General features: G+C 39.5%; 2 protein-coding genes across 5 annotated transcripts; one reads left to right on the top strand and one right to left on the bottom strand.

Annotated features, from left to right (window-relative positions):
- Positions 1-19,461: 19,461 nt before the first annotated feature.
- GTF2H5 (general transcription factor IIH subunit 5) lies at positions 19,462-38,693 on the bottom strand. The gene is made up of 3 exons (XM_073789798.1): positions 38,670-38,693; positions 37,793-37,865; positions 19,462-19,897 (listed from the first exon to the last, which is right to left on the bottom strand). Exons 2-3 carry the CDS (start codon positions 37,825-37,827, stop codon positions 19,717-19,719), a joined length of 216 nt encoding a protein of 71 aa, XP_073645899.1. The 5' UTR covers positions 37,828-37,865; positions 38,670-38,693; the 3' UTR covers positions 19,462-19,716.
- A 175-nt stretch (positions 38,694-38,868) lies between these two features.
- SERAC1 (serine active site containing 1) lies at positions 38,869-125,084 on the top strand. 4 transcript variants are annotated; one of them, XM_019951783.3, is made up of 17 exons: positions 38,869-39,003; positions 79,523-79,621; positions 82,123-82,159; positions 84,732-84,868; positions 87,436-87,525; positions 88,783-88,914; positions 90,643-90,764; positions 91,761-91,889; positions 102,813-102,926; positions 104,763-104,925; positions 113,805-113,955; positions 115,256-115,397; positions 116,450-116,544; positions 117,784-117,881; positions 119,048-119,230; positions 120,367-120,510; positions 122,177-125,084. In XM_019951783.3, exons 2-17 carry the CDS (start codon positions 79,531-79,533, stop codon positions 122,311-122,313), a joined length of 1,965 nt encoding a protein of 654 aa, XP_019807342.2. In that variant the 5' UTR covers positions 38,869-39,003; positions 79,523-79,530; the 3' UTR covers positions 122,314-125,084. The 4 variants fall into 4 exon arrangements, with proteins under 4 accessions (XP_019807342.2, XP_073645880.1, XP_033723794.2 ...); XM_073789779.1 differs by lacking the exon at positions 38,869-39,003 and adding an exon at positions 60,560-62,142 and having other exon boundaries at positions 120,716-122,314; XM_033867903.2 differs by lacking the exon at positions 38,869-39,003 and adding an exon at positions 61,483-62,142.
- The last annotated feature ends 1,844 nt before the right edge of the window (positions 125,085-126,928 follow it).

Below are 126,928 nucleotides of genomic sequence, written 5' to 3'. Positions count from 1 at the left end.
TGTGGAGCCAGTGATACCATAAGAGAAGGAGTGGGGTCAGGGGAGCAAGCTGTGGGTTGTTGTGTTGTCTAGGACTTTGCTCCATAAACCCCTGTCTTCATATGCTACCCCTTGATTAAGAACACAGGATCCAACTTGTTGACAGACAACACCTATGGTTCTGTGCCCTGAACTGGTATCATTCCACATTGCTTTTTTCTCTTTTGTGGCTGAATGTAAGATGTGTACTATAAATCTTCATCTCTCATGTTTTTGGCTAAAATATTTTAATAGCTATTTCCTATCTCTGTCTCTGTATTTGCAGCTCACACTACTTATTGTCCCCATAGACAACATTAATTTATCATATCTTTATTTTCACTCAACATGAAAGGATTAAAATAGAAATGAAAGGTTTAAAGGGACATCTAGTTTTGGGCTAGTACGAGAGACAATATTATAAAATAAGTTCACCCAAATTTGTAAGAAAAATATCAAGACCCCCCCAAAAGATAAATAGGCAAAGAACATGCCAATTAATTCATAAGAGGGAGTAGTCAAAGCTATAGCTACATCCCATACAAATGTCCAAATTTCTATTGCCACCCCATGTTTTTCCTCCTGAATAGTAAAACATGTAACCTAGTGCCCTTGGATGTCTCCACCTGCATGGACTCAACTTCTACATTCCAAAGTCAAACACATCTTCCTCCGTAACCCTCTTCTCTTGCTTGTCTCGGTGAACGGGTTAACAAATCCTCTCTCTCTCCTCCCAACCAAAACCACTTACTAGCTCCTGTCAACTCAACCTGCTAGATGCCTTTTTCTCTTTTCCATCTCCACTGCAACCTCAATGGTTGAGACCCCCTCATTTTTCACTTGGTATGTTGAGACAACTTCTTACCCAGATCTTCTGCCTTTGGTCCACTCCCGCTCCAGTTCAGACTCCTGCCAACTGTTCCTTGAGCCTTCTAAACAGATACCAGATATTCATTTATCAAAATAAATGAAGGCAAATCATGAAATTATTTTGCTTAAAACTTTTCTGGGGCTTCCCATTGCCTCCAGGATGAAATGCAGATACTCCATCAGAAAACTACAAAGTTCTACGGGATCTGCTCTCTTGCCGTTCTCCCAAACACACCCTGTCCTCTAGCCTTACTAAATAGCTTGTAGCTCTTCGAATGTGGCACACTGTTGCACACCTCCATTGCTTTGCCCATGTTGTCGTTTCTGCCTGAAATCCCTCTCCTGTCCTGTTTCCTGATGAACTACTCATCCTTAAGTTTCAGTATGAATGTCACCTCCTCTGTGAAGTTTCAGGCAGAATTAGGTGTTCCCACCTCTTTCACATGGCATCCTATAATAACTTACATTTTCTGTGTTTATCACGTTGACCTCTCTTTCCTGCACTGGAATCTGAGCTCTGTGGCAGCAAGGGTATTATGTCTATCTCCCCACACCCTAACCTGCACCAAACGCAACACTTGGTTGTATAATGAAATGAAGACATTCTGGTCAGGGTGCTGTGGAGCTGGTACACTTAGACACAGCTGATGACACTTTAGAAACATATATGAAGGACCATAAAAGTATTGATATTCTTTAACCCAGTGAATCTACATCTAGGAATCTTAAGGAAATAATCCAAAACTTTTTGTACAAGTTATTCGTCACTGTATTACTTAGGTACTCAAAATACTGGAAACCACCTAAATTCCAGCAATAGGAAGATGGCTAAGTAAATTATGACATATTAAGACAAAGTGCAGTCATTAAAATGTGTGATTTTTAGCTAAATACTGGGCAACATAGAAAACTGCTTATATTACAACACCACTGGACACTACAATTACAGTTGCCCCAGGACCTAGCTAAGACTTAGGTCTGCTTCCAGGATTGTCTGCAACAGGCAGAACTAATCAACTTGAGTAACTTGAGTCCAAACCGAAATCCTTCAAAGGGAGCTGAAAGTCAGAAGCCAGAGAAACTAGGCACAATTGCTAAGTTCAAAAAGAAAGATGCAATCTTTTTTCTTTTTTTGGAGAGGCATTTTAAAAAATTAATTAATTTATATTTTATTTTTGGCCGCATTGGGCCTTCATTGACGCGCCCAGGCTTTCTCTAGTTGTCGTGAACAGGGGCTACTCCTCGTTGCAGTGCACGGGCTTCTCATTGTGGTGGCTTCTTTTGTTGCGGAGCATGGGCTCTAGGCGTGCAGGCTTCAGTAATTGTGGCACGTGGGCTCTAGAGTGCAGGCTCAGTAGTTGTGGTTCACAGGCTCTAGAGTGCAGGCTCAGTAGCTGTGGCACACGGGCTTAGTTGCTCCGCGGCATGTGGGATCTTCCCGGACCAGGACTCCAACCTGTGACCCCTGCATGGCGGGCGGATTCTTAACCACTGTGCCATCAGGGAAGTCCCAGAACAAAGCAATCTTGAAAAAGAGAATCAGTGGTTGCAATGAAGGCAGAGTGGGTAAAAACAGGAGAGTCTGGGTACTTGCTGTGAAAGCTGTTGGTCTTCTGAGGCGCTGAAGTTGAAACGAGTTAAAGCACAGAGCCAAGGCAAACAGCAATTAAGTAAAGACAATAGATGCATAAGGGAAAAAGGACCCAGACTTCACCCTCTGGGTTCAAGGCACGGAGGGAATGGTTCTGGATTAAGTAAGACAATAGATGCATAAGGGAAAAAGGACCCAGATTCCACCCTCTGGGTTCAAGGCACGGAGGGAATGGTTCTGGATTATACCATTTAAAGAAAGTAGAGTTCATGGTGAGCTGGGCTCTGGATTGAACCAAATGGTAATTCTCTCCAGGTCTCCAGGTCTGAAGAGGCACTGGGCTATGTGGGAGAAAGCAAGTTGGCAACCAGGAGGTGGAGGGTGTGTGTGTCACAAGCTGGGATGGGAGCCTAAGTTGTTGACTGCCTGGGCTGTTTCACTGAGCCAGGGGACATCCACAGAGCTGTAGAGCACACCTGAGATTTGCCCGAGATACACCAAAAGGCTAATTTTGGGGTGAGGATGGTGAGGTGTTGGCTAATATTTTAAAAAATTTTCTGTAATATGATATACAGCTTTTAAAAGGACAAAATTAACATTTAAAAATAAGAAGTGGACATCTAATGATTCTAGATGCAGTAACAGGCTAAATCCTGTCCCAGTGTCGTGTAACATCAGCAAATGAAGCAGTTTACCTGACCGGCATAGCCTGCGGGAACTCGAGTGATCTGGTAGGCAGGAGTCAGCTGCCCTGTCACCCTGTCACAGCGTCAGTTCTTTTCTGTGCTGTGGGTTTCCAGGTCACTGCTTACTGTGACATCCTGCTGACAGGGTAAGCGAGGGCTGAATTCCTGTGGAAGGAAAGGTGTCTTTTTCTTCACCAAAAGGCCCTGACCAGTAGCAAAGCCAGTACCTGCCACCTCTCTCTGAGTTGCACAAAGGCACTGGACAGGGCAGTTCTGTGCTTCCCATCTGCAAAGTGGGGCATCTCAGGATCTGTATTTCTTTTACTAATAGAAATTCGACCCTATTTCTTGTGAAGTAATGAGGCTGATTTTATTTTGGTGAAGGTGTCTTTGCCCCTGTCTGGACTGGGTGATATTATGAAGCTTCTTCACAGAACACCATAGCTGTATCACTGTCGTTAATCCCCAGGTTTCTCCCCTGAATTGGGGTGGGAGCAGAAGGGAGCGTGTCGGGCCACAGCTTGTATCATACTAAGATGATTAACAGCCACATAATGTGTGCTGGGAAGACCCTCATCTGATCCCTTATCTGCTACCCCTCTGGCTGCCCAAGTGGGTGTTCGAATCCTCTCTCCCTGGCCCCAGGGTGGCTCCTTCAGGGTAGTTCTTCTCCACCTTCAATGTGTGTAAGAATCATCTTGGAAACTCATTAGAGAGTGATTCTGATTCAGCAAGTTTGGAGTGCGTTGCCAGGTGCGGCCGATGCTGCTCGTCTGTGCATCACCGTGGTTTATCGGGGCTCCAGGGCCTTCCAGACATCTGGGGCAGAGGCTGGGAAGGAACTGGGGGCTCCCCAAAGTCTGGTTACTGGACGAAGAGTGTACTTCCCCCGTGGGGGCCTCTGCTTCTCAGAGCAGACTATGGACTCGTGTTTGGGGCATCACAGAACACGAGTGCAGCAGCCACCCAAACTTGGCTTTCCAGGGAGGAAGAGGCCCCTGCGGTGGTGAATCTGAGGCTCCTGTCTTTACAAGGAGGGAGGAAGGTGCACAGGGGGAGGGGGAGGGAAAGCGTTCTGCTCATCAGATTAACGTTGCAGAGTTTGGGGGCTTTGGAAGTGCTGAGGATTCCTAAGAAGGGGTGCTCACCTGGAGACCACAAGAGAGAAAAAGACCAGACACTTCCTGTCCCTGAGGAATAATTATTTAAAAATAACCCCACTGCCTAACTTCTTGTGCATTTGGAAGCCCTTCTACAGGGCTTTCCAAACTGGCAATGTGTGGATCTCAAGATCAGCTGTTAGAGCTAATATTAAGCTTGTAAGAACTAATGTGCTAAGCTGCTTTTGTTCTTCCCAAATAGAAGTGTCATGTGAAGAAATAACCCACTATATGTTTGGGGATGGCAGAATAATCACCAAACAGAATAAACTTCTATTTTTCTTACAAACTTTATTAAGTATCTAATTGGATCTAATCTGGGTTTTAAGGAAAAAAAACATTAAGATCTACAAAGGAGTTATATTTTCCCACATTATGCCTTCATTATATTATTCCCTCTTCATTAATCCTTCCTAAGGATATTATTTAGAAAACGTGACCTGTTCACTTCATCAGAATTAGAATCCTAAGCCTGTGTTAATATTTTTGGCTGGACCTGCTTCATTATTGAATACTCTTCCTTTCCGGCTTCTGCTAGCCTTCTATTTTCATTTTAGAATTTCCAATACTGATACATAAACCAAAATATCAATTTTAACAGGCATTCTGAATGGACAGGTAGGAACCTTACAGCTATGGGACACAACATTCCCTCTTGAAGTCAAGAGTAAGAAGCAGAGAAAGCTGGTCCTCGGCTAGAAGGAAGATGTGCTTGGAGAGGGGCTGGAAGGTCTCTGTTTCTAGCTTATTTGTGAAGCTCAGCTGCATCCCTGTCCTTGGGTTTTGTGAGTCACCTGGATCATAAATTCCGCTTTTTTTTTATTTTTAAAGAAGATGTTGGGGGTAGGAGTTTATTAATTTATTTATTTTTGCTGTGTTGGGTCTTTGTTTCTGTGCGAGGGCTTTCTCTAGTTGTGGCAAGCGGGGGCCACTCTTCATCGCGGTGTGCAGGCCTCTCACTATTGCGGCCTCTATTGTTGCGGAGCACAGGCTCCAGACGCGCACGCTCAGTAGTTGTGGCTCACGGGCCTAGTTGCTCCGTGGCATGTGGGATCCTCCCAGACCAGGGCTCGAACCCGTGTCCCCTGCATTAGCAGGCAGATTCTCAACCACTGTGCCACCAGGGAGGCCCATAAATTCCGCTTTTTTTGCTTAATCTAACTGAATTGTATTTCTGTTAATTAGAACAAAAAGAAACTAAATTTATATGCTGGTGAGGAAACTTTCAAGTTGTTCAGTGCTTACTATGTGTCATGCGCTGTAGCAACGCATGCTTTATGTTATTTAATCCTTAAAACTAACCCCATGAGGGAGGTATTATCATGATTATTATTACCTGCATTTTATGGATAAAACCACCAAGATTTAGAAATATTTAGTAATTTGTCCCAAATCACCATCTATTAAATGGCAAAACTGAGATTCAAACAGAATGTTTGATACAAAAACCTATGCTATTAACCATTATGCTGTACTTTATAGATTATTGAAACAAATATAGGCATATTATGTACTAGAACAAAATATTCACATTGTAAAACTCCAAGGATGGAAATCTTCAAAGATATACAAAAGCAGACAAAACAGTGTAAGTCCCACTGATCCATGGCCCAGCTTCAACATTTACCAACATTTTGCCAATCTTGGCTCATCTAACCCTCCCCACCCCCACCTTCTAACTATGGTTAATGTCTTACAATTTTACACTAACAGGGTACACTTGTCACAACTGAAAAATCAAGATTGGTACATTTTATTAACTAAACTGCAGGTTTTACACAGGTTTTCTTAGGTTTTACCTAATGTCCCTTTCCTGTTTCCTGATCCCATCAGGGATACTGCTTCACATTTAGTCATGGTGTCTCCTTAGTCTCTCCTGGTCTATAAGTTTCTCAGTCTTGCCTCGTTTTTCTTGGCCTTGATGGTTTTGAAAAGTGCTCATCAGGTATTTTGTAGCATTTCCTTAAATTTGTGTTTGTCGGATGCTCTTCTCATGGTAAGCCTGGGGTTATAGTTTTTAAGGAAGAAGACCACAGAGATAATGTGCCCGTCTCATCACATATAGGGGTACATGGTGTCAACATGACTTTATTTCTGATGTTAATCCTGACCACCTGGCTAAGGCAATATTGTCCACGTTTCTCCACTGTACAGTTACTTTTTCATCCTGTCCAAATCTATTCTTTGGAATCAAGTCACTAAGTACAACCCACACTCATGATAGGGAATCAGCTCCACCTGGACTGGACAGTACCTACATAAATTTTGATTTCTTCTGTAAGAAAGGCCCCAAGTGATTTTAAGAGTTGAGAATCACCAATCTAAGCCAGTTATGATTATTCCATTCTTCTTTGCCAGTAAGTGGTCTAGGGATGGACATGTGTGACAATTCTAGGAAAGATTATTCTCCATGATAAAAAAAAATAATTATACCAGGAGGAAGCTCTTCCTTGTTTCTGCAGGCAAGTGGAGGCTTCCTTTCCTTGTGTGGGTTGCTGCTATGAGCATGCAATCCTTGGAGTGGCAGCCACCATCTTGTGGCCATGAGGCGATAAGCCAGGGATGGAAAGCCAAAGTTATTGGGATGGCAGAGTTAGAAGAGGGCTGAAACCCTTGAAACTACCTCCAGCTTTCTTGTTATATGGACGATTACTTCTTTACTGTTTATGTCACTTAGTTGCTGTTCTGTTACTTGAAGTCAAATGCATTTCCAATTGATGCAGGTGCCTCATCTTGTTTTTACAACTGTAGCTAGCCTCCACATCTAGGATTTGTCTCCTCCACATCTTACTCATTTTAAATGAGTAAGTGAAGGACTAAATGAAGAAGCTATTATAATAACCATAAAATATCAATGTCTTTAATGACAGTATACTTGGCAATTAGATTCTATACTTCTATTTCTTCTCTCAAACAAATACAATAGAGTTGTATGCATTCTGTCACTGGGGAAAAATTTATTAGTATGACTAGTTAGTTGACAGCAGTAAAAATTTTTGATGTTTATCAAGTTCAAATTGAAGTTTAATGCACATATATTTATTAATTTTTAGGATTTATTAACCAATATATTGCTAGTATGATTGAGGCAAATACTGGAATGCCTACCATATAGCGATGAGAATGAAAATACTATTATATTATGCAACAGCATGGACGAATCTCACAAGTATAATGTTGAGTAATAGATGCCAGACACACACATACATGTTGCATGATTATACTGATACAAAATTTAAAAATAAGCAAAACTAATCACTGGTCAAAGTCAGGACAGTGTTTACCCTTGAGTGGGTAGTGACAGAAAGGCTTTCTATGAAAGGGCTTCTAGGATGGTGATAATTTCCTTCTTCTTGATCGTGGCGCTGGTTATAGAGGTGTATTCAATTTGTGGCAATTCAGAGATTTGTACATTTATGCCATGCACTTTTCTGTATGTATGTTATACTTCAATAAAGTTTGTTTTAAAAATTCACCCTGGGCTTCCCTGGTGGCGCAGTGGTTGAGAGTCCGCCTGCCAATGCAGGGGACACAGGTTCGAGCCCTGGTCTGGGAAGATCCCACATGCCGCGGAGCAACTAGGCCCGTGAGCCACAACTACTGAGCCTGCGCGTCTGGAGCCTGTGCTCCGCAACAAGAGAGGCCACGATAGTGAGAGGCCCGCACACCGCGATGAAGAATGGCCCCCGCTTGCCTCAAATAGAGAAAGTGCTCGCACAGAAACAAAGACAGAACACAGCAAAAACAAATAAATAAATAAAATTAAAAAAAAATTCACCCTGAAAATGTCTATCTCTAGCATCTTATTGATCAACTTTGGGAGCAGATAAACCTCTTAAGCAATGCTTATTTACAAACAGCACAAAATGGTTCACTATTTGTAGTAAAATTTAGACTGGGGTGGGAGGGACTAGCTTATTGCGGGAAGTCCCCAATTTATGAATGTCTTTGTATGTATAATAGCTCACTTGTAATTCAGTTGTTATAAACAATATTTTCACATAGGTTCAGTGTTAGAATAACGCTTAGGGTAAATGCCGACTGGTAAGAATAATGAAGTAGAAATGCTGTATATTTCCTATTAAATACAGGCATATAATTACCCCTGTTACACATACACAAGACTGAAACAACTTTCAAAGATATAAAAAGATAAAAACATAATTGTGATTATATTCCATTTTAAATCCATCAGATTAGTAAAAGTAAAGTGTTAGCAAGGATGTAGAGAAACAGGAATTTTCACCTATTGTTGGTCAGTGCTAACTGATTCAACTGTTTTGGAGAATACTCTGGCAAGATTACTTGAAGTTGAAAATGTGCCTAACCTCTGACTCGATAACTCCATTTCTGGGAAATAATGTAAAAGAACACTTGTACAGGTGCAGGAGGACAGATATATTATATATGTGTGTGTATGCATATATAAAAAAAGATGTTTACTGCAGAATTTATTGTTCCTAACATTTGGAAACACCTAAATGTCCATCAAAAAAGGAAGAGACATGTAAATTGTATGTATTCATAACTGAACAGTAAATAATAGCTATAATGAATGAACTGAAACCACGTGTATAATGTGGATCTCAAAATTAGTGTGAAAAGAATTATAGAATGATGGTTTTCATCGTGATACCATTTATGTATCATGTATGTATAAAAATGATAGTAGATATCTTTTATGGATACTTACTAAGTAATATAAGTTAAAGAAATGTAAATGATGATCCATCAGCTTCCTGTTGTACTCGTATTGGGAGAGTAAAAAAGAGGACTGTGACTGAGGAGGAGCACACAAGGGAATTCAATTCTCTACTGTTTTATTTCTTTAAAAAAATCAGAATCAAATATGAATGTTAACATTGACTAGTACATATATTCTTATATGATTCAATATATTTATGCGTGTTTGAATGCTTTCATACAAAGAATAAAAGAAATGAGGAATTTGGAATGAAGGAAAAGTCAGGATATGAAATTAAAAGCCTCAGCTAAATTAACACACTGAGATGCATATTATAAGACCTATATAGTTTCCAGGGACAGTTAGCTAATTAGTTCTTTAGCAGTATCTGCAAGATTAAAAAACAAAATAAAGCAATAAAGTAGTTTAGGAGGAATGCACCTTTGCTCTTGCGAAGTATTGAGAGGTTTCTCCTCTTCTGGGTCTTCAGCTATTGTGGGATACAGCTTTGGCACTCAAAAGTGCAACCTGCCAAAGGAGTAGCATTGACGCCACCTGGGAGCTTGTTAGAAACGCAGAATGTCAGGCCCCAGCCCAGACCTGCTCAATGAGAATTTGCATTTTAACAAGACTGCCAGATGGCACACTGAGGTCTGAAAAGCCCTCATACAGAAGCAGCAGCTCTCAATAGCATATCTGTCTAGATCATGACCAAGATAATTTTATTCTGGAAAATTTTCAGAGTAGCTTTTGAACCAATCACCTAGTACAGCCATAGTTAAAGCTTTAAGCACTCAAAGAACATTTACTTTTAGACAAAGGCAGCTTCTACTAAAATTTCCAAGATGTATTAATTGCAAATTGTAGCTGTAAATACCGTATGATGTAATGGCTTTATAAGACTGAAATATCTCCTATGGGAAGTTCATCAAGATTTCTGTGATTTCTTCATGTCACTAAATCAATTCTGTTTACACATCTTTCACAGTCCTGCCTCTGCTCTCCCTGCCTTTCTGAATGAGAAACTCAACTTCTCTTCTTAATTTAACAAAATATATATTATATACATCCAGAGAGCTTGTGGTAAGTGAAGATGTTATTAAAGGTTTTGGGGAGACAGAGGAGTGACTATTATAAAGTTGAATATTGGAGTTCCCCCTCAGCGAGATGCGTCCTGAGAGCTGATACACTGACACAGCTTAATAGTTTGTTTCACTAAAAAAATTCTGCCACATGTAAATGTAAATAATGACTAAAATATCTTGCAGAGAATTTATATTTAACCAATTAAGAATGCTGCCTTTACCTTCCTCAATCCAACCAAAGGATCTAAACCAAAGGAACTACCATCAATAAGTAAGATTCTGCAACTACTTCGGGAATCTAATGAGTGGATTTTAACAAAAGCTGGTTCCTTGCTGATAGGCCGAGCCATTTCCTTGGCAGTAAAAGGAAACAGCTGTGCTGGGTGATTAGCCTACTGAAAACCAAATGAGACACAAAAACAAAACCTCCTACCCAAAGTCGCTTTCATACACACTGGCCAGGGGCTCTCAGCTCTGACTGCATTAGACACACCACAGAAGGGAGCCTTTAAAAAATGCTGAACTTGGGTCCCATGCCAGAACAATTACATCTAAATAAGGGAGGAGGGGGGCACTAAGGACAGGTATCAGTATTTTTTGAAAGCTCCCCATGTAATTCTATTCTGCTCAAGAAAGCAGAAGAAAAACCTTCCTCTGAAATAGAAGTTCTGCTTCAAGTTTTTAACAAATAAAAGGTCGTGAAAGATTAAGTGAAAAAGCCATACAGACTGAAAGTGAGGGGATGGAAAAAGATATTCCATGCAAATGGAAACCAAAGAAAGCTGAAGTAGCAATTCTCATATCAGACAAAATAGACTTTAAAATAAAGACTATTATAAGAGACAAAGAAGGACACTACACTACATAATGTTCAGGGGATCAATCCAAAAAGAAGATATGACAATTGTAAATATTTATTCACCCAACATAGGAGAACTTCAATACATAAGTCAAATGCTAACAGCCATAAAACGGGAAATCAACAGTAAAACAACCATAGTAGGGGACTTTCAACACCCCACTTTAACCAATGGACAGATCATCCAAAATGAAAATAAATAAACACAAGCTTTAAATGATACATTAAACAAGATGGACTTAATTGATATTTATAGGACATTTCATCCAAAAATAACAGGATACACTCTCTTCTCAAGCACTCATGAAACATTCTCCAAGACAGATCATATCCTGGGTCACAAATCAAGCCTTCATAAATTGAAGAAAACTGAAATCATATCAAGTATCATTTCTGACCACAACCCTATGAGACTAGATAAGAATTACAGGAAAAAAACTGTAAAAAACACAAACATATGGAGGCTAAACAATACACTACTAAATAACCAAGAGATCACTGAAGAAAACAAAGAGGAAATCAAAAAATACCTAGAAACAAATGACAATGAAAACACAATGACCCAAAACTTACAGGATTCAGCAAAACCAGTTCTAAGAGGGAAGCTTATAGCAATACAATCTTAGCTCAAGAAACAAGAAACATCTCAAATAAAAAACCTAACCTTACACCTAAAGCAATTAGAGAAAGAACAAAAAACCCCCAAAGTCAGCAGGAGGAAAGAAATCATAAAGATCAGATCAGAAATAAATGAAAAAGAAAAGAAGGAAACAATAGCAAAGATCAATAAAACTAAAAGCTGCTTCTTGGAGAAGATAAACAAAATTGATAAACCATTAGCCAGACTCATCAAGAAAAAAAGGGAGAAGACTTAAATCAACAGAATTAGAAATGAAAAAGGAGAAGTAACAACTGACACTACAGAAATACAAAGGATCATGAGAGATTACTACAAGCAACTCTATGCCAATAAAACGGACAACCTGGAAGAAATGGACAAATTCTTAGAAAAGCACAAGCTTCTGAGACTAAACCAGGAAGAAACAGAAAATATAAACAGATGAATCACAAGCACTGAAATTGAGACTGTGATTAAAAACCTTCCAACAAACAAAAGCCCAGGACCAGATGGCTTCACAGGCAAATTCTATCAAACATTTAGAGAAGAGCTAACACCCATCCTTCTCAAACTCTTCCAAAATATAGCACAGGGAGGAACACTCCCAAACTCATGTTATGAGGCCACCATCACCCTGATACCAAAACCAGACAAAGATGTCACAAAGAAAGAAAACTACAGGCCAATATCACTGATGAACATAGATGCAAAAATCCTCAACAAAATACTAGCAAACAGAATCCAACAACACATTAAAAGGATCATACACCATGATCAAGTGGGGTTTATCCCAGGGATGCAAGGATTCTTCAATATATGCAAATCAAACAATGTGATAAACCATATTAACAAACTGAAGGAGAAAAACCATATGATCATCTCAATAGATGCAGAAAAAGCTTTCAACAAAATTCAACACCCATTTATGATAAAAACTCCCCAGAAAGTAGTAGGCACAGAGGGAACTTACCTCAACATATAATAAAGGCCATATATGACAAACCCATAGCCAACATCATTCTCAATGGTGAAAAACTGAAAGCATTTCCTCTAAGATCAGGAACAAGACAAGGTTCTCCACTCTCACCACTATTATTCAACATAGTTTAGACAGTTTTAGCCACAGCAATCAAAGAAGAAAAAGAAAGAAAAGGAATCCAAATCGGAAAAGAGGATGTAAAGCTGTCACTGTTTGCAGATGACATGATCCTATACATAGAGAATCCTAAAGATGCTACCAGAAAAATACTAGAGCTAATCAATGAATTTGGTAAAGTGGCAGGATACAAAATTAATGCAAAGAAATCTCTTGCATTCCTGCACACTAATGATGAAAAATCTGAAAGTGAAACTAAGGAAACACTCCCATTTACCATTGCAACAAAAATAATAAAATACCTAGGAATAAACCTACCTAAGGAGACAAAAGACCTGTATGCAGAAAACTACAGACACTGATGAAAGAAATTAAAGATGATACAAACAGATGGAGAAATATACCATGTTCTTGGATTGGAAGAAATCAACATTGTGAAAATGACTCTACTACCCAAAGCAATGTACAGATTCAGTGCAATCCCTATCAAACCACCAATGGCATTTTTCACAGAACTAGAACAAAAAATTTGTATGGAAACACAAAAGACCCCGAATAGCCAAAGCAATCTTGAGAACAAAAAATGGAGCTGGAGGAATCAGGCGCCCTGACTTCAGACTACACTACAAAGCTACAGTAATCAAGACAGTATGGTACTGGCCCAAAAACAGAAATATAAATCAATGGAACAGGATAGAAAGCCCAGAGATAAACCCATGCACAAATGGTCACCTTATCTTTGCTAAAAGAGGCAAGAATATACAGTGGAGAAAAGACAGCCTCTTCAATAAGTGGTGCTGGGAAAACTGGACGGCACAAGTAAAGGAATGAAATTAGAACACTCCCTAACAACATACACAAAAATAAACTCAAAATGGATTAAAGACCTAAATATAAGGCCAGACACTATAAAACTCTTAGAGGAAAACACAGGCAGAACACTCTATGACATAAATAACAGCAAGAACCTTTTTGACCCACCTCCTAGAGAAATGGAAATAAAAACAAAAATAAACAAATGGGACCTAATGAAACTTCAAAACTTTTGCACAGCAAAGGAAACCATAAACAAGACCAAAAGACAACCCTCAGAATGGGAGAAAATATTTGCAAATGAAGCAACTGACAAACGATTAATCTCCAAAATACAGAAGCAGCTCATGCAGCTCAGTAACAAAGAAACAAACAACCCAATCCAAAAATGGGAAGAAGACCTAAATAGACACTTCTCCAAAGAGGATATACAGATTGCCAACAAACACATGAAAGAATGCTCCAACATCATTAATCATTAGAGAAATAAAAATCAAAACTACAATGAGATATCATCTCACACCAGTCAGAATGGCCATCATCAAAAAATCTACAAACAATAAATGCTGGAGAGGGTGTGGAGAAAAGGGAACCCTCTTGCACTGTTGGTGGGAATGTAAATTGATACAGCCACTATGGAGAACAGTATGAAGTTTCCTTAAAAAACTAAAAATAGAACTACCATACAACCCAGCAATCCCACTACTGGGCATATACCCTGAGAAAACCATAATTCAAAGAGTCATGTACCACAATGCTCATTGCAGCACTATTTACTATAGCCAGCACATGGAAGCAACCTAAGTGTCCATCGACAGAGGAATGGATAAAGAAGATGTGGCACATATATACAATGGAATATTACTCAGCCATAAGAAGAAATGGAGTTATGTGTAGTTAGGTGGATGGACCTTGAGTGTGTCATACAGAGTGAAGTAAGTCAGAAAGAGAAAAACAAATACCATATGCTAACACATATGTATGGAATCTGAAAAACAAAAAAAGGTTCTGAAGAACCTAGGGGCAGTACAGGAATAAAGATGCAGACATAGAGAATAGACTTGAGGACTCAGGGAGGGGGAAGGGTAAGCTGGGACGTAGTGAGAGAGTGGTATGGACATATATACACTACCAACTGTAAAAGCTAGTGGGAAGGAGCCGCATGGCACAGGCAGATCAGCTCGGTGCTTTGTGACCACCTGGGGGTGTGATAGGGAGGGTGGAGGGAGATGCAAGAGGGAGGAGATATGGGGATATATGTATATGTATAGCTTATTCACTTTATTATAAAGCAGAAACTAACACACCATTGTCAAGCAATTATACTCCAATAAAGATGTTTTTTTGTGTTTTTTTTTGCGGTACGCGGGCCTCTCACTGTTGTGGCCTCTTCCGTTGCGGAGCAACAGGCTCCGGACGCGCAGGCTCAGCGGCCATGGCTCACGGGCACAGCCGCTCCGCGGCATGTGGGATCTTCCCGGACCGGGGCACGAACCCGTGTCCCCTGCATCGGCAGGTGGACTCTCAACCACTGTGCCACCAGGGAATCCCTATAATAAAGATGTTTTAAAAAAAAAAAAAAAGATTAAGTGGAAAAGCAAGTGTAAAAGCAGTGTGATCTCACTGGGATGGGAGAGTGGAGACCATTTTTTATACTCTCAGAAAAAGGTTTGAAGATTGCCATCAAAATTTTAATTGTGGTTATTCCTGAATGGTGGGATTGTGGACGAGTTATATTTTTCTTCTTTTGCTTCCCTTTTCCAGTCTACCTGCAATGAAAGTGTATTGCTCATAAAAAAGGTAACTTCAATTAAAAATAAAGATACCAGTGGACCTTATCTTCATTAAACAGGCTATGACAAGGAATAGTTTAAAAAAGTATAACGTAGGGCTTCCCTGGTGGCGCAGTGGTTGAGAGTCCGCCTGCCAATGCAGGTGACACGGATTCATGCCCCAGTCTGGGAAGATCCCACATGTCGCGCAGCGGCTAGGCCCGTGAGCCATGGCCACTGAGCCTGCGTGTCCGGAGCCTGTGCTCTGCAATGGGAGAGGCCACAACAGTGAGAGGTCCACGTACCAAAAAAAAAAAAAGTATAATGTAACCAAAAATGCAGCAGCCAAGATAAAGTCTAAGTTGGAAGCAGTAGGAAATAGGTTTTCCATAAAGTGAAATCGAGTTTAGGTTTTCATTAAAGTAAAATCAAGTTTAGTGACAAATTTGAAAAGCATTCCTGTAACAGAGAATAAAAGCAATGAAAATGATGAGAAAACAACAAGTATTAATCATGGAGAATCAATTAATGAATAGGTGTTTCTAAAGAACAAACAGAATAGAGGTATGAAAGTTCTAACAGAAAATCTGTTCATTTAAAAACTTAAACAGAATCCTCCACAACGTAAATAAACAAACCACCTGAATTTTGAGAGCTCAGGAAGACACACATATTCCAGGCAAAATTAACAAGGGATATACACCTTAGTTAACTTTTAAAATTTCAAAGAAATAATAAACACTATAGCGGAACAAAATAAAAACAAACAAACAAACAAACAAAAAGGATGGAGGGATGGATTGGTTAAGAATGAAAGCCAAGTAGAAAAAGAACATTGGGTAAGAAAGAGAGGAGTTCAAAGAAACTCCTGCAAACCAAGTGGAAAAAGTTATTCAAAAGAATAAAATCCAAACTGGTCTCAGTAAATGCCTGAGGATGATGAGAAAAATGGCTCAGTTTTAATACAAATGGATGGTGACCCAGGAATTCTATATAAGACTAATCATCGTTTAAGAATGGAGAAAGGAATGGTCTCAGAAAAGCTAACTATTCAGGTATTTCCTGACAATGTTGCTCAGAGACAGTTTTGAGATCAATGAAGGTAGGGGGTCCCTGTTAAACTATCTACCTAATATTCTTTTACAAGGAATTCCCCTCCTCCCCCAGCTGCTTGTTCTCACTGGACTGTGATCATGCAAAACAAAACAAAATATGTGTGTGTGTGTGCTGAAATGTCTTTTTTCTCCCTTTTTCATTGTGCTCTTCTAGATTCAAGGTAACTAAATTTCAGAACCATCTGCTTTACATATTTTAACTTACAATCATCCACACAATTTTTGAGGGTAACTATTCCTGTTTTCACAGATGAAAGCTCAGAGGCACAGAAAAACTGAATGACGTGTACAAGATCCCAGAGCTAGCAAGCAGGGAGCTGACATTTGGACCCAGGCAGTCTGGACTCAGTCAGGCTCTTAATCACTTTTCTATAGTGAGAACAGTGTTTTTCAAAAGCTTATCCAATAATCTTACCAACAGATCTTTCAGTGATCTCCGCTACAAATGAAGCAGAGCTATGCACACTTGAGAATATTTTTTGACTATATTTGCAAGCTGCACCATTTCTTCATTTTTAAAACATACCCTTTTCCTATCTGTTAAGATGGTTAAGAGGTAGAATGATCCCAGTATACTAGTTAAATCAGAAGGCATTATATCAAAGGCTTTACTTAGGGCTACCCTGGTGGCGCAGTGGTTGAGCGTCCGCCTGCCGATGCAGGGGACACGGGTTCGTGCCCCAGTCTGGGAAGATCCCACATGCCACGGGGCGGCTGGGCCCGTGAGCCATGGCCGCTGAGCCTGCGCTCCGCAACGGGAGAGGTCACAGCAGCGAAAGGCCCGTGTACCACAAAAAAAAAAAAAAAAAGGTTTTATTTAGTTTCTTTAGAGCTAAGTGAGGTTTAATGTGTAACTACAAAATAGAGTAAGCACATTATTTACCATCTTTCCAGAAAAGAAGTACAATTATGTCAAATCACCTCTATTATACATAATGTTAAGAGCAATATAATCGTTAATAACTTTGACTGCCACCTATAGTGTTTATCAGAAATAAAAGAGAGTAGCCTTTGTTGCTTATTATCAGTAATGTTTAGTTAGTGTTCATCAAAAACAATGTCTCAATAAACATTTTTACATTAACTCTTATGCATACTTAGGATGCCTGGAATTTTAAAATAATCACATTAAATTTCACAAGGAAATTGGGGTTCAAAGAATACAGAAGTTTTTTTTTTTTTTTTTTTCTGTGTGCGGGCCTCTCACTGCTGTGGCCTCTCCCGTTGTGGAGCACAGGCTCCGGACACACAGGCTCAGTGGCCATAGCTCACGGGCCCAGCCACTCCGCGGCATGTTGGATCTTCCCGGACTGGGGCACGAACCTGTGTCCCCTGCATCGACAGGCGGACTCTCAACCACTGCGCCACCAGGGAAGCCCGAATACAGAAGTTTTGACCTTATATGGTATTAAAAAAAAAAAAAACCTTTCTTAAGAAGTTAATATAATTCTAAATATCACAATTTTACTACATGGATATTTGTGACTGGTCAACTATCTCATAAATTAAAATAGACTCTTTTATGCAATTAGGAAAATTTAAGTTAATACTACCTTTTCACAGTATTAAGGACTTTGTTAAAAATAAAAAGACAGTAGTAAATTTCTCCAGTACTCAGCAGCCAACATATCTTGTTCTAGACATCTAAAGTGTGCTAAATCGAATAATGTCAAGCAGATTCCAAGCAGCAGAGCCTGGAGAAAATGTCACTTGGATATTTTCTGTTCTCTCCCAGCTTCTCTCATAGTTGGACGAGACAACTCAGTGGCTCCAAGTGCGGCTCCCAGCACCACACTGTCCCATCTTTCTAATGTACTTCCAGCAAAAGATATCGAACATTTGCCCTAACTCAACTTTTAAACAATAAGGGCTAATGAAATAAAGATTTTCCTTCACTTAACACTCTTTGTACTCACTGTCCAATAGTCTTGCCAGTACCTCTTAAACTCTGAGATTGTAAGAAAAATTTTCTCTAAGTTTCATGTTAAAAGGTATTAGGTGACAAACACCTGAGGCATGTTAGAAATTGATTTAGACATGCCTGAAATACAAGAGTCAGTAACACTTCAGTACCGCTGGAAATCCTAAAGAAATGTACTGTATTGAGCAAGTTTTAGTACCAGATGTACCAATAACTCATCAAAATTGTTTGCATTGTTATGTGAAAATCAAAATTGGGTGGCTTGAGTTACATGGGTGGGAACCATGATAAATATACCTATGGAAATTTCCAGCTTTAGGGAACGCATGTGTAAGTAAGTGACTATGGTACACAGATGCTCTGAATAAACACACCATAAGGAGGCAGGTAAAGTGGGTTTGATAAGATTCCACTTAACATCATGAAAGTTATCTTTTCTCTTGGAAAATTCCCACCCCATGAACCCATCCTAGTACCACTATGTTCAGGAAGGGAAGCAAACCCCCATCAGTGTTATTGTTTCTGCCTCAATCAACCATAGAACTAGATGCAACACATCTTAACCTTCCCCAAGATTGACTTTGCTTCTATCTGTTCCTACTTTTCTTTTTTAGACAAATTTAAACAGGGATTCTCATAGGGAATAAGGCCCAAGGAAAACTGACTTCTCAATAAAAGAGCACTTACCTTGATGGGAAAATGTGACCAACAAAGTCTGAACAAGGAAAGATGAAAGCTGCAAAGCAGCATGTACCTTTCCCATTTGGTTGTTTCTAACCCTCTGTGCTTTTAAAAAACTGCATTTTTAGGGAAATGCAAACTGCAGTTTACGTTAATGTTACAGGGTTCTTTCTCTTCCACATCTTCTTCACCAACAGAGCTGGCTGGCATGCAGATACTATTTGTAAGGTATAAATATTACTAAAGTTCCCACCTTGGCATATTTATCTAAACAGTCTGTGAAGTTTCTAGTGGAAACAAAACAAACCATACCTACACTACCAAACCCCCAATTACTAATACGAATAAGCAAAGATAATATATAGGTGGTATGTAGGTTAGACTGATGATTTAAAAGCATATTCCATTATATTCTTAATGTATTAAATTGGCATTAAGAAGTAGGAAAACCAATTACATTTATATTTTAATATAGGTTAATAAAAGCCAAATTATAGCCAACTGTTTTAATAAAAGCCAAATTATAGCCAACATTTTTTTTTTTTTAAATTCTAGGGTACACACACTGAAAAAAACAGAACAAGAAAGTCAGTTCAGGGGCTTTCTTATAAACAAATGATATCACAGTCTTCCCTGTCACATGCTTCCGAGCAATTCTGTAAATCTAATCAGTCACACAAGACATCGAATGGTGAGTCTCTCACATTTGTTACTTTTAATTCCTAAGTGGTTATTATCTAATATTTTCACTTCTGGGTAAGAGAAAAGGCATTTTGGTCCATTAATTCACCTACTCGCTCCTGGAGGACATTAACCAACTCTGCTATTACGAAGATGTGAGTGTCATCAATGTCTTGAATGATGAACTTCTTCCCTAGGGCATTTGACTCATCCAAGTACAGCAGAAATTGCTTCATGGCAGGGTCACTGTCGAGATAAACACATGATGATGAGACACCTTACTGTCAAATTACCAGAGACCTGAACAATTAGAATTGAGCATGGAGAGTTTTAGGATAAGTTTAAAAGTTCTAAACTGTTAACCAATTCCTCACTCCTTCTCTGCCTCAAGTGTTGATGATTAACAGACACAGTGTTGATGATTAACAGACAGCTTCATTTTAGAACTGTTAGTGCAAGTTTAGAGGAAAGAGGCCAATGATGAGATTTTAAAAGAATAATTTGTCACCGACAAGTGAAAAAGTAAAGCAATGTTCACAGCTTTGTAATAGGGACTCGAAGCACAGCCCTGTTAACTGATTTTAAAAATGCCAACAATAGTCTTTGGCTTGCAGTAAATATTCAACTTTTTTTCCTTCCTTAAAATTCTGAACCTCCTAACATTCAGAATCTTTAAAGGAAATTCTAACCAAATCTCTCTGAGAACAGTGAGTTCAAAATGAGATCTAAATTCAATTCTATTTATTTGTGGTTTTTAGTTTGGAATGAATAGGACAGCCATAAGGGAAAGAGATAAAATTTCCTAGATTTATAGAAATGAGTCTTTTTAATAAAAACCTGAATTATAACAAAGGCACACTTTAGATCTAATATAATATACAATACTGTGTTCAGCAAAAGATGAATATAAAAATGTCAAGTTGCATACAGATATTTTTAATTCTTAGAGAAAACATAATCTTACACAATCTTTTGGTTTCTTGAGGGATGTCAACATCAATCACAAAGATAATAATTTAATTCAAAAGAGGTCAGTGTAATTTACTGGAAACCATATACATTTTATTTCTTTCAAGTACAAACATAGGTACAAGTGAAGCTAACAAAGTAAAGGATTTATTTCAATAGCTAAATGAGTATGGTTTATGGTATATATTAACTATGAATAAAGTCAAGCCTTCCTGAAAAAACGATTGTCTTAATTACTTTCAACAGTTTACCTTTAAAATAATTTTATTAACAATTTGCTATGCTATAAAATAATGTGAATAAATAAGTAGGTCTCCCCATGTCAGAAATGACACTTTTTTTTGTTTTTTTTTTTTTGCGGTACGCGGGCCTCTCACTGTTGTGGCCCCTCCCGTTGTGGAGCGCAGGTTCAGCGGCCATGGCTCAGGAGCCCAGCCACTCCGCGGCATGTGGGATCTTCCTGGACCGGGGCACGAACCCGTGTCCCCTGCATCGGCAGGCGGACTGTCAACCACTGCGCCACCAGGGAAGCCCAGAAGTGACACATTTTAAATTTAGTTTCTAGTATGCTTGTTATCTTAGGTTCAGAAAAGTTAGGTTCTATTGATCCACTTAAGTTTGGCAAAATTCAGTTAAATTCTATAGTTGCAGTATTATAATGACCATACTAATGTGGGAAATTGATTTGTTCAGAAGTGGTAAACTTGCTCTGTTAAGTTTTATTCACTCATTCAATAAACTGAGTACCCATCATGTGCCTGGTGCTATTCTGGTCTGGGGGATTCAGCAGTGAAGACAATTTACATTCTAGTGGTAACACTATGACAAACACACAGAAAACAAAGGAAGCGAATGAGAAATGGCAGTGACGACAGTGATATGATCTTGCAAGTTTAAGCAGAGGACTCAGGGGAGGCCTTACTGAGCAGGTGATGTCTGAATACACATCAGAAGGAGGTAGTGAGCAAACCATGAAGTGACATGGGGTAGAACATCCTACACGGAGTGAACAGCAAGGCCACAGAGCTGGAGAGGGGAAAGTGGAGGGGAGAGCAGTGGGATATGGGTTAGAACTCCATCTTGATTTAACTTACAAAATGACTTTAATTTTAAATGTAAAGATCATACTGGGTTGAGAAGAGGCTGGTGGGTGGTGGAGGCAACGGTGGAAACAGGGAGACCAATTAGAAGGTGAATGCAGTAATAATGACAAGACACAATGATTTGGACCTAGGTGGTACCAGGGAAGTTGAGCAGTGGCTCAACTCTAGATATACACCAAACGTAAAGCCCACATAACTTGCTGAGACTGGACTTGAGCTTTGAGAGGAATTAAGGAGACGCCAAGATTTCTGGTCTGAGCAAATGAAGGGATGGAGTTGTCTTTCACTGAGATGAGGAGGAACACAGAAGAACAGGGGTGTAGTTAAGATCGAGAATCTGGCTTTAGGCAAGTTACATCTGAGATGCCACCCAAGTGAAGAAGTGGAGCAGGAAGCTGGATATACAATTCTGGATTTCAGCAGTGAAGTCCAGAATGAGGAGTCAGTCAGTCATCAATGTATAGACGGCATTTAAAGCTATGACAAAGGAGTGAGCAGAGCTACAGAGGAGAGTCCAAGGACCAAGCCCTGGATACTCCAATATCAAAAGGTTAGGAAGAAAAGGATGAACCAGCAAATCAGCCTATAAAATGACCACTGAGGTCGGAAGAAAACTTGAAGAGACTGGAAGCTAAGTAAACAAAGGATCTCCAGGAAGAGGAAGAGATCAGCTGGGCCAAATGTTGTTAAGAGGAAGAGCAAGAGAAGGACTGAGAACTGACTACTGGGTTCAGAAAGTTACTGGACTTTCCCAAGAGCAGCTTCAGGACTATGGCTACAGAGGACAGGGCCTGACTGGAGTGGTTTTCAGACTGCAAGGAGTGAAATCGGAGAAAGTGACTACATATGTATCTTCTGAGAAATCCTGCTACAAAGAGCAGGAAAGTCAAGTGGGAGCTGGAGACGGATGTGGAAGCAAGAGTTTCTGCCCCACAGGGCCGCCCACCTGGGGAGGGGTAGTGTTACAGCATGTTTGTAGTGCTGCTGGGAATGATCTAGTAGAGAAAGAAAAGTGGATAATGCGGGAGAAAAAGAGGGAAACTGCTGAAAAGGTGTCTTTAAATAGGCCAGGGAGGCTGGGATCCGGTTCCCAAGGAGGGAGGCTGGCTTGAGACAAGAGAATAGACAAGTCGCCCACAGTAAGTGTGAGGAAGGGAAGAGTGTATGGGCCCAGGTCCAGGCGATGAAGACTGTGGACGTTCTCTTCTGGTTGCTTCTGTTTTCTCAGGGAAACGAGGAACAAAGAAATCAGCTGAAGTAAGGACAGGGACGTTTTCTGAGCTAAGAGAAGGTGAAGGTATGGAATACCATATTCCACCCGTTCTAAGAAGCACATTCCCCCCACATCTTACCATCTCCAAAATTGGGATGGGTCTTACATTTCATGGCATGTTACAGTACAACTGGCAGTGATTTTTCTTATAGGTACATAAAATACTGCTAAGTTTTAAAACTGATGAAATCTTAATTTGATGAAATCTAACAGCTTTATTAGGAAAGTGGGACAATAAATGGACTAGGAAATTTAGCTGGTTTGCAGGCTAGCATTAAGGCTCACATGAATTTAATAGTCATGAATTTAAAGTGAGACCAATCAGTATGTTTGTATGTTTTTCTCCAGCCATTAGAGTTGTGGAGGTAAAGGTTCAGAATAGGTAGAGAGCCGGATTGAACCCGACCTGGTTGGTGTGACTGAGAGGGGCAGGGAGTTGAGTGTCTTTAAGAGAACGAGTATACTGATGGACTGGGTATGGAGGAAAGTGAGGATGCTGGGATGAGTCAGGATGGAAATGCTGGGAGAATCAACAGACTGCAGGTCTGGTAGAATCAAAGGAATTATAGAGCTAGGGTATTAGAGGGAGTGAACTGGGAAGAGGAGGTAGTGGTCAGTTAGATGCCTAAAATGGAGATTTTGAAGAGATGGCAGTATTGGTAGGGATGTGGGTAGGTGTGACAATGTGAATGAATGACTATGACAGGACAGAGAAAAGCTCATTGGAAGAAAAGGCCAGGGTACTGAAAGGACTATACATACGAAATCGTTGAGAATTTGTGGAGAACTCTTGAAGAGTGACAAGTAGCCTTCAAAGAATAACTTTCAAGGAAAGACTTGGGTGTTTGTAGATGGTTACAAAGAGGAGGATTAGTGGGTGGTCTTGTCAGATTCAGAACTGGGGGGTTTCTGTGGAAGAGGGAGGGAGGATTTCTGGAAGTGGCAATGAGGAACAAGGTAGATACCCATCCCACTTCTTGGCCCAGTGGTACAAGAGGTATTAGGCAAAAGTCGACATAGCAGGCTCAGGGGAAAGCTAGGTTTTTATTATGACAACAACAAAAAAGGGGTATTGGGGGAAGATAGAGGGAAAGTTCTGAGAAGAGGCTGAGGATACAAGGGATTCTGCTGCTATCTTACTAGGTTCTAAGGGCAAAGTGATGGGGTAGGGGTGAATTTAAAAGTCGATGGAGGGACTTCCCTGGTGGCACAGTGGTTAAGAATCCACCTGCCAGGGACTGCCCTGGTAGTCCAGTGGTTAAGAATCCACCTTCCAAAGCAGGGAACATGGGTTCAATCCCTGGTCGGGGAACTAAGATCCCACATGCCACGGGGCAACTAAGCCCAGGTGCTGCAACTAGAGAGCCCATGCACTGTGGAGCCCGCATGCTGCAACTAAGACTCGATGCAGCCAAAAATAAATAAATAAATAAATAAATAAATACTTTAAAAAAAAAAAAAAAGAATCCACCTACCAATGCAGGCGATACGGGTTCAAGCCCTGGTCTGGGAGGATCCCACATGTCATGGAGCAACTAAGCCCGTGTGCCACAACTACTGAGCCTGCCCTCTAGAGCCCACGATCCATAACTACTGAGTGTGTTGCAACTACTGAAGCCCACATGCCTAGAGCCTGGGTTCCACAACAAGAGAAGCCACTGCAAGGAGAAGCCCACGCCCCGCAACGAAGAGTAGCCCCTGCTCACAGCAACTAGAGAAAGTCCACGTGCAGTAACGAAGACCCAATGCAGCCAAGAAAAAGAGTTTAAAGAGCAATTCTAGAAAGAATCTGGGGGTAATGAAGCAGGCTGAACAGGGTTCTTTCAGATATTACAGAACTGAAAATGGGGAGGCCCATAGGACAGGGAAACAAAGCTTCAGCATCTTTAAAACTATCGTTTTCCTGCTCAAACAGGTTCTTTTGAACAGGTTCCTGCTCTCAAAGGTTTCTTTTTGAAACCTCAGTTGTTTCCCTATATTGCTCCGTGTCTATACAAATAAAAGGGGGTTGGGTGGGACAGGGGTGGAGAATAAAAGGAGAGCAATTTAACAGTACACAGGTGTGGCGGACAGAAAAAACCCCTCTGCTTTACTGTTCTACAACCACACTGCTTCCTCCCTTCCCTGCAAGGAGGGACTTGCCTTTGACTCTCGTGTGGTGCCCACTTTACCCTCACAACCTTTATTGTGCTGCACTGTCTTAGACCCCACAAGAATTTCAATACTTTCTACAAAAGTCACACACTCAGAGAGGTTGCTTAGAAACATATACTTTAGGTGACAGGACAAATGGTAGTTTTTTTGTTAACCCTTTAATATAAATTTTGGGTTTAAATGGTTCAATAATGACAAAAAACAAGGACATTATAAAATCTGCTGTCCAAATGTGATACATTATCTTGTTACTGTTTGAGTGCAGTGTGTTCACAGATGACACCAATTTACTCTAGTAATTGGCTGCTACTAGGAGGTATTAGAGATAGCAAGGGTTAAGTGGTTATGAAGACTTTTATCTCCAGCAACTCTCTAAATAAAAGAAATTTACATACTTTCAATTAAGTAAAAGCTGAACAACTGAAGCCAAGAAGTGCCAGGGGACTCACACCTGTGCTTTTAACCAACAGGTCAGTGCTTTCAAAATTTTTACCATTTGCATCTACCCTTGCCATTTTAGCCATCTCTTGTAACATCTGCACTACATATTACTCAATTTTTTTCTTTAAATTGCCTTTAAATTAACTTTTCACCTTAACTTCATCTGGTACAAAATCACCAGTCATCTTGATGTTAGTTTTATTTTTTTCTCAGATAAATTAAGATGGTCATAGAAAAAGTATTTCTGTGTTCTATTGCTGCAAAATCTGTGCTACTCCAAATCATCAGGTACACAAACTGTACTCCTTATACCTGAGGAAACACTGCTAACACAAATGAGATGAGAACTTAGAAAACGGTCCATGACACACTGAAATAACTGCTTCTAATATCAATTGCTTCAATTAAATTTTTTGAAAGGAGATGGAAAGCAGTCAATTTGAGAATGAATTCTCAAGCATGTATTTGAAATGTAATCTGTAATGATTCAAAAAGACACTCAAAGTTTAAGGGGCACTTTGTTAGCATATGTTGAGGGCCTAGAATATCTTGCCTGAACATAGGACTATTCTACATGGGAGTTTCTCTGGGAGAACCTGCTGGCAGCAAAAATACCAAAACCAAGTGCCCATGTACATACTTGGTTAAAGTCCTGGGATCAGGGCTAGTGAGCAAGAAAAAATGTCTCTGTCCTCGAAACGTAAAGGGGAGGTATTATCAACCCCCTCCTAAAGAAACTTAGTATAGAACTAGGGCGCCTGCCGGCTGCTGGTGGGGGACTCTGATCCCCAAGGAGACAGGAGGAATCCCAGAGTGAACCAGTAGAACGTAGGGGGACCGAGGTGGGGAGAAAAAGTGGAGGTCAGATAAGATCAGGGCCCCTGAGGCCGGGGAGATCAGGAGAGGCAGGAGGGAGGGACTCTCCAGGAAAAGCGGGAGAGGAGCTGAGGGCGATCGCCTGGCCCACTCAAGCCGGGGAGCCTGCTGAGCTCCCAAACCACTTTCCCCCCTACCAAAGCCCCATCCAGGCCATGTGGGTCCTGGGGGCATAGGAGGGAGGCTGGGGAGATCAGAAGTGGCAAGCAGAAGAGGAGTGGGAGTGGAGTGGAGGGCGACTGCCCTGCCCACTGGGCCCTGGGGAGCCTGCTGAGCTCCCAGGCTGGTCCCCTGTGATCCAAAGCCCCCTCCAGGCTGCGTGGGTGCTTGGAGGCATAGGAGGGAGGCCAGGGAGATCAGGAGAGGCAGGCGGGAGGGGCCCAGGTGAGGTCCCCTGCCCTCTAAGACCAGGGATGGGAGGTACGCCTGGAGCCCTTCTGTTCCTTGCGCCTAAGCCCCACCCCCCACAGTCCCCAGAGCCTTTTCCAGCCCTGTGGGTCCTGAGCATTGGCCCTGCCCACCACCCAAACCTCGCCCTTCCTTACGCCCCGCTCTCCACATCCAAGGCCTTCCCCCCTCCCTTTTTTCTTTTCCCTCCTCCTCTTTTTACTATTGTGGTACTGATGTACCTTCCGGTTGTTGATTCTCTATGTTTTTATTTTTACGTTCTTTTTAACATATCTGTTAGTTTCCTAGTCTAATTTTATTTTTTACTTTGTTAGTGTTCTCGCCCTCTCTCTTTTTTTTTTGTCACCGACGTGGTTTGTGGGATCTTGATTTGCGCGCCTGGGGTCAGGCGGAAGCTCCTGCGGTGGGAGCGCCGAGTCCGAACCAGTGGACTAACAGAGAAACTCAGACCCCAGGGAATATTCATAGGAGTGAGGTCTCATGAATATTCATCAGATGAGGTCCTCATCTCAGCACCAAGACCCAGCTCTACCCAACAGCCTACAAACTCCATTGTTGGATGCCTCAGGCCAAACGATCAGTGAAACAGGAAAACAATCCCACTAATTTAAAAAAAAAAAACAGGAGACAGCAAAAAAATATGTCACAGATGAAGAAGCAAGGTAAAAACCTATAAGACCAAATAAATGAAGAGGAAGTAGGCAATCTACCTGAAAAAGAATTCAGAGTAATGAAGTAAAGATGATCCAGAATCTCGGAAATAGAATGGAGGCACGGATTGAGAAAATACAAGAAATGTTTGACAAAGATCTAGAAGAACTAAAGAACAAACAAACAGAGATGAACAACACAAAAACTGAAAATGAAAAATACACTAGAAGGAATCAATAACAGAATAATGGAGGCAAAAGAACGAACAAGTGAGCTGGAAGACAAAATGGTAGAAATAACTGCCCAGGAGCAGAATAAAGAAAAAAGAATGAAAAGAATTGAAGACAATCTCAGAGACCTCTGGGACAACACTAAATGCAACAACATTCAAATTATAGGGGTCCCAGAGAAGAAGAGAACAAGAAAGGGTCTGAGAAAATATTTGAAGAGATTATACTGGAAAAGTTCCCTAACATGGGAAAGGAAATAATCACCCAAGTCCAGGAGGCACAGAGAGTCCCATACAGTATAAACCCTAGGAAAAATACACCAAGACACGTATTAATCAAACTAACAAAAATTACATTCAAAGAAAAAATATTAAAAGCAGCAAGAGAAAACTAAAAAATTACACACAAAGGATCCTTATAAGGTTATCAGCTGATTTTTCAGTGGAAACTCTGCAGGCCAGAAGGTAGTGGCAGGATATACTTAAAGTGATGAAAGAGAAAAACCTACAACCAAGATCACTCTACCCAGCAAGGATCTCATTCAGATTCAGTGGAGAAATCGAAAGCTCTTCAGCCAAACCAAAGCTAAGAGAATTCAGCACCACCAAACCAGCTTTACAACAAATGCTAAAGAAACTTCTCTAAGCAGGAAACACAAGAGAAGAAAAAGACCCACAAAAACAAACAAAACAATTAAGAAAATGGTAACAGGAACATGTATATCGATAATAACCTTGAATGTAAAGACATTAAATGACCCAACCTAAAGACACAGACTGGCTGAATGGATACAAAACCAAGACCCATATATATGCTGTCTACAAGAGACCCACTTCAGACCTAGGGACATATACAGACTGAAAGTGAAGGGATGGAAAAAGATATTCCATGAAAAAGGAAATCAAAAGAAAGCTGGAGTAGCAATACTCGTATCAGATAAAATAGACTTTACAATAAAGACTGTTACAAGAGATAAGGAGGGAGACTACATAATGATCAAAGGATCAATCCAAGAAGAAGATATAACAATTATAAATGTTTATGCACCCAACATAGGAGCACCTCAATACATAAGGTCATGAAAGGAGAAATCAACAGTAACACAATCATAGTAGGGGACTTTAACACCCCACTTACACCAATGGACAGATCATCCAAACAAAAAATAAATAAGGAAACACAAGCTTTAAATGACACAATAGACCAGATAGATCTAATTGATATTTATAGAACATTCCACCCAAAAGTGCCAGAATACACTTTCTTCTCAAGTGCACAAGGAACATTCTTCAGGACAGATCACATCTTGGGTCACAAATCAAGCCTCGGAAAATTTAAGAAAATTGAAATTGTACCAAGCATCTTTTCTGACCACAACGCCATGAGATTGGAAATCAATTACAGGAAAAAAAACCTGTAAAAAACACAAATACATGGAGGCTAAATGCTACTAAATAAATAATAGATCACTGAAGAAATCAAAGAAGAAATAAAAAATACACAGAAACAAATGACAACAAAAACACGACGACCCAAAACCTATGGGACTCAGGAAAAGCAGTTCTAAGAGGGAAGTTTACAGCAATTCAATCTCACCTTAAGAAACAAGAAAAAAAATCTCAAATAAACAATCTAACCCTACATTTAAAACAACTAGAGAAAGAAGAACAAAGAAAACCCAAAGTCAGTAGAAAGAAAGAAATCATAAAGATCAGAACAGAAATAAATGAAACAGAAACGAAGAAAACAATAGCAAAGACGAAAAAAACTAAAAGCTGCTTCTTTGAGAGGACAAACAAAATTGATAAACCCTTAGCCAGACTCATCAAGAAAAAAAGGGAGAGGATGCAAATCAATAAAATTAGAAACGAAAAAGGAGAAATCACAACTGACCCTGCAGAAATACAAAGGATTATAAGAGGCTTCTACAAACAACTATAGGCCAATAAAATGGACAACCACAAAGAAATGGACAAATTCTTGGAAAGGTACAATTTTCCAAGACTGAACCAGGAAGATTTAGAAAATATAAACAGACCTATCACAAGTAATGAAATTGAAACTGTAATTAAAAATCTTCCAACAAACAAAAGTCCAGGACCAGATGGCTTCACAGGCGAATTCTATCAAACATTTAGAGAAGAGCTAACATCGATACTTCTCAAACTCTTTCAAAAAAATGCAGAGGGAGAAACACTCCCAAATTCATTCTACAAAGCCAGCATCACCCTGATACCAAATTAGACACAAATCAATCAATGTGATGCACCACATTAACAAATTAAGGAATAAAAACTATATGATCATCTCAATAGATGCAGGAAAAGCTTTTGACAAAATCCAGCACCCATTTATGATAAAAACTCTCCAGAAAATGGGCATAGAGGGAAACTACCTCAACATAATAAAGGCCATATATGACAAGCCCACAGCAAGCAACATACTCAATGGTGAAAAACTGAAAGCATTTCCACTAGGATCAGGAACAAGAGAATGATGTCCACTCTTGCCACTATTATTCAACATAGTTTTGGAAGTCCTAGCCACAGCAATCAGAGAAGGCAAAGAAATAAAAGGAATCCAAATTGGAAAAGAAGTAAAACTGTCACTATTTGCCAATGACATGATACTATACATAGAAAATCCTAAAGATGTCATCAGAAAACTACTAGAACTAATCAACGAATTTGGTAAGGTTGCAGGATACAAAATTAATGCACAGAAATCTCTGGCATTCCTATACACCACCAACAAAAAATCAGAAAGAGAAATTAAGGAAACACTCCCATTTACCATTGCAACAAAAAGAATAAAATACCTAGGAATAAACCTGCCTAAGGAGGCGAAAGACTTGTACTCAGAAAACTATAAAACACTGATGAAAGAAATCAAACATGACATAAACAGATATACCATGTTCTTGTATTGGAAGAATCAATATTGTTAAAATGACTATCCTACCCAAAGCAACCTTCAGATTCAGTGCAATCCCTATCAAACTATCAATGGCATTCTTCACAGAATTAGAACAAAAAGTCTTACAATTTGTATGGAAACACAAAAGACCCCGAATAGCCAAAGCACTCTTGAGAAAGAAAAATGGAGTTGGAGGAATCAGCCTCCCTGACTTCAAACTGTACCACAAAGCTACAGTCATCAAGACAGTATGGTACTGGCACAAAGACAGAAATATAGATCAATGGTACAGGAAAGAATGCCCAGAGATAAACCCATGCACATATGGGCACCTAATTTTCGACAAGGGAGGCAGGAACATACGATGGAGAAAAGACAGCCTCTTCAAAAAGTGGTGCTGGGAAAACTACACAGCTACATGTAAAAGAATGAAATCAGAACATTACCTAACACCATACACAAAAATAAACTCAAAATGGATTAAAGACTTAAACATAAGACCAGACAGCATAAAACTTTTAGAGGAAATCAGGAAAAACACTCTTTGACATAAACCACAGCAAGATCTTTTTTGACCCACCACCTAGAGTAACAGAAATAAAAACAAAAAAAACAAATGGGACTTAATTAAACTTAAAAGCTTTTGCACAGCAAAGGTAACCATAAACAAGACAAAAAGACAAACCTCAGAATGGAAGAAAATACTTGCAAATGAAACAACAGACAAAGTATTAATCTCCAAAATATACAAACAGCTCATGGAGCTCAATATCAAAAAAAAAACCAATCCAGTTAAAAAATGGGCGGAAGACCTAAATGGACATTTCACCAAGGAAGACATGCAGATGGCCAAGAGGCACATGAAAAGATGCTCAATGTCAAAAATTATTAGAGAAATGCAAATCAAAACTACAATGAGGTATCACCTCACGCTGGTCAGAATGGCCATTATCAAAAAATCTAGAAATAATAAATGCTGGAAAGGGTGTGGTGAAAAGGGAACCCTCCTGCACTGTTGGTAAAAAACTAAAAATAGAACTATCATATGACCCAGCAATCCCACTACTGGGCATATACCCTGAGGAAACTATAATTCAAAAAGAGACATGCACCACAATGTTCACTGCAGCACTATTTACAATAGTCAGGACATGGAACCAACCTAAATGTCCACTGACAGATGAATGGATAAAGATGTGGCACATATATACAATGGAATATTACTCAGCCATAAAAAGAAAAGAAACTGAGTTATTTGTAGTGAGCTGGATGGACCTAGAGTCTGTCATACAGAGTGAAGTAAGTCAGAAAGAGAAAAACAAATACTGCATGCTAACGCATATATGTGGGATCTCAGGAAAAAAAATGGTACTGATGAACCTAGTTGCAGGGCAGGAATAAAGAGGTAGATATAGAGAATGGACTTGATGACATGGGGTGGGAGGGCAAAGTGAGAGTAGCATCGACATATGTACACTACCGAATGTAAAACAGTTGGCTGGTGGGAAGCAGCAGCATAGCACAGGGAGATCAGCTCAGCGCTTTGCGATGACCTAGAGGGGTGGGATAGGGAGCATGGGAGGGAGGCTCACGAGGCAGGGGATATGGAGACATGTGTATGCATATGGCTGATTCACTTTGCTGTGCAACAGAAACTAACATGGTATTGTGAAGCAATTATAGTCCAATAAAGATCTAGTAAAAAAAAAAAAAAGAACCTTGGTATACCTCCTATAAAATATGATTGTTAAAAAAAGTATTACACCATGAGAGGCCTACTAGAATGATGCAGTTAGCTATGAAAGAGACCATAAAATTAATCGGTCAGTTGGATAAAGTTGTCAATACTGTCTATCCAATCAGAATGATAATCTTGTCTTAGTCAATAATAAACTATCCTTCCTGATAGTAATTAGTTAACAGATATAATTACTTTAAAATTTTACAAGTATTTCTCCATAAATACTGTTATGTCCTGATAGTAGAATGTTTTAGAAAATTGTTACTGAATGTGAAAATGCCTTTGTTCATATCATGTAAAATATTTTCAAATATTTTAATAGCTATATTGTTTGATGATAAAAATGTCACAACACTTTGTTTAATTAGAATAATCAACTACCTACAATTTTATCTGCAGCTTGGATCACTTCCTTAAGATAAACATCTAGAAATGGAATTATTGTGTTAAAGCATATAAAAGCTCAAAAGACCTATCACAAATTACTTTCTAGATCAGTTGCTTCTTTTTTGTGTGTGTGTGGTACGCGGGCCTCTCACTGTTGTGGCTTCCCCGTTGCGGAGCACAGGCTCCGGACGCGCAGGCTCAGTGGCCATGGCTCACGGGCCCAGCAGCTCCGCGGCATGTGGGATCTTCCCGGACCGGGGCATGAACCCGTGTCCCCTGCATCGGCAGGCGGACTCTCAACCACTGCGCCACCAGGGAAGCCCTAGATCAGTTGCTTCTTAAGACTGCACTTCCATCATCCATGTCAGCAGCTTGGTGAGAGCCTGCTTTTTAAAAGCTACGGACCGGAAGATAACAGTCACCTCATTTAAAAGCTACTCTGGTTGGGGGTGGGGAAGGATAAATTAGAAAGCTGGGATTAACATATACACACTACTATATACAAAATACTGAATAGATAATCAACAAGGACCTACTGTATAGCACAGGGAACTCTACTCAATACTCTGTAATAACCTATATGGGAAAAGAATCGGAAAAAGAATAGATACATGTATAACTAAATCACTTTACTGTACCCGAAACTAATACATTGTAAATCAACTATTTTATATACAATAAAAATTTAAAAAGTAAAAAATAAAAGCTACTCTGATGTAACTTGCCAAAAAGGAGGCCTAGTGTATGAACCTTTTCTGTACTGAAACTTGAATTCAATTTATCAGAACCTCTTCTTATCCACTCTGCTTCTCACTGTGGTAGTAGAGCTCTAACTAATAACCTGGAATTTAGGGTGAGATTACACTCCTTGGTTCAATTTTATTAACAAAATTCTTTCAGTAAAAAATATTTACTAAGCACCTCTATATGTATCTCAGGCACTGTTCTGGGTGCCCAAGAAACTTCAGTGAATGCAGCCCTGCAAAGAATAAGAAGCAAAGGCTCACAAAAGATATATAAATGCTGTTTAAGAACAGGACAACAGTTAGACTGATTTTGCCTTAGTTCTTACTTGCTTTTCATATACAGTAGAGGTTTGGAAGCCAACCCCATAAGGACAAGACTGGTCTAATAATACCTGTTTCTCCAGATTCTTTGCTGTTGTGCTATAAACTGGCTGGAATTTGCAGCTGTACAAATCTTCCTGGCTGAAGCACCTGCCAAACCAACTGTGATAAATGTCACACCAGAGGTCTGCTCTAGCACCTGGAATTGGACGCAGACATTTGCTGAGCATATGCTGCTTGCTTCGGTAACTGCTATGGTTGGCTAGACTCGGGAAAACACTTGGTGTGAGGCTGGCAGTCGATAGTGGTGGATCCCAACAAAGAGGAAGTTTTCAACAATCTCATTTTGACATAAAAATACAAAAAACTGGGCTTCCCTGGTGGCGCAGTGGTTGAGAGTCCGCCTGCCGACGCAGGGGACACGGGTTCGTGCCCCGGTCCGGGAAGATCCCACATGCCGCGGAGCGGCTGGGCCCGTGAGCCATGGCCGCTGAGCCTGCGCGTCTGGAGCCTGTGCTCCGCAACGGGAGAGACCACAACAGTGAGAGGCCCGCGTACCGCAAAAAAAAAAAAAACACAAAAAACCCCCAAAAAACTTTAGTTTGTGGTATTTGATAAGCCTTGGGAGGAGAGAACCTTATTATATCCAAGTACTTTGATTTTTCAATTCACTGATAGTTGGGCCTAAATGGCCAACATTATACTCTGGTTTATTTGTTTTAATGTAGATCTGCATTCCAATACACCTAAATGCTTCGTATAATCTATGGATATTATGAGATAAGAACTGACTTATGCTGATACTGTATTATTAACAATCTTCTCTTTGGAATCAAATATAGACATGAGGGAAACTGAAGGACTTTAGTTACCAGCATCCCAACATGTGCACCTACACATGAAGGAGGGCCCACAGGCCCTGGCCATGCCCTTTATGAATCTATTATTCCTTAGGCCTGGAGTCTTCTTGGAAGATCTGTATCTTTGGGAAGACAGTTACCCTTTTGAAAAGTTGTGCAGGCTACACTTTAGATTTCACTTTGAAGGGAAAAAATAGTTTTGCAAGGATAGTATCCATCTGCAAAATAAAATTTAAGTACACTGTAGTCTTGCTGCAAAACCATTCTACATAGGGGAACTGATTATCAAACTTAAGCTGATTAAGTGCTTTTCAAACTTAAAATGCACTGTGTCAAGATCCTTTTTTATGCACAATTCTGATTTAGTAGATATGGGGTGAGGTCTGAAAATTTTCATTTCTAACAAGCTCCAGATGCTGCTGCTGCTGCTAGTCTGGAGAATACATGGAAAAGCAAGTTGTTTAGCACCCAGGCAGAATTCAGAGGCTGGTAACAAGCAAACTAGCAGAGAGCTTGCTGGATCAGGAAAGAAAAATAAACCTCAGCTCCTCTTACAAATCTGTACTCTTTGTTCTTACGGCTAAACTGAAAGTCTACCACCGAAATTTTGAGTTTCCCAAAGTTTTGCTCCTTAAAATGCAGCCTAGCATTATTAAAAAAAAATATATAGGTGTAATACAATCCCAACCATCATTCCAAAAGGATTATTTTGGAACTAGACTAAATTATTCCAAGGATATTCTCAAATAGGTAACAATGACAAAGAAAAAAATGGATGTGGGATGGAATTAGGGAGAGTAGCAAGGGGAGTGAAACTCTGTGATAAAGGAGTCATCACACATCATTAGGGAAGGAAATAAATGGTGTTGGACAATTATTCAGCTATTTGATCAAAAAAAAAAGGCAGCTAATTTAGATCTTCACCTCATAATATGCCCCTCCTCTCAATAAATTCTAGATGAATGAAACTCAAAATATCAATGAAAATAAAAATATGAAAACCCTAGGACAGAGGTGAATATTGATCAAATCCAGAATGAAGATTAACTTTAGAAAAATCAGAAGAAACAAAAGGGAAAAAACTGATAGCCGACACTGTGTGTGTGTGTATCCTCTGTGTTAAAAATAATGTTAAAAGACCAACCGGAGGCTTCCCTGGTAGCACAATGGTTAAGAATCCGCCTGCTAATGCAGGAGACACGTGTTTCAGTCCTGGTCCGGGAAGATCCCACATGCTGCGGAGTAGCTAAGTCCGTGCGCCACAACTGCCACAACTACTGAGCCTGCGCTCTAGAGCCCGCGAGCCACACCTACTGAAGCCCGCATGCCTAGAGCCCGCGCTCCACAACAAGAGAAGCCACCGCAACGAAGAGTAGCCCCCGCTCGCCACAATTAGAGAAAGCCCGCGCACAGCAACAAAGACCCGACTTGACCAAAAATAAATAAATAAATAAAATAATTAAAAAAAGACCAACCAGGAAAATGTTTCTATTAATTATGACGAAGTAATAAGAAAAATAAAATACAAAAATTAGCTTAGAAGTGTTTTCCAAAAGACAACAGCACAGCATGCTTAGAATTTCTGGGATCTCAATCCGCCTCTTGGCTTTCCCAAGTGAACACCTCTCTCCTCTCTAGCGGTTTATTTTTATCAACATACATTGTAGTCTCTCACTTTAAAACAATGAAAATAACAAGAACCAGAGTTCCTTAACATATCCTTCTTCAGCTACCGACCCACTTCTTTATTCCTTTGCTCATTATCACAACAAAACTCCTCCACCTGGTCTCTACTTCCCTGCCCCCCTTTCCCTTTCCAAAGTACTCCAATCTGGCATCTATCCCACCTCTCCATTAAAAAGCTCTCATAAAAAACCGATGACCTCCAGTGTGTCTTCATCTTACCCCACCTCTCATCAGCACTTGACACAGCCAACTCGCTTTCATCAACCATTCCCTTGGTTTCCCTCCTACTTCACTGGCTTCACCGACAATACAATTTATTGTATTGTCTTTTTTCATACTAGAGCTTCAAAATCCAATGTGTATTTTAGTACCTGGCGAAATACTTTGGGTATAGAGTTAAGAAATTAATTTCACCTGTTTCATTTTACCTTTTAGTGTGGCTACTAGAAAATTTAAGACTACATACGTGGCTCACATTATATTTCTACTGGACAGTGCTACTCTAAATGCCAGAGATCCCCAGGGTTTGGTCTTGCTCCTCCCCCAGCCTTGCCATCACAGAAACAGTACGGTCATCCACATAATGGCTCACATTAGAGGCAGAGAAATGTAGACAGTAGTAATTTCAAACAATGGGAGTGTCCACTGGGCAGGACTCCCAGATGAGACAGAATTGTTTGGTGGGGCAAACAAACAAGTGGAGACTGAGCAAGACTGGTCCAACAGTTCAGATTTTCAGACTAGGGATAATTAAGCCCTACATTAGCTTTGAGGAGCTCAACTCTACCCATAGTTTCTAGTTTCTCCTTTGGAATGTGTGCCTAGTTTAAGAAACCTTCAACTCGCTCTCTTGTTTTTTTCTCTTTTTTAAAGACCAAAGTTTGTGTGACTTAGGCAGACCCTAAAATTCTAGTCAATCCCTGACGATTTGAGAATACAAGCACTGTTCCCCTAAAGAGGGTTAATGTAACAAACATGCTACCGCTGACCAAAACTTCTTGGAAATAATGCCAATTGCATCTATTCAACAGAAACATTGAAATCTGGCACCAGGAAGAAACTTAGCAACGAAATCTGTCCCATTTGATGAACCGGGAAACTGGGAGATTGGGATTGACATATATACACTAATATGTATAAAATGGATAACTAATAAGAACCTGCTGTATAAAAAAATAAATAAAATTCTAAAAATCCAAAAAAACCCACCATCTGTCCCACTTGTTATTAAGTAAGAAAAATGCAGTTGAGAAAGCTGAAAAACTTGATTCATTCAAATCTTAAGAACAAAAGAAAAAAATGGACTTTGGAAGGGATACACATACAAATCAAGAATCAATGTGCAGATTTAAAATTTGTTAAGTATCAAAACTACTAACCATTCTATAAGCACTCCTTTCAAGACGTTGACCATCTTTTCCAAGTCAGAAGGTGCAGATGACCTTAAAAATGCTAATAAAAGGATAAGGTGACAAAACACAAAAGCATCAACTTCAATATCCTTTGGTGATTTACTTCTGAAAAGAGGCAAAAAATTAAATGCCAAGACTAAACATATAAGTCTATGAAAGACATAAAGCTAACATTAGGAAAACATACAGATATTCTGATCTTTTAGCAAAATTAAAATGAGTCTATTTGGAATATTAACAACGCATAAATCTTACTTGCAAAAAATTCTGCCCGCTGTCAAACCTAATGAAAGCATGGGCCCTAACTCCACAGCAGTGTGCCCAATCCAGGTCTAAAACATGTCCACTAATCAAAAGATTTCTTTTCCTACTCAGGAGTATGATAAAAGGTAATATCCTTGGAGACAGGAATCACAGGATGGTAGCTCTGAAAGGGGACCTAAAAATTACATGGTGAGTCCGACCACCTCGTTTTGTAGACGAAAAGGAGCGAAAGATTAAGCCGCAGCTCCCGACCAAAAAAAAAAAAAAAAAAAAAAGTACAATCCATGTCTCCAGATCTTGTGTTCCTCTGCCAAACAAAATATGTTCCCCAATGATGTGCGCTTGAAGGAAAAGAAACCACTCAGCGCACGCGAAGTTAACCCTTCTTAAATTTCTATACTTGGGTACCGGGCAGTGCCTCCCCGAAGGAAATCCACCGTTCAATTCCCGCGGGGCAGCCGCCCGGCCTCGTCAGAAAGGGCCCAGAAAGGGGGCAGAACACCGCCCTATACCCCCGCACCTGAAAGACAGGCTTCTGGGACTTTCCCCCTCCTCCTCTTTTTCTTTGAGACCCCTCTACCTTCCAGGCACCCCACTCTCCCCTCTTGCGCCAAGAGCCAAAGCCACGAACCTCCGCCCACAGATGCAGCAGCACTTCAGCGTCGCCGACAGAGTGCGCTTGCGCCGATTACGTCATCGCGACAGCGACGGGCTCGTGGGTGGAGCACGCCGGCGGGAGGCGGGGCGCGGGCTCGGCTGAGGGGGCGGGGCGGCGTGCGGTGAGGGCGGGGTCACGTGCAGCCAGCCGCTGGTTGGGGACGCGCGCGGGCAGGGAGCGGCGGAGAGTGGTGGTCTGCCTGCCGACCAGGTCCCGGGTGAACAGCTCGGGGCTGGCTGAGTCCGCGTGCCGGCAGGTAGGAAGGGAAGGCTGGGCTCGTGGGGGCGGGCTGGGGCCCTGGCGAAGCCGGGCACGGCGGGGAGTGGGGAGGGCGGCGACGGGGCGCGGCCCCTGACTGACCCGCTGACCCGCCGCTGGGCGTGAGGTGAGGGCCTCTCTCGCAGCCTCGGCAGCCCTACTCTTCTTTCCCGGTTGCCACTCTTCTCTAGTTACAATCCAAGGCCTAAAGGGCACCTGCCGGTACCATTAGCCCGGGCGCGGTGGTCACGGCAAGACGATGAAAATGAGGAGGAAACAGTCTCCTCGTTTAAATCCGAACCTTTCAGAAGGCAGCGTCTAGCTGTGACCCGAGAGGTTGAATAGATTGAATGCTGATAGGTCCTCCAAGCCCGGTAATTGTCATATTAAAGTGAAAGACCCAGAGTAAAGTAAAATTACTCTCTTCCCCAAATTCGGATCTGTGGTCTAATAGAGCTGTCTCTTTCTCCAATTGGCTTTACCAATGGAGAAATGAGGTTCTTGCTTTCTGTTCCTTAGATGAAATTGTACTTCTCTAATTGTGTGTTGATGTGATTTACGAACCTAGCTCTTCCATTTATTTCCCTCTTCCTGTGCTTCAAATCTTTCCCGTCCGGTTGGTTTCCATGTTGTTGTGCATGCTCGCTCCCTCTCTCTTTAATCTGACCCAGGTATAGTTCTTCTCAAGTATATTTTCTTTTTTTCCTTCTTGAATGCATTCTCCTCCTTGACGGTCTCATCAGTTCCATCACATCAAACCTCCATGCTTGTGCTCCAGGTGCTGGCCTGATGCCTGCACATTAATGACCTGTGAGAACTCTAAACACCGCCTCTCAAACTGAACTAGTTCTCACTCCACCCTCACTTCAAAATCTGCTTTTCTTCCTGTATTTTTCCAAATCATCCAGATTTAAGACCTTATTTATTTATTCAACAGAGATTTTGCACAATTATGTATTGCACAGATCCTATTCTATACAATGGTGAACAAACAACTAATTATAGTGGGGGAGAGGGACACTAAAAATCAGTTAACAAGAAGGGGTAACTGATGTGAAGTTATAAAGAATGACTGGGAGGGCTTCTTTGGTTAGGAGGTCATCAGAAATGGCCTTCAGTTCAAGCAGATTTCTGAGTAAAACAGTAACTTCTACACACCAGCAATAACTAACTAGGAATTTTAATAATAAAAAAGATACTATTCATAACTGTATTAAAAACTGAAGGTATCTGGAAATAAATCAGACTAAAGCTGCATAGTCCTTTAAGGAGAAAATTATAATGCTCGACTGAAACACATAAAAGAAGACCCAGGTAAATGGAGAGATATACCATATTCAGGGATAGGAAGACTCAGTATCATAAAGATGTCAGTTTTCTCCAATTCTACAGATTCACTGCAATTCCAATTAAAATTGCTGTATAGTTTTTCATGGAACTTGACATGCTGAACCTAACATGTATATGAAAAGGCAAAGCACCCAGAATTGCTAACTCAATTTTGAAGAAAAATAAAGTCTCTTCCTCCCAGATATCAAAACAATATAAAGCCATGATAATTGAGACTACTGTCTTAATTACTGGTATTGGTTTAGGGACAGGTAAGTAGACTCATGGAACAGAATAGACAGCTTAGAAACACGTCCACATACATATGGAAGCTAAGTATAAGGTTAGCTTTGGTAAGCTTTGGTATTACAAAAGCACAGAGTATTCAATAAATGATGCTGAGATATGTGATATCCACATAGATTGAAGACAAATTAGATTCCTGCTTCACACCGTTCACAATAGTAATTTCCAAATGGATTGAAGACCTAAGTGTGAAAGACAGACATGAAAAATATTTACAAAAAAAAAGGAAATATAGGAGGCTATGTTGTCTCTAGGAAAGATTTCTTTTTTGTTTGTTTTATTTGGGTTAAATACACGTAACATAAGATTTACCATTTTAGCCACTTTTAGGTGTACAGTTCAGTGATATTCATGTTATCATGCAACCATTACTACTACCTATCTCCAGAACTTTTTCATCTCTCTGGGAAGGATTTTTTAAGCTACAAAAGCACTGTTGAGGATGCCATTGTAAATGAGAGATGATGGTGACTTGCACTAGAGTAGTAACAGTGAGGATGGAAAAAAGTGGCAGGATTTGGGTTATATTTTGATGGCAGAGAACAAGAATTGTGCATGGTTTGGATACGAGGCGAGGGGAAAACAAGGAATCAAGGCCAACATATGTGTTTTTTGCTTGAGCTCTGAGGTAGATCATTCACCATTTATCATAAAAAACCATTTACTATTTGTTTGGTGCTGATGAGGAGAATGAGAGGAGGAAGAGTTCAGGGAGAAAAAATAAAGAATTCTGTTTTGGACAGTTAAGTTTGAAAGGCCTGTTTTACATCCAAGTGGAAATGTTCCAGTAGCTGTTGGATACATGAGTCTGGAAAGATTGTGGCTGAAGGTACCACTTTGGGATCACTAGCATATAGATATTTAAAACTGTGATGTGTTAGAATTGGATTTGGTTTCATTACATAGAAAATATAATAATGGCTTAAATATGCATATGATTCTATAGGTAGGCAGGCCACGGATGGTATGGCAGCAGCTCTGTGATCATCAGGGATTCAGATTCCTCTGTCTTGCTGTTCTGCCATCCTTAGCATGCTACCTCATGATTGAGATGACTGCTTTAATTCCAAATGCCACCTGCTCATAGCAAGAGGGAAGCTTGATGGAAAGGCACATACTTTTCTCTTTAAGGACACTTCTCAGGTGTTGCATATGACACATCCACTTACAACCCATTAACCAGTTCTTAATCAGTGACACACTAACAAGAAGGAAAGATAGGTGATGTAGTCTTTATTCAGCTGTGTGCCCAGTGTTTTATAGAGTTACACATGTATCTGCACTATGAACCAGCAATTCCACTCCTAGATATTTACCCAAGAGAAATGAAAATATATGTCTACAAAATGACTTGTATCAGACTGCTTGTGGTAGGCAGAATACTGGCGCCCCAAAGATGTCCATTCCCAAATCCCTGGAACCTGTGAATATGTTACATTACAAGGAAAAGGGGACTTTGCAGATGGAATTAAGGTTACAGATTTTAGGGTAGGGAGATTATTTTAGATGTTCTAGGAGAGACTAATGTAATCACACAGACTCTTTAAAGTGGAAGAGGAAAGCAGAAGAGTCAAGAGATGTGGCAATGTGAGAAGGATAAGCTGCTGCTGGTTCTCAGATGTAAGGGGCTACCTGCAAAGACTAGAGGGAAGGCTCTGAGAGTGAAGGGTGGCACTCAGACAACAACTAGCAAGGAAACAAGGACCTCAGTCCTGCAGCTGCATAGAACTGAATTCTGCCAACAGCCTGAATGAGCCTGGAAGTGCAGTCTCCCTCAGAGCTTTCAATAAGTGATACAGCCCAGCTAACACCTTGGTTTCAGCCTATGAGTCTTAGATAAATTTAATCTAAAATGGTGTCTAGGAATCTGCGTTTTAATAATCTGCAGAAAATTTTAGGGTGACATTTAGAGAAACACTGGTTTATATGCTGATCTTCAATAACTTCATCCAAAACTATGGTTTCAATTAATAATATGTTCCGATGACATAAATCTATAATAGATGACATAAATCTATATCTATAGTGTAGACCTCTCTGCTGAGCCCACATAGCTTAATGGACATCTTTCATGAATATTTTACAAGAACCTTCATCTCAGCATGTTGAAATTGGGAATTTCCCTCAAATCCATTTCTCTTCTTGTATTTTTCTATTTTGGTAAATGTTATCCCTTATATACTAACTAATCCAAACCAGAAACTGAGAATCATAATTGCCTCTTCCCTTTTACCCATTCCTCTCCATCTCTCACCCAGTTGTTTATCAGATTCTTTTCTCTTATTATCTCCTTAAGTCTGTTCTTTCTTGATTATTCTCAGAGCCACTGCCTTAATTCAAGTACATGTTTCTCCTTGATTATTGTTAAAAGCCTCCCTATCGGTTCTCCCCGTCTCTACTTTAGCTCTCCTCCAACCTATTTTCAATCTTGTCAAGTTTTCTAAAAAAAGTTTTTTAATCTTATTATTCTCTTTCTTAAAGTTAATCTCCCGTCAGCTTCCATAACTCGGGGTAAGCTTCATACTCCTTAATTTAGCTAAAAAGGACTTTCATGATTGACTGGCCCCTGCCTTCAACACTCCTCTGTTAGTAATCAACAAAATGACTTGACATAAAATTAGTAAGGAAGAAAACACCTGGAAAGCACCATCAACTAATAGTCATTTGTAGGTCACTCTACCCAGCAACAACAGAATATACATTCTTTTCAAGTGAGTATGGAATATTCATCAAGAGAGACCATATTCTGTATCATAAAGCAAGCCAAGATTTAAAAGAATTGAAAGTATACAAAGCCTGTTCTCCAACCACAATGGAATTAAACTAAAAATCAATAACAAAGATACCTGGAAATTCCCAAATATTTGGACATTAAGATACTTCTAAATATCCCATGGGTCAAAGAGGAAGTCACAGTGCAATTAGAAAATATTTTTAATTGAATGAAAGAAAAAAAACAGCATATCAAAATGTGAAGGATGCAGTCAAATCAATACTTAGAGGGAAATTTTTGGCATTAAATATTTACATTAGGAAAAAGGAAATTTTAGATTAGTGATCTAAGCTTCAATTTTAAGAAGCTTGAGAAAAAAGAGCTATTTGAAATCAAAATAAGCACAAGGCAGAGACTATTAAGAGCACAAAGTAATGAAATTGATAATGGAAAAACAGGAGAGTAATTCAATGAAACTAAAACCTGGGTCTTTGAAAATATCAATGAAATTGAGAAATCTCTAGCTAGACTGGCAGAAAAAAAAGAGAGAAGAGACACGGATGTAGAGAACAAATGTATGGATACCAAGGGGGTGAAAGCAGAGGGGTTGGGGAGGTGGTGGGATGAATTGGGAGATATTGGGATTGATATATATACACTAATATATATAAAATAGATGACTAATAAGAACCTGCTGTATAGCACAGGGAACTCTACTTTGCTGTACAGTAGAAACTAACACAACATTGTAAAACAACTATACCCCAATTAAAAAAAAAAAGAAAATGGTGAGGAAAAAAAAGACACAAATTGTCAAAACTCAGGAATGAAAGAGAACATGTCACTTTAGACCCTAAGACCTTAAAAAGATAATGTGGGAATCCTACTTAAAACTTTTTAAGGAAGAAAGAATACATACATAAACTGGGTATACTACATACCCAGTATGTAGTATAAACATACTACATAAACTGTTCCAGAACATAAAAGAAGATGGAACACTTGCCTACTTATTTGATGAGACCAGCAATACCTTGATGTGAAAACCAAAGACATCAGAAGAAAACTAGATATTAGTATCTCTTGTGAACATAGACACAAAAAATATTAACAAAATACTAGCAGGGGCTTCCCTAGTGGCGCAGTGGTTAAGAATCCGCCTGCCAATGCAGGTGACATGGGTTTGAGCCCTGGTCCGGGAAGATTCCACATGCCGTGGAGCAACTAAGCCTGTGTGCCCCAACTACTGAGCCTGTGTTCTGGAGCCTGCGCTCTGGAGCCTGCGAGGCACAAGTACTGAAGCCTGCGTGCCTAGAGCCCATGCTCCGCAACAAGAGAAGCCACCGCAATAAGAAGACTGCGTACCACATGAAGAGTAGCCCCTGCTCACCGCAACTAGAGGAAGTCCGCGCACAGCAACAAAGACCCAATGTAGCCAAAAATTAAAAAAAAAAAAAATTAGCAAATCCAAAACAATATTTAAAAAGGATATTGTATTGTGACTTAGGTTTATTCTGGGAATATTAATTGGGGAAATGTATTATATTAACAGACTACAGAAACATCATATGTTCACCTTAATTAATGCACAAAATGCTTCTGACAAAATTCAGCAATTCGGGAATAGAAGGGAATGTCCTCAAAGAGAAAAAGGACAGCTACAAAGAGTCTACAGCTAACGTCATCCTTAATGGTGAAAGACTGAATACTTTTCTCCTAAGGTCAGGAACAATACAAGGATATTTGCTCTCACTATTTTTATTCAGCATTGTATTGTAGGTCCTAGCCTGTGAAGTAAAGCCAGGTAAAGAAATAGAAGGCATATTGGTTGGAAAGGAAGAAATTGAACTGTCTCTATTCACAGGCAACATAACTGTCTATGTAGAAAAATCCAAAACAATCTACAAATAAAGGTCCCAAAATTAATAAATGAGCTTAGCAAGGTCACAGGATACAAGGAAATACACAAAACTCAATCGTTTTTATATACTAGTAGTGAACAACTGGAAATTGAAATTAAAACCCAAATAATTATTTATAATTGTACTAAAAATCATAAAATACTTTGGTATAACTCTTTAAAAGTATATACAATATTTGTATGCTGGAAATTACCAAACATATGTGAAAAACATGATAGATGATTGAACAAATAGATAATCCATATTAATGGATTGGAAGACTCAATCGAAATTTCAGAAGAATTTTTTTGTAGAAATAGACAAGCTGATTCTAAAATTTATATGGAAGGGCAAACTGGAGTAGCAAACACAATTTTGAAAAAACACAACAGGGCTTCCCTGGTGGTGCATTGGTTGAGAATCTGCCTGCCAATGCAGGGGACACGGGTTCGAGCCCTGGTCTGGGAAGATCTCACATGTCGCGGAGCAACTAGGCCCATGAGCCACAACTACTGAGCCTGCATGTCTGGAGCCTGAGCTCCACAACAAGAGAGGCCGCAATAGTGAGAGGCCTGCACACCGCGATGAAGAGTGGCCCTCGCTTGCTGCAGCTAGAGAAAGCCCTCTCACAGAAATGAGGACCCAACACAACCAAAAATAAATAAATAAATTAATTAACAATACAAAACAAAAAAAAACAACAAAGTTCAAAGATACACATTACCTGATTTCAAGTCTACTGTAAATATACAGTAGTCAGGATGAATGTGGCATTGGAACAAAGATTGAGTCAACGTATAGATCAATGAAACAGTAATAGACATGTATACATGTGGTCAGTCAACTGATTTTTGGCAAAGATGCAAAGGCAATTAAATGGGGAAACAGTCCTTTCAACAAATGATTCTAGAACAATTGCATATGCATATGCAAAAAAAAGAACCCTAATCTATAACTTTCACTCTATACAAAAATCCACTCAGCATGGATCATAAACCTAAATGTAAAACCTAAAACTGTTAATCTCCTAGAGAAAAGTATAGGAGAATAACTTGGTGACCTTGGATGAAGGAAAGATTTCTTTTATGACACACCAAAATCATGATCCATAAAGTTAAAAGTTGATTAATTTGACTTCATCAAAATTGAGAACTTTTGCTCTTTGAAAACACATTTAAGAGAATGAAAAGACAAGCTGTAGGCTGGAAGAACATATTTACAAATCACATGTCTAACAAAGACCTTTTATCCAGAGTATATATAAAATACTCCCAAAACTCAATAAATAGGAAACAAACAACCTTATTAAAAATGGTCAGGGACTTCCCTGGCGGTCCAGTGGTTAAGACTCTGCACTTCCACTGCAGAGGGCAAGGGTTTGATCCCTAGTCGGGGAACTAAGATCCCGCATTCCATGTGGTGCAGCCAAAAAAAAGGGGCAAACATTTTTTTACAGACTCTTCACCAAAGAATAAATAGAGATGGCAGATAAACCCATGAAAAGATGCTCAACATCACTGGTCATTAAGAAAAATGAAAGTGGGACTTCCCTGGTGGTCCCGTGGTTAGGACTTTGCCTTCTGTTGCAGGAGGTACAAGTTCAGTCCCTGGTTGGGGAGCTAAGATCCCACATGCCTCGTGGCCGAAAAACCAAAAACATAAAATAGCAGTATTGTAATAAATTCAGTAGAGACTTTAAAAATGGTCCACATAAAAAAATATATCTTACAGAAATGCAAGTTAAAACCATAATGAGATATTATTATACACCTATTAGAATGCATAAAATTAAAGTGACTGACCCTGTCAAGTGTGAATGAAGATGCAGTACAACTGGATCTCTAATAATTACTGTTGGTAATACAAAATGGTACATCCATTTTGGAAAAGTTTCTTATAAAATTAAAATACATTTACCTTATGACTCACATCTAGGTTTTTACCCCAGTGAAGTGAAAACTTATATTAACACAAAAAAATCTGTATGCAAGTGTTTATAGCTACTTTGTTCATAATCACCAGAAACTGAAAAGAAGCCAAATATCCTTCAGCTGGGGAATGTATAAACAAACTAGTATATCCATAGGATGGAATGGTACTAAGCAATAAAAAAAATAAATTACTAATACAACAACACGGATGATTCTCAGTTGCCTTTTGCTAAGTGAAGGAAACCAGACTCATAGGCTACATACTGTATGATTTCGTTTACATGGCATCTTTGCAAAGGCAAAACTATAGTGACAGAAAACAGATCAGCGGTTTCAAGAGCTAGGTGTGGAAGAGATTTGACTACAAAAGGGGGAAGAATTGTTTGGGTTGATAAGACTGTTTTAAATTTTGATTTGATGGCATTTATCAAAACCTTAGAGCTGTACGTTTAAAGGGTTAATATTACTATGTCTAAAACACCTTAAAAATGGAAAAAAAAGTATATGAACAAATTTTTTTATCAGGGACTTCCCTGGTGGCACAGTGGTTGAGAATCTGCTTGCCAGTGCAGGGGACATGGGTTCAATCCCTGGTCTGGCAAGATCCCACACGCCACGGAGCAACTAGGTCCAGGTGCCACAACTACTGAGCCTGTGCTCTAGAGCCTGCGAGCCACAACTACTGAGCCTGTGTGCCACAACTACTAAAGCCTGTGTGCCGCAACTGCTGAGCCTGCATGCCTAGAGCTCGTGCTGTGCAACAAGAGAAGCCACCACAGTGAGAAACCTGCACACCGCAACAAAGAGTAACCCCTGCTCGCTGCAACCAGAGAAAGCACATGCATAGCAGCGAAGACCCAATGCAGCCAAAAAAAAAAAAAATTATTTTGTCACTTTTTCCTCTGAAACTGAGAGGCAAACCTGTAGCACTCTTGATAGACAACTTAGGACCACTAATTTTCTAGATATTAAGAAACACTGATGTGGGCAATGGGGAATTATTGAAAGATTTGAAGCAGGGGAATAACGTGCTCAGATTTAAGAAGTTACTTTTACTTCCAGGCAGCATCCTCTGCTCCTTCCATACACATGAAACTTTTTAGTTAGGATGCAGTGAAAGAACTTGGAATTGTGAGAAGGAAGAGAAGAGGAAACTCAGGAAAAGTTGTAGCACTGAGGGAAAGCTTGAAGCAAGTTATTGGGTAGTAATAAAGTAGTCCTTTTAAGTAGTCCTATTGCTACTGCCATTTTGTAGATGAGGAAAGTGAGGCACAGAGAGGTTAGTTAGTCCATAATCATATGTCTAGTTGTGTTTTAAAATGTACTCAGGATTTCTTTTTAATCATGGATGGTAAGGTGACACAAAGACAGCTGCCTTGAAAGAAGAATTTAGTGTTGTTTCCAAGAGGAGGGATGTGCCATGCCGTGCACAGCCACCTGGGGAAACATTAGGGTTCCCCGGTGTAGAAGGAGTTAGAGGGAAACCATGGGCCAGAGCCTTTGTTGTGATTTTCATGGGAAGGAATGGATAAGACAGGATAGATAAGCTGAACGAGTTTAGGGTTGGATAGATTGAATAATTTTGGCAGCCTCTGGGCTGTACGGGAGGTCCCTAGTTGTCTGATACCTGGCCCTGGGTTGATTCAGGGTAAGGGGAATATTGGCATGGTGTATGATAAATAAAGGAGGCATTGCAGAGTAGAGACTAAGGATTGGTTGGTTTGCATGTGAAAGGTGTGCTTAGAAGCAAAATTCTTCACAGTTTCTAAGAATTAGGTAACCCTGGAAGGGGAAGTCACCTCCTGGGTCCTCAAGGCCCCAAGATGTCAGAGCATCATAAAAGACACAACTAATATAGGTTGTTGGCAGAACTGGATTTGAAACTAGGCAGTGTGGTTCTACAGAGAATATTATAAACCTCTTTATATTTTGCCTGCAAAGAAACAAAAAGTAGACTTACAACAGATTTCTTATGAGCATCAATAAATATCAGATGAAATGTCACTAGAAGTAGCATGAACATGCTTAAGGAAACCTACTATTAATTTAGAATTCTAAACCCAGCTAACTATATTTTAGGACAGAGTGAAATATAAAACATTTAATTTATTTATTTTTATTGAGGTACAGTTGATTTACAATATTATATTTGTTTCAGGTGTACAACATAATGATTCAAAATTTTTTTTGAATTTTATTTTATTTTTTTACACAGCAGGTTCTTATTAGTTATCCATTTTATACATATTAGTTTATATGTGTCTATCCCAATCTCCCAATTCATCACACCACCACCATGACCCCACCACTTTCCCCACTTAGTGTCCATATGTTTGTTCTTTACATCTGTGTCTCTTATTTCTGCCCTGCAAACTGGTTCATCTATACCATTTTTCCAGGTTCCACATATATGCATTAATATACGATATATGTCTTTCTCTTTCTGACTTACTTCACTCTGTATGACAGTCTCTAGATTCATCCACGTCTCTACAAATGACCCAATTTCGTTCCTTTTTATGGCTGAGTACTATTCCATTGTATATATGTACCACATCTTCTTTACCCATTCGTCTGTTGATGGGCATTTAGGTTGCTTCCATGACCTGGCTATTGTAAATAGTGCTGCAGTGAATATTGGGGTGCATGTGTCATTTTGAACTACGGTTTTCTCTGGGTACATGCCCAGGAGTGGGATTGCTGGGTCACATGGCAATTCTATTTTTAGTTTTTTAAGGAACCTCCATACTGTTCTCCATAGTGGCTGTATCAATTTACATTCCCACCAACAGTGCAAGAGGGTTCCCTTTTCTCCACACCCTCTCCAGCATTTATTGTGTGTAGATTTTCTGATGATGCCCATTATAACTGGTGTGAGGTGATACCTCATTGTAGTTTTTTTTTTAACATCTTTATTGGGGTATAATTGCTTTACAATGGTGTGTTAGTTTCTGCTTTATAACAAAGTGAATCAGTTATACATATACATATGTTCCCATATGTCTTCCCTCTTGCGTCTCCCTCCCTCCCACCCTCCCTATCCCACCCCTCCAGGCTGTCACAAAGCACCGAGCCAATATCCCTGTGCCATGCGGCTGCTTCCCACTAGCTATCTACCTTACTACGTTTGTTAATGTGTATATGTTCATGACTCTCTCTCGCCCTGTCACAGCTCACCCTTCCCCCTCCCCATAACCTCAAGTCTGTTCTCTAGTAGGTCTGCGTCTTTATTCCTGCCTTACCCCTAGGTTCTTCATGAAATTTTTTTTTCTTAAATTCCATATATATGTGTTAGCATACGGTATTTGTCTTTTTCTTTCTGACTTACTTCACTCTGTATGACAGACTCTAGGTCTATGCACCTCATTACAAATAGCTCCATTTCGTTTCTTCTTATGGCTGAGTAATATTCCATTGTATATATGTGCCACATCTTCTTTATCCATTCATCCGATGATGGGCACTTAGGTTGTTTCCATCTCCGGGCTATTGTAAATAGAGCTGCAATGAACATTTTGGTACATGACTCTTTTTGAATTTTGGTTTTCTCAGGGTATATGCCCAGTAGTGGGACTGCTGGGTCATATGGTAGTTCTATTTGTAGTTTTTGAAGGAACCTCCTTACTGTTCTCCATAGTGGCTGAACCAATTCACATTCCCACCAGCAGTGCAAGAGTGTTCCCTTTTCTCCACACCCTCTCCAGCATTTATTGTTTCTAGATTTTTTGATGATGGCCATTCTGACTGGTGTGAGATGATATCTCATTGTAGTTTTGATTTGCATTTCTCTAATGATTAATGATGTTGAGCATTCTTTCATGTGTTTATTGGCAGTCTATATATCTTCTTTGGAGAAATGTCTATTTAGGTTTTCTGCCCATTTTTGGATTGGGTTGTTTGTTTTTTTGTTATTGAGCTACATGAGCTGCTTGTAAATTTTGGAGATTAATCCTTTGTCTGTTGCTTCATTTGCAAATATTTTCTCCCATTCTGAGGGTTGTCTTTTGGTCTTGTTTATGGTTTCCTTTGCTGTGCAAAAGCTTTTAAGTTTCATTAGGTCCCATTTGTTTATTTTTGTTTTTATTTCCATTACTCTAGGAGGTGGGTCAGAAAGGATCTTGCTGTGGTTTATGTCATAGTGTTCTGCCTATGTTTTCCTCTAAGAGTTTGATAGTTTCTGGCCTTACATTTAGGTCTTTAATCCATTTTGAGCTTATTTTTGTGTATGGTGTTAGGGAGTGATCTAATCTCATACTTTTACATGTACCTGTCCAGTTTTCCCAGCACCACTTATTGAAGAGCCTGTCCTTTCTCCACTGTACATTCCTGCCACCTTTATCAAAGATAAGGTGTCCATATGTGCGTGGGTTTATCTCTGGGCTTTCTATCCTATTCATTGATCTGTCTTTCTGTTTTTGTGCCAGTACCATACTGTCTTGATTACTGTAACTTTGTAGTATAGTCTGAAGTCAGGGAGCCTGATTCCTCCAGTTCCTTTTTTCGTTCTCAAGATTGCTTTGGCTATTCGGGGTCTTTTGTTTTTCCATACAAAGTGCGAAATTTTTTGTTCTAGTTCTGTGAAAAATGCCAGTGGTAGTTTGATAGGGATTGCATTGAATCTATAGATTGCTTTAGGTAGTAGAGTCATTTTCACAATGTTGATTCTTCCAATCCAAGAACATGGTATAGCTCTCCATCTATTTGTATCATCTTTAATTTCTTTCATCAGTGTCTTATAATTTTCTGCATACAGGTCTTTTGTCTCCTTAGGTAGGTTTATTCCTAGATATTTTTATTTTTTTGTTGCAATGGTAAATGGGAGTGTTTTCTTGATTTCACTTTCAGATTTTGCGTCATTAGTATATAGGAATGCCAGAGATTTCTGTGCATTAATTTTGTATCCTGCCACTTTACCAAATTCATTGATTAGCTCTAGTAGTTTTCTGGTAGCATCTTTAGTATTCTCTATGTATAGGATCATGTCATCTGCAAACAGTGACAGCTTTACTTCTTCTTTTCCGATTTGGATTCCTTTTATTTCCTTTTCTTCTCTGATTGCTGTGGCTAAAACTTCCAAAACTATGTTGAATAAGAGTGGTGAGAGTGGGCAACCTTGTCTTCTTCCTGATCTTAGTGGAAATGCTTTCAGTTTAACACCATTGAGGATGATGTTTGCTGTGGGCTTGTCATATATGGCCTTTATTATGTTTAAGAAAGTTCCCTCTATGCCTATTTTCTGCAGGGTTTTTATCATAAATGGGTGTTGAATTTTGTCAAAAGCTTTCTCTGCATCTATTGAGATGATCATATGGTTTTTCTCTTTCAATTTGTTAATATGGTTTATCACATTGATAGATTTGCATATATTGAAGAATCCTTGCATTCCTGGAATAAACCCCACTTGATCATGGTGTATGATCCTTTTAATGTGCTGTTGGATTCTGTTTGCTAGTATTTTGTTGAGGAGTTTTGCATCTATGTTCATCAGTGATATTGGCCTGTAGTTTTCTTTCTTTGTGACATCCTTGTCTGGTTTTGGTATCAGGGTGATGGTGGCCTCGTAGAAGGAATTTGGGAGTGTTCCTCCCTCTGCTATATTTTGGAAGAGTTTGAGAAGGATAGGTGTTAGCTCTTCTCTAAATGTTTGATAGAATTCGCCTGTGAAGCCATCTGGTCCTGGGCTTTTGTTTGTTGGAAGATTTTTAATCACAGTTTCAATTTCAGTGCTTGTTATTGGTCTGTTCATATTTTCTATTTCTTCCTGATTCAGTCTTGGCAGGTTGTGCATTTCTAAGAATTTGTCCATTTCTTCCAGATTGTCCGTTTTATTGGCATAGAGGTGCTTGTAGTAATCTCTCATGATCTTTTTTATTTCTGCAGTGTCAGTTGTTACCTCTCCTTTTTCATTTCTAATTCTATTGATTTGAGTCTTCTCCCTTTTTTTCTTGATGAGTCTGGCTAGTGGTTTATCTATTTTGTTTATCTTCTCAAAGAACCAGCTTTTAGTTTTATTGATCTTTGCTATTGTTTCCTTCATTTCTTTTTCATTTATTTCTGATCTGATCTTTATGATTTCTTTCCTTCTGCTAGCTTTGGGATGTTTTTGTTCTTCTTTCTCTAATTGCTTGAGGTGCAAGGTTAGGTTGTTTATTCGAGATGTTTCCTGCTTCTTAAGGTGGGCTTGTATTGCTATAAACTTCCCCCTTAGAACTGCTTTTGCTGCATCCCATAGGTTTTGGGTCGTTGTGTCTCCATTGTCATTTGTTTCTAGGTATTTTTTTATTTCCTCTTTGATTTCTTCAGTGATCACTTCATTATTAAGTAGTGTATTGTTTAGCCTCCATGTGTTTGTATTTTTTACAGATCTTTTCCTGTAATTGATATCTAGTCTCATGGCATTGTGGTCAGAAAAGATACTTGATACAATTTCAATTTTCTTAAATTTACCAAGGCTTGATTTGTGACCCAAGATATGATCTATCCTGGAGAATGTTCCATGAGCACTTGAGAAAAATCTGTATTCTGTTGTTTTTGGATGGAGTGTCCTATAAATATCAATTAAGTCCATCTTGTTTAATGTATCATTTAAAGCTTGTGTTTCCTTATTTATTTTCATTTTGGATGATCTGTCCATGGGTGAAAGTGGGGTGTTTAAGTCCCCTACTATGAATGTGTTACTGTCGATTTCCCCTTTTATGGCTGTTAGTATTTGCCTTATGTATTGAGGTGCTCCTATGTTGGGTGCATAAATATTTACAATTGTTATATCTTCTTCTTGGATCAATTCCTTGATCATTATGTAGTGTCCTTTGTCTCTTTTAATAGTCCTTATTTTAAAGTCTATTTTGTCTGATATGAGAATTGCTACTCCAGCTTTCTTTTGGTTTCCATTTGCATGGAATATCTTTTTCCATCCCCTTACTTTCAGTCTGTATGTGTCTCTAGGTCTGAAGTGGGTCTCTTGTAGACAGCATATATAAGGGTCTTGTTTTTGTATCCATTCAGCTAATCTGTGTCTTTTGGTGGGAGCATTTAGTCCATTTACATTTAAGGTAATTCGATATGTATGTTCCTATTCCCATTTTCTAAATTGTTTTGGGTTCGTTATTATAGGTCTTTTCCTTCTTTTGTGTTTCTTGCCTAGAGAAGATCCTTTAGCATTTGTTGTAAAGCTGGTTTGGCGGTGCTGAACACTCTCAGGTTTTGCTTGTCTGTAAAGGTTTTAATTTCTCCGTCAAATCTGAATGAGATCCTTGCTGGGTAGAGTAGTCTTGGCTGCAGGTTTTTCTCCTTCATCACTTTCAGTATGTCCTGCCACTCCCTTCTGGCTTGTAGGGTTTCTGCTGAGAGATCTGCTGTTAACCTTATGGGGATTTCCTTATGTGTTATTTGTTGTTTTTGCCTTGCTGCTTTTAATATGCTTTCTTTGTATTTAATTTTTGACAGTTTGATTAATATGTGTCTTGGCGTATTTATCCTGTATGGGACTCTCTGTGCTTCCTGGACTTGATTAACTATTTCCTTTCCCATATTAGGGAAGTTTTCAACTATAATCTCTTCAAATATTTTCTCAGTCCCTTTCTTTTTCTCTTCTTCTTCTGGAACCCCTGTAATTCGAATGTTGGTGCGTTTAATGTTGTCCCAGAGGTCTCTGAGACTGTCCTCAGTTCTTTTCATTCTTTTTTCTTTATTCTGCTCTGCAGTAGTTATTTCCACTATTTTATCTTCCAGGTTACTTATCCGTTCTTCTGCCTCAGTTATTCTGCTCTTGATCCCATCTAGAGTACTTTTAATTTCATTTATTGTGTTTTTCATTGTTGCTTGTTTCATCTTTATTTCTTCTAGGTCCTTGTTAACTGTTTCTTGCATTTTGTCCATTCTATTTCCAAGATTTCGGATCATCCTTACTATCATTATTCTGAATTCTTTTTCAGGTAGACTGCCTATTTCCTCTTCATTTGTTAGGTCTGGTGCATTTTTATCTTGCTCCTTTATCTGCTGTGTGTTTTTCTGTCTTCTCATTTTGCTTGTCTTACTGTGTTTGGGGTCTCCTTTTTGCAGACTGCAGGTTCGTAGTTCCCGCTGTTTTTGACGTCTGTCTCCAGTGGCTAAGGTTGGTTCAGTGGGTTGTGTAGGCTTCCTGGTGGAGGGGACTAGTGCCTGTGTTCTGGTGGATGAGGCTGGATCTTGTCTCTCTAGTGGGCAGGTTCACGTCTGGTGGTGTGTTTTGGGGTGTCTGTGGCCTTATTATGATTTTAGGCAGCCTCTCTGCTAATGGGTGGGGTTGTGTTCCTGTTTTGCTAGTTGTTTGGCATAGGTTGTCCAGCACTGTGGCTTGCTGGTCGTTGAGTGAAGCTGGGTGCTGGTGTTAAGATGGAGGGCTCTGGGAGATTTTCGCCGTTTGATATTATGTGGAGCTGGGAGGTCTCTTGTTGACCAGTGTCCTGAAGTTGGCTCTCCTACCTCAGAGACAGAGCCCTGACTCCTGGCTGGAGCACCAAGAGCCTTTCATCCACACGGCTCAGAATAAAAGGGAGAAAAAGTAGAGGGAATTAGTAGAAGTACGAGGAAAGAAAGAAGGAAAGGAGGGAAGGAAGGAAGGAAGGAAGAAAGAAAGAAAGAAAGAAAGAAGCAAAGAAGGAAAGAAGGCAAAAAGGAAAGAAAGGAGGGAGAGAGGGAGGGAGGAAGGAAGGAAGGAGGGAAAGAAGGAAAAAAGAAAGAAGATACAGTAAAAATAAAATAAAGTATAATAAAGTTATTGAATTAAAAAATTCTTATTTAGAAAAAAAAGGGACGGATAGAACCTTAGGACAAATGTTGGAAGCAAAGCTATACAGACAAAATCTTACACAGAAGCATACACATACACCCTCACTAAAAGAGGTAAAGGGGGAAAAATCATAAATCTTGCTGTCAGAGACCACCTCCTCAATTTGGGATGATTCGTTGTCTAAAAGAGGGAAGGAAGGAAGGAAGGAAGGAAAGAAAGAAAGAAAGAAAGAAAGAAAGAAAGAAAGAAAGAAAGAAAGAAAGAAGGTAAAATATAATAACGTTATTAAAATTAATTATTAAGAAAAAAATTTAAAAAAAAACCATGGACGGATAGAACCCTAGGACAAATGGTGGAAGCAAGACTATACAGACAAGATCTCACACAGAAGCATACACATACACATTCACAAAAAGAGGAAAAGGGAAAAAAATCATAGATCTTGCTACTAAAGTCCACTTCCTTAATTTGGGATGATTGGTTGTCTATTCAGGCATTCCACAGATGCAGGGTATATCAAGTTGATTGTGGAGCTTTAATCCGCTGCTCCTGAGGCTGCTGGGAGAGATTTCCCTTTCTCTTCTTTGTTCTCACAGCTCACAGGGGCTCAGCTTTGGATTTGGCCCTGCCTCTGCGTGTCGGTCGCTGGAGGGCGTCTGTTTTTTGCTCAGACAGGACGGGGTTAAAGGAGCCGCTGATTCGGGGGCTCTGGCGCACTCAGGCCGGCGGGGAGGGAGGGGCACGGAGTGCGGGGCGTGACTTTGCACCAGCCTGAGGCCCGCCGTGCGTTCTCCCGGGGAAGTTGTCCCTGGATCCCGGGAACCTGGCAGTGGCGGGCTGCACAGGCTCCGCGGAAGAGGGGTGTGGAGAGTGACCTGTGCTCGCACACAGGCCCCTTGGTGGTGGCAGCAGCAGCCTTAGCGTCTCCCACCCGTCTCTGGGGTCCGCGCTTTTAGCCGCGGCTCACGCCCGTCTCTGGAGTACCTTTAAGCAGCGTTCTTAAACCCCTCTCCTCACGCACCAGGAAACAAAGAGGGAAGAAAAAGTCTCTTGCCTCTTCGGCAGGTGCAGGCTTCCCCCCCCCCCCCCACTCGCCGTGGTGCACTAACCCCTTCAGGCTATGTTCAAGCTGCCAACCCCAGTCCTCTCCCTGCGCTCCGTCCGAAACCGAAACCCGAGCCTCAGAACGTCAGCTCGAAGCCCCGCCCGCCCCGGCAGGTGAGCAGACAAGCCCCTTGGGCTGGTGAGTGCCTGTCGGCACTGATCCTCTGTGCGGGAATCTCCCCGCTTTGCCCTCCGCACCCGTCGCTGTGCACTCCTCCGCGGCTTCGAAGCTCCCCCCTCCGCCTCCCGCAGTCTCCGCCCGCGAAGGGGCTTCCTAGTGTGTGGAAACTTTTCCTCCTTCACAGCTCCCTCCCACTGGTACAGGTGCCGTCCCTATTCTTTTGTCTCTGTTTTTTCTTTTGCCCTACCCAGGTACATGGGGAGTTTCTTGCCTTTTGGGAGGTCTGAGGTCTGCCAGCCTTCAGTAGGTGTTCTGTAGGAGTTGTTCCACGTGTAGATGTATTTCTGGTGTATCTGTGGGGAGGAAGGTGATCTCCGCATCTTACTCTTCCGCCATCTTCAAGGTCCCCCCTCCCTCATTGTAGTTTTGATTTGCATTTCTCTGATAATTAGTGATGTTGAGCAGCTTTTCATGTGCTTCTTGGCCATCTGTATGTCTTCTTGGAGAAGTGTTACATTTAGGTCTCTAATACATTTTGAGTGTATTTTTGTGTATGGTGTTAGGGAGTGTTCTAATTTCATTCTTTTACATGTAGCTGTCCAATTTTCCCAGCACCACTTACTGAAGAGAGTGTCTTTTCTCCATTGTATATCCTTGCTTACTTTGTCATAGATTACTTAACCATAGGTGTGTGGGTTTATCTCTGGGCTTTCTATCCTGTTCCATTGATCTATATTTCTGTTTTTGGGCCAGTACCATGTTGTCTTGATTGATGTAGCTTTGTAGTATAGTCAGAAGTCAAGGAGTCTGATTCCTCCAGCTCCTCAAGACTGCTTTGGCTATTCAGGGTCTTTTGTGTCTCCATACAAATTTTAAGATTTTTTGTTCTAGTTCTGTAAAAAATGCCATTGGTAATTTGATCGGGATTGCATTGAATCTGTAGATTGCTTTGGGTAGTATATTCATTTTCACAGTATTGATTCTTCCAATCCAAGAATATGGAATATTTCTCCATCTGTTTGTATCCTCTTTAATTTCTTTCATCAGTGTCTTATAGTTCTCTGCATACAGGTCTTTTGTCTCCTTAGGTAGGTTTATTCCTAGGTATATTTTTCTTTTTGTTGCAGTGGTAAATGGGAGTGTTTCCTTAATTTCTCTTTCAGATGTTTCATCATTAGTGTATAAGAATGCAAGAGATTTCTGGGCACTAATTTTGTATCATGCAACTTTACCAGATTCATTGATTAGCTCTAGTAGTTTTCTGGTGGCATCTTTAGGATTCTCTATGTGTAGTATCATGTCATCTACAAAGTGAGTTTTACTTCTTTTCCAATTTGTATTCCTTTTATTTCTTTTCCTTCTCTGGTTGCCGTGGCTAGGGCTTCCAAAACTATGTTGAATAATAGTGGTGAGAGTGGACGTCCTTGTCTCATTCCTGATCTTAGAGGAAATGGTTTGTTTTTCACCATTGAGAATGATGTTTGCTGTGGGTTTGTTGTATATGGCCTTTATTATGTTGAGGTAGGTTCCCTCTATGCCCACTTTCTGGAGAGTTTTTATCATTAATGGGTGTTGAATTTTGTCAAAAGCTTTTTCTGCATCTATTGAGATGATCATATGGTTTTTATTCCTCAATTTGTTAGTGTGGTGTATCACATTGATTGATTTGCGTATATTGAAGAATCCTTGCATCCCTGGGATAAATCCCACTTGATCATGGTGTGTGATCCTTTTAATATGTTGTTGGATTCTGTTTGCTAGTATTTTGTTGAGGATTTTTGCACCCATATTCATCAGTGATGTTGGTCTGTAATTTTCTTTTTTTGTAGTATCTTTGTCTGGTTTTGGTATCAGGGTGATGGTGGCCTCATAGAATGAGTTTGGGAGTATTCCTTCCTCTGCAATTTTTGGGAAGAGTTTGAGAACGATGGGTGTTAGCTCTTCTCTAAATGTTTGACAGAATTCACCTCTGAAGCCATCTGGTCCTGGACTTTTGTTTGTTGGAAGATTTTTAATCACAGTTTCAATTTCATTGCTTGTGATTGTTCTGTTCATATTTTATTTCTTCCTGCTTCAGTCTTGGAAGGTTATACCTTTCTCAGAATTTGTCCGTTTCTTCCACTTTGTCCATTTTATTGGAATAGAGTTGCTTGTCATCGTCTCTCAGGATACTTTGTATTTCTGCAGTGTCTGTTGTAACTTCTCCTTTTTCATTTCTAACTTTATTGATTTGAGTCCTCTCCCTGTTTTTCTTGGTGAGTCTGGGTAATGGTTTGTCAATTTTGTTTATCTCCTCAAAGAACCAGCTTTTAGTTTTATTGATCTTTACAATTGTTTTCTTTGTTTCTATTTCATTTATTTCTGCTCTGATCTTTATGATTTCTGTCCTTCTACTAACTTTGGGTTTTGTTTCTTCTTCTTTTTCTAGTTCCTTTAGGTGTAAAGTTAGGTTGTTTATTTGAGATTTTTCTTTTTTCTTGAGGTAGGCTTGTATAGCTATAAATTTCCCTCTTAGAACTGCTTTTGCTGCATCCCATAGGTTTTGGATTGTCATGTTTTCGTTGTAATTTGTCTCTAGGTATCTTTTGATTTCCTCTTTGATTTCTCCAGTGATCTCTTGGTTATTTAGTAACGTATTGTTTAGCCTTCATGTGTTTGTGTTTTTTACGTTTTCTTCCCTGCAGTTGATTTCTAATCTCATAACGTTGTGGTCAGAAAAAATGCTTGATATGATTTCAGTTTTCTTAAATTTACTGAGGCTTGATTTGTGACCCAAGATGTGATTTATCCTGGAGAATGTTCCATGTGCATTTGAGAAGAAAGTGTAATCTGCTGTTTTTGGATGAAATGTCCTATAAATATCAATTAAATCTATCTGGTCTATTGTGTCATTTAAAGCTTGTGTGTGGATGATCTATCCATTGGTGTAAGTGAGGTGTTAAAGTCCCCCACTGTTGTTGGGTTACTGTCAGTTTCCTCTTTCATAGCTGTTAGCAGTTGCCCTATGTATTTATTTATTTTTTAATTTTTTAATTTATTTATTTTTTGCTGTATGCGGGCCTCTCACTGTTGTGGCCTCTCCCGTTGCAGAGCGCAGGCTCAGCGGCCATGGCTCACGGACCCAGCCGCTCCGCAGCATGTGGGATCTTCCCGGACCAGGGCACGAACCCGTGTCCCCTGCATTGGCAAGCGGACTCTCAACCACTGCGCCACCAGGGAAGCCCGCCCTATGTATTTAGGTGCTCCTGTGTTGGGTGCATATATATTTATAATTGTTATATCTTTTTCTTGGATTGATCCCTTGATCATTTTGTAGTGTCCTTTCTTTTCTTTAGTAACATTCTTTATTTTAAGGTCTGTTTTATCTGATGTGAGTATTGCTACTCCAGCTTTCTTTTGATTTCCATTTGCATGGAGTATCTTTTTCCATCCCCTCACTTTTAGTCTGTATGTGTCCCTGGGTCTGAAGTGGGTCTCTTGTAGACTGCGTATATATTGGTCTTGTTTTTGTATTCATTCATTGAGCCTGTGTCTTTTGGTTGGAGCATTTAATCCATTCATGTTTAAGGTAGTTATCGATATGTTTGTTCCTATTACCATTTTCTTAATTGTTATGGATTTGTTTTTGTAGGTTGTTTTCTTCTCTTGTGTTTCCCACTTAGAGAAGTTCCTTTAGCATTTGTTGTAGAGCTGGTTTGGTGGTGCTAAATTCTCTTAGCTTTTGCTTGTCTGTAAAGCTTTTTATTTCTCCATTGAATCTGAATGATATCCTTGCCGGGTAGCGTAATCTTGGTTGTAGGTTCTTCCCTTTCATCACTTTAAATATATCATGCCACTCCCTTCTGGCTTATAGAGTTTCTGCTTAGAAATCAGCTGTTAACCTTATGGGTGTTCCTTTGTATGTTATTTGTCATTTTTTGCTTGTTGCTTTCAATAATTTTGCTTTGTCTTTAATTTTTGTCAATTTGATTACTGTGTGTCTCGGTGTGTTTCTCCTTGGGTTTATCCTGCCTGGGACTCTCTGCGCTTCCTGGACTTGGGTGGCTATTTCCTTTCCCATGTTAGGGAAGTTTTCAACTATAATCTCTTCAGATATTTTCTTGGGTCCTTTCTCTTTCTCTTCTCCTTCTGGGACCCCTGTAATGTGAATGTTGTTGCATTTAATGTTGTCCCAGAGGTCTCTTATTGTCTTCATTTCTTTTCATTCATTTTTCTTTATTCTGTTCCGTGTCAGTGAATTCCACCCTTCTGCCTTCCCAGTCGCTTATCCGTTCTTCTGCCTTAGTTATTCTGCTATTGATTCTTTCTAGTGTATTTTTCATTTTAATTATTGTATTGTTCATCTCTGTTTGTTCTTTAATTCTTCTAGGTCTTTGTTAAACATTTCTTGCATCTTCTCGATCTTTGCCTCCATTCTTTATCCGAGGTCCTGGATCATCTTCACTATCATTATTCTGAATTCTTTTTCTGGAAGGTTGCGTATCTCCACTTCATTTAGTTGGTTTTCTGGGGTTTTATCTTGTTCCTTCATTTGGTACAAAGTCCTTTGCCTTTTCATGTTGTCTATCTTTCTGTCAATGTGGTTCTCCTTCCAGAGGCTGCAGATTTGTTGTTCTTCTTGCTTCCGCTGTTTGCCGGCTGTTGGATGAGGCTATCTAACAGGCTTATGCAAGTTTCCTGATGGGAGGGACTGGTGGTGGTTAGAGGTGGGTGTTGCTCTGGTGGGCAGAGCTCAGTAAAACTTTAATCTGATGGGTTGGCCTGGGTTCCCTCCCTGTTGGTTGTTTGGCCTGAGGCGACCCAGTACTGGAGCCTACCGGGTTCTTTGATGCGGCTAATGGCAGACTTTGGGAGGGCTCATGCCAAGGAGTACTTCCCAGAACTTCTGCTGCCAGTTTCCTTGTCCCCACAGTGAGCCACAGCCACTCTCTGCCTCTGCAGGAGACCCTCCAGCACTAGCAGGTAAGTCTCGTTCAGTCTCCTGTGGGGTCACTGCTCCTTCCCCCGGGTCCCGATGCACGTACTACTTTGTGTGTGCCCTCCAAGAGTCGAGTCTGTTTCCCCCAGTCCAGCCAAAGTCCTGCAATCAAATCCCGCTAGCCTTCAAAGCCTGATTCTCTAGGAATTCCTCCTCCTGTTGCCCGACCGCAGGTTGGGAAGCCTGACGTGGGGCTCAGAACCTTCACTTCAGTGGGTGGACTTCTGTGGTATATGTGTTCTCCAGTTTGTGAGTCACTCACGCAGCAGTTTTGGGATTTGATTTTATTGTGGTTGTACCCCTCCTACCATCTCATTGTGGCTTCTCCTTTGTCTGTGGATGTGGGGTATCTTTTTTGGTGCGTTCCAGTGTCTTCCTGTTGATGATTATTCAGCAGCTGGTTGTGATCGGTTCTCTCACAAGAGGGAGTGAGCACACGTCCTTCTACTCCACCAACTTGAACCAGTCTCAATGATTCAAAATTTTTTAGAGGATACTGCACTTATAGTTATAAAATATTGCCTATAATCCCTGTGCTGCACTGTATATACTTGTAGCTTATTTATTTTACATATGGTAGTTTGTACCTCTTAATCCCGTACCCCTATATTGCCTCTCCATATTCCCTCTCCCCACTGGTAACCACTAGTTTATTTTCTATATCTGTAAGTCTCTTTTTTATTATAATCACTAGTTTGTTTTGTTTTTTAGAGTCTACATATAAGTGATAACATGCAGTATTTGTCTTTCTGTGTTTGATTTATTTCACTAAGCATAATACCCTCCAGGTCCATCCATGTTGTTGCAAATGGCAAAATTTCATCCTTTTTTTTTTTTTTTTTTGCGGTACGTGGGCCTCTCACTGTTGCGGCCTCTCCTGTTGTGGAGCACAGGCCCCAGACACGCAGTCTCAGCAACCATGGCCCACGGGCCCAGCCGCTCCGCGGCATGTGGGATCCTCCGGACCGGGGCACGAACCTGCGTCCCCTGCATTGGCAGGCGGACTCCCAACCACTGGGCCACCAGGGAAGTCCAAAATCTCATCCTTTTTTAAGGCTGAATATTATTCCATTGTATATATACCACGTCTTCTTTATCCATTCATCTGTTGATGGACACTTAGGTTGCTTCTATATCTTGGCTATTGTAAACAATGCTGCTATGAACATTGGGGTGCATGTATCTTTTTGAATTAGCCTTTTAGTTTTATTTGGATATATACCCAGGAGTGTAGTTGATGGATCATATGATAGCTCTAAGGTTTTTACAAAAAATATTTATTTATTTATTTATTCATTTGATTGCACCAGGTCTTAGTTGCAGCAGGCAGTCTCCTTAGTTGCTGCTCACCAGCTCCTTAGGTGCGGCCCGTGTGCTCCTTAGTTGCGGCAGATGGGCTTCTTAGTTGTGGCATGCATGTGGGAGCTAGTTCCCTGACCAGGGATCGAAACCGACCCCCCTGTATTGGGAGCATGGAGTCTTAACCACTGCGCCACCAGGGAAGCCCCTGTTTTAGTTTTTGAGCAACCTCCCAACTGTTTCGACAGTAGCTGCACCAATCTACGTTCTCACCAACAGTGTATGAGGGTTCCCTTTTCTCCACTTCCTTGCCAGCATTTATTATTTGTGTTCTTTTTGATGATAGCCATTCTGACAGGTGTGAGGTGATATCTCATTGTGGTTTTTATTTACATTTCTCTCAGTTGAGAATTTTTTTATGTGCCTGTTGGCCATCTGTGTATCTTCTATGGAAGAAATGTCTATTCATGTTTTCTGCATTCTTTAATTGGGTGTTTTAAAATGTTGAGCTGTATGAGCTGTCTATATATTTTGGATATTAACCCCTTATAGGTCATATTATTTGCAAATATTTTCTTCCATTCGGTAGGTTGTCTTTTCATTTTGTTGATGTTTTCCTTTGCTGTGCAAAAGCTTTTACATTTAATCAGGTCCCAATTGTTTGTTTTTGCTTTTGTTTCCTTTGCCTTAGGGGACAGATTCAAAAAAAATATTGCTACAATTTATGTCAAAGAGTATTCCGTCAGTGTTTTCTTCTACGGGTTTTATGGTTTCAAGTCTTACATTTAGGTCTTTAATCCATTTGGGGTTTATTTTTGTATATGATGTTAGAAAATGTTCTAATTTCATTCATTTACATGTAGTTGTCCAGTTTTCTCAGTGCCAATTATTGAAGAGACTGTCTTTTCCCCATTGTATATTCTTGCCTCTTTTGCCATAGATTATTTGACCGTAAGTATGTGGGTTTATTTCTGGGCTCTGTATTCTGTTCCGTTGATCTATGTCTCTTTTGTGCCAGTACCATACTGCTTTGATTACTGTAGCTTTGTAGTATAGTCTGAAGTCAGGGATGTGATTCCTCCAGCTCTGTTTTTCTTTCTCAAGATTGTTTTGGCTATTTAGGGTCTTTTTTGTTTCTATACAATTTTTAAATTATTTGATCTAGTTCTGTGAAAAATGCCATTTGTATTTTGATAGGGATTTGATTGAATTTGTAGATTGCCTTGGGTAGTATGGTCCTTTTAACAATATTAATTATTCCAATCCATGAATATGGTATATCTTTCCATCTGTTTGTGTCATCTTATGTTTCTTTCATTAGTGTCTTATAGTTTTCTGAGTACAGGTCTTTTACCTCAGGTTTATTCCTAGGTTTTAAATTCTTTTTGATGCTATTGTAAATGGGATTGTCTCCTTAATATCTCTTTCTGACAGTTCATTGTTAGTGGATAGAAATGCAACAAATTTGTGTATATTAATTTTGTATCCTGTAGCTTTATTGAATTCATTAATGAGCTCTAGTAGGCATCTTGGTAATTTCTATGTCTGAAGTGTCATGTTATCTGTAAACAGTGACAGTTTTACTTCTTCCCTTTTAATTTCGATTCCCTTTATTTCTTTTTCTTATCTCTTTCTTGTGGCTAGGACTTCCAAAACTATGTTGAATAAAAGTGGAGAGAGCAGGCATCCTTGTCTTGTTCCTGATCTTAGAGGAAATGTTGAGGTATGTTTCCTCTATACCCACTTTCTGGAGTGTTTTTTTCAATCATAAATAGATGTTGCATTTTGTCAGAAGCTTTTTCTGCATCTATTGAGGTGATCATATCGTTTTTATTCTTCAGTTTGTTAATGTGATGTATCACATTGATTGATTTGTGGGTATTGAAAAATCCTTGCCTCCCTGGAATAAATGCCACTTGATCATGGTATATGATCTTTTCAATGTACTGTTGGATTCGGTTTCCTAATATTTTGTTGAGAATTTTTGCATCTGTGTTCATCGGTGATATTGGTCTGTAACATTATTGTTTTGTGATATCTTTGTTTGGTTTTGGTATCAGGGTGATGCTGGCCTTGTAGCATGAGTTGGGAAACATTCCTTCCTCTGCAGTTTTTTGCAATAGTTTGAAAGGGTAGGTGTTAACTCTTCTCTAAATGTTTGGTAGAATTCACCTGTGAAGCTATCTGGTCCTGGACTTTTGTTCATTGAGAGGTTTTTTTAAAAATTACTGATTCAATTTCATTACTGGTAATTGGTCTGTCCATATTTTCTATTTCTTCCTGGTTCAATCTTGGGAGATTGTACATTACTAGGAATTTGTCTGTTTCTTCTAGGTTGTCCATTTTATTGATATACAGTTGTGCATAGTAGTCTCTTATGATCCTTTGTATTTCTGCGGTGTCAGTTGTAGCGTCTGAGTTCTAATTTTATTGATTTGGACCCTCTTTTTTTCTTGACGAGTCTAGCTAAAGGTTTATTGATTTTGTTTAGCTTTTCTAAGAACCAGCTCTTAGTTTCATTGATCTTTTCTATTGTTTTCTTAGTCTGTATTTCATTTAAATATGCTCTGATCTTTATGATTTCTTTCCTTCTACTAATTTTGGGTTTTGTTTGTTCTTCTTTTTCTAGTTCCTTTAGGTGTAAGGTTAGGTTGTTTATTTGTTTTCTTTCTTGTTTCCTGTGGTAATCTTGTATTGCTATAAACTTCCCTCTTAGAATTGCTTTTGCTGCGTCTCATGGATTTTGGATCATTGTGTTTTTGTTTTCATTAGCCTCCAGGTATTTTTCTGATTTCCTCTTTGATTCCTTCAGCGATCCATTGGTTGTTTAGTAGCATATTGTTTAGCCTCTACACATTTGTGGAGGTTTTATGCAGTTTTTTTCTTGTAGTTGATTTTTTTTCTTGTAATAAATTTATTTAGTTATTTATTTTTGGCTGTGTTGGGTCTTTGTTGCTGCATGTGGGATTTTTCTAGTTGTGGAGAGCAGGGGCTACTTTTCATTGAGGTGCATGGGCTTTTTCTAATTGTGGTGAGCAGGGGCTGCTCTTCATTGAGGTGCACGGGTGTCTGATTCCAGTGGCTTTTCTTGTTGTGGAGCATGGGCTCTAGGCGTGCGGGCTTCAGTAGTTGTAGCTTTTGTGGGCTCTAGAGCGCAGGCTCAGTAGTTGTGGCACATGGGCTTAGTTGCTCTGTGGCATGTGGGATCTTCCCGGACCAGGGCTTGAACCCGTGTTCCCTGCATTGGCAGGCGTATTCTTAACCACTGCACCACCAGGGAAGTCCCTTGTAGTTGATTTCTAGTCTTACAGAGTTGTGGTCAGAAAAGATTCTTGATCTTTTTAAAAATTCACTGAAGCTTGTTTTCTGGCCTGGCATGTGATCTATCCTGGTGAATGTTCCATGTAAACTTGGAAAGAACGTACATTCTTCTGCTTTTGGATGGAATGTTTTATATATGTATATATAGTCCATCTGGTGTAATGTGTCATTTAAGGCCAGTATTTCCTTATTGATTTTCTGTCTGGATGATCTCTCTATTGATGGAAGTGGGGTGTTGAAGTCCCCTACTATTATTACCGTTGATTTCTCCCTTTACGTCTGTTAATATTTGCTTTATGTATGTAAATGCTCCTATGTTGGGTGCATATATATTTATAATTGTTAAATGTTCTTGGATTGATTCCCTTATTCATTATGTAATGTCCTTCTTTGTCTCCTGTAACAGTCTTTGTTTTAAAGTCTATTTTGTCTCATTTAAATATCATTACCCTGGCTTTCTGTTCTTTCCATTTGCATGGAATACCTTTTACTATCCCCTCACTTTCAGTCTTTGCATGTCTTTAGATCTACCATGAGTCTCTTGTAGGCAACATATATACAGGTCTTGTTTTTGAATCCACTCATCCACTCTGTGTCTTTTGATGGGACCACTTAGTTCACTTACATTTTAAGTAATTATTGATATGTATGTTTTTATTGCCGTTTTGGTAATTGTTTTTAGCTTGTTTTTTGTAGTTGTTTTTTGTTCCTTTCTTATTCGCTTCTTGTTATTTGATGACTGTCTTTAGTGTTTTGCTTGGATTCCTTTCTCTTTTTTTGTGTGTGTATCATAGATTTTTGGTTTGTTGTTATCATGTGGTTTATGTATAACAATCTATATATAGTGTGTGATTGTTTCAAGTTGCTGATCTCTTCATTTCAAGAGATGTGCCTATGATTAAGCACAGGGCTCGAACCTGTGTCCCCTGCATTGGCAGGCAGATTCTTAACCACTGCACCACCAGGGAAGTCCAGGGAAGGGGTTTTAAAGGCAAGGTGAGGGGGGGGCCCTGGGGAATGTGGTCAGCTTGTGCACAATTTTCTGTTTGGTAGGAGGTGAGGTGACCAAATAATGCCCCAGGGCTTAATCATAGGCCCCTGTGCCTATGATTACTGTTTTTGACATCATATTTTACATCCAATTGTTTTGTGTATCCCTTAGCTGCTTATTGTGGATACAGATGATTTTACTACTTTTGTCTTTTAACCTTCCTATAGCTTTTTGTGTGTGGATGATCTGCTGCCTTTACTGTATATTTGTCTATACAATGAGCTTTTTCTTTCGTAATTTTAATGTTTCTAGTTGTGGAGTTTTCTTTTTCGCTTAGAGAAGTCACTTTAACATTTTTTGTAAAGCTGGTTTATATTTTCTGGTTATTATATTATATTATATTTCTCCTGCCTCTGTGGGAGATTCTCCAAGATCAGCATGTAGGTCTGACCCAGGCTCCCTTCAAATTACTGCTTCTGCCCTGGGTCTCAGAGGGCATGAGATTTTGTATGTGCTGTTTAAGTGTGTGTTACTGAACCAAACTTGGGTCCACTCACCTCACATACAGTGAACCTAGTCTGCTGGCCCAGGTTGTGGTGAAGGAAAGTACAGCATTTATTGTGAGATACCAAGAAAGTAGTACAGGCGCCTCTAATGGTCAGAAGACCCTAACTCTGTGATGGCTTTCAGGGAAGCCATTAAAAAAAAGGGTTTTTTAAATTAATTAATTAACTGATTAATTAATTTCTGGCTGTGTTGGGTCTTTGTTGCTGCGCACGGGCTTTCTCTAGTTGCGGCGAGCGGGGGCTACTCTTCAGTGTAATGCATGGGCTTCTCATTGAAGTGGCTTCTCTTATTGTGGAGCGCAGGCTCTAGGCGTGTGGGCTTCAGTAGTTGTGGCACGTGGGCTGAGTGGTTGTGGTGCACAGGCTTAGTTGCTCCATGGCATGTGAGATCTTCCTGCACCAGGGCTTGAACCTGTGTCCCCTGCATTGGTAGGCAGATTCCTAACCACTGTGCCATGAGGGAAGTCCAAGGAAGGGGTTTTAAAGGCAAGGTGAGGGAGGTGGCCCTGGGAAATGTGATCAGCTTGTGCACAATTTTCTGTTTGGTAGGTGGTGAGGTGACCAGGTGATGCCTCAGGGCTTAACATTAAAATTTCTTTTTCTTAGCTTGCCATATCCTTCTCTTACAATAACATTTCTGTAAGAAAAATGAGAGAATGACTGTCAGAAAGAAAGCAGCCTTCTCTTTAATGTAATAAAAATTTCCCACGGACTGGAAAAGAAGAAAACCAACCGATGATTCCTGAACGGTGTTTACATAGTCTCTTGTTCGTTGCACTATTCTCTTTTCTCCCTTGTCTACCATTATCTGTACTCGGTGGAATTCTTTAGCACTCTCTTGCAAGACCTGCTGGACTAGTTCAGATTTTTCCTCCAATCCAACTGTCCTCAACTTACACAGTAGAGTGGGGGGTGGGGGAGTTAGTTCCAGTTCCTGTACATATAGTCACCTACATCAGTGTTACCATACATTTATTTTTTTACATTACAGTTTCCTGACTGTACCATAATTGCACCAAATTCCTGTGTCATTCATACTAAAGGTGTTATTGTTACAATACCCATCAGATAGAACGCCTGTCTTATTACTGACTCTTTCTCAGCGGAACGTTCCTTTTCCCATATACCATATGTTACCTTTTTTTTTTTTGCGGTATGCGGGCCTCTCACTGTTGTGGCCTCTCCTGTTGCGGAGCACAGGCTCCAGAGGCGCAGGCTCAGCGGCCATGGCTCATGGGCCCAGCTGCTCTGCGGCATGTGGGATCCTCCCGGACTGGGGCACAAACCCGTGTCCCCTGCATCAGCAGGCAGACTCTCAACCACTGCGCCACCAGGGAAGCCCACCATGTGTTATCTTGTATGGGGGTCTTTCTTGTAGGCCAAGTCAGAGTGGTCTCTGAGTCCCACTGGGTTTGAGGGCAGAACCAAATGTTGCTTTTCAAAGTGCAGCACAACATGGAGACTTGGTCCAAATGTGGGGCACAGCTTCATTATTCACCAGGGCCCAGTGGCTTCCCATAGGCAGTATGTGCTGTCTCTGGAAAATGTTCCTGTCCCCTTTGCCTACCAGTTGTACTACCTGATATAGCCCCTTTTTATTAATCCAGGGAGCTGAGGCCATCAAGGCGCAGTGGTGTAACTTACAGTTACTGCTCAAAATATCCCATCGCCCAGGGTGGGGCCGTAGGTTTTCCAAAGCTTGGCTTTCTGGCTTTCTGCACCCCAGTATAGTGGACCATTGCTTACTTGCCACTTTGGCTTCAAGTTGGATCAGCATGCTCAACAAGCTTTGCTGGGGGTTTACATAGGCCTGTTCCCAGAGGAGGTACTTGGCCTTTTCGCCATTATTTTCTAGGTCTGAATGCGAGTGTGAAAGAAGTGGGTACTTCAGTTCCAGAGTAGTGTAATTATAGTGAAGGAGTAAAGTAACTATCTTGAGAAGGAGTCAGAACTAGCCTCCAGGATCAAACAAAGGCAGGGTTTTGGTACACAGATAATATGACTTTCCTCCAGCAACAGAAAAATTACAGTCCTTACCTTAATGTAAGGATCCATCCCCGTTGTTTCTTACTGTTTCTTCTAAAGAGGACTTCAAGATCTGTTAATGGCTTTCAGCAGCAGTTTTCTCCTTTATTGTGGTGATGGGCAAGAGGGGTCGCCCCTTCACTTGGGAGTGTATCCGAAGCTTAACATCTTCAAGTTTGACAGAAGAGTTAGTTACTAGCAAAACCTGATAAGGCCCCACCCACTGGGGTTGTGGTTGGTTTTCTGGGAGTACTTCTTTCCAGGTTTTTCAAAGCTCCCTCTTCCCCAGGTTTTATCTGATGATGGGGGAAATCTGTAGGGTACTTCATCCTGTTATTGGCAAATCTATGAATAGCATTCAAAACTAATTCCAGTGTTTGTACATACCTCATAGTATCTAATTCTTTTACTTCTGATCAGAAATTTGTCTGCCTAGCAACTCAGAATAGAGGAATGGTCTCTTGTACAGTATCTCATAAGGACTCAATTGGAGTCTGCTTCTAGGGGCCACCCTGATTCTAAACAGTGCAAGTGACAATATTTTGTCCCATGTTAAATCAGTTTTTTGACAGATTTTGTCTACAGTCCTTTCAAAGTATAATTCCTCTTCTCCATTTTCCCAGTTGACTGGGAATTCCATTTTATTCCAGGTTGCTCTGAAACCCCTTGTGTACTACTGTCAACAAAAGCTCATCTGTCGTCACTCTGAATTGAGCTGGAGAGTCCAAACCTGGGAATTATTTCTTTAAGTAAGGACTTCATTCCCTCAGAAGCCCTTTCTGTCTGACACAGGAGTGCTTTCACTCGGCTTGTAAAAGTGTCTACCATTACCAGTAGATAATGAAAGTTTCCTTTAGTCTTGGGCATAACCATGAAATCTACCTGCCAGTCTTTCCCTGGGCTTCCCCCCTCACCATCCCCCACCTCCTGAATTCCATATGAGGGGGAGGAGGCCTATTTCTGGTGTTATTTTTAACACAAGTCAAGTACTTCTGTATAACCCTTTGAACAGTCCTGGACATAATAGGTCCTTGAATAAAATCTTGTATCCATTATAGGGTGGCGTCCCTCCCATAGTGGGTGTTCTGATGGAAAGAGCTAAACACTTCTTCCATTAAGCTTTCAGGAATCAAAACCTTTACTTGGTTATTAACCAGCCGCATTCTGGGTTCCAAATGGGTAGGGTTGAATCCCTTTTTATACAACATAGTTAACAAGCTTGATATAATGGATTTACTAAATTTTGCCCATAACGAAGAGTAAGTTTATATGATACATTTATAAATATTGATTGCAACTAGGTAACAAAGCAAGTCTCCATAATTCCAAAGAATCTATGTCATATAGCACAATAAAAAGATAATCTTTAGAAATTTTGTATGTTTAGAGACTAAAAACAAACTAATCCGTGGATTAGAGAAAATCACAGTGGAAGTATCAGGACTTGTGAAATTGAAGTAAAGCAAAACTTAGAGGGGAATTTATGGTCTTAAATGCATTTATGAAACAGCAGGAAATGCTCATAATATGTTAAGTATTACTGAAGAAGTTGCAAAAAGAACAGAGTGAATCCAAAGAAAGAAGAAAATAGTGAAGAGCAGAAATAGAAAAAAACCCAAAATAAAATAGATGCTCAGCAAAAGCAGTAGATGATAAAAATTAATAAATGATTTTTTTCTATTAATAAGCTTTTATAAGACTGCTCAAGAGTAAAAAAGAAGAGGCACAAATAATGCTAGGAACAAAAAAGGTAGGCAATTTTGGGATAAAAAGATCATAGGAATAGCATGAACAGCTTTATGCTAATGATTTTGAAAACTTAAATGCCCATTTTCTTGAAAAATAGATATTATCAAGACTAATTCAAGAAAAAAGAAACTCTAAACAGTAATTTAAAAAATAAGTGACTCTGGGACTTCCCTGGTAGTACAGTGGTTAAGAATCTGCCTGCTAATGCAAGGGACACGGGTTCGAACCCTGGTCCGGCAAGATCCCACATGCTGCAGAGCAACTAAACCCGTGCACCACAGCTACTGAGCCTGTGTTCTAGAGCCACGAGCCACAACTACTGAGCCCACGCACCTAGAGCCCATACTCTGCAACAAGAGAAGCCACCACAATGAGAAGCCTGCGCACCACAGGAAGAGTAGTACCAGCTCGCCGCAACTAGAGAAAGCCTGCGCACAGCAACGAAGACCCAATGCAGCCATAAACAAACAAACAAATAAATAAATAAATTAAATAAAAGTAAAAAGAAGTGACTGTAAAAAGAGGCACATTGGACTTCGCTGGTGGCACAGTGGTTGAGAGTCCGCCTGCCGATGCAGGGGACACGGGTTCGTGCCCTGGTCCAGGAAGATCCCACATGCTGCGGAGCGGCTGGGCCCGTGAGCCATGGCCGCTGAGCCTGCACCTCCGGAGCCTGTGCTCCGCAACGGGAGAGGCCACAACAGTGAGAGGCCCGCGTACCGCAAAAAAAAAAAAAAGAGGCACATTAGCAACCAAATGCAATATGTGGACCTTGTTTAGATCCTAATTCTAACAGGCCAATAATGCATAACAGAAGTTTATGAAATAATTGAAACATTTGTTGGATATTTGATGATGCTAAGGAATTTTTTTCAAGGGGGACATAATGATGGTTAATTTTTTTTAACCATCAGTAACATTCTACAGTATTTACAGGTTATATATTACATGACATTATGGATTTGCTTCAAAATAATTGAGTGTTATGGTGGTGGAAAGTGAATGTGGGTTACAGTATAGATTTCACTGTTCAGTACCATAGCCACTAACCATGTGGGTATTTAAATTAAAATTAATTAAAACTTAAAAGACTGAAATTTCAGTTCCTCAGTCACATTAGCATATTTTCACACTAGTGGTGTATAAATAGGAAATGTCTATCATGCAGAAGTTCTATTGGATAGAGCAGGTGTAGATGAAACAAGATTGACCATGTGTTGACAATTTTTGAAGCTGAGTGATGGGGTTGAGTTTATTATTCTGTCTCTATTTGTATACATTTGAAATTTTCCATGAAAAGAAGAAACAAAGAAAAACCATGCATGACCTTTGTGGAGAAAATTACAAAAGATCTAAAAGAAGAATTGAAGATACACCTTTCATGAATGGAGGCACCCCACATGATAACAGTTCTCTCCAAACTAATCTGTAAATTCAATTCAGTTCCAATAAAAAACCCAATAGCGAGGGCAAACAGCAGAAACAAGGAGAACTACAATCCTGCAGCCTGTGGAACAAACACCACGTTCACAGAAAGATAGATAAGATGAAAAGGCAGAGAGCTATGTACCAGATGAAGGAACAAGATGAAATCCCAGAAAAACAACTAAATGAAGTGGAGATAGGCAACCTTCCAGAAAAAGAATTCAGAAAAATGATAGTGAAGATGATCCAGGACCTCGGAAAAAGAATGGAGGCAAAGATCGAGAAGATGCAAGAAATGTTTAACAGAGACCTAGAAGAATTAAAAAACAAACCCACAGCAAACATCATTCTCAATGGTAAAAACTGAAAGCATTTCCTCTCAGATCAGGAACAAGACAAGGATGTCCACTCTCACAACTGTTATTCGACATAGCTTTGGAAGTTCTAGCCACGGCAATCAGAGAAGAAAAAGAAATAAAAGGAATACAAATTGGAAAAGAAGAAGTAAAACTGTCACTGTTTGCACATGACATGATACTTATACATAGAGAATCCTAAAGATGCCACCAGAAAACTACTAGAGCTAATCAGTGAATTTGGTAAAGTTGCAGGATAAAAAATTAATGCACAGGTCTCTTGCATTCCTATACACTAATGCTGGAAAATCTGAACGAGAAATTAAGGAAACACTTCTTTTTACCATTGCAAGAAAAAGAATAAAATACCTAGGAATAAACCTACCTAGAGAGATAAAAGACCTGTATGCAGAAAACTATAAGACACTGCTGAAAGAAATTAAAGATGATACAAACAGATGGAGAGATATTCCATGTACTTGGACTGGAATAATCAATACTGTGAAAATGACTATACTACCCAAAGCAATCTACAGATTGAATGCAATCCCTATCAAATTACCAATGGCATTTTTTACAGAGCTAGAACAAAAAATCTTAAAATTTGTATGGCGACACAAAAGACCCTGAATAGCCAAAGCGGTCTTGAGGGAAAAAAACGGAGCTGGAGGAATCAGACTCCCTGACTTCATACTATACTACAAAGCTACATCAATCAAGACAATATGGTACTGGCACAGAAACAGAAATATAGATCAATGGAACAGGATAGAAAGCCCAGAGATAAACCCACACACCTATGGTCAACTAATCTATGACAAAGGAGGCAAGGATATAGGATGGAGAAAAGACAGTCTGTTCAATAAGTGGTGCTGGGAAAACTGGACAGCTACATGAAAAAGAATGAAGTTAGAACTCTCCCTAACACCATACACAAAAATACACTCAAAATGGATTAGAGACCTAAATGTAAGACCGGACACTATAAAATTCTTAGAGGAAAACATGGGAAGAACACTCTTTGACATAAATCACAGCAGGATCTTTTTTGATCCACCTCCTAGAGTAATGGAAATAAAAACAAAAATAAACAAATGGGACCTAATGAAACTTAAAAGCTTTTGCAAAGCAAAGGAAACTACAAACAAGACGAAAAGACAACCCTCAGAATGGGAGAAAATATTTGCAAACCAGTCAACAGACAAAGGATTAATCTCTAAAATATATAAACAGCTAATGCAGCTTAATATTAAAAAAAGCAAACAACCCAATCAAAAAATGGACAGAAGACTTAAATAGACATTTCTCCAAAGAAGACATACAGATGGCCAAGAAGCACATGAAAAGCTGCTCAACATCACTAATTATTAGAGAAATGCAAATCAAAACTACAATGAGGTATCACCTCACACCAGTTAGAATGGGCATCATCAGAAAATCTACACATAATAACTGCTGGAGATGGTGTGGAGAAAGGGGAACCCTCTTGCACTGTTGGTGGGAATGTAAATGGATACAGCCACTATGGAGAACAGTATGGAGGTTCCTTCAAAAACTAAAAATAGAATTACCATGTGACCCAGCAATCCCACTACTGGGCATATACCCAGAGAAAACCACAATTCAAAAAGACACATGCACCCTGATGTTCATTGCAGTGCTATTTACAATAACCAGGTCATTGAAGCAACTTAAATGCCTATCAGCACACGAATGGTTAAAGAAGATGTGGTACATATATACAATGGAATAGTACTCAACCATCAAAAGGAATGAAATTGGGTCATTTGTAGAGACGTGGATGAATCTAGAGACTGTCATACAGAGTGAAGTATGTCAGAAAGAGAAAAGCAACTATTGTATATTAATGCATATATGTGGAAGCTAGAAAAATGGTACAGATGAACCAGTTTGCAGGGCAGAAATTGAGACACAGACGTAGAGAACAAACGTATGGACACCAAGGGGCAAAGCGGTGGGGGAGTGTTGGTGTTGGTGTGATGAATTGGGAGATTGGGATTGACATATAAACACTAATATGTATAAAATGGATAACTAATGGGGACATGCTGTATAAAAAAATAAGTAAAATAAAATTTAAAAATTAAAAAAAATTAAAAATGGAGGAGATTGCCAAAAAAAATAATTCCCAATAGCCAAGATAATCCTGCCAAGAATGGGGGCAGGGGTACTCACTCTAGAACCTATCAAGGCTTATTTTAAAGGTATAATAATTAAGAAAGGTGTTATATTATTGATGCAGGGTTAGACAAATATGTTAGTGGAACAGAATTCTCCAGAAATGGACCCTAGGTAGATTAGACCTTGGTGTAGGGAAAAGTCATTTCTAATCAATAGGGAAACTATGGTTTAGTAATAAATGGTCTTGGGATATTTGATTTCTAGAGTATGATGATTTGACTTTAGACATCCTGGGTTTTAGGTGTTTGTGGTGCTTCAAGGTGCAAATATGCATTAGGCAGTTGAATATATGTGCTTAGCAGAGAGACTTGAGTTAGTTATAGAGACTTGGGAATCAAAAGCTTACAGGTAAAGCTTTGTGATGAAAACACTGAAATTATTTAGCACGAGAATATAACATGAGGAAAATAGAAGAGCACAGGCGGAACCCACTGAAACACTAATATTTAAGGGCTGGGTAGAGGCAGCAGAGACAACTGTAAGCTCAGTAAGAGCAGGGAGTTGTGCTGCTTTATTCACATCTCAGGTGTCCATCACTGACAGGTGGTAGATGCTCAATAACTGAATAACTCTTTGTTGAATGAGTAATGGGATGGAGCAGCCAGTAATAGGGGAATCAAACTAGAAAACCAGGTGTCATAGTAGCTAGAGGAGACAAGGAGGGAGTAGTCAAATGCTTTAGACAAAGACAGTAAGATGGTGACTGAAAAGCGGATTTAGCAGCAAAGATGTCACTGACTGGTGACCTTGGGGAGGGCTGTTTCAGCGCTGGAGGAAGACACACTGGGGAAAGAATCTTAGGAAAGGGAGGTGAGAGAAGTGGCAATAGCTGGAGGGCACTTGGGTAGACTGAGGTTTTACTTTTTTTTTTCCAATTGTTTGTTTTTGTGTTTTGATGGGAGCATATTGGACATCCAGTATTTAGGGGCGAGGAGTAGAAAGAGCTGATAGAGAGGGAGTGTGTGAAAATTAAGAAGAGAAAGACAGATAATGAATCAAGGTCCACATGGAAGGGAAAAAATGATATCTAGAACATAGATGGTACATTTCCCTTTGAAAAAGGGATGAGACCTTTTCCTCAGAAACAGGAAAGAACAGTGCAGATAAAAATCCATTTGGAATCTGGAAAAGGCGATGCAGATAAAGATATGCAAGTCGGCCAGTGTAGATTTCCTGTGATATTAGGAAGCGTAGGCTTGAGGGTGCCTTACTTGCATGGGCCCCTGTGAGTGCTAGGAGTTACTAGGAGTTGTAATGTCTTAGGGAGGGAGGAACACCAGAGTGTAATCCTGAAGTATTTCTATGTAAGCATTTCTGACAAATTAGCTAATGAAATCCCAGAAGAAAGGTATCAAAATTTCTAAGACTCCAGTAATTTATTGTGATATCTTTTCTCATTCTGAATCACTTTCATTTTAGTACCTAATTTGATGTTTGTGGTTTTGTGGTGTTTTTTTTTTTTAAAGGAACCTCCCCTCTCTCTACTATTTGAATAAATGTTGATTCCTTCAATACCTGGATCAATCCCTGCTTGTAGGTATGGGGGCAGAAGTTGAGGGGGTTCAGAGTCATAATTTTCTGAGTGAAATAAGAGACAAGATCATTTGAAAAGGATGCAGGCAGGGTAGGACGCTTGGCAGACTATGTGGGTATTTTGAGTAGTCATCATGGGGATGAGAAGAAAACTGATTAAGGACAGGCAAAGTCATTCTGAGAGCACACTCCCAGTTTGCCTTTTGTCCCCCTGCCTCCAATTTTGGCTGTCCAAGTGTAAGAACAGAGAAAACACATGTTTCAGGTTGGGGCTGCAGGATAGTAGAAGGAGGAGGACTCTGGTATGTTGAGGAAGCAGGTAGAGAGAGAGGTTGCAGTGATGCACCCTGGAGTCGAGGCTGGGCGGGGAAGGAAGTACAACCATGGGATGGATGCTCATCCCCGGAAAGCAAGGATGGATGGTTTATTGAGACTGGAGAGCAGTGAGCTGGAAATAGTCAAGACGCTGAGAGAGTTGAAAGAGAGTTAGAGTTAGTTTATTCTGGAAAAAGCTGAAAGAGCCAGTGATGTCATTTGAGGAAATCTAGAGGGAAATAAGATGAGGAAGTATATTTCCACTATACTCATTCAGATCCAGGACTTGGTGGGAGGGGAACCTGCTGGCGGGTGGTTTGTTTAAGTTAATACCGTGAAGGTTTTTAGGCCAGAGAAGTAATAGTAAACAATATTCGTATAATGTTTTATAGTTGACCACTTTCATAGTAGATGTTGGGATTGAAGGAAGCAGTATATTTTTGCTCTGCATTTTTGTTTTAGTCAAAAGTTTTCATGTAGTAACTAAAATGAAAATCTATACATAAACTCTTAGTTTACATCGCATTCTGCCTTGGTTTTATAAGCACCTACTTCGTTGCTGTCTTTGTATCATTTTTACCATTATCCTGTGTCTCATAGAGAAGTAGCAGAAACCCTTTAAACAGTGAGAAAATAAGATACAATGACCTTTAAAACAGTGACCTTTACAAGTTTATCTGTTGCCTAAACTAGTTTGCTTAGTTATCAATTGAGGTACTAGAATTACAAGAAAAAATGTTTAAGCTTTTTATTTTGTGTTATTGCTAACAGATTTTCTTACACATGTACACCAAGCAATTTTCCCCTTAATCCCTGTAAAGCTGCCAGAAGTTTTTAATGTATTAAACCAAAGACCATTTCTCACATGAGTTCCTCAAGGCATCTTCTTTCTTTTCTCTTATTGCAAAAGAAAAAAAAAGAAAGAAACGTCTCATCCAAAGACAATCTATGATTCTAGAATACTGAGTTGTTCTAGAAACCATTGCATCATATTTAGATCATCTTTACTCAGTTGATGAAATAGTTGAGCAAAAGGATAGTGATTAAATAGTTGGGCAACATCTCCTTCTTTGACAGGATGCCAACAAGTAACGATTACATTTCAAAGATTTTAAACAATGTTGGGTACCCTCTTGAAGGCCTTGGAGAAAAGCTAAACACTTCTATGGGTCCTAAGTATATCTTCCATTCAGAGCTGCTTTTCATTTCTGTAGGGACTTCAGTCACTAAAGATAAATATATCTATCTATATGCATATATATATTTTTAGAAGGCATTAACATTTTTTGATTCCTATATTGATATTCTGATTAATAATCTCTTTTCCTTTTTCCTACTAATCATTGTTCACAGTTGGACACAGTTTGAAGAATAATCATTGAGGTACTAGCAAAATACTATTCTAATAAGTCTGCTTTAAATTTTTAGGGGAGAAATTTTTTTTCTTTAATTGAAAACTTTTTTTCCAGGTCTTGAAAAATCTAACTCTGTGGGCAGTCTACTGTGATTGTGACATGTTCTTATAGTTAAGAGAAATGTTTTTAATTACATGCTAAATTAAACGTGTTATAATTGTTCTAAGCACACAGAATGTCCCTGGCTGCTTATTGCATCATCTGTTGCAGAAGAATGGGAACCTCAACTCCTCCGCCAAAAAGCAACACATATTGGAGAGATGTCAGTGAGTACAGTTTAAACAACAATATCTTCTTGTAGAAACAGTGATAGAATTGTGGTTAACTTTCCGGGGTTGTCCACAAAAACTTATTTAATCCATGATAAATCTCAAAGTTGTTTATGTCTTTTCTGTACTAAAGGTTCACCCCAAATTTGTACGCCCAGAGCCATGCATACTCCTTTTTCTTGGGAATCTTTTCCCTCCCCTATGTTTCCTGTCAGATTCATACTCATCCTTTTAAACTCAAGTGTCACTGCATTCTTTTTCAGCAGCCGTTTGTTAAGCTTCTGTAGAACATGGTGCCAGGCACATGTATTAGGTTCTGGGAATTCAGTGGTGAACCAGGAAGATGTTTTGCTTGCCCTACAGGAACTTAGGATCTAGCACTAATCTACTGTCTTTATTTGTAAATCTTTATTTACATTACTTATTACTAATCTTTATTTGTAAAATGAGAGTATTGGCCTAGGCCATCTTTCATTCATTCTACTATGTGCCAGGTACTATTACTAGGCCCAGAGGATACAGTATTGAATAAGATGAAGTCTCTGTCCTCATGGAGCTTCCTTTTGATCGGTAAGAAAGATCAGTTTTCAGGATAGATCTTTTTCATCTAGAAAATTCTGTGATTTTGTATTTTAAAAATAAAAAGAGGAGTGGGACAGAGAAGGGAGCTTTTCTTCTCTCATCATTTCTAGCAAAACACACTCAAGAGTAGTAAATACACTTTGGGGTAGGAGAAAAGGCTGTGAGTCTGTATTCTGTTTCCAGGGCTTAGTGAAAAGGAAACATCCTAGTAAGAAGAAACAGATGGCAGCAGTATAGGAGGAAATAAACTGGCCATTCCCTGGGAAGTCCAGGAAGCCATCTTGGAATGAAAAAGGTCCCAGGAGGGATTGCACAGTCAAGAAGCTCTGTGTGTCACAACTTCCGGTCTCATCCCTGCAGAGTTTCTGGAACTGCCCTCTTTCCTGTTCTGGAACCACTGGGTCCTAGAGTTAGGGAGGAATTTCCATCTCCCTTGGCTGATGCATAGGGAAGTTGATGGAGGAAAGTTCCTTATCCCTCAGTATGGAGGAGAAGTGTGTTCTTGGCAGCATAAGTTGAAGGTCTGAACAAAGGGCTACCTACCTCTATACATCCAACAAATTATAGGTTACATAGATATTCATGAGCTGCCTGCAGTCCCTAACCATCATGGGTAATATTAGTTAACATTGTGTTCAGTACATATAACAGAAACTAGACTATAATGGCTTAAATTAGTAAGGTTTTCATTTTTCTTACATAACAGGAAGTCAAGATGGAGACAGTTTAGGGCAGGAATCACAGTTTAGCAATTCTCTCGTCTTCCTGCTCTATTATCTTATTGTCCTCATGGTCACAAGTTGTTGCTGAATCCCAGGACATCAAGAAGGCAGAAAGACCAAAAGCCATGTTACGAGGCTTTGTCTTTTTATTTGGGGAGGGATCTCTCCCTATAGACTTCCATCTATATGTTTATATAGATGTATTACATGTCTCTCTATATATGTGTATATATATATATTGGCTACAGCTGTGTTGCACAGCCAGCCCTACCTGCAGAGGAGTCTTTAGGTAGTAATAAGGTATCTTCGAATATCTTTAGGTAGTAAAGAAATTTGAATATCTTTAGGTAGTAATCAGGTTGTGTTAGTAAGAATTAAGGGGCTTATGTGTATTGAATAGGCAGCTAGCTGTGTCTGCCACTAGGACTTTTTTTTTTTAATATTAAAAAGTTTTTTCCAAGTTCCAAACAAAAAATTTATAAATAAACTTGTAGAAAGTAACCTAAATATTTTTTAAAGATTTTTTTGATGTGGACCATTTTTAAAGTCTTTATTGAATTTGTTACAATATTGCTTCTGTTTTATGTTTCGATTTTTTGGCTGTGAGGCATGTGGGATCTTAGCTCCCTGAATAGGGATCAAACCCGCACCCCCTGCATTGGAAGGAGAAGTCTTAACCACTGGACCACCAGGGAAGTCCCTAACCTATATTTTAAATGGGACTACCTATATATGGCACTTAACCACCAATTATAACATAATTTCTTTGGGAAGAATCATTTTGTGTCCCACTTCACAAACATAATCCCTTAATATAGTCTTAGGTAGTGATATAGAGAATTCTTCCCATTCCTTTATTTAACTGGTTGTGAACTAAAAAAAAGTCAGGACAGTTAGCTCCCTGGACATTGCATTCAGTGAAAGCACTTTAGGCCTGGCAGTATCAGTAGTGCAGCAAAACGAGGGTTTCTTACTGATTTAGTGTGGAGGATGGCAGAATAAGAAGAGGTGGAGGAAGGGGAGAATTAGTATGAAATATAGATTATATTTTGGACTCAGTGCTTATTGGTTCATTTTTTGTATCTGGGAATAGGAAGCCATGTGTTTATAGTAAATGATTATATTAACGGAAAGATATCAATTTTTCCAATTGATATTCATCACATTAACTTTTTTTCCCCTTTCTTTTTGAAGGAAATATAATAAAGTTTACTGGATCACTTATTTTAGGGTAAGTGTCAACTGTGAAATATTAACTGGCTTTATGATACTACTGTTTGAAATCTCAGTGGAAGTGATTTACAAGTAGCGTGGGGCACTGAAAGGGTACAGATTTTGGAATCTATAAACATGTGGATTCATCCCTGGTTAATCACTGGTTCTACCACTTCAGTGTTGTCTTGATCCGGTTACTCTAACTCCTGAGGAGTGTTTTCTCTTGGATCGAGGTGTACGATGGGGATTCTGCCCATCTGGCACTGTTTCTCTGAGGGAAGCACTTGGCATGTACAGAGCAGGCACTCACTAATTAGCTTTCACACACCTAAAATCACATCTTGTGTTAGGTTATAAAGAGGGTGAAGAAGGTAAAAATCAACTATAGTCAGAATTACTTTTGAACATCCTTTAAGTCGCCATAAAGCTCTTATGAAAGGAAATTGAGATTGACTGAGAAAACCAATAGATTGACACTCTCATCTCATGCTGTTTCAGAGGCACATGCTTAATGACTGGAGTGACTGTCTTCCCCAAAATCGTTATTTTTCATTCTCTTTTCTTTCCTTTTTTTGGGGAGGCGGAGGATATATATGTTAAGTTTATGTCTAATACTGTTCTAGTGTTTTTGTTAATAATATTCTTTTTCATTAGTATAAATATAAAATCAACTCTTAGATGCTAAAATGATAAAGGAAATATATTTGGCATTTTATCCAAATACGTACATTTCTCCATGACATTGTAAGGTAAGACAAAACATATTTAGATGATTTTTTCTTTTGACTCATTCCAGGCAAAAGATAAATGTATATTCTTTTCTATAGTGCAATTTCTTTGTTTATATCACAGTTATATTCAGGAATATAGTGAAAATTAATCACAATTTCTGGAAAAGAGTTTTGTCTTTCATGGAAAGCATGATAAAAATACTGAATAGATTTGTTCTTTTTGGCTGCTCAGATAGATTCCCCAGGAGAGGTGATGATTCTTGAGAGCTTTCTCTCTATTCTTCTGGTACTGGCCAGTGTCTGGCCTTTCTGTTTTACTTGCTTTTGCTTTAGGGTGGGAGGCTCAGAAAAAGACTTGATAAAACTGTGTATTTCTAAGTTGTGAATCCAGACAGAGTGCAGCCTTTGTGTCTGGATTTAGTGTAGGTCAATCTGATTAGGGGAAAATCCTTCATTTTAGGAGACACAACATTGTATTTCACTTTTTTTTTTCTTTCCAGTTTTCTTTTTTTTTTTTGGCTGCACCGTGCAGCTAACAGGATTTTAATTCCCCAAACAGGGTTGAACGCGGGCCCTCGGCAGTGAAAGTGAGGAGTCCTAACCACTGCATGGAATTACAGTGCAGTAATACAGGAATTCCCTGTATTTCACTTTTAAAAAAAAAATATTTATTTATTTATTTTTGGCTGCGTTGGGTCTTCTTTACTGTGCGTGGGCTTTCTCTAGTTGCGGCGAGCGGGGGCTACTCTTCCTTGTGGTGCGCGGGGCTTCTCATTGCAGTGGCTTCTCCTGTTGTGGAGCATGGGCTTTAGGCACACAGCCTTCAGTAGCTGTGGCTCGCGGGCTCTAGAGCGCAGGCTCAGTAGTTGTGGCGCACGGGCTTACTTGCCCCGTGGTATGTGGGATCTTCCCAGACCAGGGTTCGAACCCGTGTCCCCTGCATTGGCAGGTGGATTCTTAACCACTGAGACACCACTGCATCCCCTGTATTTCACTTTTAATATTTGATTTTAGGTATAACTCTTAGGAGAGGAGAAATTTTCATATGCTGGTGATAAGGAGTACAAATTGGCTAATCTTTGGAAAAAAACAGTTTGGCACTATCTAGTAAAGTTGAGCAATATATATACTTTCAGAAAGTCTGCAGTTTTACTTCTAGATATGTATCCTAGAGGAACATATACACATGCATACAGTGTAGATGTATACAATGTGTAACAGTATTATTTGTAATAGACTCAAGCTATCGATAGAAATTCCCTAAATTGCCCATCTGTGGTAGAATGGATAAATAAGTTGTAGTATAGCTATACAATGGATGAATCACATACCATGTGAAAATATAAATGCATGAACTCCAGATACATGTAACAACATGGATGAATCTCACAAACAGAAGGTGAACTAAAGAATACATACAGTGTGATTTCATTCCTGTGAAGTTCACAGATAGACAAAACTAAACCCCGTTGTTTAAAGGTTCATGTTTAGGTGGTGAACCGTAAAGAATAGCAAGGATATTACTATAATAAGACCCAGAATAATAGTCAGCTATAGAGATGAGAGAGTGGGTCAGGATCAGAGAGGGATGCGCTGTGGGCTTCTAGGTACTGTTAATGTTTTTTTTGCCTGGGTATGGTATTGCAGCTATTTATTATTATTTGTAAGCTGAAATGTGTGTATACATTTATACATATATATGTATAATGTGTGTTATATGCACATTACTGTGTATACGTTGTGTTTCCCAATAAAAAAGAAAGAAAAAGTTCTACAAAAAGCTTAATTAAAAAAAGAGTGGCTCCTGTGTTATATTTAGATCATACATTTATGATGAATTTTTTGTTTCTTTTTAAGAGGTTCTTTATTTATTACATATGAAGTTCTGGCCTTGAAGAAGTCTTTGACATTAGATACTCAAGTGGTAGAAAAAGAAAAAATGAAGTCATATATATATGTGCACACAGTTTCTTTAGATAAAAGAGAAAATCACGGTAAGTTTATGGTAAAGTAATCCCATCTTCATGAAAAATGGAAGCTACTTATTGAATTTAAAAATGAGTATTTAGGAATGTAAATTGGTACAAACACTATGGAAAACAGTATTGAGATTCCTTAAAAAATTAAAAATAGAACTACAATAGAACCAGCAATGCCACTCCTGGGTATTTATCCAAAGACAATTCTAAAAGATTATGCACCCCTCTATTCACTGCAGCATTATTTACAATAGTCAAGATATGAAAGCAACCTAAGTACCCATCAGTAGATGAATGGGTAAAGAGGATGTGGTACATATATACAATGGAATATTACTCAGCCATAAAAAGGAATGAAACCTTGCCATTTGCAACAACGTGGATAAACCCAGAGGATATTATGCTAAGTGAAATAAGTCAGAGAAGGACAAATGCTGTATTATTTCACTTATATGTGGAATCTAAAAATAAAACATGAATAAACATAACAAAACAGAAACAGAATCGTTTCTACAGAGAACAAAGAGGTGGTTGCCAGAGGGGTGGGGTGAGGGGAGGAGAGAAATAGGTGAGGGCGGTTAAGAGGTACAGACTTCTGGTTACAAAATAAATGAATTATGGGTATGAAGTGTGGGGAATGTGGTCCATAATTATGCAATACCTTTGTATGGTAACAGATAATAACTGGACTGAGCATGGTGATCATTTTGAAATGTATAGAAATATGGAATCACTGTGTTGTATACCAGGAACTAACACAGTGTTGTAGGTCATTATACTTCAAAAACAAACAAACTCATGGAAACAGGGATCGGGTTTGTGGTTACCAGAGGTGGGGCATGTGGGGGAAGGGGAATTGGATGAAGGGGGTCAAAATGTACAAACGTGCAGTTATAAGGTAAATAAGTACTAAGGATGTCATGTATAACATTAATAAATATAAATGTAATTAACACTGCTGTATGTTATATATGAAAGTTGTTAAGAGAGTGAATCCTAAGAAGTTCTCATTACAAGGAAAACTTTTTTTTCTTTTTCTTTGATTTTGTATCCATATGAGATGATAGATGTTCACTAAACTTGTTGTGGTAATCATTTCATGATGTTTGTAAGTCAAATCATTACGCTGTTTACCTTAAAGTTATGCAGAGCTGTATGTCAATTGTATTTCAGGAAAACTGGAAGAAAAAAACTATAAAAAATAAAAAAATGAGTATTTAAAGCACAATATTAATAAAATAGGTTCAGCTAACTCTATGAATCACCAAACCCTATGAGAACCAAGTTCCTAAAGAATTAATTGAAGATAAAATTTTGGACTTTCATATTTAACCCATATTTGCAGCTCTCCTATAACTAAGTCAGGTGAAGACTAGCCAGCTTTTTTTTTTTTTTTGCATTACGTGGGCCTCTCACTGTTGTGGCCTCTCCCATTGCAGAGCACAGGCTCCAGACGCGCAGGCCCAGCGGCCATGGCTCACGGGCCCAGCCGCTGCGCGGCATGTGGCATCTTCCCAGACCGGGGCACGAACCCGTGTCCCCTGCATCGGCAGGCAGACTCTCAACCACTGCGCCATTAGGGAAGCCCTAGCCAGCTTTTTTAATCTAAACTTGGAGTTCCTCACCTTCATGAGACCTGTCGGTTTGGAGGCTTGTCCTCAGTTTAGCAAGCATAAAAACATGATTTTGTCACTTAGCTCAGAGGTATTTTTGCTCTAAGGCATTTATTCATGCACACTAAACTCATGAGATGGATTCACAAGTATGAATACCAACTTATTTACAGAGGGAAAAAATCTGTCGTTAAGGCTGGAAAACCTGTCTTTACTAGTCGGAACACTCCCCTTCTCCATATTTTGGTCACATGGAAACCCAATTAGTAATCAGATGATTGCTTGGTGAACATGAGATTTTGGGGCAGAGGAGTGTCTTTTCATCAGGATATGGGTAGCTTGGGGAGTCATCACACTAGATTTACAGCTGCCTGTTCTACACTGTCAGCCAGAATAAGCATGCCTGTGAGCACTTTACATTCCCTGAGTGGGCAGGTTCTGCTGCTCCCCTGTCTACAGCTGTATGTATCACCACTCTCTCCTGTTTGTGTTTATTGTTATTTCACCTTCCTATTTCAACGTGCTTTTATCGTGTGTTACAATTTCAATTACACAGATAATTTTTATAGCATATAATTTACCTATATAGTAAAGCTTAATCTCATTAGTAAGGTATCTCTAAATTTCACTTTGAGAGTGGTATTTTTAAGTGACATTTTCCTGAATGTAGTTAATCCTATGTTGTATATGAGGATTTTTGTTAGTTTTAGTTAGTGTTTTTGCTTTTGATTTGTTTTTACTTTTTCGCTGACTAGGAAAGCAGTGTTTTTTGGGGGATCTAGAGTTCTGTGTTCCCATAATGGTTTTAGTTGCTTTAAATAGTGACAGTAAAAAGAGAAAGATGCTGTTTTATGTTTTCTTTTTGAAAAAATTGGGGTTTAGTTTATACATTTTTTTCTTTGAAGTATTGGAGCATACATAGCATTAAGAGTACCTACCTGGTTTTATTTAAATTTGTAATCATTTTAGGAATCACCTACCAGGCAAGAAAAGAGCTTCACAAAGCAGTAAGAAAAGTATTGGCAACATCAGCCAGGATATTACGGGGTCCATTTGCTGGTAAGTATCACATATTTAACTGAGACTCCTTATCAGTAATCTGAAAGTCATTTGATGATCAACCTGAGATTTTTTTCCCATTTCTTATACTAACATTTATTATACCTATGGAAAATTGAGGAACATTATTCTGTTGGGCTATATTTAAGGGCTTGATGCCTTGGACTGTTTTCTTCCTTCTATCTTTATGGATGCATTGTTGTTTGTGAGATAGTTGTAAATAAATATTGAGACTCTTGATGAATATTTCAAAATTTAAAATTTGTTAGAAAATCACTCCCACTTTTTCATAATGAGAATATTGCATCAAAAATGTAGATTTCACAACCAGGCAAATCTGCATTGTGAAGCTATAAAGGAGCTGACCTGAGCTCTTTCAAAAGTTGGCATCATGAAAAAAAAAGGTGGGAAAACTTTCTAGAATTAAGATACTAAAGAGACTTAATCAAATCCTGCTTTATAAAAAACCAGCTCTAAAGATATTTTGAAGACAATTGGAAAAATTTGAATATGGAGTTGGAATGAATTTTAGATGATTTGGCAGATTTTTGTTAGTATTTTGGGGTGTTAAAATGGCATTGTGATTACATAGGAGAATGCAGGCTTATTCTTAGGAGATGCATGTTGAACTATGAAAGGGTGGAATGTCATTATTTCTGCGCCTTTCTTTCACATAGTTCAGAAAAAAATACACAGTCATCCTGGGGAATTCCCTGGTAGTCCAGTGGTTAGGACTTCACGCTTTCACTGCTGAGGGCCCGGGTTCGATCTCTGGTTGGGGAACTAAGATCCCACAAGCCATGCAGCATGGCAAAAAAAAAACAAAAAAACAAAAAAAAACACACTTCCATATAGATTAAGCAAATATGGCAAAATAATAACATTTATTAAATCTAGTTGTGGTAAGCATGTGGATGTCAATGTCAATTGGATGTCAATTATTCTTTTAATCTATCCCATATGCTTGATATTTCTCATAATAAAAAGTTTTTTAGGGAAAAGGAGCCAAAAAAAAGATCTCATTGTGAAAGCAACATAATATATAAAACAAAAGCACATACAAAATATATGTAACAAATAAAACAAAGTAATATGACAGAACTGAGAACAAACCTATCAGTCATTATCAACACCTGGAGATGGATATAACTTTCCTATTGTAGATTTAAAATATTTATAAATTACTGTCTTAAACGTGAGGATGAAAGTGTTGTTTTAACTGTTCACATTGTCTTTTTTTTTTTTTTTTTAACAAAGACACCTTTAGTACAATTGACATAGAAGATCACGAATGTGCTGTGTGGCTGCTCCTGAGGAAAAGTAAGTCCGATGACAGAGCAGCGCGACTGCAGGCTGTGCAGGAAATGGCAGAGACCCGTCACTGGCATGGTAATGAAACCATCTGAACACATGGCACACCGTCAGCTAGCTCTTGATTTCTGATGTAAAAGAGAAGGGAAGGAGATACTAAGGAAGGAAAATAATTCAGGAAATATTAATATATGTAAAAAATATTTTCAAAAAAATTTAAAAGAAACTCTAGTGATAGAGAAAGTGTAAAACCTGCTGGCCTGGTAGTCATATTGTGTTTGGTAAGAACACCCTCAAAACTGAGGTAGATATATTTGTATAACTTCCTACCAGAATGAACTTTTACTTGATTGGAGAAACTCTTGATTCTGATAGTTATGGCCTAATGTGTCTGTGTTTTTTTTGGTTCCTATTTAATAAAATATATTTTAATTGCTGACTGCATCAAAGTTACATTTGCATTCACTTTGACAGTCTATTTGGCTTTAATACTAATACTTGGTCAAATGTGCCTAATTTGCGTGTGTATATTTGTTTTTTAAGGAAGATTTTAAATATTTAGTTGTATTTAAAATCGCAAGTTCTGCAGTAAAAGTACATGAGCAAGAGATCAGATCTGCTCTGAGTACAGGGGCTAAAGTACACTTTGTTAGTAGAGTCATCTTGTAAAAATGGGTAAACAAAAAAGAATGCTTTCAAAGAAAAATTTAGTCTCAGAATAAGATCTCTGTCTTCATACAAGTTAATTAGTTTGATTGAGTGGTGGCTATAATAATTTATAATCATTTGTAATGTAAAAATAAGCTTATTTAATGCGAGTGGAGACTTAGAATAAAAATCTGATCTGTTTCAAAATCTGCCTTCCAGGACTCCATTTCAGGCTTCTACTGTATCAGAAAAATCAAAGTTGGAGCACTGGCATGTAGATTTTTTAAAAGTTCCCCACTTGATTCTGAAGAACTCACCCAAGTTATATAGTGCTATTATTAAAAAAAGTCTCCTTCAGTGGCTGCAGTTTTTTTTTGATACATGTCCTTAGTCCATTTGGGATGCTATAACAAAATACCTTAGACCGGGTAGCTTATAAACAACAGAAATCTATTTCTCACAGTTTACTGGAAGCTGGGAAATATAAGATCTGGTGCCAGCAGATTCTGTGTCTGGTGAGGACTGAGGGAGCTCTCTGGGGTCTCTTTTATAAGAGCACTAATCCCAGTCATGGGGGCTCCACCATCTTGACCTAATCACCTCACAAAGGTGCTACCTCCAAATACATTGGGGATTAGGTTTCAACACATGAATTTGGGAGGGACACAAACATTCAGTCTATAGCAATATATAAGAATGGAATGGTGAAATCATGAAGGCTAAAACAAAGTACTACTGTCTGGAACCTCAGATTATTCATGGGCTTCATGGAATGTCAAAGCACCATGTAGGTACCGGGGGACGACAGATTTAAACAGAACTCAGGTTTTTTGAGTAGTGATCAAAATAGCTTTTGGATGATGGAATTTTTTTTTTAAGGAGAAGTTAAATTGGTTCTGACCTATCAGTTTTCACATTTGAGGTTTATTTTTCTCAAAAAGGTTAGTTTGTGATATATCTAGATATAGGTTGAGAATTATGAGATCAGTCATGGAAATGTTGGATATTTAGCTTACGGTATTGTAAATGCAGTTGCAGTTAGAAAAAAAACTGGGAAATTTTGAATTACAAACTTGTCGTTTAAAAGTTAAGTTGTTCATTTAACCTTTGAAACAGCCATAAGCTAATTTGGGTACTCGCAATATACTTTTACAATAGATTACCAGTATAGGATAATTGCTCAAGCCTGTGATCTGAGAACTCTTATTGGTCTGGCACGAAGCAAAGATAGTGATCTTCGTTTTTTTCTCTGCCCACCTCCTTTGCCATCTTTAAAAGAAGTAAGTAAATAAAATAATCCAGTGAGTAAAAAATGTTTAATATATCATCTTCACTTTGGGTGCAAAATAACCATTCAAAAAGCAGTTTGTTGGCTACTTGTCACAAGCAGGTAAACTAGGGTTTAAACCTGCAATTGTAGTTTCCATTCCAAGATTTCTTGATTCCACAGGAGGTGCTATTTCTCCTAAATTATTTTCCCCTATGTGGAGCTGGGAGTCTCTATACACCAGAGGGTGGCTTCTTAGCATATCAGCATCCATAAATTGGTCCTTTGTTCTAAGGTTGCTATAGAACAGTTTTTCTCAACACTACTGACATTTTGGGCCAAATAATTCTTTGTTGTTGGAAGCTGTTCTGTACACTGTAGCAGCATCCCTGGCATCTACTCATTGGATGACAGTAGCACCCCTGAGTTGTAACAACCAAAAATGTCTCAGATATTGCTGAATATTTCCTGGGGTGCAAAACAGTCTCTGGAGAACTACTACATATAGATATTAATGTACTAATATACATGGATATTAATTGTTAACTACTAATATAGATATTAGAGCATGTTCCTTGAGCGCTTTTCTCAGACTTTTATAGAAAATGAAAATCTGAAAACTTGCAATGCGTTTTTGAAAAATAGAAAAACAAATTATTCTAGATATTAGTTATTAGAAAAAATCAGATAGGAACAAGTTCTGCATATTAAAAAGCCAGCTTTAGTTAGAAAGAATGTAATAATTCATTTTGAGTCAAGATGTGAAGTAGCCTATGAGGTGAAAATCTTGAGCTATGCTTTGCAATAGGTCTTTCAGATTGAGTTAGCAGACATGAAAGTATAGAATTCAAAATTAAATGATTCTCTGCTTACCAGGGTGGTGGCTGTTTTCAAGACTAAAAGCACTGATTTACCTCTCCTGTTTTGTTTTGGCTTTATTCTTTGGGTACTTTTTGTTATACTCAATTGTGGAGTTTAATTATGAAGAATTTCTTTTCCTTTATTTCAGGATTCTTCCGTTGAAGAAGAGCTCAGACAGTTGCTGGCTTCTTTACCTCAAACAGACCTAGATGAGTGTATCCAGTATTTTACATCTTTGGCTCTGAGTGAAAGCAGTCAAAGTCTAGCTGCTCAGAAGGTTAGCTCATTTATTCATTCAGTAAATAGTTTTGAGTGCCCACTTTTCCAAGATATTGTGACAGGGACTCGCACTTAGAACTTCAGAATAGTCATTCATCCATGAACTGAATAAACATGCTGATTCCTGGTTGTGTGCCACACAATGGGCTAGGTGTTCAGGATAATGGGGAGACAGGTAAATAAACAAAGTCACAGAGTGTGTAAGAGAGATACAGGTTACTCTAAGAGCCCATCACTCTGTTTAAACCATAATTCAAAAAGAGTCATGTACCAAAATGTTCATTGCAGCTCTATTTACAGTAGCCAGGAGATGGAAACAACCTAAGTGTCCATCATCGGATGAATGGATAAAGAAGATGTGGCGCATATATACAATGGAATATCACTCAGCCATAAAAAGAAACGAAATTGAGTTATTTGCAGTGAGGTGGATGGACCTAGAGTCTGTCATACAGAGTGAAGTAAGTCAGAAAGAGAAAGACAAATACCGTATGCTAACACATATATATGGAATCTAAGGAAAAAAAAATGTCATGAAGAACCTAGGGGTAAGACAGGAATAAAGACACAGACCTACTAGGGAATGGACTTGAGGATATGGGGAGGGGGAAGGGTAAGCTGTGACAAAGTGAGAGAGTGGCATGGACATATATACACTACCAAACGTAAAACAGATAGCTAGTGGGAAGCAGCCGCATGGCACAGGGAAATCAGCTCGGTGCTTTGTGACCACCTAGAAGGATGGGATAGGGAGGGTGGGAGGGAGACGCAAGAGGGAAGAGATATGGGAACATATGTGTATGTATAACTGATTCACTTTATTATAAAGCAGAAACCAACACCATTGTAAAGCAATTATACTCCAATAAAGATGTAAAAAACAAAAAAGACCATTTTAAAAAGGCTTCATAGGGGGCTTCCCTGGTGGCACAGTGGTTGAGAGTCTGCCTGCCGATGCAGGGGACGTGGGTTCGTGCCCCGGTCCGGGAAGATCCCACACGCCGCGGAGTGGCTGGGCCCGTGAGCCATGGCCGCTGAGCCTGCGTGTCCGGAGCCTGTGCTCCGCAGCGGGAGAGGCCACAACAGTGAGAGGCCTGCGTGCCACATAAAAAAAAAAAAAAAAAAAGGCTTCATAGGACATACTCTGAAGTTGCATCTTGAAGAATGAATAGTAATTGACAAGGCTTTAAAATATTACCTCTATGTTGGTGATGCCTAAATTCAATACCTCTAGCCCTGTGTTCTCATCTAAGCTCTAGATTTGAATATTCAACCTCCTTCTTGACGTCTCTACTTGGATGTGTAATAGGCATCCCAACTTTACATGCCAAACCCACCCACACTCTGCAAAGCTCTTCCTCCTCTAGTCTTTTTCATTTTGGTAGAGGGCAGAGCACCCACCTAGTTGCTTAAGCTAAAGCCTAGGAATTCTGGATTCCTTTCTTCCAGGTTCACCTAATCAGCAGTTACTGTGAGCTGTTCCTTCAAGTATACCTTGAATCCCTTTGTCTCACCACCTTCACTGTAGCCACTTACTCCTGGCCACCATCATCTCTTCTTCGTAGTGTCCTGTTCATCTTGCTTTCTCTTCTTCCTTTCATTTAGAAATAATTTTAGAGTCTCTTTCATAGTCTTTTATTATTTCAGTTTATTGGGGGTTAATTCCTGTTTGTGGTGGCACAGACTCCCCCTTATGTTACATTGTAGATTAACATGTGTTCATCATTTTTACTGTGAGCTTATCTTTAGCCAGATTGATTGTTTTCTATGGGAGTCCCAAGCACCTCAGATTCTAAATTTATCTCTACAGAGCAGTTTTTGTGTTTGCTTCTTTTGGATACCCTAGGAGTTCACTGTTAGGGACTAGTTTTTTATATTGATTCCTTAGTTTGGAATTTCTGTAGCACATAGGTAGCATAAATTCAGATATATCTATGGATGGCAGAGTCTTAGGACTGTGATTTCTCACTCAAAGCCCCAAGCAGAAACAGGCTTCTTGTTGCTTTCATGGGCTGCTGGGCAGAGTTTTTCTAGACTTTCTTATAGACAAGGAGGCAATCTTTCCAAGGTTCTGCCTTTATATAGGGATCTCAAATCTAGCTCCCATAGAACGTGAGACTCAAAACCACACCTTCTGCACTGAACAAGTGTTAAAAGCCTATCCTGAGGTGCCTGCAGGAATTTTACATCATCAGCTATGTGCTTATCGCTTCTGCTGAATGTTCTGTTTTCAATTCTAGCACCCAAGGGTTTCCCTTTATTTATTTTTACTTTCTTTAGAGCTTGATTTTGTTTTATTTCATTTTTTTAAAAGATTTATTTATTGTTTATTTTATTTATTTTTGGCTGCATCGGGTCTTAGTTGCGGCACGCGGGATCTTCGTTGAGGCATGCAGGATCTCTCATTGAGGTGCGTGGGCTTCTTCTGTAGTCGTGGCGTGCGGGTTTTCTCTTCTCTAGTTGTGGCATGCAGGCTCCAGGGCGCATGGGCTCTGTAGTTTGTGGCGTGTGGGCTGTGGCTGAGGCACACGAGCTCAGTAACTGTGGCGCGCGGGCTTAGTTGCCCCGCGGCATGTGGGATCTTAGTTCCCTGACCAGGGATTGAAGCCGTGTCCCCTGCATTGTAAGGCGGATTCTTTACCACTGGACCACTAGGGAAGTCCCTGCGCTTGACTTTGTTTTAAAGTAGCTTTTGTTATTTATTTATTTATTTTTGCTGCACGTGGGCCTCTCACTGTTGTGGCCTCTCCCGTTGCGGAGCACAGGCTCCAGACGTGTAGGCTCAGTGGCCATGGCTCACGGGTCCAGCCGCTCCGCGGCATGTGGGATCTTCCTGGACCGGGGCACAAACCCGTGTCCCCTGCATCAGCAGGCGGACTCTCAACCACTGCGTCACCAGGGAAGCCCAGCTTTTGTTATATTTTATTAAACATGTTTGTCATGGGAGGTGCTCACCATGTCAACTAAAGAAAAACACACAACCTGAAGTTGTGAGTTAAGTTTTATTCAGGGGACCTTACTTAGGACTGTAGCCCAGGAAACAGCGTCTCATATAACTCTGAGGAACTGCTCCATAGAGGTAAGGGAGGAGCCAGAAATATTGAGTTTTGTTGGGAAAAAAAGCCACGTAGTTGAACATCATAGATTACTGCTAATCACAAAGAACAGACATCTCAAGTTAATGATTTTATGTAGGGGAAGATGCAAGAATCTGGGCTCACTGAAATTATTCCTTAGGTATGTACCTTAACCATCTAGGGCCAGTATTGAGCACAGAATCTTTCACGTTTCCCTCCGTCCTGAATTCCCCTCAGGCACACAGCAGGTGGGGGTGCTGCCGTGGCTGAAGGCTTGATGGCGGGCGCATTGTTTGTTTTCTGTAATGGCAGGCTACGTTCTTTGTCCACAACTGGAAGCCAAGTTCACCATCTTGCTGGATCCAGAAAGCTTCCTTATCCTCCATCACCTCTGTGAGCTGCAGACACCACATCAACCTCTAGCCTCCAGTTTACCTTTCCAGTTCTGTGTCCTCACAGCAGCCAGGGTGACGTTTTAAAAACACAAGTTAGATCCAGTCATACTCCTGCTTGAAGCCCTCCAATGGCTTCCCATTACATGTTAAGTCTGAGCCCTTTACTTTTTGTGATCCAGGCATGGACTGGCCCTTGTTTACTGCTGTGCCTGCCCCTGGGGGTGGTGAGAAGATTGACAGGAAGGTGCCATTAGGCACAGTTACAGAGTGTAAAGTTTGTTTGGTGGCAAGGAGTCTGAAAACTGAAGGAAACCATGCATTAGGTGAGGAAGGCAGTGTCTGCAGTGTCATCAGAGCTCTGAGTGCTCCACGGGGAAGCTCCACTCCTTTGGAATAAGGCTGCCTTCAGATGGGAAAAGGCGCCCCTTCTGATGGAGGTGTTGGTGTTCTCTCCCCGCATCTCTTACTCCCATTGACTAGATGTAAATACCTGGCAGACAACTACCCACACACAGCAGAGGGCTTCTGAGTGAATCAAAGCAGCGTCCTAGGCGTAGCATCCTAAACAGACTCCAACTCCGGCCCGCCCGAGGGTGACTACTGAATGCCATTATTCTTGTGGTACCATTTCAGCAAGACTTTTGTCTTCGTAAAATACCTCTTATATCTCTAAGAGAAATCAAAACAAATTATAATCACTATTACTATAATAACTAATCAACTCAGTGAGGAGAAAGTATTTTATCAGCAAAACAAATCGTATTTTACATTCTTTTACCAGTTGAATTGCCAACTAAAAATTGGTACTCGCCATCTGCCTCTACAAGGATTAAGTCACTGGCCACTGCAGCCGCTGACCATCAACACAGCCTGAAAGGAGTTCAGGGCAGAGATCGGGAATGAGGTGCTCGGTGCCCTGGGAAAAACTGGCAGAACAGGCCTTCAGATAGTTAGACATTTTCAGGAGAAGATTTTATGAGCCCAGGTTCTTGCATCTCCTCGTATCTAGAAAAGCACTAAAATCGTTAGTGGTGACAACTGCTCCTCGTGACGAGCAGCAAGCCTCGGGCAACATGTGTGCTTGACAGCACGTCCTCCCTTCTCTAAAATCATACACAATACTGACCTTTCCCCCTGACCTCTTTGGAGCACTTCCTCCAAGCTGTCTGAGATGCTGTCTCCCTGGGCTATAGTCCTCATTTTGCCCCAAATAAAACGTAACTCACAACTCTCACGTTGTTCATTTTTTTCAGTCAACAGAATGATTTGTCTTTTCCTCATCTCTGTGTTTATGAAAAATTCGGGACATATCAGTAGATATGACTTCTCTAGTATACTTTTTATAATTCCTCCTTTTGACCGTGTCTTGGAGTCGCTCCAGTGAAGTGTAGTCATTGTTTTCCTTTTGATGCTCGGAGCGCCTCTGCCTGGCCACCAGAACCTGTTCCTTAGGCTGACCTCATTATCCTTTTAAATTCCATCCCCAAGGTGGCAGTGAGAGCACCTTTGTTTTCTGAGAGTAAGATGTCCCTGGCTCTTCTTGATTCTCCTGCCCTGCAAAGAGCGTCAGCTGCTCCTGCAAGGCATCCCACCCACTGCCCGCTCCCACTGCTGTCATTCACTTCTCTCCTCGCTCCCGTGCCAGAGCTCCTGGTACCTGGCCTGATGTTCCTCATTTTCAGCACAGAAGATGTTCTGCTCATTACTATTCAGTTACCATCCCTCTGCCTTTGATAGTGTTCTGTCACCTTCTACAGTGTTTCCGTACCTTTTGCTAAGTGAAGAGGAGAGTGGTTGAATACGCTATGCCACTTCTTTTCTGCCCAGAAGTCATGGCCTCAGCCTGCAGTTTAAAGAAGGAGCACATCTTTAGTTAGTTTAATATTGAAATAAATGTTTAATTTCCATTCTGAGGTTCCATCTCATCAGATCAGTAAGCAACTCCATCGTACTTACTCTTATTTCCCCACCCCCTCCCCAGTTGAGTCAGGCTCTGGATTTTTTTATATGCCAGTAAGTTGGGGATGAAGGAGTGGGAGGGGCATCCATCTGGCTTTTAGTGATCTGATCAGTTTATGACAAACCTGTCCCGTGATAATCCCCAGGCTCCCTTCAAGTGGAGTGAGCTGCTTCTGTACAAAACTGCTCACGTGAAGAGCTTCCTCTGGGCTTTGGCAGATAGCCTACAGTTATGATCGGGTTTAGAGCAGGGCTTCTTCATCTCTGTACTCCCAAAGTTGCATCCCTTTGGTGATTTGGTAAAGTCTATGAACTCATTTCTAGATGCATAAAATACAATTCATAGCATTACATGGGAGACCAATTATATTGAAATATTGTTATCAAAATAAAAAACTTGTAATATAATTAATGTACGTACTTCAATTTCAAACTTAAAGAATTGCAACAATAATACATTTCACTAGATTTGCCAATTATTCATATTTTATCCCATTTGTTTTATCATTCCCCATTTACTCTCCCTCTTTCTATAGATATATTTTTATATGTCTATTTACACACATTTGCTGTTTCCACCCTGAACCTTTTGAGAGTTAGATGCAGTGTCGATTTTAGGTCACCAGTGTGAGAATGTGCACTTGGCATGCAAAGGAACGATGAGCATAATGTTCCTTTCAGATAGCTGCAGCAAGTGACATGCGGTGGGGAAATAGCTGCGCTTTCTGTTGAGAGTCACACAGACTGCAGCTGTTTCTGTGGTTTATTGTCTGTGTTTATAATTGAATACAATGAAAAATTTTAGTTAAGTGTTAGGAAGATAAAGATGTAATTTTTTCCCAGCCAAGCTTACTTCCTCTCTCCCCTGAATTCTATCTACCCAGACCCTTAAGGATGACTTGGGTTACAAACTCATGCTTTACAGTGAACGTCATTTACGCCGTTAGTTTGCACAAGTTGCAGAGCTCTAAGGTTGTAATTTTTTATGAAGAAACACAGAGATTAGCTCTCACACATATTAAAACAAAGGGACCCACAACCACAGCTAGAAGCAGTATCAAAACTCCCCATCCTCCCTGCGCCCCACCCACCCTGGCAGTGATTTGCCTTCCCTCCTTTTATTCTTTCTGTTCATTGGGAGAACTGGGTCAGTGAGAGTGAAAGCACTTCTCCCACATCTATCACCTCCTCCCACATCTAAAGCCTTGGTAGCTATCCAAGATCTGCCTGGGAATTTGTTGACTGCAGTTCTGGTGGGAGGTCGGGGGACAGGCCAGGGTGGTCCTTGGTCTTCTACTATCCCAGATATAACTATCAAGATCGCTCCTTCTTTGATGTCAGGATCCGGGTTTCAGTCTTGTTTTGGTTTTTGTTACCATCTGGACACTCCCCATCAGTCAGCTTGTCTCCAGTTTCAGCATTGGTTAGAGGACCTCAGGTGAATGTGACCTAGAGCCTAAGGATGCAACCAGGGATGCAGAAGTTTGGACATTTTAGATTGTGATTTCTTTTTGATCTAATGTGGCAAACTGCCTGGAGTCAAGAGAACAGTGGGTATGGTGCATTGAAATGACTTCCCATCATAAAGCTTTTGTGGTCTTGGCTAAGGACAATCCAGCTAAAATCTTGCATTTCTAGTATTATCATCTTCCCTTGTAATTTCCCAGAGTCTCTCTGAAGTCAGCTAAGCCATTAAGGTCTGAAGTCCTTGCATCAAGACACTTCTAACATCCACCTGCATAAGTATAGCAATGGGTTGTGATTGAGAGGAAGATGCCAATAGATGGGGTTTAAGGATGGGAGATTTCTTTAATGCCAGAGGATTTGGAAACCTACAGAGATGCTTACACAAAACAGGAGACTATGCAGCTTGCTTTCAGAGGGATGGATAGGCTTCCAAGGTTCTGCAAGTTCCTCATGATGTACAGCTGCGCAGATCAAGGATTCCTTCTGTTGGGATGAACCCATCATTGTCATCTGCGAACTCCCTGTACCTTCCCTCCTTCCTTTGGTTATGGGTAAATCTGCTCATCCGGTGTAAGTAACAGAGACAAAGCAAACCCAGCTCATTTCTAAGTGTTTGTAGGAGAACAGATAATTATTTTCAGACATTGCATCTCTTAGCAGGCCTCAGCGTCAGCTTGCCTGACTCTGTTTCTTTACCACCTTTCTGACCCTCCCCTCCCCTCCCTCCCTCATGCACACTGCACCAGCCACACTGGCCTTTTCTTTCCATTCCCTAAACTTGCTCATTGTGTATCTACTTGTGTTCCCTCTGCCTGGACTGCTTTGCCACCGGCTTGTCACATGGCTGCCTCCTTCTTGTCCTTCAGATCTCTGCTTGTCAGCTCCTCAGAGAGACCTTCCTCTTTATCCTAAATGTTTGTTGCATTTATTGCCCTTCATAGCATTATTCCCATTCTGTAACTATTTTATATATTTATTTGCTTGCTTATTTGTTTTTCTCTTCTGTTTTTCTCTTTCTTCTTCTGATTTCTCTTATAATCTCCCCAGTACCAAGTACAGTACCTCAGACACAATATGCTCTCAATAAATATTTACTGAATAATGAATGGATGAATCATGACATTGCTAAAAGAGCCAGCTGTACACAAACTTATATATACTTAAGTAACAACTGGCATATTTCTGTTGTGAGTCAAAGCATTTGTGTATGACAAAGAAAAAACAGAGATAGCTCTAAGGGTTATGTTTAATTGGAAGGTAGATTATATGGTAAGAAAATACCTATTATGTATTAAATTATTTGGCTGGTATAAACCTGTTGAAATGCATTGGAAAAATACCACGTTAACTCATAGTAACGTTGTGTCTCTGAGTATCATAATAAGAAAATGATACGTAAAAAGCTTTGTTATACACCTATAATTCATATATAATATGGATATAAGTTCCTTACTAACTTGATTAGTTGACATTTCCTTTTATGCTTTTATTATTATCGTTTCCTTTTAATTTTTATGCCTTACCCATTATTATTATTTTTAACATTGTCACTCTCTCTACCTCTTCCTCTGGATTTCTTTGATCCTTAAGAAATTGTTTTTCAGTATATCTTAATCCAGTGATAAAGAAGCAGTACCCATGTATATTGACTTTTGTGTTAGGAGTTAGAAAATACTTTGTATGATCACACTATGAATTTATACATTTTATTTATAGCTTTTTGCTTATGCTTCTTACTGCCACACAATTTGGCAGTTCATAAATAACTTAAAGCTTTGCCAACAAGGATAAAATTGGAACTGCACTCTTATATCCCACTTTAAAAATGATCAAGAAAAATAAAAATCCTGGATCGTTTTTCTCTTCCTTCTCCCTGTTCTTTCCTTGGAACATTTAGGTTGGAAAGAGGTCAGATGATTTGAAGCTGTGATGTAAGGAGAGGGGTTTGGGGGAGGCAGGTTGTGGTGGTAGGTTTTTAAGAAAAATTTCCCACCCCCCCAAAGCCCACCAGTCCACCTTCTACCCTTATCTCTGCTGGAGGAGGCAAGGACTGTCAATGAGTTAGTCCTTCCCAATCCTCCATTTATTTTATTTTAAAATTTTATTTATTTAATTTATTTATTTTTGGCTGCATTGGGTCTTTGTTGCTGCACACGGGCTTTCTCTAGTTGCAGCAAGCAGGGGCTACTCTTCATTGCAGTGCGGTGGCTTCTCTTATTGCAGAGCACAGGATCTAGGCACGTGGGCTTCAGTAGTTGTGGCTCATGGGCTCTAGAGCGCAGGCTCAGTAGTTGTGGCACATGGGCTTAGTTGCTCTGCGGCATGTGGGATCGTCCCGGACCAGGGCTCGAACCCGTGTCCCCTGCATTGGCAGACGGATTCTTAACCACTGCGCCACCAGGGAAGCCCCCAGGGGCTCCATTTAAATAGCATGAATCTTTGAGATCCAAGCATGTTTAAACTCAGAAAAAAAGAAGATTATTATATCAGAGAAGACAGCATGAATAAGAATTATAGAGTGGCCAAACATTTTGAACATTTACTAGGTTTACTGAACCATGAACCCTATAAATTAACTCAGAATGCAGAAACTTATGGACTGTATTTCCTACAGGAAACACTGGGCTTTATATATACATTTTTGAAAGACACTACCTTGTAGTTGTCCTCTTTTGCCAGCAGGTGGTCTGGTGCACACAATTATGACCCCTAGTTCAAATACAAAGCACTTCAAAAGAAGATACAGTAATAAGTCTTCCTTGTATCTCCCCACCCCAATATACACATGTAGTTAACACACTTTTTTACACAAATGGTAGCATATGGTACACACTCTCTGCTCCTTCTTTTTCTCACCTAAGGGTTTATCTTAGAGAGTGATGTATGTCAATATATGAAGAGACTCACATAGCATTCCATTGTATAATTGTACCATCCTTTATTTAACCAACCCCCTATTGAAGGACATTAGGGACCTTCAATCTTTTGTTCTTACAAACAAAGCTGCAATGAACAAACTTGTACCTATATCACTTTGCCAGTGTGTGAGTGTCCTGTAGGATAAATTGTTGAAGGGCATGGGCACTTGTAATTTTGACAGCTGTCGCTAAATTGTCCTCCATAGAAGTAGCCCGTTGATACTACCAGCAGCAGGGTAATGAGAACGTCTTATTTCCCCACCTGTCTGATAGATGTAAAATATCCTTTCTTATCTATTTTAGAGGCATTTAGAGCAACATGACTGTTGCTCATTTTTCTATAGCCTTGTTGGTATTTTTCACTGATTTTTAGGAGATTATTGCATGTTACTGGCCTGTGGTTAATAGTTGAAATTTTCTTTTCCCCATTTATTCTTATAATATGTTCTAATATCTTCTGTTTCATAATTTTCCTAACTCTTCTGTTTATTCTTCCATGTGAACTTGAATTTCAATTTAAGAAAAATTAAAAGCTCTCTCTCTTGTTTTTCTGGCCGCGCTGCGCAGCCAGGGACTGAACCCGACCAGGGACTGAACCCAAGCCATGGCAGCAAAAGCTCCGAGTCCTAACCACTGGACTGCCAGGGAATTCCCTTTTTTTTAAAAATTAAAAGCTCTCTGATCATTGTTATCATTGTCTTTATTTTAAATTTTTCCAGTAATGCCTTTTCTGTTATTTTGATTGATAGATTTTTAAGTAGACTCAACTGGCATAATCTGACACTAGAACATTTGTTCAGCTCTGGGCTTTTCTTACTGGTCAAGATTTATGTGTTAGTCTCCATACTTTCAGATAAGAGGACACAGAGGAAAGAATTGAGAAAGTCTCAAAGACTGCTCTCTTCTAAGAATAATTCCATATGTTTTCTAGTCTAGCAACAGTTTGCATAATGAAAGTTCCCTGTAAGTTTCCAGAATATTTTGAGTCTTACATATTAGTTCTTTCTAATACTGTATATAGTACAGAGGTTTTTTTTTTTTTTTTTGTCAAACAAAAAATATTAGACACCTTTTTCACTAAGAATTTTAATTATCTCACTTTCAGGGTGGTTTATGGTGTTTTGGAGGAAATGGACTTCCTTATGCTGAAAGTTTTGGAGAAGTTCCTTCAGCTACAGTGGAAATGTTCTGTTTGGAAGCTTTAGTAAAACATTCTGAGGTAATTTACATTTTCAAAATATGGTTTACTTTTTATGATCACATTGAAAAAATTATACATGTTGGTTCATTCAAGGGAAATAATTCTCATTTTTTATAAAAGAAAAAAAAGCTTTTCGCTTGTTTTTAAATTTCTGCTTTTTTCTCAATTGTCAGAATTGATAATCATGATTTAGCACCAATACATGAATTTCACTTTTGCTAAGTATTTCTAAAAATGGATTTAATCTTAATTGCTCATAAAGCAACCTGTTGTCTAAATATGGCATTTACCTTTGTGTTATGCTGTCTTGCATTACCTTTCTCAGATAATTTTTACAAGTAATATTACCAGGGAGTTAATTTCCAGTAAAATATCTGCAAAAGATGTGTTAAGATAGAAAAAAGGTAAATACTTGGAAAAAGTATTTATTTGACCATAGTCTTGATTTTTAACCACAGCATACATATGTCAATGATTAAAAAAAAATTTGGCATTATGACAACTTTTCTATCATCATAGTTTGATTTTAAAAAGAAAAAAGCAACAAACTTTGTGGTGCTCAAGCATCAGTGCATAAAAATCATCCAGGAAGCGTGTTAAAATGCACATTCCTGCTCACAGTTAGCAGTTGTAATTTAGTAGATGTGAGGTGGAGTCCAGGAGCTTGCATTTGTAACAGGCATCCCTGGTGAGGCCGATGTAGTTGGTTCGTCCCACATCATGAGAAACACCATCCTAGAGGTTCTAAACGCTCCAGTTTAATTGGGAACCATTAGACGTGGCACAAAAGCATGGTGCTCTCTGGTCATCTCAGTTCCCTCGGGTGGAATCAGGAATCGAGCACAAAGCAGTCGTTAGTGTGGTAACACACTAAAAAGGGAATGTGGGAAAGTAAGCTTGATTTTTTTGTGACTTACGACTGATTTCCGAAACAATAGGTGCATCTGCAGTAGAATGCCCAGTGCATGGAATGTAATAGTTACCTTTCCAGAAACTTCTCAACATATTAATATCTCACTTGATATATGTCTAAAAGGCATACTTTTTAAATGCATATAAAATGTGGTAAAATTTAATAAAAATTTAGAGAGTGAAAATCATTGCATATACATGACATGATATCACATAAGTGATATAAGTGATAAAACTAAGTGCTGGGGAGAGGCAAGGCTGTGCTGGTGACGTTGGCAGACTGTAATGGCTTGTTGATCAGTTATGTCACCTTACCTTAATGTATATATTTCCTTTGGCTTTCTTTTATCTCTTTTCTCCATTAAAAATTCACATCCCTCTTTCTTTCTTTTTAATTTTTACTTGATCTTCCTCTTTAAAAAAAAATTCCAACTCTTGAATTTTAGGAGAGCCCCATAGCTGTGGGCTTGTGTGGGGTAGTGTGTAGGGCCACAGATGTTGCTTATCTCTATATGGGAGTTCTTGTAGGCAGAAGCAAAATGTGCCACTTACACAGGGGGATTATTTCCTGTTATCAGGTGGCAGATTTCTCAAGGTAGAGAACCTTTTAAGGTAGTTTCAAGCCAGTCAAAGTATCAGTATAAATTGATACAATTCTGTAATAATGACATTGTAGTTACATCCAACCAAGAACTAAGCAGAATAACTTGAAGAATAAAAATGTCACAAGTCCTAGTGGCCTTAATTTTTCAGTGATTTTAAAGCACTTCCCACACAGATAGGGGTTTGCTTATTTATTTGAGCTGAGCTGAGAGTTTTGGGGGGGTCTCTCTGGGTCTCTTCCTTGAGCAGGAGCCACCTGGCTGCCCCCCAGCATGCTGTGTCACCTGGTTAGTGAATTTGTGCAACATAAAGTGAGCTTTCATTAATTTATTGTGCTAGATACCCACACATTGTGATAAAATTGAAGCAAATGGAGGCTTACAACTACTGCAGAGGCTGTACCAACTTCACAAGGACTGTCCTAAAGTACAGAGAAATATAATGCGTATCCTTGGAAATATGGCTTTGAATGAACATCTTCATTCTACTATAGTTCGCTCAGGTAACAACTTTACATACCGAGTATTTTGGATCCAGTCCTTTGTTTTTCTCCCACCTCCACCCCTCATTCATGCTATGCTAATTTTTCAATAGGCTTAAGACTTTGCTTAGGGTTAGTTTTGGTTCCTTAGAGCATGTCATTTTAGAAGGGCAAGGAATTGCTAGAGTCGTGGGTAGTCCACACCTAAGATAATCAGTGTGTGGACAGTCACAGGAGAGCAGTTTTTGCCATGATGACCATCTAATTGTTTATATTATCTTTTATATGATCTGGTTAACCAAGAGGCATAGTAAGACTAAAAAGAAGTCCACTGTATAATTGATTTTCCCCCTTGCAACTAATAAACCACCTGTGGGGAAGTACTTTAGATGAAAATTCCTGCCTGATCCAGTCTTTATCATGATGGTTGCACAACGGTGATTTTCCAACTGCAGCATCCCTTCCTCGTTTACTTTTCAGCATCTGGCATTCTACTGTAAGCAAGAGCTCTTCCCTCTCACTCCTTCCTTCTCTCTTTCCTTCCTTTCTTCCCTCTCCTCCCTCCTTTCCTTCTCCCTCCCTCCCTCCCTCCCTATCAGTATGGGCACATGGTTTCCTATTTTTTAATAGTTTACAACTTATTATTGTACTTAAAAATTTGATGCCAGATTGTCTCAGCTTTGGTTAGTAGGAGCCCGGCAAATTGGCTCCTGTGTCCTTTGATATGCCCACATCATTTTGGGAGGCATTCCTTACTTTCCAGTATAACAAGATGTTCTAGGCTCATTTGTTCAAAGAATCCTGTTTCCTTTCAGTAGAGAATGAATTTTAGAGACCAAGATCTGGGTACTGTCTAGCTGTGCTTATTGCTCCTGGGGTGTCTTTGCTTCTGGGCTCTTTCAGTGGAAAAATCAGGGTGATATATACAAATATATGTATGCATATACACAAATAAATATACATACCTATGTGCACATATACATGCGTATGTTCAACAATATTTATTAGAAATGATGAATTTACATTTTTTTCTTGTATCACTCTGTTTTTTTTTTTTTTTAATTTACATTTAAGAGTGTCTTGATCAGCAGAAGTTTTTAACTTGCTGAAATCTGATTCGGGGATCAGCAGACTTTTCTATAAAGGACCACTTACTGTATTGGTTTAATTTGTTCCTCTTTTTTTATGGATTATTAAGGCAGAAACTTAGATCACTGATTTTAACCTTTTTTCTTGTTTCAGTTAATCTGTTGCTGTGTAACAGACCACCCTAAAACTCACTGGTTAAAACAGCAGCCATATATTTTGCTCATGAATCTGAAATTTGGGCAAGATTCAGTAGACAGGGCCTTTATGTGCTATATGCAGCATCAGCTGGGCAGCTCAGCTGTGAGATGGAGGATACATTTTGAAGATTGCTCATGCACATGGCTTGCAAATTGGTACTGGTTCTCAGCTGGGAGCTCAGCCGGGGCTGGGGGCACTGGCTTCTTTCAGCACTCGCCTTGGGCTTCCTTAAAGCCTGATGGCTCGGTTCCAAGGGCAAATGTTCCAAGAGAGAGACAGGTATAAGCTCTTTTGCCTTTTATAGTCAAGCACTGGAAGTAAGTTTTGCCATGATCTATTGATTAAAAGTTAGTCACCAAGGCTAGCTCATATTTGAGGAGAAGGGATTTAGAAGGGGTTTAGACCCATCACCTCTTGATGAGAATGGTGTCAAAAGAATTTGAAGACGTGTTTTAAAGTCATTACAGTTATTTTCTAATATAGGTATTTAGAGCTGTAAGTTTCTTCTAACCTGCTTTAGATGCATCCCTCAAATTTTGGATATATTGTATTTTCATCATTATTCAGTTTGAAATATTTTCTAATTTCCCTTACGATTTCTTCTTTGTCTCATGAGTTACTTAAAAGTGTGCTGCGTAACTTACAAATATTAATGGCTTTCTAGATGTCGTATGTCTTTGATTTCTAGTTTAATATTCCATGCATTCAAAGAACACACCCTGTAAGATTTTAGTTTTTGGAAATGTGACACTTATCTGATGGCCCATTTTATGGTCTATCTTGGTGAATATTCTATGTGCACTTGAAATGAAGGAATATTCTGTAGTTGTTGGATGAAGTGTTCTATACATAACAGTTCAACCAAGTTGGTTGATCATATTATTCAAATCTTCTCCAGATCTTTACCGAGTTTTGTCTAGTTTAATGAATTACTGAGACGTGTTAAATTCTTCAACTGTGATTGTGAATTTGTTTCTCCCTTTAGTTCTATCAGATTTTTCTTCCTTGTGAAATGTTCATTTTTTTATTATTAAGTATTGTCTCTATCACTGGTAATACTCCTTTTCTTCAAGTCTGCTTTGTCAGGTATTAAAATAGCCATACTGGCTTTTTTTTATGCTTGCTGTTTGCATTGCATATCTTTTGTCTTTTTCCCTTCTTTTGCTTTCATTTTTCTGCGACTAAAAATAAGTACGTCTCTAAGACAGCACATACTTGCATCTTTTTTAAAAAGTTCAGCTTGATAATCCCTTTTAATTGAAGTGTTTTGTCTCTTTAGCTCTAATGTAATTATTGATAGTTTGGTTGTGTCTGTTGTCTTGCTCTTGCAATTTGTCCCCTCTCTGGTTTTTGTTTCTTTTTTTCTCCTTTACAGTCTATCTTAAATGCATATTATACCATTTTGTATATAACGTGAGAGTCTCACAACAGTATAATTCAGTTTATACACTCTGCCATCCTTTGTGGTATTGTCATAATTATAGACCATAATATGTTATAGACCACATGTTATAGACCTCACAATATATTGTTGTTATTTTTGTTTTAACAGTCAAGTGGTATTTAAAGAACATAAGAAAACTTTTTATTTACATGTTTATAATATACAGCGCTCTTCCTTCTTTTCTATCTAAATTTGTGTCCGATATTATTTCACTTCATCCTAAAGACCTGGATCTGCTGGCAACAAATTCTGTCACCTTTCATTTTCTGAAAATGTCTTGACTTTGCCTTTATTTTATTATCCAGGGAAAGGTTATTTTCCATGGATAAAGAGTACTTTGTTGACAGTGTGTTATTTTTTTCTGTCAGCACTTAAAAAATATCATTCCATTCTCTCTTTTTTTTTTGACCCAAGCCGAACATCAACCTTTTATTGATAACAAAGCAGCAATTTGGGGGCATGTTTCTAAGACACCAAGAGCAGGCTTCTGTCCCCATGCTGTGTGTGTGTGTGTGTGTGTGTGTGTGTGTGTGTGTGTGTGTGTTGTCTGATGAGAAGTCTCTTCTTATGTCCACTTTTCTTCTCTTATATGAAATGTGTCTTTTTTCCTGTCTTCTTTTTAGATTGTCAGCAGTTTGACTATGAAGTGCCTAGTCTATTTTTATATTTATCTTGCTTGGGGTCTACTGAGCTGACTGAATCTGTGAGTTGATGTTTTTGAGCAAATTTGGAAACTTTCCAGCTTGTCTATCTTTAGATATTCTTTTTTTTGTCCCTTTTTCTTTCTTCTTTCCTCTTGGGACTTCAATTATGTATATTAAATCTCTTGATTCTGTTCCACAGGTCATTGAGACTCTGTCCATGTCTTTCCCAAAATTTTTTTTCTCTGTGCTTTACCTTTCTTTTTTTAATGTATTTTTTAATTGAGGTATAGCTGAAGTTTCAGGTATACAACATACTAATTCACAATTTTTAAAGATAATACTTCATTTATAGTTATTGTAAAATATCAGCTATATTCCCTGTGCTGTACAGTATATCCTTGTAGCTTATTTATCTTATACATAGTAATTTGTACCTCTTAATTCCATACCCCTATCTTGCCCTTCCCCCCTTCCCTCTCTCCACTGGTAACTGCTAGTTTGTTCTCTGTATCCATAAGTCTCTTTCTTTTTTGTTACGTTCGCTAGTTTATTTTTTAGATGCTGCATATAAATGATATCATACAGTGTTTGTCTTTCTGTTGTATCATGCAGTGTTTGTCTTTCTGTTACCTGACTAATTTCACTAAGCATAATACCCTCCAAGTCCATCCATGTTGTTGCAAATGGCAAAATTTCGTTCTTTTTATGGCCGAGTAGTACTCCATTGTGTGTGTGTGTGTGTGTGTGTGTATGTATATATATATATATATATATACATACACACACACACTATATCTTCTTTACCCAGTCATCTACTGATGGACACTTAGGTTGCTTCCATATCTTGGCTATTGTAAACAGTGCTTCTATGAACATTGGGGTGCATGTATCTTTTCAAATTAGTGTTTTAGTTTTATTTGGATATATACCCAGGAATGGAATTGTGGGGTCATATGGTAATTCTGTTTGTAGTTTCTGAGGAACCTCCATACTGTTTTTCACAGTGGCTGCACCAATTTACGTTCCCACCAACAATTTAGAAGCGCTCCCTTTTCTCCACATCCCTGCCAGTATTTGTTAGCTGTGTTCTTTTTGATGGTAGCCATTCTGACAGGTGTGAAGTGATAATCTCATTGTGGTTTTGATTTGCATTTCCCAATGTTGAGCATTGTTTCATGTACCTGTTGGCCGTCTGTACGTCTTCTTTGGAAAAATGTCTATTCCTGTCTTCTGCCCATTTTTTAATCAGGTTGTTTTGGTTTTTTTTTGATGTTGAGTTGTATGAGCTGTTTATATATTTTGGATATTAACCCCTTATGGGTCATATCATTTGCAAATGTTTTCTCCCATTCAGTAGGTTGTCTTTTCGTTGTTTTTTTTTTGCGGTACGTGGGCCTCTCACTGTCGTGGCTTCTCCCATTGCGGAGCACAGGCTCCGGACGCGCAGGCTCAGTGGCCATGGCTCACGGGCCCAGCCGCTCCGTGGCATGTGGGATCTTCCCGGACCGGGGCACGAACCCGTGTCCCCTGCATCGGCAGGCGGACTCTCAACCACTGCGCCACCAGGGAAGCCCTGTCTTTTCGTTTTGTTGATGGTTTCCTTTGCTGTACAAAAGCTTTTAAGTTTAATTAGGTGCTGTTTGTTTATTTTTGCTTTTGTTTCCTTTGCCTTAGGGGACAGGTCCAAAAAAAATATTGCTATGATTTATGTCAAAGAGTATTCCACCTATGTTTTCTTCTAGGGATTTTATGGTTTCAAGTCTTACATTTAGGCCTTTAATCCATTTTGAGTTTATTTTTGTATATGGTGTAAGAAAGTGTTCTAATTTCATCCTTTTACATGTAGCTGTCCAGTTTCCCAGCACCACTTATTGAAGAGACTGTCTTTTGTCCATCGAATATTCTTGCCTCCTCGGTTGTAGATTAACTGACCATAATTGTGTGGGTTTATTTCTGGGCTCTCTATTCTGTTCCATTGATCTGTATGTCTCTTTTTGTGCCAGTACCATACTGTTTTGATTAATGTAGCTTTGTAGTAGAGTCTAAAGTCAGGGAGCATGGCTTCTCCAGCTCTGTTTATTTTTCTCAAGATTGTTTTGGCTATTCAGGGTCTTTTGTGTTTCAATACAAATTTTAAAATTATTTGATCTAGTTCTGTGAAAAATGCCATTGGTATTTTGATAGGGATTGGATTGAATGTGTAGATTGCCTTGGATAGTACAGTCATTTAAACAATATGAATTCTTCCAATCCATGAATACAGTATATCTTTCCATCTGTATGTGTCATCTTCAGTTTCTTTCATCAGTGTCTTATATACAGTTTTCCAAGTACAGGTATTTTACCTCCTTAGGTAGGTTTATTACTAGGTATTTTATACTTTTTGATGCAGTGGTAAATGGTAAGTGGTAAGTGGTAAATCCTTAATTTCTCTGACAGTTCATTGTTAGTGTATAGAAGCAACAGATTTTTGTATATTAATTTTGTATCCTGCAGCTTTATTGAATTCATTGTTGAACTCTAGTAGTTTTTTTGGTGGCATCTTAGGATTTTTTTATGTATAAAGTATCAAGTCATCTGCAAACAATGACAGTTTTACTTCTTCCTTTCCAATATGAATTCCTTTTATTTCTTTTTCTTATCTGATTGGTGAGACTAGGACTTCCAAAACTATGTTGAATAAAAGTGGAGAGAGCGGGAATCCTTGTCTTTTTCCTAATCTTAGAAAAAATGCTTTCAGCTTTTCACCATTGAGTATGATGTTAGATGTGGACTTGTCATATATGGCCTTTATTATGTTGAGGTATGTTCCCTCTATACCCATTTTTTGGAGTTTTTATCATAAATGGATGTTGAATTATTTTATTATTTTATTTTTTTAAATAAATTTATTTATTTTTGGCTGCGTTGGGTCTTGTTGCACATGGGCTTCTCATTGCGGTGCTTCTCTTGTTGCGGAGCACAGGCTCTAGGCATGTGGGCTTCAGTAGTTGTGGCTTGTGGTCTCTAGAACGCAGGCTCAGTAGTTGTGGCACACAGGCTTAGTTGCTCTGCGGCATGTGGGATCTTCCTGGACCAGGGATCGAACCCATGTCCCCTGCATTGGCAGGTGGATTCTTAACCACTGCGCCACCAGGGAAGTCCCCTGGCTGTTGAATTCTGTCAGTAGCTTTTTCTTCATCTTTTGAGATGATCATATGGTTTTTATTCTTCAGTTTGTTAATGTGGTGTATCACACTGATAGATTTGAAGATATTGAACCATCTTTGCATCTCTGGGATAAATCACACTTGATACATGGTGTATGATCCTTTTAATGTGTCATCAAATTCAGCTTACTAATATTTTGTTGAGAATTTTTGCTTCTATGTTCATCAGTGATATTGGTCTGTAATTTTATTTCTTTGTGATATCTTTGTCTGGTTTTGGGATCGGGGTGATGCTGGCCTTTTTGCTTGAGTTCAGAAGCGTTCCTTCCTCTGCAATTTTTTGGAACAGATTGAGCAGGATAGGTGTTAATGCTTCTCTAAATGTTTGGTAGAACTCACTTGTGAAGCCATCTGGTCCCGGACTTTTGTTTGTTGGGAGTTTTTTTTTATTACTGATTCAATTTCATTATTGGTAACTGGTCTGTGTACATGGCTGAAGTATAAAATCAAGTCACAGGCCAGTAGGAATAGTATAATTCCATTTAGGAAAAAAAAAAAAAAAGCATATGGAGCTATAGTGTATATGCATAAATTATAGGTATGTAACTGAATTTTTAAAAAGGTTTGGAAGGGTGTCCACCAGACTTTTAACTTTGATTACTTCTGAGGATATAAGTGGGAATTGGGAAATGATGGGAGTGCTAAAGTGGGATGTTCATTATTAAGTGCTATTTTTGTTTGTTTATTTTTACAATTAAAATTATTCAGAAGTTATGTAATTAAAAAACAGTAAATATTTAAGAAAGACACAAGTTTTCCAAGGAGCATTAGGTGAAGCATCTCAGGCATTGTAAAAATACTTTGCCAACTAAAAAATGCTGTAGAAATGGCTTGTGCCGTGCTTTCTCTTGTGTTTCCTTTCTTGTGACTCCGTTAAAAATAAAGCCATATTTTTGTACATACCAATAACATACTTGTATATCTCTATAGGTAGAATTTTAAAAAATTAATTATTGTAAAGCATTCTGTAAGAGATTTTGAAGAGGGATTTTCTAATATTACAAATTAGAGTATTGTTAAAGAATTATTGGGTCTGAAATTTCTTTTGGATTATTAAATAATGGCCTCCTATCATCAGTGTTTCTCAACACTTTTGCCACAGAAAGTGGGAGGATGAAGGAGGGAGGACAAGCTGCTCTCTATTGAGCACCTGCTGCGCTTGGAAATGGCAGCTTTTATATAGATTAATTTATTAGAACCTTCCTTCAGGTCAAATGAACCACGTAACTTGACTGAGTTTCCATAGCAAGTAAGCAAGTGACAGAAATTTGAGCTCAAGTCTCTCTGACCTCAAAGCCCATATTTTGCTTTATTTTAAATTAAATAATACATGAATAGACTCTCATTGTAAATACTTCGGAGAACACAGATATAGCAAAAAATTAAACCCAGCTTTATACAGAGCCCTCCACAACCCCAACTCCCTCCTAAGAGGCAGTGACTTTAATAGTTTGGTGCCTCTTTCTAGATCTTTGTGTGTTTGTGTGTGTGTGTGTGTGTGTGTGCATGCACGCACAAGCATAAACTTTGCCTACATATTTATGTTCATAAAGCAATACACTGTTTTAAACAACAAAAACATTTAATAATAAATGAAATTGTACTGCACAAAGTGTTTCTTTGTCTCCCTTTAAGAAATAGTTCTTCCAAACTGTTACATGTAGAATGGATAAACAACAAGGTCCTACTGTATAGCACAGGGAATTATACCCAATATCCTGAGATAAACCATAATGGAAAAGAATATGAAAAAGAATGTATATGTAGGTATAACTGAGTCACTTTGCTGCACCGCAGAAATTAATACAACATTGTAAATCAACTATACTTCAATTTAAAAAAATGAGTTTTTCCTTCCTGAACCTCAGGTTTTACAAGTTTTTTGTCTGTCAAACAAGTTCATTATTAAGAAACTACTCACTCGTGTATTATTAAGGGCTGCTAATATGCCAATCAGAATGAAATAACTAGTGTCAACTCACTGAGTTTAGTAATTTTTGCTAAAGCAAAATATGACATTTTCTTACCATTTATGGCCTCATCTCTAGTAATTACAACTTCTGTTAGATTTTCTAAATAAAGAAAATGGCTCTTAACCTTCGTTGAGATCCCTAAGGAGTACCTGGCTGGGGACATCATGGCATTGTGTTGTGGGACCCAGGGGGCCTTAGGGAAGAATGTAATTGTGGTGGTAGGGCTTTTTCTCGTAGACAGATGCTGAGGTTTGCCTTCCTCCCATCATTTTCAGTCTGAAAACCTCTCAATAGTCCGAGACGGATTAGTGCTGGTGTTTAGGGAATGTGTTCTTTTCACCAGGCTGGGTTTCGATACTGGTAGAAGCAATAAAGTCCCACCACATTATGGAGGCCTCACACGCCGCCAGAACCCTGGCTAATCTAGACCGAGAGACTGTGCAAGATAAGTACCAGGACGGCGTGTACGTGCTGCACCCCCAGTACCGCACAAGGTAAGAAGGCAGGGTAGAGCCTCTTTGTCCCTGTGGGGACGTAATGCTTCAAGGGCTTAATATTCTAACTTCTTTCTGCATAATTTAGATAAGTTAAATGCCTTACAAATAAGTAAAATACCTTATTTAATGAAACAGTTTTCCCCTAATAACCTCAGAAGCATTGCAAGCTGTCGTGAAAGTATGGAACTAGCTAAATTACCAGGGTTATTTTATACCAGCGGCTTACCTTCAGGAAGGCTGCATTCACCTTTTATAACGTGTCTCACATAAACTCTGTAATGCATATTTCTTCTTTGTTTCATTACATTTTTCATGTAAATCTAAGTTATTAACTGATTAGGGTTGTAGAGGTTGATCTGGATGAGAAGGAGCTAGGACATTATTACATGCAGGCGACCAAATCAGCCTGGGCCTAGAACTCAAGGGACTAGAGAAAGCTTAGGCGAGGTTATAAAAGCATGTATCGGAAGGAATAAGTTGTAATAAATTTGACTCATACTCCTTCTTAAGGTTATTTCTTTTTTTGTTTGTTTTCTTAAGATTATTTCTGGTCACTATTTCCAGTCGTATCATTGCTAAGACAATAAATATACCACAATGAAAAAATTACACATTTCTTAGATTTTTGTCAGGCACTTTAATACCTCAGAAAATAGCAAGAACTTTTTTTTAACTTGAAAAATAGATTTCCTGGTTAATTCTAATTTGTAAATAAAATAATATGGTAATGTATTTTATATGTGTTACATAATTGGGTGTGTATTATAAATAGCTTGCAAGTAATATACTATTGCATTTTTTTAAATGGCATATACAAAGAAAGAATGTTACTTTAAAATCTCATTTGCTCTGTTTCTGATAAACATCATTTTCCTTGATAAAAACAATCTTTTTCATGCATACTGAGTTTGAAACTACACTAGCATATGATTTAATTTCTTAAATACTTTTATTGATTTGTGTAATAGTCTCATGGAACTCTTTGGAGGGTAATCTATGACATCTGTCACTTCATTGATCACTAAGCGCATTACAGTTGATTTTGGTTGGTCTGCCTGCCTAGTTGTGTTTCCATCCTTACAGAGAGAGCAGTGAGCACACAGCATATATGTCTTTGCCAGAACTCCTTTAGGGCTCCTCAGCAAACCTGTGCTTATAAAGCTTGCCTTAATTAAGTTTATTTTATGTCATATGAACCTGCTAAAATAAGCACCATCCAAAGAGAGTGCTGTGTAGATTCTTATCAAAGTAATAATGCATTTTTTCTGCTTCTTTTAAAAACTCTCTCCCCTGTTAGTCAGCCCATTAAAGCAGATGTCCTGTTTATTCATGGCCTAATGGGAGCAGCATTCAAAACGTGGCGCCAGCAGGACAATGATCAGAATTTAACTGGAAAGGTTTCAGAGGATGAAACCAAGTATACAACATGTTGGCCCAAGGTAAGGAAGCGGCTACCTCTGGTAGGCCACCCTTGTCCCGACACACTGCTGTGTCACCGGCCTTTAGAGTCCTCACTGTGACATGCTTACTTTTCTCTTTTTACTGGGATTTTTTTTCCATGCAGTTTTTCTTTTCCTTAGGGACACTTATAATATGTTACATGAACAACTGGGCTTATCACTCTGTGTTGTATAATTTACGGTACATTCTATGACTCTAAAAGAGTATTCTGTTAAGTAAAAAATGGGCAAAGGGCAAGGGCCAGTAAAATAGTCCACTTCCGTTAAAAATATAATTCAAAAAAAATATATATATATATAATTCAATAAATAATATATTAATAACAGCTGGCTAGTTCTGTGATTTTAATAATTATAAAATAGAAAGACTTTGAAGAAGTAATTCTGCTTTGGATTTCTTTGACATTATTTCTTCTAAAGAGCCTAAACTTTGGCATTAATTTATTGAATGAAATTTATCTAAAGCTCAGTGAAAACTGATGCTGTAAATATGTATAAATAGTTCCTGGGGCTTTGTCCCACTTCTGCTTATCCACCTTCACAAGGGCGTATCAGCAGAAAGAGTGGTTGGCACTCTTTCTCTGGTGACACTGAAATATGGAGATGACGATAAACCTCGGCTCCACAGAGACAGAACTGTAACTGTAATTAGTATCTGAGCTCTCAGGTCAAATCTCTAACCTCCGTCACACTCTTCTGTCTGTCCTGAGATCACAGCTTTCTATTAAATGCTTTCAAAAAGCCAATTTGATCTAGACTCCAAAAACAGGCCCTGCTTTTGGCTATAGCAGATTAAAATTGAGAATATTCTCTTGAAACCTGCATAGACCTTATGCAATATCACCTTATGAGCAGAGATATAAAAAGATAAAATGCTGGAGTTTCTAGTCACCTTTATACTTTACTCCAATGCAGTCTTTTACTAGTTGTCAGTATTACAAGGGTCCTTTAGTTACAAATTTCAATTGCTAGGAAATAAGTGGAACAGTGGAAATTCATATCTTCCCTTTTGTACCTTTTATTTTACATAGTCGTGGTTAGCAAGAGACTGTCCCGCTCTCCGAATTATATCTGTGGAGTATGACACCAGCCTTAGCGACTGGAGAGCAAGGTGCCCTATGGAAAGGTAACAGAGGGGGAAGGGTCCAGGCCACAAGTGGGCCCTCTGGGATGGAGGGGTGTTTTATCTTTGAGGCCACAGACAGGATTTTCTTATGGAAAACTAACGTAACCTTTCTTCTCTTCCTTATAGAGGAAGTTAGCTATAAATAATGAAACTGTATAAGGCTTAGATATAGTGTCAATGTTGGGCTTCTAACATGGTTCGCTTAAAACTATTCTCATAGTAAGGACCATGGATTCGAGAGCAAAGTTTCCTTAGTCCTGGAAGTAAACATGGGGCTTTTGGCTTTTGTGTTCACAAGCATACCACCTAAAGGAAGCCAAGAGAGATGCTGAGCAACGTAGGCTCCTTATGTCACTTGTACATCGTATGTGCCAGTTGTATATACAGGAGAGAGCGCTCGATTTCTGGACTTCAGGACCTAGACTGTAGCCAACTCTGCCTTTGACTCACTAGCCATCTTAGGTCATTAAACTGGTCTGGGAAGTCTGGTCTGCAAATGGAGGGAGTTGGTCTGATCTGTGTTATCAAACTGAGTGTTATATATGAGTGACGCCCACCTAGGTGCCAGAGGAATGGTGCTGAGGGTCAGCGGGCGAGACCCCAGGGCTCCTTCCCCAGGTCACCCAGAGGAGCTCGCATAAACCTTTATTTCAAAGAAAGGATTCTCCACATACACAGTTTAAAACTACCAGACCAGACAGCTTTAGAGTTCCCTTTTAGTTTGAAAATTACTTATCTGAAGTCTGATTCTAATAGCTTTGTGCTGTTTCTAAGTAACAAACCAAAATGATGAAAGCTTAGTGTTTGTAACATAAATACAAGTAGAACTAAACAGCAATGACAGCTGACTCCACAGGTGAACTCGCAAAGGACAGCATGGTCTCCGCTGATCCTTGTCTTCTCAGGCCACCTAATGAGGAGGGACGCACACCCTAAGTGGTGGAGGCAATGGGGTAAGACCCAAGTTTGACCCGTGAAAATTGCCCGATAACGTTTTAGATGCCTAAACAATGCTTGTTTCATAAATATTCCCACCTATGCCAGTGTGACTAAGTTAGAAATGGGGAATGAGCAATTGCAGGAATCAACCGGAGAGAATAGAGGTATTCCTGACTCCAAAATGTAGCATGTAGAATTGGTCCAATAAACAAAAAATCTTGCCTTAAAACGTGGATAGCAAAATTGGGGCAGGGGGAATCAGTAGCCTCCTGTCATACCCGCTGTTTTCATTTTGTTCAGAAAGTCCATTGCATTCAGGAGCAACGAACTTCTGAGGAAGCTCAGAGCTGCTGGTGTTGGGGATAGGCCAATGATTTGGGTATCACATAGCATGGGAGGTAAGTATGTTTCACTGTTGCCAAGCAAGCATTGTGAGGTTGTCAGCCATGGAGCTCTCTGTTTTGTTTACTGGTAGCCCTTTTCCCCCTAAATTAATGTTTTTGGCTATGGCTCCTTCCATGCTATTTGTTTTTCTAAGAGGGGACAACTAGTAAAAAACCATATAAAAAGAAAATGAGTTAAGCACTACGCTTGATAATGAGTAAATATCAGAAGCTGTCCATGGCGTATGTAAGCCCAGCTTGTAAATATCTCTCAGCATTCCTGGCTGGTCCCAGGGCCCCCCCCTTTCTTCCCTGTTTCTCCAACCACCACAGAGTCCGTCACTGCTCCTGTGCCCACAGCCCCAGCATGCCTGCTTACCCCTCGCCCAAGGCCTGCAGAAGTGGCGGTGTGATCACAGGTGTCCCCTCTTTGGTCCCAGTGCTTGCTTGCTAAGCCACATCCCCTGCTTCTCCCAACCCACTCCCAGTCCAGTGCTAAATGTTCACCATCCGCCTTGCAGAGGGCCTTTCGGCAGCCCTTGGCCTAGTTTAGCTGATGAAATGCTCAGGACTGCTGACTCTTGAGTCTGGGCTTTTTGCTGAGAGAAAGGTGGATGTAGCCCTTTATATCCTCAGAGACCGACTGTTACCATCCATGTTACCTTTGTGTTTCCCTATCAGCTCCAAGCCCAGGTTGGGGGACAGAAAAGAAGGTGCCTTCCTAGGTGGATTTTCCCACAGCAGCTTTGTTTTCTCCCCAGTGGATATGTGAGACTATGTGTTCTTTAAATATTAGTACTGTCCTAACGGAGTGGTCGTTAGTGGGCTGCTGCGGGTAGGTGGGGAGGCTGGCTGCTGCCTATGCACGTCATTGATGGACACCCAACATGCAGTGCCTAACTCTCTTCTCCGGGAGAGTGCATCCTGTGATGTAACATCTGCTTTATAAATGAGTTTCTAGAATCTTACCTGTTTGTAGTCTTGTGCTATATATTTTAGAGGATTGGGCGCATTACTAAGTGTTAATATTTTAAGGCCCTGTTTGTTGGACTACAGAGAATTATTGTTTAAACTTTTTTAAAGAAAGCATCTCTTTTTCTGTATTTCTTGTTTGCCTTTTTTTTTTTTTTTAATAAGGGAAGGAAAATAGCTTATGCATTGTTTTTCTTCTCTATGGCTAGGTCTTCTTGTCAAAAAGATGCTGTTGGAAGCCTCTAAGAAGCCAGAAATGAGTACTATTATAAACAATACCAGAGGAATAATTTTTTATAGTGTCCCTCATCATGGATCCCACCTGGCTGAATACTCTGTTAATATTCGTTATCTTCTCTTTCCCTCTTTGGAAGTCAAAGAACTCAGCAAGGGTAATACTTTTTTTCTAAAGGGAATTGGCATTGTATTAACACCAGTTATACAGGAGAAGGAGGAGAACAGTTTTGACTAACTTGGCTGTATTACCTCATTTTACTATTTGTACATCAATTGTGTTTAGACTATCATGGAAACTTTTTAGTTTGGGGTTAACTTTTCTTTGATACATTCCCTTTTTGTTCTTAAGCCATTATCTGCTTAAGAAATATAACAATAATTTTAACACTATCTTAGTTAAAATTTTTAAAGTTACATAATGTTTTGCGTTAAGTATTATTCCAAATTACCAAAGAACTGCTCTTTTCCACAAGTTTGGAAAATCATCAACTGTTAAAATATACACGAGCTTTACAGATATTCATATTAATTATAAGGCACTATATTTGTTTGGGGTTAATAAGCATCTTCTCTTTCTCTGGAACACCTGTTAATCAGAATTTTGGGACCCTTGGCTTGAGCTTTAGCATACCATTGTCTTTTTGCTCATATGCTCTTTGTTCTGCTTTATGGAGAGTAATTGGACTTTATCTTCAAACCTTTTGTTGAATTTGATTTTTTTTGCAGTCAAACTTTATCTTCCACAAGCTCTTTCTTGTTCTGTGATCCATTTTCTTTTGAAATCATTCTAAAGATACTAACTAGAGGTTTTTTTTTAAAAAAAGTGTCTTCTGTGCCCAGGTTTTCTGTTTGCTCACCTGGTCTGTCGCTCTCAGACCTGGTGCTTCTTGGTCGCCCTTTGATACTTGAGGATGGGGGACAGGAAGGGGATGGGTGCTCTGTGATTATAGACAGGCTCTGTTGATGGGAGGCTGTGCTTCAGAGTGGACGTGGAAGTGCCAGCCAGCACACCGAGGGACCCCTCAGTCCCACACACCAAACTGCCCTGGGTACTGCTTCTGGTCAGCCAGCAATGTGAGAAAACTCTCCCGCTGACACTGGCCTCTGAGTTCTAGATTGGTTTTAGCCCTTTTCTCTCATCTTAATGGCTTCTTAGGAAGAAGAGAAAATAAACAAGCCACCATCTTGAATCAGAACCCTAATTTCCTCTCTAAATTTGGAAGGTTGATGCATTTTATTATGAACTAGATAAACAGATCTTGTTACAATCTCGCTCTCTATAATTTTACAGATTCTCCTGCACTTAAAACACTACAGGATGACTTTCTGGAGTTTGCAAAAGATAGAAACTTCCAGGTGCTGAGTTTTGTAGAAACACTACCAACCTACATTGGTAGCATGATTAAACTCCACGTGGTGCCCCTGGAATCAGCAGGTATTCACTCTTTTGAAACTTGTTTGTCCTTAGTTTCCTGGTTGGTGGTAATCATAAACGTCAACTTTGATATCCAGTTTCTCAGTTTTAGGAGACAGTTTTATGAAGATTTAGATTCTGTTATTCTTTTAAGCCATAGATTAAAACTTCTCTGCAAACATTTAACCTTGGCATTCCCCTTCCCTCCTTTTATTTAACTGATTAGACAGCAAAGGTTAATCGGCTAACTCTGCATTAGCTCTCAACAGCGAAATCTGCTGCATTAAGGTAAGAATCAGAGCTTTTCTATCAGCTAGATTAAAAGGAGCATTTCATTTCACAGATTGATAGCCGCCTGCAGGAACCTTAAAGAAATCAGCTAAAGGTGTGGAAGCTTAGTAATAGTCAAGCAACAGAGATTGTGAAGGAAAAAACTAGTGTTAAAGTTCAGTGTCTTCCTAATCCTGGGACTGAGGGAAATGACCAATACCTGCTACTGCAGAGCACTGTAGTCTACTGTAGGCTCTTTGAGGGCAGAGCCCACATCTCAGTTCTCCTTATAGCCTCCTGTGTTACTCTGAGCATAGTAAAGAGCCCGTACATTTCACTCCCTGAAAGGCTTTCCCCTCAACCTGGCTAACTCTTTAGTTTGCTTGTCAGACCCTTTTCTGATCACTTCGGGGGCTGGGTCAGGTGCTGTCCTGGTAGCACTCTGCCATTACTGAGAGCTCCTGGCAGCCAGGCATGGTGCATATCTGGAGCGCCTGCCAGATGGTTCTTCTGTCTGCGTAACAAGTTTTGTCCTACTTCATTATTATCTATATAAAATGAAAAAGGCTTGATATCCTATAGTGGAATCTGAAGAGACTTTACCTTAAAGCAATATGCCATAGGGTGAGGAACTGCTGTTTGGTAGTTGAAGAACCTGAAGAGTTCAAAGAACAGTGGCCTGTTTTTTGTTTTCTTTTAAGATGAATTTGGGAGCTTAAAGCAAAATTAATATTGTGGACCAGCTGCTGGTAGTGACATAGCCTTGTCGTCATTCTGTCCACCCCTTCTTCTGTGTCACCAGGTGGCCTGTCTTCCTTCATAACCACCAGCTGCACTTCCTCACCTGGCTGGCTTCACTAGTACCTCCTGTCACTTCCATCTGGGTGGACTTGGTTAGGCTGAAACATCAAAAACTCAACCAGCTCTCTCAAGCACCACATCATCTCCTTCCCTGGTAGAGTGAGCGTGGAGGGTCGGGTATAGAAGGGAATTCCATGTGAGACGTTCCCATTCGTTTCATCAGGGCACGGGAGCTCATTATCAAGTTTCTAATATTAGCTCTAGGAAGAGAAGTGGTTCAGAGAAGTGTGGAATAACTTAGTAATAACCTGCAGTGTGTAAACGTTTTGAAGGTGACAGTGCTCAGGCTCTGTTCACTATTGAATTAGGAAATCGGCAGCACACACACAGAATTTATGAGAAAAGCATAAAGTTATAATTACACCTACTGAGACTCCATTCTCACGTGATTAGTCAAATGCAGTTTAGTTACAAACTTTAAGCTCCCTTATCTCTGATGTGGTTCTCGATCGCGACCAAATCAACAGTTACCACTACGCATTTGGCCTCTTTCACTGTTGACAGGGGGCAGCTTATATTTTTACTTAAATTTTATTGACATTTTTGTTTTCTTCAGATCTAGGCATTGGAGATCTAATTCCTGTGGATGTTAACCATTTGAACATTTGTAAGCCAAAGAAAAAGGATGCTTTTTTGTACCAACGTACCTTACAATTCATCCGTGACACGTTAGCCAAAGACCTGGAAAACTGACAATTGTCTTTTTCTGTTTGCACACATGAACACAGTGCAAGAAACGTGGTGTTCTCTCTTTTTAAGCTCTACGCAATCATGCAAATGCAGTCATTATGGCATTACTGTGGCCTGGAGTATGTTGCAGGCAACAGAATATTGTTCTGTAAAACACAAACCCAGAAGTGTCCATCAAAGAAAGAAGGGCTAGACTGGATTCTTCTGATTTAAAAAACTTCCATATGTGCCAGTTTATGTTTTGCAGTGTTGTCCCTGGTGACAGGGAGCAAGCTGCTATGGCTAAAGGATGTGATCTGTGACTTTTGTCATCTGTGACTGTCCCTGGCTCATGCTGGGAGCAGCGCTGATGGCTTCTGAAGGGAGAGCCATCACCAGTTTACCGCAGAAATGCCTGTTGGAGGTTGCCTAAAATGGAGAGAGAATGAACTAGAACATAAAGACTCTGTTTTGGGTCAGGGTTTCCATGTGCTGTAAGTTTTTAAAACTTGTCAGTGTAAACCTGTGTGTAACATGTTAGCTTTGTTACACGCCTTGTCATCCCTGGGTCATTTCCTTGTAAGTTTTTATTTTCATATTGCTGAGAACAAATATTTCTCTTTTAAAAAAATTTCTAGCCTATAATAATTCTTTCCAGACTGTAGCTACCTATACTTTTAATTTTTGCCAGATAAGAATAATAAATCCATTATTGATCAGAGTGTGAACTAAAACTATTCTAAGCTATTATATATATATTAGCAATACTTACTATCAAGATTCTCAGATTCTTTTTAGCTAAAGTATACCACTATTTCTTGCTCATTAGGAAATGGTATTAATTGGTCTCCAGCATGTGAGAAATAGGAAATCATACTGATGACTTTTTTTTTAAGTAACAGCATTATTGAGATATAATTCACACACCATAAACTTCACCCTTTTAAATGCACAGCTCATTGATTTTTAGTGTGTTTACAGAGTTGTGCAACCATCACCACTATCTAGTTTCAGAACATTTCATCATCCCTCCAGATAACCCCACACCCATCAGCAATTACTCCTCTCCTCTCCCCCAGCCCCTGGTCAACACTAATCTTCTTTCTGTCTCTATGGATTTGCCTATTATGGACATTTCATATGAATGACAAGTTTTAAAAAAATTACAACACGTGGCCTTCTGTGTCTGGCTTCTTTCTCTTAGCATAATGTTTTGAAGGTTCATCCATGGTGTAGCATGTATACATGTAGTAGGACTTCGTTCCTTTTTATGGCCAAATAATATTCCATTGTATGGATGTACCACATTTGTTTATCCATTCATCATTTGAGGGACATTTAGGTTCTGTCAATGTTGGGGCTGTTATGACTAATGCTGCTGTTAACATTCACATACAAGTTTTTGTGTGGACATGTTTTCCATTCTCTTGGGTATATACTAGGAGTGGAATTGCTGGGTCATGTTAAGCTTATGTCTACCATTTTGAAAATGATGGACATTTGTAGAATGGAGTACAGCATCTGAAGGTAAACTGGGGGCATCAGTGAACCTTAACAACATCTAATTGTTTAATTATGCAAAAACCTAACAAGTGACTTAACTACCTGTTTTGTTATGTAGCTATAGAGTGTGCTAGTTAGCTATCAACAATAAACTCTAGCTAATGGGATCACGTGGGGAGAGGGGTGTAGATAGGCTTGGTTTGTTTTCTTTTTCTGTTTTCCGTGAACCATGGCAGATATACCATGGCTGGAATATCTGTTCATTAACTTAGAGTAATGAAATGAAACCCCACTTCATAAAATCTCAATATAGCCATTATAGCTGTGCTTTAAAAATAAGGTCTGGGAGAGAGATCCAGTGTACTTCTGAATGACTGTAGCTTTTCAGGCAAGTCACTTACCATTTCTGTTCATTCTGTTTATGAAATGGATGTGATGTATACAGATTCACTTCATCAGTCCTGTAAGATTTAAGTCAATAATGTTTTAAAAATAATCATCACCTGAAAAACTCTAAGAACACAAAGTATGAAAACATACACATTTGAAATAGTTTTAAACTTAGACCATCAGTAAAATGGTTCTCCTAGTTCAATCAGCCTTGTTTAAATATCCTTTCTGGAAAAAATTTCAAATGAAGCTTCCTATTACCTTTCCCCTCATGGGAAAAGTCTCTAAATGATCTATCCAGGAAGGAAATAAACAGAATACAGGTGTTAGCAGACTACTGAAAGCAAGCTGTAAATAAAATTCAGATGAAAAATTAATTATCCTTATCTATAAGCCCTTTACTTCTTTCTGATTACGTTGTCAACCCTAAAAGTTAAGGGCACCGAGTCTGCCCTTTACTCCACTGTTTAAATGTCACCATAGAGAGAGTCAGACTACAAATGGAGGATCGTGATGCCTTTCTTGACTCCATCTCAACCATTCATCCAAGGTCACAGCAACAGGCATAATATGGTGGAGGACGCGGCCCTCTGCTCAGGTCGGGGCGCCCACGGTAGTGGATGCCAGCACTGGTTTCCTGTTGTTGAGAAAGACAGCACAGTCACAGAGTGACGTACACGTGTATCTCTTTTGAGCTTGGCTCGTAATTTACAGTGCCCCTCAAATTATTTCTAAGTCCTAGAATTTGACTTTTAGGCATACCCTCCTGAATTTTCATCTCTTTGTTATATTAAATATGTTAATGTATGGTTTCGCTTTTATTGACATTTGGTATAAAAATTATGTCCATGAAAAAAATTTAAACATGTTCAATAAATGCAATTTTAATGTACTCAGTAAAACTGATTGTGCCCTTATATTGGATGTTGAACACTCCCCAAAGCTAATCACTTAAAATCTATTAGAAATTCATTGTATAATTATAAATTGCCTTAATAAAGCAGAAGACATAAAAAGGCAGTTTAATATCCAAGAAGTTCCCAAATTTAGAAAAAGCCATTCTTGTAAAAATTCCAGTTCTTAATCCGCTTTTAGCTTGGCCTTGGAGTTTAGAAACAGTGTCATGGAATTCAACACCTGGTTCCAAAGTTTGAAAACACTAAGCTTACTAGAACCTTTGATTTTTAATTTAATCCAAACTATTTCAGGATTGTTAAAGCTAGTTTATATTGAAAGCTGGATACGCACTGATTCCTATGATCATTAGAGAGTGCTGGATATGAATGTAATCTCTATAAAAAGCTTTGGGTATGTATACATCGATGGGTTTTAGAATATTTTGACATCTTGGATTACCAGATTAAAACATTTTTGAGAGTTCTGGACCAGGATGGTGACATAGGAGGCTCCTGAACTCGCCTGCTCCACAGACACCAAATTTACAGCTACACACGGAACAGTTCCCTCAGAGAGAAGTTCAGAAACTAGCTGAGCAACTCTTACACATTGGGTGAACGAGAAAATGCCCATGTTGAAATGGATAAGAAAGACAGACATACTGTCACCATAAATCTCACCCTTGGCACAGTGAGATACAATCAGGAGGGAACACACAACTCCCAGCTTCTGCCTGAGGAGTGAAGGGTTTGGGCCCAACATCCAGTGCCCCAACTTTTAAGTCTTCCACCTGAAGGATGGACCTCCCCCCCCACACCAAAACACCTAGCTTTGAAAGCCAGCAGGGCTTGCATCCACAAGACCCACAAGTCTACAGCAAAGAAAAAAACAGCTCTAAATGGGCTTGCAAGGACTCACAGTGGCTCTCCCCGCAGGGCTCAGCACAAGGGCAGCAGACAGAAATGCCCATCTCCCAGCCTTTTCCTGAAAGATGCCCATTTGCTTATCTTAAAAGCTGCGGCCTGAGGGTCAGGCTTCTAATTTAGCACACATCTAGAGGATGACTGTGATCTTCCCTGGGGACCAGGGAGGCTGGTGGTTCTGTCTCTGCATTCTCCCTCTTGCCCACTCGAGGTTGCTGGTGTCTTCCTGGAAGGAGCTTCGACACATCTCTAGCGCCCTGTCTTTTGTGGCTGTTACCCAGGGAGTGCACCGCTTGATTACTTGCCTCTGATGGCCAGCAAGCCTTGTGTTTGTGGATCCCACAGGACTGTACAAAGAAACAGTTCCATCCCCCTATTGCTCAGCACAGAGGGAACAGACAGAAACACCCATCTTCCAGTCTTTCCCTGGAAGGGTCTATCTGTATACTTGAAAAGCTGCCGCCTGAGGGTTCAGTTTCCAATCAGCCTGCATCTAGGTACTGACTGAGAATGTTCCCTTTGGAACACTGAGAGGTCCTAGCAGAACCTCAACTCCCGGGAGCCACTAAGAACAAAGAAGGAGGTTCAGACAGTCACAGAGTTTGAGAGATAACCAAGAGCTTGATGGGCTGAATCCTAGGTTCATCTCCTACAGGAGACCACTCTGTCAAGACTGGGGACTTCCCTGGTGGCATAGTGGTTAAGAATCCGCCTGCCAATGCAGGGGACACGGGTTCAATCCCTGGTCTGGGAAGATCCCACATGCCATAGAGCAGCTAAGCCTGTGCGCCACAACTACTGAGCCTGTGCTCTACAGCCTGCGAGCCACAACTACTGAGCCCGTGTGCCACAACTACTGAGCCAGCGCACCCTAGAGCCCACGTGCTCTAGGGCCCACGTGCCACAACTACTGAGCCTGTGTGCCA

The sequence above is a fragment of the Tursiops truncatus genome, chromosome 12 (genome assembly GCF_011762595.2).
Source record: "Tursiops truncatus isolate mTurTru1 chromosome 12, mTurTru1.mat.Y, whole genome shotgun sequence".
NCBI classification, from domain to species: domain Eukaryota; kingdom Metazoa; phylum Chordata; class Mammalia; order Artiodactyla; family Delphinidae; genus Tursiops; species Tursiops truncatus.
Note: the sequence above shows the minus strand (reverse complement) of the source record. Positions and strands in the feature narration are given on the sequence as shown.

What these genes read in the sequence shown, in the direction of transcription:
- SERAC1 (XM_033867903.2), top strand. Translation starts at nt 62,040, where the DNA reads ATGCCAAGGAGTACTTCCCAGAACTTCTGCTGCCAGTTTCCTTGTCCC. An exon ending in CTTTAGTAAAACATTCTGAG is followed by an intron (nt 102,927 to 104,762) that starts GTAATTTACATT and finishes TTATTGTGCTAG; the next exon opens with ATACCCACACATTGTGATAA. An exon ending in GCAAGGTGCCCTATGGAAAG is followed by an intron (nt 116,545 to 117,783) that starts GTAACAGAGGGG and finishes CATTTTGTTCAG; the next exon opens with AAAGTCCATTGCATTCAGGA.
- GTF2H5 (XM_073789798.1), bottom strand. Translation starts at nt 37,827, where the DNA reads ATGGTCAACGTCTTGAAAGGAGTGCTTATAGAATG. An exon ending in AAAGGAGTGCTTATAGAATG is followed by an intron (nt 19,898 to 37,792) that starts GTTAGTAGTTTT and finishes TTATCTCGACAG; the next exon opens with TGACCCTGCCATGAAGCAAT.